Genomic DNA, 139,610 nt, shown 5'->3' on the forward strand with positions numbered 1-139,610 from the left:
GACGGCACCGAGCGCCCGACCACCGTTCCCGCTCTATAAGGGAAAGAAGATCGACTGTTCGGACCTTCTCCAAGCGCTTGATCGCGCCGATTCCAAGCTACTTGAAGCCTCCCAACTAGTAGATGGAATCCTGCGTCAGCCTGATCAAGCCGCCCCCACAGATTTTTTCAAATCCCGCCGGCCAACTCGTGTCGTTACACACGAACGGCTGGGAACGTCTCTGACGATAACCTCAACTCCCTCAGGACGATCCGTCAAGCTCAAGGATAGCCCGGAGGAAGATTATCCTTACGGCCTGAACAACTCGGCCTCTCTCTACTCACGGCACATCCAATCCGTTTTCAGCAAGGCGGGTTGGCCGCCAAAAAGGAACGGTCGACCTGCTCGCCACTACGTCAACATGGTGACGATCCGAGAACTACGTGACGGCCAGGCTTCCAGCACCAACTCGAGCACCGGTTCCGTCCCCACCGAAGTTATAAACTCCGAAGACGAGGACTACGACCTGGATTTGCCTTCACATCCTCCAGGTTTCTCTCGTTTCCCGGTATTCCCCCCCCCGGCGAGGAGACATTGTTTTCAACGTCAGCGCCGACGAGCCAGTCGTTAATGGAGAAAGGGACGAGCAGAGGCAGCTCCGCGAGCAGCGTAACGCCGATCGCGCCCGACGACGCGCACCAGGAACGACAAATTCCACCGCATAATCTCAGCGACGCCTTTGACATGGTCGGGGACCAGCCAGTCTACAAGACGCCAAGCGCCAACGTGGCTGTCGCCATGGCTAATCTAGATCGACTCCCTGATACTCCTGAGTGCTAGGGAGTCTGAACCAGCGTCCGAGCGCACCTGATCGCCGCAATGGGACAGACAGCCACTCTGCTTAAAAGAGTTCAGGTCGTCTCTTACACGGAAGCCACCTCCGACCAGACTAATCGTAGCCGGACCTCACCGCCTCCCAGCAGGCATCACCGCAGCCGCTCTCCCGACAACCATCGAAAAGATTCGCGGCGTGACGATGGTGGTCGGGATGCTGACGGTCACCGAGAGCAGAATCGCAGGCGCGGTCAAGAAGTAAACCAGTACAGGGATCTCTGATATAACATCCCTCCCAAAGATGCCCGGGACCGCATCAACAGGCGCGCCACGGAGAGAGCAGTACACGAAAACCTGCGCCGTATTGAGTACGATGCAACGCACGGCCCCCCGGGCCTAAGACAGTTCTCCTCACACCTCCGCCAGGTCGTGTGGCCTCGCAATTTCAAGCTCGAGAAACTTAAAAAATACGACGGCAAGGAAAATCCAGAGAACTGGATCACTCTCTATGAAATCGCCGTCCGATCAGCAGCGGGAGATGAGCACGTCATGGCCAACTACTTCCCAGTAGTCCTCGACCAGGCTGGTCATCAGTGGCTTCTTGGCTTGCCCGAGGACTCCTTCGACTCTTGGGAAGAGCTACGCCAGGCTTTTATCGACAACTTCATCGCCACATGCGAGCAGCCTGGAAACAAGTATGACCTCGAAAGGATAAGGGACAGGAAGAACGAGCCTTTGCGCGATTACATCCGACGATTCTCGGATATGCGCCTTAAGATCCCGAAGATTTCCCACGACGAGGCCATCTCTGCCTTCATCAAGGGCCTGCGTTTCCATGAAGCACTGAGGAACAAACTGTTGCGCAAAAGGCCAACAACGATGGCGGAGCTCCTCGCCACGGCTAAAAATTACGCCGATGCCGACGACGCAACAGTGTTTTTCTCTCACAATAAATCAGTTAACGGTCATGGCTTATCAGCCAAACAAACAAGACGGCAATCGAGTAAGGCCCTGTTTAGTCCTATTTAAAAACTTTTCACCTCATCATTCGAATGTTTGGACACATACATAGAGCATTAAATATAGATTAAAAATATAATTAATTTTACAGCTTGTATTTTATTTACGAGATGAAATTTTTAAATCTAATTAGTTTATAATTGAATACTAATTATTATAGTTATAAATATACTACAGTAAAAAACTTTTTTTGACGGACTAAACAAGGCCTAATAATAGAAATCCAGCTGTTTTAGCTACTGCTGCTTGTGTGCAAGTCAGTGCTAACATGGAGCATACTATAGGCACAACGATCCACGTTTTTTTAGCAACAAAGAGCTTTCTATTAATCAACTGGAGTACACTCGGCAGCAGCTAGCCCCAACAACCAAACACAGACATAGGCCTTGTTTAGATGCAAAAAGTTTTGGAATTTTGACACTGTAGCATTTTCATTTTTATTTGACAAACATTATCTAATTATGGAGTAACTAGGCTTAAAAGATTCGTCTCGTGATTTACAAGTAAACTGTGTAATTAGTTATTCTTTTTATCTATATTTAATACTTCATGCATGTGCCGCAAGATTCGATGTGACGGGGAATCTTGTAAAGTTTTGGGTTTTTGGGTGTATCTAAGGCCTTGTTTAGTTCCAAAAAATTTTACAAAATTTTTCAGATTCCCCGTCACATCAAATCTTTAGACGCATGCATGAAGTATTAAATATATACGAAAATAAAAACTAATTGCACAGTTTGGTCGAAATTGACGAGACGAATCTTTTGAGCCTAGTTAGTTCATGATTGGACAATATTTGTCAAATACAAACGAAAGTGCTACTATTTCTATTTTGCAAAATTTTTTGGAACTAAACAAGGCCTAAACAAGGCCATAGTCGAGCTAAAACCAAACACTGAGTTGACTTCCCTGCACATCCATAACTCTAACTCTAGCCTGGTTCAGTTCGCAAATTTTTTTGGATTTCGACACTATAGCACTTTCGTTTTTATTTGACAAAAATTGCCCAATCATGGAGTAACTAGGCTTAAAAGATTCGTCTTGCGATTTATGGATAAACTATGTAATTAGTTTTTGTTTTCATATATATTTAATGCACCATACATGTGCCACAAGATTTGATGTGATGAGGAATCTTGAAAAAATTTTAGAACTAAACTAGGCCTAAAATCAAACAACACGACCCACGTTGCACCAGACCCGACCTGAGCTGGTCGAATAGAAAATTTAACGGCCTTCCCCGACTGCCCGCTGCCTGCATCCTTGCCTCGCCTATTTGCTCTAAAACCGTCAGCCAGAGTTTATGGCTAGGAAGGTGATCATATATATCACATGCATGGTATACATAGGCCTTGTTTAGTTCCCAAATTTTTTTCAAAATTTTTCAGATTCTCCGTCACATCGAATCTTTAGACGTATGCATGGAGTATTAAATATAGATGAAAATAAAAACTAATTACATAGTTTGATAGGAATTGACGAGACGAATCTTTTGAGTCTAGTTAGTTTATAATCGAACAATATTTATCAAATACAAACGAAAGTGCTACTATTTCTATTTTGCAAAAAATTTTGGAAGTAAACAAGACCATATCAATATCATGCTTGGACTTCGGCGAAGCCAGGACGGATAGTCGTGCAATGGGCCGGCCGGCGCCAGTGGTACGGTCTCGCATCTGGCTCTGGGCTCCTCGCAACTCGAAATAGTCACGCATGCACCACCCTAATAATAAGCTTGAGCTCGGTGACGCCTCGAATGAGAACGATCCAGGTCGTTCTGGTGAGCACTCGCCTGCGATCATGATTGGCGCCTGCATATGAAGGAGACCGCGACGCGCCCTGCGCCATGAGGGCGTGGTAGGTGTGGGCGGCGAGCTTGATGTTCTGACAGTAGATCTCCTCCAGCAGGAGATAGGAGCGAGCCGGCCGAGAGAGGAAGGTGTGGGGCAGATGCTTGGAGGTGATGGTGTGCCGCGAAACATGGCGTTGAGACCGCGGAGCTTCTCTCAAGACCTGCTGGGACGTCTCGCCGATGGGCTGGCGGAGATCACGAAGAGCGTCGGCGAGCTGCTTCAGTTTGGCGCAGTAGCCGTTGATGAAGAGCTACCCCTGGTAGAGGCTGCGGCCTGCGGTACTCAGCGTCGAGGTACACGGCTTGACGAAAATGGTGGCCGCTGAAGATGTGGCCGCCCAGACCGAGTGCGCGGTGGCGCCTGTCGCGCGGACGATCTGGAGAACGTCGCGGGACACAGCGGCATTGTAGAGCCAGTTGACCATACACTGACCAAACCATGAGACACGTGAGGTCGAGACGCTGGGCCGTGGGCATTGGGCGGCGGTAGGAGTAGCAGCTACGTGGGAGTGAAGCCCGAACTTGCCGATGACGGAGTCGAAGAGCAGCGCCGCGCCATTCGGGGTACTTCGGGTTGACAAGGTCGAGGACCCTCGCGGACATGGGACTTGATGTTCACCATCTGCAGAGAAGATGCAGGTGGAGCTTGGGGCTGATGGCGAGGGGGACTACTCTGGTAAGTGCCGTGCCGAGGGCGCCATCGTTGTCGCCGATCGACGACCAACGCAAGAAGACGACGTGTCGTGGACGGAGGGCTCGAAAGTTAGAAAATATCGTATATTTAAAGTTCATAATACATAATTAACAATCTTAATCACACAATTTTAATTACTTAGAGCATTAATTACTTTATAAGGGTTAGTGACATATCTTCCGTCCTCTCTCATAAACTCGCAGACGTAGAATCCACAGTGGACCAAGAAAAAGTACATATTTGTTAGTTGCAACATCGTCCTATGCGTATTCTATGTATATAACGAGAATAACTTGGTAAACTTTTATACGTACCGGCTACTTATAAAAGAATTTCAAAGGCTGCCCCAGTATTCCTGACTCGCACCTTCCCCCATTAATCTTATTAATACCTATATGTCCTATGATATCGAAAACATTCTGCAAGTTATTGTCAAACTCTTATAAAGTTCTGTATGCATATTTTACTTGGCTTATTGTTCTAAGATAGTAATAAATAGTGCATAAGTTGACGGGTCGTAGTTTGCGGAGTCTAAGACATGCACATGTCCAAGTCTGGGATTAATCATTAAGCAGATTCAGTGGTCCTGAGAGAATCAACTTTGTGATGAAAGTGCGCATGACACTTACCGAAAGTTGTATGCTGCGAATATTAATCTTGAAAATGTAGCATTGTCATGGCTAGGTAGAGGTTGTAACGAGCTAGATGGTTCTTTTCCATTTTTTGTATTTTGTCCTCACGCTCTTTTGGATCTAAATTTTTTAAGGTGTCGTGATTGTTTCGGATCCTGAATCTGTACTCGTCCTCACATATTCTCATTGGGCTCATGTACGCGACCCTTTTACTGGCATTAGTACTCGAATCCAGACCGTACCGCATCTGTTGGAGTTCACATTGCATTCTGCAACGCGCACTTGTATGTTAGTATTAAAATTTAATGGAACTCACAAATAATAACACATGAAAGCATTGTATGAGTGCCACTTACAATGCAAACATAGTATGAGCTGCACGTCGAGTCTTTGGAGGTTCATCATTAACCACATGTCTTCGAAGGTCACAATTGCTGTTGTACGGTCATTATTAAATGCCTCTGCTGGTATACCAGCCATGAAACCTTTTTATACCAGCTGGAACCTTTCTAAGTTTATCCCAAGTGAGTAGAGGCCTGCCCAGCTCGTATTTCTTACATAAATATTTATAATCATCTTTAGTGGGTGGCCTGATATTTACAAGAGCTGGTTCGGACCTCTTTGCTTCCTTCTCATGCTCAGCCAAGTCAACTAGTTTTGTCGTGCGGCTCATTGCAATTCGTGACAAAAATAGGGTCGTATTAGCAGACTTCCTCTTCTTTGGCTCGTACGGGAAAATCAATTTGGGCACCGAAAATTTTAACTTTTTTGGTGGCGGTGGTGTCGTCTCGTCATCTTTGGTTGGTTGTGGTGGTGTCTCGACATTTTTGGGTAGTGGTGGTGTGGAAGATTCTGGTGGTGCTGGCGAAGATTGTGGTTTAGGTGATGGTGGTGAGGATGGTGGGTGAGGCATTATAGGTGAGGATGGTGGAGGGAAGATCGAAGAGGGTGGTGGACTCAGAAGAGATATGGTACCACCGACAACTGCAAGGGATGACTCCTGAGTTAGCGGTACTTCTCAGGGTGACGGTTGTGGTAGCTCCGACAACAGGACGTCCCGTCGAGGCCAAAGAATGAAATTCTTGATAGCTTGTCCCACCTTCTCAATACCCTTAGGACCGGGAATGTCTAGTATATCATCCTTGTATCCTTGGACAACTGTCAGGACCTCCACCCTATAGTAGTCCTCTGGAATCTCGCTACCATGAAACTGGCGCCCATGGATCGCAAGTCCTGTGGCTATTTCCCTTGTACGATTATTGTTAAGACCGTACCTTATGACTAGGGAGCAAAGAACAGGACTTTCGATCTTGTCAACTGGATAGCGGTCCTTGTTTCTGGTAGACGCAACACTGCTTGGGACGACCGGAGCCTATTGTGATGTTGTTGGGGCGACGACTAGCTGCGTCTGACGAGGCTGACCACTCAATTGGCTAGACATCGCAGATGTCAATCACTGCATCAACTCAGGAGGAGGATCAGAGAGCATTTTATTCATCACCTGTTCGACTTCTTTCTTAGCCTCCTCCTTAAAAAATTAGACAATTCTTCCTTGTAGCGATCGCGTTTCCTATACATTCCTTCCCACTCTGGTCTGAATCCTTCTTTCCATCCTTCCTTGGATGAGATGCCTCATACACGACCAGGATGCTCTAGGTTACCTAGAGCAACAGTAAGAACATCCTTCTCCCTTTGTGGCTTAAATTCGCCTGCTTGCTGCTTAGCTACCACCTTAAAAATATTTTTTGTAGCCTCTTCGACCATTGGGTCAGCAAATGACAAGCCGGCCTTGGCTTTCTTTGCCGATACCCGAGCACAAACCCACCGCGAGCCCCTACGACCAAGTTGGTCAGGGAGCGCTGGTAAACCCTTAGCCCTCTGCGCTTCATCCTCTTGCTCCCATTGGGCAAGCTTGCATTGCTAACCACCTATGCCTAGGTGGTGGTGGTACTTGTTCCTTTTTGTGAGTTTGGATTTGGCTTCGCTCAAAGCTTTGAAGTCATCAGAACTCCTCTACTCTAGAAACAATGCCCACTGACCAGCCGAGACTCTATACCTCTGTGTCGGGTCCAACCCTTTCTTTGCCCACTTCAAATTCAACTCAGACTTGTAATTCCTGAAAATGATCGGCCATTGCTTCAATGTGTGCTCTTTTACGAGGTTTTTTGAACCCTGAGGTAAAACAAACCGCGTAAGCAGCATGTTCCACATTCTTGTAATCTCATCTTTGTCCACATTTTTCCACTCCCTAACTGTGATGTCAAGATGGTCCCTAACAAAGAAACCGAGTGCGTTACGCCACTTAGGTAAGGTCTCATCTAGAGCTAGGGGCTATCCTGTCACGCTCACATCTATAACTCTATAGGTTACTTTTGAAAACTGATTCAATCCTCTTTCACCTTGTTTCCTTTTGTTCCTGGTCTCAGTGGTCATCTCTGTCGTCGGCTCAAGTGCACCTTCATGTGCAACTTCTTCTTGGTATAGGATATCCTCCATTTCTTTCAAAAGATAGCACCTTCTATTCATGTAAATACATGTATTATTCTTCTATATATACTGAGGGGCATAAAAGTATAGAAACATATAATTATGGATGAGTAATTCACCTCTTCTCCCTCTAGGTTGTAATCGGGGTCACGTGCGTACTCACGACGGGCGTTCCACTCTATGCGAGGATTAGGAATGTCGCTTACTGAGGTCTCGTACAAAGGAGTTAACTCACGTGACCCTTCTGCATGCTCCGTGTTGTGGGACCCTTGTTCCTTCTCCGTGCGCTCGGGCCCTTTTTCTTGCTCCGTGCGGTCGGACCCTTTTTCTTGCACCGTGGGGCTGGATCCTGGTGCCTTCTCGGTGCGATCGGACCCTTTTTCTTGCACCATGGGGCCAGACCTGGTGCCTGCTTCGTGTTTTCACTTGGAGCAGTCATCATTGCGAGATTCTAAAGCATATATGTTATCAGAAATGCTATATTATATTATGAACAATGAAGATAAAACTCTAGTAACCCTAAAGCATAAATCTCGCATAAACCCTAAAGCAAATAAGTCAACTGTTGACTTATAAATAGTTGCATTATAAAAAAGAAATAATAATTTCTTAGCATATGCATCATGTATATACATAGACACTTAAAGTAAAAATAAATATTAATTATTTTATTATTTTTATACATATATATAACTACATTATAAATAATTACATTATAAAAAATATTAATTACTTAGCATAAGCATTATGTATATACATAGACACTTAAATTAAAAGTAAGTATTAATTAGTAAAAGTAAATATACATATTAAAAGTAAATATACACACACACTTAAACTAAAACGTAGAAGTTATGGATTTTCTAAGATTTCCTATAGAAGAATAATTGATTAACTAGTACCACAAAATTAAAAAGTTGCAAACTAAAGAAACAGTGATACTAACAAGTAGATCTCGCCAAGATGAATCTAACGTAGTTCGAACGGATCGATTCGGAGCTAAATCGAGCATTTTATGACCAAAATAGTGTAGTGGCAAACTTGCAAATGATTCAAAGTATTTTCATAATAAAATAAATCAGAAAACACGTTTTTAAACCAAGACAAGGACTGCAGGCGTAATTAACAAAGATCCGAGGGGCTCTTTAGCAAACTCGCTTGCGAAGGGGTATGGCCGACTCTGGGCCGTTGGATCTAGGATGGATGGGTCAGATTAGAAGGGGGAAGAGCTGGCCGGGGCCGCCGGAGAAGAAGGCCGGCACGGCTAGGGTTGAAAGTGGTATGGATAATCCTCCGCTCCGATCCGCTCCGAATCCGAATTTTAAAGATATGGATAAATATTTTTAATATCCATGCGGATATGGATAATCCGAATCCGATTATAGGCGGATGCGGTGTAGGATATGGGATTGGTGAAATATGATGGATATGGATTATCCGATAATTGAACATGGATTATCCGACGCTTATAATAGGTTATCCGAATATTTTAAAGAGCACAAGTAAAAAGAATATAAGTGAGCCTAGCCCATGACACAAGCATTATTATATTATAGCCCACAACAAAGCTTGTCTAATGAAATAATTCTACCAAAGTAAAGGACTAGTACAAGGCAAAGAGTGAAGATAAAGTTTTGCCTAATTAAGAATATTTACTCATTTCACATATTTTTTCTACTCTTAAATTCGAACTGCTAACTTGTATTATATTTCGAGATCTTAAATCGAAGTGGTTGATTGATGGTGATTATTTTGTGTTGCACAACCGTTTTATGATTTTCGTTAATGAATTGTTTCTTATCATAAAAAGCAACACATAAGCACATATTATACGATTTTAAAAAGTCCACTTCCGCTCCGATATCGGTCCGAATCCATACCATTTCCGACATCCTAAAAAATCCATATTCGTATCCGAATCCATGTGATATCCGATCCGCTTCGAATCTGATCAAGAAAAAAGGATTAGGATATGAAAAAGCTATTATCCGCTCCGATCCGATCTGATTTCATCCCTAGGCACGGTGGCGCAGCCATGCCCGACGGTGTGAAGGTTGCCATAGCTCTCGAATCGGGCGCTAAAGGCCACGGTTTTCGAAGCTGAGCGCGAGGGAAGAAAGCGGGGACGGAGGCGAACACGCCTAGCCCTAAAGCGCGACAAGGGAAGGCCTCCGTGGCACTTGCCACGGCTGGTGGCGGCACGGCTCGCCGGAGCTTCGTGGGGGAAGGCCCTAGAGGCTACGATTCAAGGGGCTAAGGGCACGGGGAGGAAGAGGGCGTCACCGTGAACTCACCCAAACAAAGAAACAAAGGCAGAGACGGAGGGAGACGACGCTGCGCGGTGAGCTTCAAGCTCGCCAATGGTGGCTACTGGCTAGGGTTTATGGCGGCACGCGGATGGGAAGAGAGGGCGCTGCATACCTGGTGGGCTCGAGGTCGGGCGCGGAGGTAGAATGGCGGCGGAGACAAGGTGGCGGAGCGGTGGCGAGACCGGTGGCGGCACTGGCGGAAATTCGGCAGCCTAACGGCGTAGGTTTGAAAAGAACTGGTGCCTTCGGACTTGGAATTTTTCAGGGGGGCGCGGCCTTTATATGGGCGACATCTCTACAGACCGTTGGCATTGAAAACCGTCTGTAGAAATGGTTTCTACAGACGGTTCTCAATGCCAACCGCTTGTAGAGATGCTTTTGTACAGGCGGTTGGCATTAACCACCGCCTGTATAAATAGAACTATACAGGTGGTGGTCAATACCAACCATCTATACAAAAGATTTTCTATATTTTCTATATTTTTGTTGGCACCTTTCTATTTTATTTTTAATGTTATATATTATTTGTATATTAATATTACAATATAATTATATTGTTTCTACACTATTTGTAACATAATTTTCTATATTCTTTATTTGTAACATAATTATATTGTTTATATATTATTTGTGTATTGATATTATAATATAATTATATTGTTTCTATATTTTTTGTAACATAATTATTTCTATATTCTTTATTTGTAACATAATTATATTGTTTATATATTATTTGTATATTGACCACTCAAATTTTCATCTAAGAGAGTTTGGACCACTCAAATTTTGAAATTTTAAATTTTCACAGCTACACAGGTTTTCAATAGCCTAGACGGCCCCAACTCGAAAAGTCATGAATAGAAAGTTTGTTCCACTCATCGAAATCTATATTTGATATACAGGACATTCTTTTTGCATTTGACAAAGCGTTAGGAAAGTATAGTTCTAAATCCATAGGTCTCACATATAGTTTCATAAAGTTTGTGTGAGATTCAAGACTTTGTGACCAGAGTTTATCAACCCTTTCTCAAACACAAAAATGTCCTATGTATGGAATGTGTATCTTGTTGAGCTCTAACACCCTTACAACGGTATCTGGACGCTTGCGGATCTTTTCTGTTCAAACGTTAATAAATACCAATAGGAGGAAACTTTTTCCATTATGTACTTGGGCTCTAGAAAAAGTTTTGATAGTGGAAAAGAGTCTTAAGTTTTGCCTCCACCCAAATGCCCGTTTTTAGTGTCACTTGGCACTTTTCCATGTGTGTGCAGTTCCTCCCAAATCAAGTTAACCCATGGTATGTCCATCCTATTGAAGATTATGCAGGTTTGTTAGGAGCAGAGCAAAATTTTGATATTTTAGGTTTATGACATCCAGCCCACCTTGATCTGTTGTCTTGCACACCATTTTGCAAGCAGCTTTGGGTGGCTTTCTTCCATTTACCTCAAATCCTCTCCAAAGACAATGTTTTTTATCTATTTGTTTGATTACCATCTTTGGCAACTTAAAAGTGCACATGTAGAAACTTGGGAGGGAGGAGAAGATAGGATTATTCAGACCTAATCTTCCTACTTGGGATAGGAAAGCCAACACACTAGCCAATATTCTATCGGGGAGGAGGAAATATTCAATCTTTGGTTTCATGATCCCTGGAGGAAGGCTCAGATAAGTGAAGTGAAGGAAACCTTTGGAACATTCAAAAGTCCTAGCAAGGTGTTCTAGTATTTCTTCTGAGATATTGATGGGAACCATCATTGATTTATTGTAATTCACTTTGAGACTCAGATTCTTGGTATTGTTGATTAAGGAATGAATGAAATCTGTTGTCAGAACAAAAGAAAGGGACGAGAAGGTCTACCTTGCCTTACCCTTCTTTTGCAGTGAAAGATTTTCTAGAGACACTATTTAATAGTACTACCGAGGTGCTAGAAGATATGGTTGCTTTCATCCGTCTGATCCATTTTGTTTCAAACCATCTGGCTTCCATTACTTTTATTATAACACGATGCTCGATCTTGTCAAAAGTGTTCTCAGAGTGCAGCTTTAAGATGACAATTTCTTTTCTTAAGTGATGACATATATGCAAATGACCATGCCAAGCAGGCTAATCAGTTATAAACAAATCTTGTCCTTATGAAACAATACTGATTGTGATGAATTAGCTTCATCTCTACTATAATTGAAATCTTCTCCAGGCAAATCCCACCTACTGACCTGTAAGATCAACGACTCACAGCACATATCCTACAGATTTAACGGCCTAGATTAGAACTATGATCATGACCTTACACACCCTCAGCCTCGCGCCAATCACACATCACACAAATTCACCACGCGTGCGGCTCCGTCGCTCGCCGCGAGCGCGGCCGCAGCTCACCCGGCCGCCGCTGCCCACTCCGGTGCTGCGCCGCCAGCCGCGCCCGCCGGAGCTGCGCCAGTCCGCTCGCCCGCCCGTCCTCACAGCGCGCTGCCCGACCATCGCCCGCCACCCGCCGCCCGGCGCGCCTCCCGTCGCGAGCGCGACGCCCGCCGTGAGCGCGGCCACAGCTCACCCGACCGCCGCTGCTTGGCCACCGCCCGCCGCACGGCGCGTCGCCGGTCACGAGCGCGACGCCCGACGCCGGTGCCAGAGCCGCGAGACCGTCGCCGTGCTCCGTCCGTCCATCGCCGTAGACGGAGAGAAAGGCATCCATGCAAATAGAAACTTTTTACCGTGTTCACTTTGTAAAACTGCTAGAGAGAAGAATTTTCTAATTTGGGTTTGATTAATTACGAGAATATTTTGTGTTCACTTTGCAAATAGCCCCAAGAAAAAAACACGCTTATGGTGATTTTATCAAGTTAGAATACTAAATTGTTGGAGAGAGATCTTTTTTTGATTTGCCAAATAAAATAGCGACTTGCTAAAATTAATGACTGCCAAATAAATCTTCATATCATAGCAGTAAAGGGGGTGGCTGCTGCTTTCTTGACCATGGTGGCATAGCAAGCGGATCCCATACCAACTTGAGAAGATTCCTGATTTTTTTATATGCTGCATTTGATTGTTCCATCTATTTTATCTTCCATAGTTCCTGCTTCAGATTAGTAAAGAAATAATATCCTGTCAATGGCTTTAGTATTTGCATAAGTTTGTTCATGCAGAATGTTATTTCACTTGAATAACAGAACCAGTTTGATGTGAGAATAGATGGGGCTCATTAGCTTTTTCAGTCAAATTCACCAGATTGTCATATCAATTTGTTAAGACTTGAAATGGTCTCAGTTTGAGTATTTGCGTAATACAATTATACAAATTGCTTATAGTAAAATATTATATCTGGTGATTGCTAAGTTTTGACATGGTAAATGTGTTTCTGAATTACAAAATTGGTGCTAATTTAGTCTTCAATATTCAGACCTTAATTAGTGGTTTTGCTCCTGGTTCAGTATTCAAGACTGAAAATTTCTTAGAACTTTGATGAACTTGGCAGATAGTCCTACCAGCGTGAGCACCAGCAAAAAATGGAGAAAATATAATGTTACACACTAGAATGACAACTTTATATGCACCCTTAATTCGTGATGGGAGAATAAATAAATTCTATCTGTATGTTCTCTTATCTGGAGCAGTTTTGTACAATGATCTAGACCATCTGAAACTTCTGAATAGGAATATTTTAATTCTCCTTTAGCCTTGTGTATGATTTAGTGTTTGCTTGTCTTCTTGGCATTGTGTGATAGACTAAAGATAGATGCCTGATTTTATCAGGCATTTTTTGTTTTAGGCCCTGTTTAGTTTGCCACCCAAAATTTTTTCATCCATCTCATCGAATCTTTGGACACATGCATGGAACATTAAATGTACATAAAAAAATAAAGTAATTATACAGTTTGGTTGAAAATCGCGAGACGAATCTTTTAAGCCTAGTTACTTCATGATTAGCCTTAAGTGCTACAGTAACCCACATATGCTAATGACAGATTAATTATACTTAATAGATTTGTCTTGCAGTTTCCTGACGAGCTATGTAATTTGTTTTTTTATTAGTTTCTAAAAATCTCTCCCGACATCCTTCCGACATATCCGATGTGATATCCAAAAAATTTTCATCTCCAATCTAAACAGGGCCTTATTATTCCTTTAATCGATCTCTACAATTTTGTTTTTCTTGCTTGTTTGTCCAGTAAGACAGGTATACGCCTACACTAACTACAATCAAGTATCTCATTTTTTATGGACTTGTTATCAAGGTTACAAGACAAATGATGGGTATTTGTAGATCAGCTGTGTTTCTCAACTTTTCTACATAGCATTTGTTAAAACCAAATATATGTTCCCAAATGAAGTACTGTAATTTTCATATAGACTTTTTTGTTAGTGGGGTAGGTTTGTTTTTTAGTTTTATGATTTATTTTAGTTTTTTTATTTTTTTTAAATGTCACCGTAGCGTTAGTACGGGCAATATACTAGTAATAGTTAGTTGTAATCTATTGGCTAAGAGCTTAGTGTGTAGTTTGATATAGGTGTTCAACAAAGAAATGGCCCTGAAATGTGACACCAGCTTTGCACTATCCACTTCTGCAATTAAAGTGATGTAGGGAATATTGATACCTTGGAGACAAATGCTGTTTTACCAAAAGCTATAGCAAAGGTTGTAGAAGTCTTGTTTAATGCATGGCCAACATTTCTTAATGAATCCGTTGCTACAGTTATCTAGTCCTGGTGATTTGTCATTAGGAAGACAGTCGACCACATTACTGTTTCTTCAATTGTGAAATCCTCCTCTAAAAAAATCACATGGTTTGATATCTGAATGAAATCATGTTGATTAACAGAAAATTGATAAACTTTAGAAACCCCCAGCCTTTCTTTGAAATAGGCCCAAAGAAGGTTTTCCTTTCCTTGGTGAGATGTGTAAGTTTGTCCATTGCTGTACTCAAGGCACTAATTGGGTTATTTCTATACTTGATGGTAGCATTTGCGTGAAAAACTTTGTGTCAACATCTCCAAGTTTTACCCATTTAATAGATCCTCTTCCAATAGCCTTTTAGGCCTTGTTTACTTCCACCCAAAAACCCAAAATTTTTCAAGATTTCTCGTCACATCGAATTTTTAGACGTATGCATAGAGTATTAAATATAGACGAAAATAAAAACTAATTGCACAGTTTGGTCGGAATTTACGAGACGAATCTTTTGAGTCTAGTTAGTTCATGGTTGGACAATAATTACTACAAACAAACGAAAGTGCTACAGTGTCGCGAAATTTTTTTCCTCTGAAACTAAACACGGCCTTACTCATATACTCCCTCCATTCAGGCAAGAGTTGAAGAACAGGCGCTGACATTTACTCTGTTCGCAACAGTTGCGATGGCCGAGAAGGACGCTGCATGACGCCTAAGAAAAGAGAATAGAAGAAATATTTGCTAATATATAGATTTATTTTTATTTGTATATATGTCATAGGCAGCAGCAAAAAACTATACACACAATTAACATACCATGAGAGACTGTTGTGTAGTTGATCTTCGCGTTTACCATGGGGTTCCTTCCTCCATCCCCAAATGTATCAATTCCTAGAACTTGTGCAAGTTAGACTATTGTTTGACTAACTTTATAAAAAAAGATAATAATTATTTTCTAGTTTTTTTAAAACGCATTTTATGATAAATATATTCTATGGTATATCTATCTAATATATATAATAATAATATTAATTTGAAGTCATAAATCTTGACATGTTTTTTGTTAGAAATTTGATAAAAGATTAAAAAGTTTATTTTAAGACAACTCTAGGAATCTCATATTCCGAGACACCGGGAGTAATTAAGAATCACGGTAATCATTTATTGTCCTGTCTGCTTTCAGTTTAACGGAAGGTGGTACTAACGGAACTTTGCTTAATCCATTGCCCACCCTGGCGTGCACGTGCAAGTTTCACGTTTGGTAATCGTTACCAATCGTTGTGGATTGGCGGAGGCTGAGCAACTCAAGAGAATAGATAAAACTGTTTTCTAAATTTCTTGAAGCTCTCCTTGCACAGCCACAGCCTGTCTGTGCCATGCCTACTCTACATGCATGCAGCATGTTCAGTACCAAGGACTGGAAATAGGCAAGAGAGGGATGACCGGCCGGCCGCTGTCCTCGCTTCGTGGCGTGGTGTCAAATCTGAGCGAACGAACAGCAGCCACGGCGCAAGCGTTTCTTTGGGCAGAGGACCAGCACTGACGGAAGCAAAGGAGTGCGGCGGCATACACGGCGGAGGTCCAGCGACAGCCACCTGTTGCTCATGGACTGCAGTGGCGGCGACGAGCCTTTGAGACGGGCAGCAACGTGCGGTCAAGGAACAGGCCGGGTGGCGGCGTGGCGCAGAGGCAGGGGTGGGTGATGTTTACCGAGCGAGGCATGGACCATTTCATCGGATGGATCAGCTCATCAGCCCGGGACATTTCATCGGATGGAGAACCCGGCAGAATCAGAGTTCTGGAAGCTGTTAAAAGAACAGAAAATAGCCAGCCAACTATTGGACTAAGCAGTAAAAACCCTAATCAGCAGAGTCCAAGCAAACGCACATTCATCATAGTAATTAAGATACTAACATCTACCGTAGAGAACAGAATTCAGCATAAAAGCACAATGTACTTGGAGCAACACCACATAAATCTAGTACTGAAAGGAAGTAAATTAGCACCACTTCATAGATATAACTGCCTTCTTAGAATGCGGAACAATGAACGTGGATACTAACACAAACCAAAGTCTAAATATTAATACATGAAGATAAACAAGTGAATTTGTGCAATCATCCTCGGCTCCGTTCGGTTATCTGAGATTGATTCCCAGCAAAACCTTTCCTTCAGGAATTTGTACTACGGAGGAACAGTGTCAGGCCCATAATAGCCTGTTCCGGGACAACCGAACGAGGCCTCAAGAGATCCTCTTTTCACTGACAAGATCGACCAAGTAACTTTGACTAGCATCCTGTGGCCACCACAAGTAATCTCAACCTTGTCTGCGCCTTTAATTTGTGGAGTAAATTCAAAGATTCTAGGGTTCAAATCACCACTGCGGGGATATATATGGAATATCAACATCTGATCGACAGAGACTGAAACAACATGCCGCAGCAACTTCAGAACTCTGTCATTACCAATGGTATTTGCCCCATGAACATCACTGTCATACAACAGAATATGACTTGGAATATCAGTGGTGCAAACAGTTACTCTTCCATAAAAAGAACTGGACCCTGACAATATTCTTATCTCAATGGTGCCCTCCAATGCTTTCTTCACATATGAAAACATCAGATCCACCTCGCTGAGCCAGCTAGAAGTAGTTTCCGTTTTAACCGTGTCGTTAATTCTTGCACTATCCACGTCAATCAACGTTTTGCAAAATTGTCTGTCCTCGCTCTCTCTATCCTGCTTGATCTTCAGATTTATCTCAAAATAAGCATCAGTGCTAAGAACAATACCTCTGGTTGGGCCAGTCAGAATCAAAGATTCACCCTACAAGCAAGTTCACAGGAAATGTCAAAAGAAATATCTCTTTATACTATCTTAGTAGGAAGCAGATTGTTCCTTATTGATTTTGCATAGGTTAAATGTGTTGGAGACTCAAAATAGCACATCATCACAAAAGTTGGCATAATGATAAACTAGAATGAGAAAACTGAAACTGCTCAAAGTCAGCCAAGGCCTTGTTTAGTTCCGAAAAAATTTCGGATTTCGGCACTGTAGCATTTTCGTTTTTATTTGACAAATATTATCCAATCGTAGACTAACTAGGCTTAAAAGATTCATCTCGTGATTTACAGGCAAACTGTGCAATTAGTTTTTATTTTCATCTATATTTAATGCTTCATGCATGTGCTCCAAAATTTGATGCGATGGGGAATCTTAAAAAGTTTTTGGTTTTCGGGGTGAACTAAACAAGGCCCAAGATACTTCATGGAATGTGGTATTATGATGATAGATTTAATGGCACCTATTTTAATGACAGATTGGAAGTGTCCACATGATAGTCAATGGGCCACCTCCGTGGAGAGCGTACCATGCCACTTTAATGAAAGCAACAAGATCATGCTATTAAACTTTCGCGACAGTTTTATTTGTCAACATTTCACATAATACACATTACTGTTTATTGACCATTATCACAGAAAATCCAGATTAAAACCAAGATCTTCCCTCTGGAATTAATAAAAAGTTGCTACTACAGTGAGAATGTGTGGGATAAGTATTGCTGAAATTCGAGTAAATAATAAACAGCAGATTCACAAGTGTTAACACCCATGCCAAAATAATCTTCTAAAAAATATATGCCAAAAGGATAAACTGATACAAATATAGGAACTAGTGCAACAGCACACTTTTTTGCACCAGAATGATAGAATGTTGCAGTCTTTTAGTAGTAGAATTCTAGTATTGAAGACTGATAAAACAGTTATTTGCATATAAACCAAAAAAGAAGAGGAAAATACTTCACGCCTACATTCTTTAAAGTTCTCTAAAATACCTCTGACTCAACAAGTTGGCAATTGTTCCTGTTGCGCTTGAAGATGTAGTTGCATTTCATATCCAAACGGTCTCTGACTATCACAGTCCCATACACATTGATAGGGTAACCAACATCCGAAGACCTTATCTTCAGACAAAGAACATTTAAAGAGTCGGTCAACATGTGGTCACCTCCGATAAGTGAATCTGTAAAGCGCATCGGTCCATATTGTGCTGAGGAAAAGGAAACAAGGTTATTTTACAGTTAGAGAAGAACAATATGGTACAAAAAATAAATACTGATAATCTATAAGGTCAAGTTTTATGTTTTCATGGCCTCATGTCAGGATTCTGTTTGAATGACAAGATTACTTACATTGCATAGAGCTAATCAGTGAAATGATGAAAAGTAAATTAACATCAACCTAATACTAATAGGAATAACAGTCAAGATGCTGCACATGTCCGGATAAAGCATACATTTCACAACACAGGTAGGCTAAAATGGGCGAGACATGAGAAACGGAAGGCACCCCACACCTAGGGCATGTTCGGCACACCTCCAAAGCCGATTCTGGGAAGAGGGGGAGAGCTATGCAAAACAACATTTTGCAGAGAAGTGGTTCATAGGCTGATAATATGAAGTGATTTGTTTTAATCAAAATGAGATGATTATCTGAAGTGAACAAAAGAGCTGGGAGCTGAAAAAGTAGCTTCTTATTTGCTTCCCACACGGAATCACTTCTTCTATACAGTTTATCCTAAAGAATCTTTTTTTTAGTCAGTCACAGAATAACTTCACACAAAGAATCAGGTGGAGTTGTACCAAACAGGCCCTAAGCATCAACAGAAAATGTCCTGCACATAGTCACCTCCATGGTCAAGTAGAGGCCTCATATTTTCAGTAGAGGAATGGGAGGTGAAAATATTTCAGTTTTGTCTGCTATACCAGCTTGTGCAAATCTGTATTCCCTAATGCAATCGAATCTGGGCTTCTAGTTATGCTACATTCCTGCCTGAGCACTGTGCAAATCTGCATAAGAGGTTCTGCGGGCAACCAAACACAGGTAGACTGCACTGCACAATCAATTAATGCAGGTAACCAAACAGACGCAGAACAACTAATGAAATGACACGCAGCTCTCCTGCGTTGTTTTAAAAAAAATAGTGCAAAAGAATTTTCTCTCAATCCATAAATTTACGCATAGATGGAATCATTAACATTGCATAATTGTCTTTCTTGACGTGAGCTTTCACAAAGTCCTTAACTATTACCAACAAACAGAATCATTTACAAATTTTCAATGAACAGACTCATTACTGGGCCCTCCTAGGTAACCATATAAATCTGCCTCTGAAGGAACTCACTATTCTATAAAAACATACATTGGTGACAACATGTATGTCTCTCATGCATATGATTACATCACAACATTCACAAGCTCTACAAGACATTATACCACATGTTTTTGGGATTTACTATTGTGTACAGCAAAGTTCTATGTATGATTAGAAAAAATTGAGCACAGATAGAAAAGAAAAGGTAGGCTTTGGTATGCATGTCTTTGTAAGTGACATCCTGCATTTAGAGGTATACTCATACAAGAAATATAATCATGTCCTTTTTTTGCAGTGAAACAGCACTCCATACAACAGGAGAAATTTGCTATTATAGGATCCTAAACGTGTGGGTTTCGCTATAATAGGATTCTAAACATCTACTTCGCTATAACGACTCTCAAAACATTAACACTTCGCTACTATAACATTATGGCCTTCAAATAGACAAATTGAACTCAAATCTTTTCAAATTCAAATATTTTCATTTAATCACAGAACTGCCCTTAGGGCGGCTGCTGCTGCTGCATGGCTGCTGGCCGGCTGTAGCCTGGCTGGCTGGCCGGCGCTGCTGCCTGCAACCCCCTCACCTCTGTGCCGGGGTTCAGCGACGCCATCCGCCGCTGGAAACCTGCCAGCAACGACGACGCGACGCGTCATCCTCGGCGACGACGCACACTCACCTCACGGCGCCGTACCGCTCCGCCGTCAGGACGTCCTCGTTCATAGTCGCGTCGTGTAGGAACCGCCGTGACAGCCTCACCATCGCCAGGGTCAGGTCCCCTGCGTTGCGCCCACCAGAGGAAGCAGCACGATGGTGACCAGACCATCTGCAGGATGTGTCATGTGTGTGCGCACGTGGCTCAAGAACTAGTTGCAGCAGCCGCCGCCCTAAGAGTAGATTAAATGAAAATATTTGAATTTGAAGAGATTTGAGTTCAATTTATCTATTTGAAGGCCATGATGTTATAATAGCAAAGTGTTAATGTTTTGAGAGTCGTTATAGCGAAGCAGATGTTTGGAATCCTATTATAGCGAAACCCACACGTTTGGGATCCTATAATAACAAATTTCTCCTTCTAATGAATATTACCCGTATGTTTGTTTCACACGAATCTAAACAATTTCTTTATTTTTTCTCTCAAAAAAGCATTTGATCCTGTCAAGGACCTGGTGATCTAGGGTAGCTGGCCCTCGACTACGTAGCTCGTAGTCTCGTGCCGTGTCTTCCAGAACAGAGGTTATGCTCCTCACGAGCTCTGGGCTTGAGAACGTTGGAGAGAGGATTAGAGAATAATAGATTGATCTTGCTTAACCTTTTAACAATCCAGGTACAAGGCTATATAGGCCCTTCGGCTAACTGAATTGGGAAACAAACTAACAACTCCTAATTCTAAGGCCTAATCTCAGCCACTAGTGTCGGCCCCGTCTGTTGCCCCCGCGGTGATCGCGGTCGCCGCGTCGCGCACGCGGGCTGCGGCCCGACGGACATCGCGCGCCCTTCGGCTCCTGGAGTAGACGGTGCCCCACATGACAGATCCCCACTAAAGGAAAACCAGATTACACATGGTAGTCCACATCCACATTAATAAAGATCTTTTTAAGCTGTATAAACATGCTTAGCATTGTGATTGTCACAATCACTACGCTGTCACTGCCTCTAGGAGTACAGATTGAATGGAAGTGACTTGGTGTGAGACGGACTACACAGGTTGAACACCTGCAAGATCTGACCCACCATTTTGCCTGTGGCTGTTTCCCACCATTTTGTCCATCCCATTCTCTATTTTTTTTCACCAAGATTACCCGATTTGCCCACAAAATACCCAAATAGTCAGTACTAGTCTGTGCAATTCAAAACTACTTGAGATTGTATCTTAAAAAAACGAATGGCCATTATATATATAATACAAAAAAAAAAAGGGGGGGGGGGGGGGGGGGGGGGTGAAGGTGAGGGATTACTTTCATCATCAAGGTTGAAGGTGATGAGGTTGACGAACCAAACTTGGGTGTACGAGCGGGATCCCGTCTTAGGGTCAAACTCGAAAAGCTTGTTCATCATGGTCCGTCTGAGCTCCCATCTCGCATTTTCCTCCGGCGTATCGATCTCCCACGAATACTTAAACGGCGGTTTCTGGCTCTGCTGCCGACGCTTCTGCTTCTCCGCTGCTGCCTCCTCTTCATCCTCCTCGATGTACATGGGAAGCCCATCGCAATCTTCGGCTGCCATCAGCCCTGGAACAGGAGAGGATCAAAGCGCGAAGGTCGTCACGGCCTACAAACCCTAGACCATGAGGACGATTGGGAGGGAAGATGAATATTGATGAAACACGAATCACCAGCCAGACAGGAGTGATGATTGAGAACGAAGCACTATCCTCACCTGTGCTGACGCTATCCTCCTCGTCTATCTGTATCCGCCGCCGCCCGTATGCTTGGGGGTGTCGACGGCGAGGGTGGATATATGGGGGATTGGTGAGCGGCGCTACCACTGCGTCCCTGCCGGACCGGACCAGCCTATAATGGAATGGACCACTAACGGCCCAGATTTAGACCTCAAATCGATGGCCCAGAACTTTGGCCCACTGTAGCCTATAGAACTCAGCTATCGAGGTGACCTGAATTTGATGGCCCAATTTGAGAGCTTGCCTTGTTTAGTTACTCCGCAAAAGTTTACACCATATCTTATTAAATATTTAGATATATACATAAAATGTTAAATATAAACTAAAAAATAACTAATTATATATATATTACGACTACTTTATAAGATAAGTTTTTTAACCTAATTAGTCTATGATTTAATAATAAAATGCTACAGTAACACATGTGCTAATGATAGATTAATTAAATTAATAGATCCGTCTCGCAGTTTCCTAATGGATTCTGTTATTTGGTTTTTTATTAGTATCCAAATACTTCATGCAACACCCCCTATATGACACCCACCCCATACTTTACAACATGAAACTAAACAAGGCAGTCTATCGAATGTTTGAACACATGCATAGAGTATTAAATGTAGATTAAACAAATAACTAATTACGTAAATTATGATTACTTTGCGAGACGAATTTTCTAAGCTTAATTGGTACATGATTTAATAATAAAAGTGATACAGTAACACATGTGCTATGATATATTAATTAGGCTTAAAAATTTATCTCGCAGACGGATTCTATAATTTGTATTTCTATTAGTATCCAAATATTCTATACGACACTCGATGTGACAACTCAAAACTTTGCACCTCTGGAACTAAACAGTGCCAAAATTTGTTTAATTTTGTGGTGAAGCTTGGATCTTTTTGAGAAATCTTGTGGGATTACCTTTACTGAGTTATCCAAGTTTTAGACCAAGTTTCATTTTTTTTTTGGGATGACTTGAAGGAGTTTTGGACTTCTTTTGAGAAAGTTTCCTAAAATATGTAATGGTAGGGCCATTCGTTTTTTCTTAGGGGACCCTATTTTGCGACATGCGGAAGATATCTTCTAGAGACTGGTTCATCTTATTGTTAATTTGTTATGAAATTCTGGTTCAAGTTTAGGCCTTGTTTAGTTTCCAAAAAAATTCTAGATTTCTCATCACATTAAATCTTGCGGCACATGCATGGAGTACTAAATATAGATTAAAAAAATAACTAATTGTATAGTTTGTTTGTAATTTGCGATACGATTTTTTTGAGCCTAGTTAGTCCATGATTAGATATTTATCAAATTCAAACGAAAATGCTATAGTACCTAAAACCAAAAGTTTTCACCAACCCAACAAGGCCTTAGTTTCAGTCTCGAGTATCTTCTCCTACTCTTTTTTTCCTGATTCTAAGTTGAGGCTTTGTTCGCTTGTCTTATAAGTCGTATTTTTCTACCAGTCAGCAATGTTTTTCTATTTTCAGTCATGGTTTTTCAAATCAGCGAACAAGCTCTTAATCTCTTGCTACTTGGGTCTCAGTGATACAAATGTCACACACCCAGTCTAACCCAGTCACATTAGACCTTATTTAGTTCTCGAACAAAAACTTTTTGTCCTATAATATCAAATATTTAGACACATATATGAAATATTAAATATAATTTTAAAAAATAACTAATTACATAATATATATATATATATATTGCACAGTTTCCAGTCTTGGTTGCTTGCGGGGATAGGTAGTGCTGACAGACACGTACCCCCCTGGACTTTGGTTTGGACGAGCAAAGGGCCGCGCTCACCGGTGGCGGCGGTGGCGGACATGACGCAACGCGTGCCCAAATTATTGGTCGTAGTTCTCCCCTTTGCACTCACCATGCATGATGAATAATCCGGATGGAAAACAAACATATCTTCATGTCCACGGCGGTCGACGTCCCATCTCCTGCAAGCCTGAAATTCCGTGAACCGAACGCATGGCGCGCCGGCGAGAGCCGCGAACCGAGACGGGACGGCGAGGCGATTGGCCGCCGTGAACAAACACGCGCGTGTGTCATACACGCACATGCAGCAGCGTGTGTCGTTCCTCGTTTTCACGCACGGTCGCACACCTCGACGCGGAACCACAGTTTTGTGCGGTAGCGCGCGGCCACCTGCTGCAAGCTCACGCTGGAACTGGAACGCCGCACATGGCTTTGCCCATAGTCCCCGGCTCCCCGCAGCGCTGTGCTCAGAATTCTTTGTGGAGGCTCGAGGCTGGAGGGACGCAACGTACGGCGGTGGCGACGCAGGGCCGACCCGGCCGGCGCCGTTTGCCGCGGCTCGGCGGGCGCACCATCGAAGACACCCTGCCGTTCCTGCGGAAATCCTCAGGTTTCTGCAGACACGGTGCACCCCTGGTGGTGCTGGTGAGCTTGGAGGGTAGCGCGCGTGGCTAAGGCCTTTCTTAGCACTTTCGTTTTTATTTGATAAACATTGTCCAATCATATAGTAACTAGATTTAAAAGATTCATCTCGTGATTTACAGGTAAACTGTGCAATTAGTTTTTATTTTCATCTATATTTAGTGCTCTATACATGTGTCGTAAGATTTGATGTGACAGAGAATCTTCAAAAGTTTTTGGTTTTTGTTGTAAACTAAACAAAGCCTAAGTACCGTGGACAATAACCTAGCTAGTGGGTAGTATGTAGGGAGAATATAGAAATCTATCAGATAACGAGCCTGCCATCATCGTCATCTCAGGCTGCAGTATAGCGCACGATCGCAACCAAATCATTGTCTGTATGACTGTACCAGTAAGATCACGCATTCGTAGGACAAAGTTACAAAAGTACATGACCGTCGCTCTCGTGTGTGGACCTCACAACCGGAGAATGAAAGTTTGCCGTGAGAGGCACAGGCACGAGCAGTACTGTAAACGCACATTTCCATGGAACTACAATACTACTCCCTCCGTCCCAAAAAGAGTGTCGTTTTAGGTTTTTGTGCCACAAGTTTGACTCGATTTATAGAAAATATGTGCAATATTTATATCTCTAAATAAATTTGTTAAAAAACTAGACTTAAAGATCTTTCTAATGATATTAATTATGTATTATAAATATTAATATTTTTTACTATATATTTAGTTAAAGTTATTTCTCGGGAAGCGAAAACGACACTTATTTTAGGACGAAGGGAGTACTTCATATCCAAAAATCCAAAACACCATTCGTGCCTGTGCCGGCGGCCCGGTTTGTCCTGCACCCTGACGTGCTCACAAAACCGCCGTGTTGCAAGTGAAGGCACGGCATTCTGTCTGTGACACCGAAGTGGAAGCAAAGCATCGATCACACACTGCACAGTGCTCAGTGCAAGTGCACATTTTCAAAGGCTAGCCTTTTGCTATCAGCTTACAGTTCCCGCGTCGCCATTATAAACCTGCTGCTGCTAGTCCTCTCTTGGCCTATGCCCATATGCTCGCCGCTCGGGCGCCGTGCTTGCACCGGTCTCAGTCAAACTCTCAAGTTGCAGTTGCCAGTTGCTTCGCAGCTCCAGCAGCCAGTCATTTCATTCGTTGGCAGCCAGGGAAGAAAATTTTCGTGGATAAGAGCTGCAGAGCTGAAATATCAAGAACGTAGGGTGAAGATTGAAACAAGGCCCATTTTCGATTAGCAAAAGCGCCAAGCCAAAGGTCCGTTTCTGAAAACGTTTACATCAGGTTTTATATGTGATCAGCAATAGTTTATAGTACATGATGACTGATAACAAAACTTTGGACAATATTCACTGATCCCTTGTCTTCTCACATTTTGAGGATTCTGTTTCTGAAATCTGTTCCTGATGAAAATGATTAAATGGTTCCATTCCATCCGTCCATGGTTTCAGAATTCGCCACGGTCAGAGTCGTTTTGGTCGTCACCTGTGGAAGTCTTCAGGGCCTACTGAACCACAGCTGCTGCTGGAACCATGGAGATGGAGGCCGTGGAATCAAATGGCTCACACGGCGCCGCCGATCGCCGGACACCCAAGAGGGACCACCGCATCTTCTGGGCCTCCGTCTTCATCCTCGGTAATATACACCTGAATTTTTTTTCTCCCTGATGAGCATCTGTTCATAACTTCATGTATGGCCTCGTCCGTCTCAAACTTTTTGGCTGTGGCCTGTGGCCTCTGCATGCACTCGTACATGGTGATGGCTGGACTCGGACATCAGCGAATAACTGCTTCCAGTGCATCGCCTACTTCGGCGTGTCGACGAACCTAGTGAACTACCTCAAGGACCAGCTGCACGAGGGCAGCAAGGCCGCCGCGAACGGCGTCACCAACTGGCTGGGCACGAGCTCCATCACGCCGCTCGTCGCCGCCTTCCTCGCCGACGCCTTCCTCGGCAGATACTGGACCATCGCGCTCTTCATGGTCATCTCCGTCGTGGTACGTACGTCGTCGTCGTCCACCATCATGGTCATGGACGTGCACGAGCACGACGACGCAGAGTTGCAAAGCAAACTCACCCACCCGGTCTCGCCGCCGTTCTAATGTCCGCACGTACGTGCGCAGGCCTACGTGGTGCTGACGGTGAGCGCAGCGGTGGCGCTGGAGAGCGCGGCCTTCTACGCGGGGCTGTACCTGCTGGCGCTGGGCGGCGCGCTGCAGCCGGTGCTGTCGTCGTTCGGCGCGAACCAGTTCGACGAGTCCGACGAGGGGGAGCGCGGGCGGCAGAGCTCCTTCTTCAACTGGTTCTACCTCTCCATCAACGTCGGCTCGCTGGTCGGCGGCACCGTGCTGGTGTGGGTGCAGTCCAGCGTCAGCTGGGGGCTCGGCTACGGAATCCCGGCGCTCTTCAGCGTGCTGGCCGCCGCGGTGTTCCTGGCCGGCACAACCGCGTACCGGCGCCACCAGCCGCCGGCCGGCAGCCCGCTCACCAGGGTCGCGCAGGTTGTCGTCGCCGCATTCAGGAAGTGCGGCGTCGAGGTGCCCGAAGACGCGTCGACGCTGCACGAGTGCGAGGACGTCGACGGCATGTCCGCGATACAGGGGAGTCGCCGGCTCGCGCACACCGATCAGTTCAGGTCAGTAGCAACAAGTCGTAGGTTTGCACTAGGGAATATTATCAATCGTAAACTATATGTGATCGTTAATAATTTTCCGTTTATAAGATCTAGCCTCATGCGAAATCTTGAACTATTCGTAGATATTTCGATATCCAGCTAAAGACGTTTTAGAAGTTTGCAGCATCCAACCACTCTGCCTCTGGGATATATATATATATATATATGTGGTTTTCATATTTACCCATACTGACAAAATGAATATCAAGCCCAAATTTTTATTACTGAAAAATCCAAAAACTAGACTACAACTCCGATGTGAAGTAATGGTAATTCTTTAACTGATCTGGACTATGGTATAGATAAAAATCTATGTGTTGTGAGTTCGCTATGGACACCTATCCATCCAGGGTTCCGTTATAATTTTTTTTAGAAGTTTGCAGCGTCCACCAAAAAAATCAAGACTGTTTTTTTATATTACTGTAAACACCAAAAAATTGACTACGAATCCGATGTAAAGTAATGGTAATTCTTAAACTAATATGGACTAAGATATATAAATACAAATGACAAATCCAACTGTTGCTAGTTCATTTTTATGGACCCTATGCATCTACCTTCAAATCCTAATTAAACTCCACATAGGTGCACAAAAATTTGTTTCAGATTTATTTTAGAAAGAAATGACACTATAGATGCCGTAGTAGGTGATGTGTCAATCGACAATGAGACACCTATAATATTTTTTTTCATTTTAATATCTTTCAGTCCATTCTCCAAATATACACATTCGAGTTAGGGGTAAGTTATGCTTACGTGAGGGTCCACTATGTTTCCCATCTAAATATCTATGGTTCTAAGAAAAATTAGGTGTGGGACTTGGTGGGTTTTATGTATATTGGTACAAGGGCACTCACAATGCAAGACTCTATCACAGAGTACAAGACAATTAATTATATATTATTTATAATATTTTGCTGATGTGACAACATATTTATTGAAGAAAGAGGTAGAAAAAATAAGACTCCAAGTCTTATTTAGCGAGTCTTATTTAGCTCTAAGTCCATATTGTTCGAGGTAATAAATAACTTTAAATTCTATGATAGAGTCTGCATGGTGAGTGCCCTAAATTCATAATCCTTAGAAGTTGAGTGATGTTATTGAATTGCTCTCTAGGCGTTACTCCAAAATAAGTTGATGAGAGTCATGTCATATTGTCATTGCTTACTAGGTGTTACTCGTTTACCTTAGTCAAAAGCTTGATAGCCTATACGACCTAGCATGACATGGGCCACAGTTGGTGCTAGCAGTGTGCGAGATTTCTTTCGGTTTGCAACATTATTGTACGTCGGAGTAACGAAATCATAAGCATTTTGACTAAGATACCGATGTCATGCATCTCGGAGCCCTGCATTGTCACTGTGCTGCTGGATTCTTCATTCCCAACATTATTGTCACCGCGGCAAGTTTGTCGTGTGCATGCCTAACTTTTTTTTTTTTTTGACGAAAGTGGAGGGGCCGGGGCCCCTACAGGGATTTATCAGTGCAAGAAGAAAGAAAGATTATTTTTCAGATCGTTTTCATTTCGTTTTCTCGCCCATACCATACCTTTCCTTTCCTTTTCGCGGCAAGCAGTAGTGGTAGTGGTCATTATCAGAGCGAGAGGCCACTAGATGAAGCAGCTAGCAGCCGCCAGCCGGCCGATAATATTAACATATTCGCAGCACGTCGGCAGTTGTCTGTTACAGAAATTTGAGCTATTCCATTTGCAGATTCCATGCAAATCTGTCTTGGACGTACGCTGCTTGCATCTGTTGTGAAACCACGGGCCCATGACCCAGCAACTGACGACGATACTGCGTGCAGGTTCCTGGACAAGGCAGCGGTGGAGACGGCGGCCGACAAGGCGGCGCGTCCGTCGAGCTCGTGGCGTCTGTGCACGGTGACGCAGGTGGAGGAGCTCAAGTGCGTGCTCCGCCTGCTTCCCGTGTGGGCGAGCGGCATCATCTTCGCGGCGGCGTACACGCAGATGACCACCACCTTCATCCTGCAGGGGGACACGCTGGACCCGTACGTGGGCGGCTTCCGCGTCCCCGCCGCCGTGCTCTCCGTCTTCGACACCCTCAGCGTCATGCTGTGGGTGCCGCTCTACGACCGCGTCGTGGTCCCGCTGGCGCGCCGCGCCACGGGCCACGACCGCGGGTTCACGCAGCTGGCGCGCATGGGCGTGGGCCTCGTCGTGCTCACGCTCGCCATGCTCGCCGCGGGGGCGCTCGAGGTGGCGCGGCGCGGCGTCATCGCGCGCCACGGCATGTACGACACCAACACCGGCGGAGGAGGGGACGACGGGCGGTACCTGCCGCTGTCCATCTTCTGGCAGGTGCCGCAGTACGTGGTGGTGGGCGCGTCGGAGGTGTTCACGTTCATCGGGCAGATGGAGTTCTTCTACGACCAGGCGCCCGACGCGATGCGGAGCCTCTGCTCGGGCCTCTCCATGACGTCCTTCGCGCTCGGCAACTACGTCAGCTCCGCGCTCGTCACCGTCGTGGCGCGCGCCACCGCGCGGGGCGGACGGGACGGGTGGATCCCCGACGACATCAACCGGGCGCACCTCGACTACTTCTTCTGGCTGCTCGCCATGCTCTGCGTCGGCAACTTCGGCGTCTACCTGCTCATCGCGCGCTGGTACACGTACAAGAAGAGTGTTGGGTGATGCGAATCGACGGGCCCGGGGGAAACAGAAAAGCGCTGTTGAACAATAACTGGGCTTGGCCCGGTCCAATAAAGCTTACTAGTTTAGTAGGGTTTGGCCCGGTCCATGGATAGACGAACTATCACAGTGATGATGATGATGATGATGCTGCGATACGAGTGAGGCTGAGGCGTGCAGCTGCAGCCTGCTGCATGTGCCTGCAGCTGTTTCAAACATCTCTGACAAGGCAAAGGGATCAAGATTCATAAGGGATCATCATCCAGGTTTCGCAACGCTGAGATTCCACTCAACATCGAGTTCGAATTAATGCAAGATTCATAACGGATCATCCGTGGTTTGTTTCTACTTCTACATATATATAAACCCTTCTCGTGCTTTGCGTTAAGTTGTGCAGTGTCGTCAGACGACGTGCAAAGACCTCATCAAGCACCTTCGACCTCATCGGTGGTAACGACAGGTTAGGGGTTGCTGATCGATGGATGACGGAATACGGACCAATGGCTCCGTGGTTTCGCCACGGGCGACACCGTAGCTTTGCGTCACTAGTGACGACCTGTTACCTGGTCCTACCTCTCACTTGTAGTATATAGCATATCAGTCGCCGTCGACACAATGCAAATGCATGCGATGGGCCATGCACGGAATTTCAGATTACTCTGCCCCGGCCGAGAGCGACTGTGTTAAGCTTGTGACGACGACGTGCGTGTTTATTTTTTGCTTCCTCAAACGCGCTACACGAAACAAGAACACGGGATTTTCTTTTCTGACCGACATATGTAGGCACGCACAAGGCCATTCATTACTACATACAGGTCTCTTTCGTTTTTTTTTTTTGAGAAATCTGTATAGGTCTCTTTCGTTTTCGTAGGCTGTTAATTTAATTAATCAGAACGTAAATCCAATTTGACACTCGTGATTTCTTGAGCCAACGCACAACGGAACGTATATGAGTAGTTTAGATGTACATTTACGGGATAAGTAAAAAATTATCTTTCATGGTGAGTTGGTCCTGCTCACTTGAGTATTAACCATGAAACAATGTTTTTCTTTCGATGTTTAATACTCAAGTGTCTCTTTTTTACAAGCGTCTCTTTTCTTTGTTATCTTTTCAGTGCGATCTTTAAGTTTCGATAGACAGATCAAAGGAAGAAGAGGACCAATCTAATCTTTGATGGCACTCTTATTTTTTTAAAAGCTGACTTGTTCTCTTTCTTTTGTACTAGTCTTTGTTTCCCTTGAGATATATGAGGTGTCATTCACATTTTTGAGTGTCTTTCTTAAAAAAAAATAATCTTAATCCGTAAGAATACCTCTGGTTTGATTAGTACTAGTAGACATAGAGCCGAATGATCATGAGATCCTAGGCATCACATTCAAACATAGTACACGATTTCATTTCTTACAAAAACCTCCAAGGATATAGTAACAAAGCGGTGGCCAAAGTAGGACTTTGGCATATTCTATTCACATTGGTCGAACAGAAAAACAGGAAATGACAACGGCGACGAATGACCGATTCTCGTACTCTTGGGATTCGTTATGAGCTGTAACAATACGGCTAACCTACTAGCTAACGGCAAATTTTATTAATATAAATAACACACATATACGTACCTACAGATCTGTGGGACCAAATCCTAATGCCTGATGACGAGGACAGATAGATTTACAGTAATTTCATTCTCTAGTCTATATAAAATAATGAACGTGGTTTTGTTAGGTCATGGGTAACTGAATGTCTGAATCTGCTAACCACTCACATTGACTAAGTAGGAGGTTTTCAACTACTGTGCTCCGTACTAGGGAGGGATTTATTACTGTTTAGGGACAACTTTTTCTTTTATACTGTTTGGAAAGGTACAAAATTATACTCTATGTCCTGAAATATAGTACAATGTGACTTCTAAAATTTTTACTGAAATATAATGCATTCTACGTAATGTCAATGTCTAGATTTGACAAAGTTTATTAAAAAGGAAATCATAACTTGAGAAACACCTTAATTGGTTTAATATATGGGTACACGCGTCATTTTAGGACCCTCTTAAGTTATCTTAAAAATTTTAGAGTACAATATACTACAGGATGGATGGAGTAACTTGAGTTTGTTAAGTGTAACAAAAATTGGTACCTATATATAGTGTTGGTTCTTAGCGTTCAAATCCCTTTGTCTTAGGCAAAATGCAATCCATGAGGATCATCTGATTTAGGTTTTGGGTTTGTGCTATTAACTTTCCAAGCTTATTATCTAGGCAACGTATAGGCGGGATGAGGTTCATATGCATTTTTTTTCTTCCATTGGAAGCCAAAGAAGACGTATTACTTGCTAAACACCCAGTCCTGATCAGTGCTTGGACCAGATTAAACAGATGATACCTAACATGGAGGAGATAGAACTAGAGAATCATGAATAGGAGGTCAGAGCAATCCCTTCTTGGAGCCCCGCCTATACAAATTACAAGATACTGAGTATCAGTTTGACAATGTAACTACTACTACAGAACTATAAGGCGGAAGAATGCTCACTTGGAGGAGCGTTTTAGTTTGATGGGTGACTCCATCAAGGCAGGTTGCGGCGGCTCCTGATCATCTTCTAAGGGGTCGTTGCCTTAGGCGTTGCAGAATGCGATGTACAGTCGCCCTACTCAGTCTCGATGGTTGCTTTCCTCTTCCTCTTCCTCCTCAGATGAGGAGGATATTGTTTGTCTCCTCCTCATCTTTCACCTTATCTCTCAATCCTCTAGTGGAGGGCTACTATTTCTAGGGAGACAGTGGTGGTGGTGCGTTGATGGAGATTTTGGCTCCTGCTCCTTGAATGGTCATCAAGAAGACTACTCAACATATTCAATAATCGAATGAAGCAAACTAAAAAAAACTTACCCTAATCAGGGGGGTAAGAGATAAGGGCTTTGGGTGACCAAAGTTCTTTAGGATCATTCCTAGGTCACTAATATGGTCACTACATGTGGGGTGACTTAGCACGGACTAGCCTATTATTAGTTCACTTGATGTGGCTGTCTTTTGGGTAAATACCATTTGGCTTATTTCTTTTTTCATGTACTTCATGAGTCCTTCATGATCTTTCTACACAACAATGAAGTGCTTTCACAGGGGTAGGAAGTTGCAGGATTTGGTCAACTCTGGTTAGGATACCATAAAAATGTTGTAACTTGATCATGAAGCACTATGGGCCACACAAAAAATGACTCCCTGGACATATAGGGGTTCATTGGGTTGATTAGTACTTAAGAGTCCGGCGTCTACTTGATGACCTTCATGGACTTGGAATACAACTATACAAGGTATAGATATGTTGCATATGCTAGGCTTTAATTGTATCAACTACTACTAGGGGACCAATTTGTAAACCAATGAGTCTAGAGATATATCTATAATCATATCTTCGGACCCCAACTCCAATTTCATGATCGATCACCGGTAACGAATCCAGCGAACCATCAGCTACTCCCGCAACTTTCCTTATTTGGAAATGATAATTTCCGCAACTTTCCATTTTTAGAAGGTAACTAAGTTATACATATATATGTTATAGAACATAACTTATTTCTATAAATTATACTAGCAACTTGGCATAACACTTTGCAAAACTTATTACCATATGACTTATACCATATAACTTACAACTTATGCTAAAATTTGAAACACAAAAGTTATAAAACATTTTTTAATTTTTCTTTTGTCATTTTTTTCTCTTTTTATTTTTTATATAAGTCTATCATTTTTTTCTTTTTATATATGCTGTCAACCCTTATTTTATTTGGGCGATCGTTCACTTAGATTTGATGTAACAAAGGTTCAAACTATCTCCCCTTCTAGTGTGCTTTTTCCATAACCACCACTGATGTCATAAAAAAGTAAATCATTTATTTTAAAATGCTAGATGTAAATTTTAACCATATAATTTGTAATTATTAACTTTCTGCACGTAACTTTTATGTCTAACTTTCTGTACATAACTTTTATATCTAACTTTCTACGTGTAACTAGTAGATATTAACTTATAATTATTATCTTTTATGTCTAACTTTTTGCAAAGCTATTTGATTTATTATATTTTATGCTTAACTTGCAGTTATTAACTTATATGTTAAAACTAGTTTAATTAAAATATGCTTAAGTTTTAATTGTAACTTTTTTGAACATTCGCTAAATTGTCTCGTCATAAATTATGTTGATAAACTTGTTCCATAAAATATTATAGATAAAAGTTATGCGTATAACTTTATCAATATAAGTTATATGTGTAACTTTGTCACAATGAAGGTATATGTTAAAGTCACGTATATGAGTTATACGTAAAAGTTTGTTCTATAAGTTATACGTAAAAATTGTGAGTACAATTTTTCAAAAAAGAAAAGCAGCGAATTTTTTTGCCTAAAATAGAAAACTTTCCAAAAATAGAAAATTGCGGGATTTTTTTTGCCAAAAATCGTGGAGGCTGTCTAATCGTTCGCTAGATTCAAATCTACTGAACGTTCGCTATTTAGTGAAGTCCTCCTCGGACAATATAAGGTGCTGTAAAGAATCCCCTGATTGGTAAATCCCAACATTTAATACTCTTTTTTTTGCGATTACATAGTATAACGCAGGCACTCACAACGCATGTACACTCGTCTCTATGAACATCTTCGAAGATTGGGCTAGTAAAATTCTCGATATTGACGAAGTCACCATAGACGTCTCATTGTCGACGACGGAAACGTCGCCTACCATGAAACAATACCGTTAAATCATGGAAAACTGTGAAAAAAATTCCCTATGAGGAATCAAACTCAGACCTGAGATACTACTTGAGGCTGTTGTAACCACTATGCTACACATGTCCTTTCGCCTAACATCTAATACTCTCGAATCATGTTGCACATAATAAGTAATACAATCTTAAAAAACATGAGGTACGACGCCCCATAATAACTGTCCGGTGGCGAAACACTGACATAGTTGCTAATGCGATTTTCTAAAAATAATTTGGTCACATTTATATAGGATGAATTGTGATTTAGGCCATAGATTTGTCTTTGAAAATACTTGAAAATCTTGTAGTTTGAAGCATATTAATAATACATTTTAGAAGAAACTTTTATAATATACTCAAAGATAAGACCATGTAAAATCAAGTACAACAAACATTTTGACGGAAGAGAGTACATCTCATTATCTGGTTGGGGGATAAAGAACAGAAGCTCCATACATACACATCTTGTATCCATCTACTTTGCGTTGGTGCCTATCGTGTGAGACGAGAGAGAGTGAGCTGCCGAGCTGGCGAGGGTGTGAGAAAACCAACGCGTGTTTCACAGCAACTATCACAGTCTCCTCTCGCCCCCGCACGCACGCATTGTGCCCAGCTGCGTGCCCGACACATCGAACTAGTCGAACCCATACAGCAGTACACACTGCGTGCGGCCGTACGTACATCTCAGCCATAGCTGACGGAAAAGCATGCGCCACCACCAGCAGCCAGCTGCTCCGGCGTGCATCGTCGATGGAGAGGAAAATCTAACTAATCATACGTCTTCCAGCTCCCCAGCATCCTCGGTGTCGTCGGGTCTTGGACCTCGGTCGGTCGGAGGCGTCCGCGATCGCGGCCGCGCCGGTGACGACGAGCCAAGATGGCGTCGTCGCTGACGTTTTTGTTGAAAGGCCCCAATATCCTGCAGTATTTTTCTGCGAGATCACCAAGCCACGAGACGATGCACAACCCAACCCACGGCTTAGCTGTTTTGGGCACTGCATGCCATTGCCTTGGTGTGGAACAATTAACCTTGCGTGTCTGATTACGTGCAGCAGCTGCAGCTGGACATCAACCTTTATTCTCTATTTTTTTTAAAAAAAAACAAATCCCTTTATTCTCTTCTTTGCAGGAGATCAGGTCACGGCCGGCGCGAGATCGCGAGCTTCCCAAGTAGTATCTGTGATCGTTTGTTATTGTTTAATAATTCATGCCAATGCAGGATCAATTGAAAGCTTTGCAGCACTGGACACAAGCATCCAGCAGTATCTGTGATCGTCAAATATCCGGTGGGCTCACCAGATTCTTGTGGATTTTTGGGCTGTTATTTTGCACTTGGTCGGCATTTTTTTTACTGCTACCCAGTTTGATAGATAATTTAGCACCAGAGAGCAGAGAGACTGATCGATGAATCAACTTCACCTGTTCCGTTCTCTTTCGAACCAGGAAAGAAAACAATGGTCGAATCGTCATCACTGTGAATGGACACAAAAATTATCTGAGCGGCAAACACTTCGATCCTAACGAAGAGACTAATTCATCTGTTAGTATTGCACTCAGCCAGTGCTGCTACTCTAATAAGATCCCATCGCGCCATCTGTTTTACAGCTTTCTCTGCAGCCAACCGGAAGCGGACTGAAACGACCTCGCCTTGGCAAACCTGCCGTGCCATGGACGCGATCCTCCATACATACCTATCGCCGCAGCAATCTGGACAGTGAAAACTACATTTTATTTTTACACTTGAATCTGTGTGCACGATTTTGTTATTCCATCCAAACTTAAACGCCGCCGATGGAATTTAACTGTGCTGAATGAATACATAGATACTCTGAATAGTTTTCTCCTGAAGCTAGATGATTAAATATGCATTTTCGCGCCGTACTATAAAATAAAACTTCTTTGTAATATACCTGTATATGGTCAGAGAGTACCAAGTCACTTAACAAAAAGGAGACAGGCAAACCTGAGCTGTGTTACATATATATATATACAAGTAGCTGTTTTTAGCTGGTTATTAGCAGAAAAGAAAGGAAAACACAGAGAGAGGGAGAACCAAGTCGTCTCCTGGACTACCTCTATAAATATGCTAGTTGGTTCAACCACGTAACGAAGTTAACTAGGCCATTTGCCTTCGCAACAAGGCCTAACTGACGCCAAAAGAGTAAAGGAGAAGAAGAAGCACACATGGGCACATCTGAGCAGCCATGCACGAGCAACTTGTTCACCGCCTCCTCCTATGGCACCTCCCAGCAGATTCATCATCTGCTGCCACAGCACGACTCCGTGATCTGCACCGAACCAGGGATGGGCTTCCCCTACTACTACGGCACTGATCAGCAGGACGCGGCGTTCGACGGCGACGAGGTAGAGCTCGGTTTCCAGGCTTCCAAGGCCACCAGGGTCGACTACTACAGCTCGCCTTACCAGCCGTCGTGGCCGCTGGCTCGCGCCGCGGCCACCGAATCGTCGCGCGTCAGGAAGCAGAGGTTCCGGGACGTTCTTGAGAGCTGCAAGCAGAAGGTCGAGGCCATGGAGGCGATGGAGTCCCCTGTGGCGTTCCAGGAAGGTGAGGACGGGCTTGCCGTCGGGGATGGTGGCGGTGCCGGCGCCGCCGCTGGCGGTGGCGCCGGCGCCGGCGGAGGGAACGGAGGCGGCGCGGATGGGATGCGGCTCGTGCAGCTGCTGGTGGCGTGCGCCGAGGCCGTGGCGTGCCGCGACCGCGCTCAGGCCGCGGCGCTGCTGCGGGAGCTCCAGGCCGGCGCGCCCGTGCACGGGACGGCGTTCCAGCGCGTCGCGTCGTGCTTCGTGCAGGGCCTCGCGGACCGCCTGGCGCTGGCTCACCCGCCAGCGCTGGGCCCGGCCAGCATGGCGTTCTGCATCCCGCCGTCGTGCACGGGCCGCGACGGCGCGCGCGGCGAGGCGCTCGCGCTGGCGTACGAGCTGTGCCCGTACCTGCGGTTCGCGCACTTCGTGGCCAACGCCTCCATCCTGGAAGCCTTCGAGGGAGAGAGTAACGTCCACGTGCTGGACCTGGGCATGACGCTGGGCCTGGACCGCGCCCACCAGTGGCGCGGCCTCCTCGACGGCCTCGCCGCCCGCGCGGGCGCCAAGCCGGCGCGCGTGCGCGTCACCGCCGTCGGCGCCCCCGCGGAGACCATGAGAGCCGTCGGCCGCGAGCTCGAGGCGTACGCGGAGGGGCTCGGGCTGTGCCTCGAGTTCAGGGCCATCGACCGCAGCCTCGAGAGCCTGCACATGGACGACCTCGGGATCGCCGCCGACGAGGCCGTGGCCATCAGCAGCATCCTGGAGCTGCACTGCGTGGTGAAGGAGAGCCGCGGGGCGCTCAACTCGGTGCTCCAGACCATCCGCAAGCTGTCGCCCAAGGCGTTCGTCCTCGTGGAGCAGGACGCCGGGCACAACGGGCCTTTCTTCCTGGGCCGGTTCATGGAGGCGCTCCACTACTACGCCGCCGTGTTCGACGCGCTGGACGCGGCGCTCCCGCGCTACGACGCGCGGCGCGCGCGCGTGGAGCAGTTCCACTTCGGCGCGGAGATCCGCAACGTGGTCGGCTGCGAGGGCGCGGCGCGCGTGGAGCGGCACGAGCGCGCTGACCAGTGGCGGCGCCGCATGAGCCGCGCCGGGTTCCAGTCCGTGCCGATCAGGATGGCGGCCAGGGCGCGGGAGTGGCTGGAGGAGAACGCCGGCGGCGGCGGGTACACGGTGGCCGAGGAGAAGGGATGCCTCGTCCTCGGCTGGAAGGGCAAGCCCGTCATTGCCGCCTCATGCTGGAAGTCCTAGTCCGCCGCTCGTCGCGTCACGCTGCGCCGGCAGCCGGAGAGGTATACGTATACCACCCACACCCAGCATGCTTGTCTGGCATGCACGCATATATACATACGGTACTACTACTGTATGCTGGCTGGCCTTTTTCTTTTCTTTTCTTTTCTTTTCTTTTCTTCTTTTCGATTATGCTGGCTGGCCATAGATGCATACACACGGTGGATGGATCTGTGGTGAGGGGTAGATGAATAAAGAGCTCAAGCTTAGAGATGAGCTCGCGCATGCTTCTGGTTGTTCAAGCTGCTAGTGTTTGAACACACTTGTATAATAAGGCCATCACAGTCACAGAGTGCTTGGTTGAGTTGCTTGACAGATTGTGTAGGCCTGTTAACCAACCTAACAGCATGAGGAGGTTTCGATTTCTTGCTGTATCTTCATCGTTTTTTTTTTCCCTCATGATCCTTTTTGTCATGGGAAACTGATGTAATGCGTTCTATAGAGGAATGGAAACTGATGTTCTTTATCCATGGAACTGAAATGATCCTCCATTGATAAGCAGAGATGCAAGGCAGATTGAACGCCTTGCGCAGAAAGATGACAGGCTTTAATTAGAGTTGCTTCTTCTCTTTAGTAGAGAAGAAGCAACGGGTTATAAAATGTTAATTTGTGAATCAAATAGGCAAAACTCACGTTCATCGGTCTGATCGTCAAACAAGATGTTTGCGTCGAGTTTTTGTGGAAACGTTGGACAGGTTTGACCAAGTAAAGATCAATGTTCAATGTGACAAATTAAAAGAACGGATGGAGTATTGTGTTTGTCCCCACACGATATTTGGAGTATTTTGAGCATGAATGTGTACATGTTTTTTTTTTCCTTTTTTTAGGGGAGCTCTGACTTTATTCAATCAGCAGGATAAGGATTACAAACTCCATCAGGAGGCTCCAAAAACCAAGCATGTCTACCTATCAATAAATTTATAGAGCTTCTAGCGACTAGATGAGCGTCAACATTCGATCTTCACACTTCAAAGACGAAATCTGCTCTTGTGAAGCTCCGTCTCCTTGCATTGATCTCCTGGAGGATGGTTCCGTAGGTTTGCACGTTTGATAATGGGCCGAGATTTTTGGCCTGCAAATCTGAAGTGCTACATCCAATAAGACTGGTCTGATTTTCGACTATGTAAATATACTAAAATCCAAATAATACATTTTGATAAAGGAATGAGCAACATCGTTGAGTCAAATAAACACGCACCCAATGTAAATGAATGTGAACAGATGCCTCTCAAAAAAAAAGTGAACAGATGTACTGTGAATATAAGAATCGAAGGCTTGAGATTTATGGCTACTTCCATTTCATCATAGAATTGTTCGTATACCATATTCTTTGATGGTCCCTATCCCTACTTCACCAAAAAAGTCTCCTGAGAAAACTTCTCTTTTGATTTCTTGATTTTGAAGCTGCATCAACATGACATAAGTTCAAATTAGTCCATCACTCCATCTCTCTATCAGAATGCACCTTACAAACAAATCATGCAGATTAAAACACATTTACCATTTTGTCTTCCAGCCTTTAACAATACTTCCTCAGCGATTGGTCTCCAATGCTGAGCGCACGAGAATGTAAGGCCCATGCCTACAGTCAACCCTCGCAAAAGCTGAATTGTTCGAAGCACTGAAAATAACTCTTCCGGGAAGCTCTTCACATAGGAAACGAATAGAATATGTCATTTAAGGAAGCAGTTTAGGAAGTCAAACTACACAATAATACATAGATAGATCGCCTATGTGCGTAGATAATGCAAATAAATGGATGTACACGAATATAGGACTGACTAAGAAAAACATATAGGTTATTTGTTTTCCTGTTTGAATCTTGAAGATGTGATCATACCTCCACTCCAATTTTATTAAGCGAAGAATCATCGGCAAAAGGTGACATAACAGTTACACCTGGTGGTAATCTTGTATCAAACATTCGCAGGGATAATTGAAACAATTCTTCTAGCTTGTTATCAGTTATGGCCCATGTTCGGATACCGAGCTCCCTGAAATATTTTATATTCCATGAGCAAAATAGGTAATATACTAATATATCAGCAAGACGCTTCAATAAGAATCAGCACCCATATTTTCATTTTGAACAGGAACCAATATGCCATATCTTCATTAGTTTGCTAGCTCAGACTGCTTTGTTACAGAAACGACATAAAATATTTCCGTTTACTGATTTGCAAAAACTCCAAGTGTGTACAAAGTAGAACATACACATAGCACGGCGTTAGTGTTTTGCTAAACGCAAGACAGTCGGCCACCTACCTTTTAGCCATAATTCAGGCAAAACTGCCATTTAAATGGGATAAATGGGTGATTAAATGGAAACGGTGTGCCACAGTGTAGTGTCTAAATGCCCTCAACGGCCGTTTAGACAAATAATGCATGGTGTGCAATTCAGGATACCTGAAACTTTCCTCAGCCCTCAAGAAATCATCATCAGCCATTGCAACTACAAGATTTGCATAAGCAAGCCGCAAATCTTCTGGCATTTCTTTCACTTGTCCATAATCAAGTAAAGCCACCTAAGAAAAATCACAAAGAACATTTAACTGGAAGCTGCCATTGCCCTGTAAAGGGAGATTGAAGGGTTTAAAAGATCTCTTACCTCTGTGTCCTTACAGATAAGGATGTTTCCTGGGTGTGGATCTGCATGGAAAAAGCCATCCTTCAAGATCATTTGACCATATGCAAGAGTAAGATCTGACAAAATCTTCCTACAACAGAAAAGGGGTACTTTTGAGATAACCTAATCATTAGAATTTAAAGCAATTGAAAAAATGACTACAAAAGAAAAACTGAATTTACAAAAAAAAAAGAAGGAATGTTTCTAATTATTCAGACCCTTTGTTAGGGGCATTGGTTTGATATCTTACAGCTTTTTCGTGAGGTATCAGGTCTGAAAACAAACTTTCACAAGAGCAATGTGCTACCTATCCATTGCACCGAGGACATCACACAGATACAGGACCTGATGCCATGTCAGTTAAGTGCTAGACTTTCCTGTATATATCTTGGAGTTTCACTCTCTAGAGAAACTGACCTAAGCTCAAATCCAACCCATTATTGATAAGAGAGCAGATTGGCTTCCAGGATGGAAGGCGGACCTGTTAACACATGCTGGTCAACGTATCTTGGTCCGATTTGTCCTCAACTCAATGCAAGTCTACTCGGCAATGGCCATTGAGCTTCCAGCATGAGCCCTAAAAGCCATTGGTCAGATCAGGCGGGGCTTTCTTTGGAGAGGACGTAAAGACCAAAGACACAGAAGCGGGCATTGTCTGGTCTCTGGTGACTTGGACTAAAGTACGTCACCCCCCTGAGCTGGGCGTCATGGGCATCTCCAACCAACAAAACCTTGGATGAGCACTCAGGATTAGGTGGTTATGTTTGCAAGAAACAGACCCCCATCGTCCTTGGTTAGCCTTACTTGTTCGAATTCATGGCTCCGCCCAGGCTTTCTTCTCCATGGCAATGGTCTCAGAAGTTGGTGTAATGGTGCTGCCTCCACACTGTTTTCAACTCACAGGTGCATCCACGGACAATGTATTGCTGACCTTGCACCTCAATTATTTTTTTTTTGAAGGAACAGGAGGGGTTTGAGGCCCCTACTGACCTTGCACCTCAATTGTTCTCTTTAGTGCCAAAAAATCTGATATTGCTGGAGCTCTAACTGTTGAAGTCATTACAGAATTTATTCGTCTCTGGGGCATGCTTTGTGAGGTGGTGTTTCAGCCCAAAGGTGAAAAACACCCACATTTGGTGTTTCTCGAATTCAGGCAACTACTCTGCCAAACTGCATAACAATGGAATGTTTCATGGTGCTGTCCTCTTTAGACCCTGGGAGAGGATTTGGAAATCCTAGGCTCCAGGAAAATGCAAGTTTTCTATGTGGCTGGTGGCTCATAACAGGTGCTGGCAGCTGATAGTCTCTCGCATGGGGCCTCCCACATCCTGCCCGTAGTCCACTTTGTGATCAAACTGATGAAACAATCAATCACCTGCTTGTTCTGGCATTTTTGCACGAGACTGGTTTCTCCTGCTGCAAAGACTCGGTTTACAAGGTCTCTCCCCCTCAAAAAGAAGATGTATGCTTTGATGAATGGTGGCAATGGCTGAATCCAGGGTGGATTGTCCCGTCCTGTCAGAAAAGGTCTCAATTCTATCATCGTCCTCGGAGCTTGGATAATTTGGAAACACCACAATCGGTGTGTGTTTGATGGGGCTTCCCTAAACATGGCTGCAGCATTTTTGCTCGCTAAGGAGGAGCTGTTCAATTGGAGTCTGGCCAGGGCTAGGGGTATTTCCCACCTCCTTGCTCTTGTGCAGGATGGAGAATAGTGCAGGTTTCTAGGCTTTAGTCAGGGTCGGTCTTATCTTTGTCAACTACGAGTTATAACATTATTTGTGTGTGTGTGTGTGTGGGTGGGTGGATGGGTGGGTGGGGGTGGGGGTCGTCTAAGGGCTCTTGCCCCCCTTCTGTTTTTCTTCTTAGATTTAATATAAAGGTACACAGCTCTCCTGCGTTTTTGATAAAAAAAACTAATTGCTTTTCGAGGTCTGCCAATCATGACTAAACTGAGTGGCATGAAATTTTATCATATTCATTGAATAGCATTGACCCATCAGTCCAACCACAGAATCTTAGAACTAGTATAAGGTTCTGTAAACTAAGCAAATGAGAATCATACTCTTTTGAGATGAAGGGGCTTACTGCTTTGCCATTGCTGCAATCTTACCACCAGGATCGATGCCCCTTTTAGCCATTTCATTGCCAAGATTCATTATTGGGGTCCCTTTGATGAATTCCATTACCAAAACCTCTCTAACAAAACATATAAACAAAAAAAGAACATTTAATAGATAAAAACTTCACATGTTGCTTATGCAAAGAAACACAGGAGATAGCAGGCTCAGTAAAAATTAAGCCATTACATCAAATCAAAGTTAAGTGCTTGTTCTATCTAACAGCATACAGTATAAAAATAAAGTTTCCTACATTTGGAATAAGAAAGAACAAAGAAAGGTATGATTTAAAAACAGCAGCAGACTTCTTGATATCGTGAAATGGCAGTGATAAATATTTCTTTGTTTATTAGTTCTAAAAATCCAAACAAGCCAGTACAACATAGTGTTAATCCCTAGATATCCAGATAAACAACCTAGAGGGTCAGGAAACGTAAAGTCACTGCGTGATGGGGGAAAACACACTAGAAAAACTTTGCATACAGAAGCATCATGCAAAGGGAAAATCTAGTGTGGATAAAAAATATTTCTTGTTCCAGTATCAGTAAGTCTGTAAGTGGATGATTTATAATTGCTCTGTTGAAACCATCAAACTAGAGACAACCATTCCATCCAACTGAACGTATGGTAGAGAACTAGGATTCAATTAAATAACCTGAAGAACACTTTAGCTCAGTGAGAAGCTATGGAATTATACCTGCTAACCATCCCAGGAATCACACGAGGCACCATAACTGGAGGTTTCTTATTGGTGACACGTAGGAATTCTCGTATTCTTTCCATTGCTCTTGCTTCACGCACAAAGTCAAATTCATAGCATATCTTCAGAAGCAAACATCAAGAAGAAAACATATTAATACTTTAATACTCCCTCCGTTCTAAATTATAAGTCGCTTTGAATTTTTTGGTACATCCGTTTTGCTATGCATCTAGTCTAGCTATAATAATATGTCCAGATACATAGCAAAATGGATGAACCAAAAAAGTCAAAGCAGCTTATAATTTGGAACCAAGGGAGTACCACACAAGGTTTGCACTCGTGTGAAATAGAGGTACTAACAAAGAAAGGAAACCCAACAGATATTCTCACATAGGAGGTGCATGTTTATGAAGACCAATCTATTTGAACAGCTAACCTCCTTTGGCTAATGTAAATATGTAACTGGTCAACAATGGTCCAGATACAAATAGGAGCCATTTCTTGTTTCTAATGGTCAAAATGTGAAATCTTGTCTTCTTTGTTCTTCCAGCTAATATATCGAAAGAATGACTGAGTTTATTCTTTTGTGCACATGCATATATCTAATATTTGAAGCTTCTATTAACCTTGCATTGCATTACTGCTTCACCAAAGATACATATTAGTTACCATTCACTATACTACGAAAACAATGTTAAGAGGAAGATTTCACATTTGCTCTAAGATAAGAGCTTAAAATTTCCATAGTGATGGTTAAAGAAAAAAAGGATAAGAAAAAGGTTGAACCTTATTTTAGTGGTCCTAAATTTGAAAGTTGCTGATTAATCAGATATAAGATAGTAGATATCAGAATTCCATGATGTGTACAACTCTATAAAATGATCCGCATATAGTACCAACCTGTGCAGTTCAATAGGGTTCAATAATAATTTGAAACACAGCAGACTGATTATCTCCACTTAACTATGCAGAAAGAGGCTCAACATGTTTCTTGGTGTTTTAGGAAAGGGTAGAAAAGTATATTGGATTACTGGGACAAGCGACAAAACAGAAAGCTATGGGGGTGCGGGATAAACCTGCTTTTCCATCTCTTTGGTGGCAGAGAATAGATCAAAGTTGATGTCATACTTCTGCAGAAACAAGGCCATTGCTTGCATATTCCGAATATCAACCATCATCAAATGCTCGGCTCCTGGATGTTGAACCTGGTCCATTCCTAATTCATTATGACATCGGAAAAATCTGAGGTTTGAAATGGCTGCTTACAAAGCACATAAGCATATTACTAACCTTGACAGCAACGTCTGCCTTTGATAATTTAAGCCTTGCTCGATGCACCTAACAAACATGGACCAAAATATAACTTGGAAAATTTAGTGAGAAAGTAAGTGATATTCCCAGTAAGTACATGATGTTATTATGTTACAAAGAAGTGAACAACATTTGCACAAGCCTAACATTGGCAGGAATGGTAGAAAATACAGATGTTACCCCACTCCCCAGATTACACAGATGAAGAGAAATACCTAAGCACGAACCTGTGCAATAGAAGCAGACCCAACAGGCTCGACATCGAAGAATTCGAATATGTCATCGAAGTTCTTTCCAAACTGTTTCTCCACAACATCTCTAACCACAACAAATGGCGTGGCTGGGGCCTGATCACACAGCGTGACAAGTCTCTTCACCCAAGCCATCGGTGCCAGGTCAGGTTTTCCCAGAATTTGAGCAGCCTGTTCAAAATCCACCGATCCAGTGTCACAAAGCATACTAATCATAACATGATGATACAAAGCACCACACCACAAGCACGATCACAGTTACCACCACAATCGGATTGCAGCTTCTGTCACACCACCATTTTTTTTGGGTGGGTGGAGTGAGGGCATTTGAAAATCAGAGAGGAGGAAAGAAAAATTAGAATAGGGCGGGCGAACCCAAGCGCACCAACCTTGAGGAAAAGACCGCCGAGCTCGGAGCAGAGGGAGTACATCTTCTGGGCGCCGAGCTCGTGCTGCTGCTCCCACATGGCCTCCCGCTCGTCCTCATCCTTCACAAACCCCGCCCGCAGCTGGCACACCTGGACCGACCAAAGCGATTCGCAATTAAAACCCCCCGCGCCTCAGAGGCATATCAACGAGCAGATAGAAGGCACACCAATGGAACAGAGGCTAGCTAGCCGACCTTATAGCTGGTGTAGATGTCCGCGGCGCGGACCCAGAACTGCGCGGAGCGGCTCCATGGGCGGAGGTGGTCGGAGATGCGGTCCCGCAGGTCCTGCAGCTGCGCGAGCGCCAGCGGCATTGCTGGCGGACGGAACGAGGCCGAGGACGGGTTGCGTGGGACTGTGCGAGGGGAGATCGATATACCGTGTACGTGTCCGCCGGTCGCTGGTGCGGGAGCTTACAGCCGCCGCCGCCGCCGCGGCTGCGCCGTTCCGTTCCTTTTGGCGCCCGGTGGCCGGCCGGTGGTGCCGTGGTGAAGTGGGGCGTCCGCGTGTTGTGTGGGTGTGGCTGGACTGGCTATCGGCCTACGACGAGGCTGGCCCACTAGGAATCTAGTGAGGGCTGAGGGGTTTCCTCTTTTTCGTGTCGGGATCAGGGTATATGGTGCGCGAGCGCCATTCGTGCGCCAGCACGGCAGCACAGCACGCCCCGCCACATGCCGCCGCGCCGTGGCGAGAAGAGATGGCGCGCGCTGACGGCGACGGTTCGCCCACTCGGCACTACCGCACTAAGGGGATGTTTGTTGTTAATCATAGTTTACCACAACTTAACTTTAGATAAGTGTGGCAAACTAAAAAAAGTGTGGCTAGCAAATTGATTGCCACATTTTGTTATGTCTAAAGGAATCTTGCCACACTTTTTAACTCTATGACATGTGTAGTCCAAAAGAATCATGCCTAAACTTAGTTGTCAATCAAACACTTGCCAATTTGATTAAACTTGCCTAAGATAAAGCGTGGCAAACTGTAGCTAGCAACCAAACATCTCCTGAATCTAGCATTACGGTGTCTAGGTGAGGCTACTAGGGCCTTGTTTAGTTCCAAAAAATTTTAGAAAATTGACACTGTAGCACTTTCGTTTGTATTTGATAAATATTGTCCAATCATGGACTAACTAGGTTTAAAAAGTTTGTCTCGTCAATTCCGACCAAACTGTGCAATTAGTTTTTATTTTCGTTTATATTTAATACTCTATGCATGCGTTTAAAGATTCGATGTGATGGAGAATCTGAAAAAATTTGCAAAATTTATTGGAAACTAAACAAGGCCTAGGAATGGATGGTACAGATTTGAGATTGTGTGGGCGTGCCCCCATGAAAACAGAATCTGCTGATCGGAAATACTTGCTACGCTACGCAATTTTTCTTCGCTGCGCGCCTTCCTTTCTGCCTTGAACAAACTTTGAGCTCAGCCTCACAGATCAGTCAGATCTTAATGAGGACTCTCTTTACTTTACTCATTGAAAAGCGGGTTGCCTTGATTCAGTAGTCTGATACGATAATCCTACCCGTTGTGGGAGTACTATTTACTTGGTATAATTCTATTTTTAATAGTCTTATTATCTGGTTGCTTGCCTTGCACTAGAAAGTGGCGGAGTTAGAAACTTTTACGACTGAGGCCAATATTACGAACTACCAACACCAGATCACATACTAAATGGACAAAATTAATGCTAGTAGATAGATTAGCCAGAAACATATGTCCAATATATTCATACAAACACCTTTAAAATACTAAATTGTCATATTTTAAAATTGATAAATTATTCGCTGCTAATTTTAGAAAAAATTTGTGAACACCATCATAAATCAATAAAATTAACCCAATGCAACCAATTACACGGTTCGATAGTTCATGTAGTGCACTACCATCATGTAAATCTTGGAGTGCAACGTTATATTTGTGCAAGAAGATAAAGAACACAAAACTAACACTTGGATAGTTGTGGATTATACTATTTATGTTTTATCTGCAACCCACTATTATGCAATTGTTGATTTCATCCTTTTACCCTATTGCGCCCGTTTTTGTTGCATCTCAAAAATAACATCAAGAAGACGTGCATGGGAACTCATAAATAAGAATGAAAGTGGCATGGATAATTCTTCGATTTGATCCAAATCCATATTTGAGGATGTGAAAAAAGAACTTTTAATATCCATATAAATATGAATAATTCAAGTTCAATTATGTGTGGATGCATTGTAGGATATGGTTTATCCGTATTTTATGCAGATTTAAATAGGATATTCAATAATTTGTCTCCCAAGAATAAAAACTAGCTGAACTTGGGATTTTAAAAAAAGCTTGTTAGTTTGAGAAATTTTATTTTTGTGGTCTGTTTGTTTCATATTCTGAATTGATAACTTGCAAACTATTATTACTTATTGACTTATACCTTATTATTTGTGGGTGTCGATACCCTGTTAAATGTTAATTGTGTCGGTATAATATCCACAAAATAGAATCCAGTGCAAGACTTTACTAAGTTAACTCTCGACAAATATTACACGACTATTTTAATTCATCTTTGATCCAATTCCGCTTCGTATTCATATCATCTCAAAAATATGCATCCACGTCCGTATCCACGAATCCGATAAAGAAAATTGAATTAGAATATGAGATAGACATTACCCGCTCGACCGCTCCAATCCGATCAGTTTTCTTTCGATCATTCGTCTATGCCCCCGGGATATAATCAATTGGGGGAAAATGAGGGGGGGAATGAAAACTCTCGTTGAGTCGTTCCCCTATGTATCTCCCTCGCTATTTCCCATTCCTGCGAACCAAACAGCGGAAGAGATTTCCATCCCTTCCGATTTCCCATTCCCTCCCTCCATATCCCGCATCCGTCTATGGCGGCTGCACTGGGCGCCGTGGTCCGGCGGCTGCACACGGCGGCGGCGCAGCCCCCGCGCCTGACGAAGTTCGCGCTGCACCCGCCCAAATCCGTGAGTCTCCGCTTCCCAGACGACCAGCGCCTCCTCCTCCTCCGCCTCCTCCGTAGATCCTGCCTACCTCAGGTCTTAACTGATTCCTGCGGCTCTCTAGTCTCTACTGCTCGCGTGGTGGATACTGGATGGTGTTAAATTTAGTGTGATCTACTCTAGAGTACCGTCCTAGGCTGAATGGCCAAATTCACGACATTGCGCGGGGGCACAGTGTTTTGCGGTCTGACTTCACCTGATTGTTGTTGTCACCTCAAGGAGTAGCTTTGCAGCTACTCAGATATTGCGTGCATTCTTTGGTTGTCATGCGTGCAAGCAAAAACAAAATGCTCCCTTAGTGCTATGTTGGGCATGCAAACCATGTGAATAGAAATCGTTCTTGTGCAAATTTATGTGAGACCATGTGTGGTCAAGACATAGCTCCCAGTCAATGTCATGGGAACAGTTCTCTGGCGTCGTTTTTGAAGTAGAATGGTCTTGCTGTCTTGTTTCCAAATATGACCTATCACATCCATATTTTAGGACCATATGCGTCTTATCAAGAAATGGGCATGTACATATTAGCTGGCAGCCTGGCACTTACCTGCCCAGTTGATGGACATATCACCACCGTAGCATTGCATGAAATTCTTTTGCTGGTGAACGAGATAAGTTGGCATGTATATCCTGATTGGAATATGTAATTTTCGAACATGATAACCTTCGAACATCGCATTGTTGATTTGCATATTTGTCTTCAAATTACAAGTGCCTCTTTTCCAATTGGCCAAACTTGCTGTGGAATTTACTCTGGCACTGGTTTGCCTGGTTCATTTGGGCTACGAGCTGTGTATCTGTTTTGAATTTAACCAATTTCTAGTTCATCCCAGGTTGAAATCGAATTCGCTGATGGTAGTTCATTTCATCTGTCAGCAGAATTTCTCAGAGTATACAGCCCAGCAGCTGATAGCAAAATCCGTTCAGTGGGTGGTGAAAAGGTAATTTCTAGTATACTTTACACACTTCATGTCACATTAGATTTTTTTGAGCCTTTTTTTTATTAGCCTAAACGACAGGTTTTCTGTTTCCGAATTACGAATAATACACTGCCATTGCTGTAAGGAGGAAATTTTGCTCATAGAGCCTTTTGAAGGGTATTTTTTCTGTGAATGAATCTGCAAATTCGCAGAGATATTAGGCCTTGTTTAGTTCCCAAGAATTTTCAAGATTCTCTATCACATCAAATCTTCGGACGCATGCATGGAACATTAAGGCCTTGTTTAGATGCGAAAAGTTTTTGGATTTCGCTACTGTAGCACTTTTGTTTGTTTGTGACAAATATTATTCAATTATGAACTAACTAGGATCAAAAGATTCGTCTCGTGATTTACAGGCAAACTGTGTAATTAGTTTTTGTTTTTATCTATATTTAATGCTTCATGCATATGCCGCAAGATTCGATGTGACGGGGAATCTTGAAAACTTTTTGGTTTTTGGGGTGAACTAAACAAGGCCTAAATATAGATAAAAAAATAACTAATTGCACAGTTACCTGTAATTTGTGAGACAAATCTTTTGTGCCTAGTTAGTCTATGGTTGGACAATAATTGCCAAATACAAACGAAAGTGCTACAGTAGCTGAACCCAAAATTTTTCGCAAACTGAACAAGGCCGTAGTCTTTAGTTTATGACTGCAGATCATTCATATAAAATATTTGATGACATCTTTGAAGATTAATATCTTGTACTGGATCTGCGGTTTCTATAAAATTCTGAGTTTTACAGCAGAAATTATGTCTGATCAGGTTATCTTTGGGCGACAACATGTTGGGATAATGTCAGCTGAATCAGTAGGAAACTACGGAGTCCGGTGAGGGTTGTCCTGTTTCATAGCATGTTTCTGTGCCATTTCTATCTATCAAATAAAAACAAAAAAAAAGTTTTGTCATGCCTGGTTCATGACCTGCTGTTGTTTGCGTGTAGGATACTCTTTGATGACTTGCACAAGACAGGGATCTTCACATGGGATTACTTGCACCACCTGGGTTCTAACAAATTTGGTCTGATGAGAAATTACATCAGAACTCTGAGAAAGCACGGTCTTAGTCGCGATCCCCAGAGAAGGAAATGACATAGCAACAGTCTCTAGACGACCTTGCCTCTTGACGCATGAGCTGCTCCATCAGGCCTGCCTGCCATGTAACGAAGCTGTTCAGTTGAGCATTTGAGATGTTAAGACACAACGCAAGGATACCATTAACTAGTGACCAACAGTAACCATGATACAAAGGAGTGATGAAAGTACAAAAACGTTCATATACTGGAGTTGATTGACTAGTTGGAAACTGGAACTGGACAAGTATCCTGTCAGGCGCCTTCAATCCTCATGATGTATGATGTTTTTCTTTCCTCTTTGTGAAGGAACAATGGGTGCTTACTATGTTTTGGTCGGGTGTACAATAAATATGCATCGTTTACTTGTTTATTAGTAGAGGCTTACCAAATCTTCACTCTCAGTCTCAGCCCCTGTGCTCTCCCATTTAAACGTAACAATTGATGCAAATTTGATGAGGGCAGCTCAACAGCCTACTATTGTTCATCGCGGAGAGAGGAAGGATAATCAATGATGAGGATGTGTCATTCCTGAAACTGATACTCCTTCCATCCTAAATTATAGAACGTTTGATTTTTTTTACCCCAAATTTAATCACTCAACTTATTATCATTTATGACTATTTTTTAGCACTATCAAACTTTATTTCTTTCAGCACCATATCCTAGTCGTCACTAAACAGCATGGTTCACCTAAACGATCATATACCCTGTTTAACCAGTGCCTATATGCTACAAAGTGGTACATCATTTCTGTCTAACTGGCCATTTAGCCCGTTAAATCAATTGTTAATAACTAGGTAAATGAATGATTGTTTAGAATATTGCTAAATAGCTAAATTTGAAATATAACGTTGTCCGGAGCAAAGAAAAAAATAGCTAACAGCGCTATAGCTGCTAGACAGGCTTACCACTAAACTATTTGTAATTTTTCCGCTATTACAACTTTCACCGCTATTACACTCTATAACACCGCTAAGTTGCATTTGTTACAATAAATTTCACCACTATCACGTGCTATAGCACCGCTATAATAAATTTTCTCAGTCTTACTCTCAACTCCATCTCATACTAGATTATCATTTATCATTTGCAACTAAATTGGTATTTTGGACAATAAAGATTTCATGAACCATACTGTCATATTGGTATTTTAATGACAATAAAGCTTTCATGAACCATAAAAATATACTTTCATAAACCTAGACTTATGAAAATATATTTTTATTCATCAAACTTTATATTTCCCATGTCTTTTTCATCAATTACTCGTGTTTTTCGTGCATTTTTTTTTTACAAAAACGCTACCTGTCATAGCGTTGCTATAGCACTGCTATAGCAGCATAGTTTCTGAAAAGAAGTTATCGCTATTTTTAATAGCCCACTATTTTAAACTTTGGTCCGGAGTAATAAAAGGTAAATCGAAAATAGGGGGAGAGGCACATCAAAAAATTAGAAATAAGAACACAAGGTAAGTTAGCAAGTCAGAAGTATCCCTGACCCTGATAATAAATGCCTGTTACATGACATTACAAGGTCGATCTTCAACACAAAATAGTTCAACCGCTAATTACACATTGGGTCAGATGAAAGCGCATAACATAGAAGGCAGTCAAGGTCACCATGGACGTCACGGCATGAGGTTACAGTTACAGCACCTATTTTGATGCCATTGCCAGACAAGCGAGGGGCTTGAGGCATCAAGCGGCCACAACATCAAGTAATTGTAGGGTTCAGCTTTCGTGGAATAGTTCTCCTGGCAGAATAAACGACAGGAAAGCAGCTTCTTAAATGACAGATTTGGGATTATATGCCTAGTTTTGGTTCAGAACATACCTTAAGAATGTGCATTCTGTGTAAACTGATCATCTCTGTTTTGAAGGCACTGTACGTGTCACAGTGGACACACCATCAACAAATTTTGTTCGGAATATCACATTGGCATTGTTGAACATACCCTCTTTTAAAGAGACAACTATGAACTGTAAAAAACAAACCAATAGTTCAAACTTTCATAACTTAGTGTTGCAACTGTCTAAACACAAAGACCAGAGCATCTGAATTGATACACAAGGAATCAACTGTCACAAATCAGTAATCGTAAGCGACAGATTACGTATATAGTTAATTGCCTTCCAAAACACAGTTTACCGACTCCATATTAAAATGCACTTCCCTACTAAACAGGATTACATATATTACCTGAGAGTGCGGGAAATGAGCCTTGATCATTCTACCAATGTTTTGGGTGTGGCTCAGATCAAGAGCAGCATCAACCTGCAGTGCAAGAACATCAGTCAGTTGAAAATGGTCAGTCTCAGACTCTCAGCACCAATCTGCAAACTATAAACGTTTGAGGCATCAGACATACAAGACTATAAGAAGTGTCATAATAAAATCGCCTTGCCCAATCCCTGACTAGATAGAAGTTTTCTAAAAAAATCTATCCATATGAACAAAAACACCAAGTACTGCTCAGCATCATTTTCCAGTTCTTTCAGTTTAAGTCATACCTTCTAGAGCAAATTCAAATTACCTAACAACTGAGACCTAGCATGAAACTAACTTGCAGTGGTACAATAATAAAACATTTCATTCTAATACATACTCCGTCCCTTTTTAATCGTCGCTTGCGCTTCCCGAAAAACAACTGTCGGCAATTATATATTAAAAAATATTAATTAATATTTATAATACATAATTAGTATCATTAGAAAGATCTTTGAATCTAGTTTTTTAACAAATTTATTTGGAGATACAAATGTTGCATGTATTTTCTGCAAATCGAGTCAAACTTGTGGCACGCACACCAACAGCGACAATTAAAAAGGGACAGAGGGAGTACTCAGTCTTCACCATACTGTTCATAAAATAGAACAAGGTTAAGATTTGCCTAGAGGGAACATATCTAGTGCAAACCACAACCTCCGTGAAAACCCATGCAAACCATGTCAAAAAAGTCATATAAATTCATCAAAAAAATCACACATGTAGATGATATGATGATACACAACCTTGTAATATATCTTGTCCAAACTCGACTTTGTTTGTGAGATATAAAAATAACAAATTTCTAACAGATCATGTGGACAACTTTCTGGCTTGAAATTTGTTATTTTTATATCTCACAAACAAAATCAAGTTTGGACAAGATATTTTACAAGGTTGTGTATCATCATATCATCTACATGTGTGATTTTTTTGGTGAATTTATACGAGTTTTTTGCCGTGGTTTGCATGAGTTTTCATGGAGGTTATGGTTTGCACTAGATATGTTCCCTTGCCTAGATGAGATGAACTTGTGCTCTAAATAGTTGCTCTAGCCTAAATTATCACAACCGATGACTAATTTTGTCCAACGTTCAAATATTTTTTAGCATCTGATCTAAAGAAATAAAGTATTGAGCTTCAACATCTCAAAGCTGAATTTGCCTTAAGTTTCAATGAATCTGCTTCTGGAAAACTGCCTAACATATTTACTCGCAGCACCATCTCATTCTTCCAAATACAGCAAAGTTATACTAGTTCAAGAACTGTATATTGCAGTGGTAAGGAATTTGAATAGTAAATCATATTCAGACATACCTCATCCAATATGTAAAGTGGTGCAGGTTTAAAAAGAAGCAAAGCCAGGATAAGACTAAGAGCAAGAAGGGACCGTTGCCCTCCACTAAGTTCAGATAGAGACTGCTTCCAAACTGTCCCAAATGCCACACGAACTTCAAGACCATCCAAGAAAGTGCCACCTTCTGGAGGATCAAGTTTTGCCATTGTACCAGGTAAAAGAGTACTGAATATAGATCCGAAATCCCTATAGAAACAGAATGTAGGAGTTAGACTCCAATTTGCACATTTATGAGTAGATATCTTCAACTATATTTAAAGGGGCAGTGCATCTGCTGGGATATATAATAAGTCACTAAACGGTTCATATACTGACTTGTTTACTTTGAGCCATGTGACTTTCAAGGTTTCCTTCTTCTTCTCATCCAACTCCTCTATCACGTTCTTGATTTTTGCCTTGTCATTCTGCAGATGAGAAAAAGGTTTTTGTCCAGATATCAAAATTAATTTCAGACTATCAAGAAAACTGTAATGATACGACATACCTCGATGATGTTTTTCTTTGACATCAAATCATTGTACTCATCCTCTGCCTTCTCAAACATTGCCATAACTTTCTTATTGACCCTCTTCTCAAGACTGCAGGCAGGTAACAACGATTGGTGAATACATTGCAAACTACAAAACTATGGAGATGATATGGGTACAACTACAGTAGCACTAGCAACTTGCCCTAAACGTCATGTATTTTTTTTTAAAAAAAAAGGAGTAAATTGCATAGCCGGTCCTTAAAGTATTGTGCAGTTTTCATCTGGGTCCCCAAACTATGAGATCGCATGTTTGGCTCCCTAATGTATTTAAGTGATTTCATCTAGGTCCAAAACACAGGCAACAAGGGTTAGAAGCTGAAGTGGTTGTCCATATGGACTTGATCTAAGCACAAGGCCCCTAAGCTTTGAGTCCCACGGTGCCCAGCGTGGCAGCATCCACTTGTCACGGTTAGCGGCGGTGTCCGCGGTGGTGTGCAGCCGGAGGTGCTGCTGCTGGTGCATGGCCCCCACCGTGTGTGGGTGAGTGCAACATTGGATGACCGCAGACCAAGCCCCCCCCCCCCCCTGTCTACCTCACCCTGCTCGGCAGCGTAACCGGAGGCCATTGCCGCATACATGACCGGGTCGTATGCCGCGGGCGCCATGATGTTGATCAAGGGCGAGCCAGCGGCCGCACGCGTGGGCTTAAATCAGGGGTCATGTGCTTAAATCATATCCAAGTGGATGACCAGATCAGCTTCTAACCCTCCTTATGTGTATTTTGGACCTAGATGAGATCACTTAAATACATTAGGGAATAGGGAGTCAGACGTGCGATTTCGTAGTTTAGGGACCTAGATAAAAACCACGTAATACTTTAAGGACCGGCCGTGCAATTTACTCTAAAAAAATGTTGGGAGTATTATGGTGGTTTATAGTGAATTATGGAGCAAATAGAAATATCAGATGTACCTGGATTGTTGAGCTTGAAGATTTTCAAGTTCCTCGCGGGCTTTATGTGGTTCACAAGAATGAAAATCATAATCTGTACCGCTTTTCCCAAACAACTGTTTCTCAGTTACAATCCAGCTATACTTCTCCAGTAGCTTATCAACTATTGAAGAGCAATCCTTCTGCTCTATCTCCATCCTCTTAACCTAATATGTTATTATCAGGTATTAAAGCATGTTCAAGCAATAAATTATAAAGTAGAAAATGCAGCAGAGATTAGAACAAGGAACTACCTCATTTTCCATTTTCTTCCTTTCAACATTTGAGTCACTTAACTTTTGCTGAAGTTTCTGCTGTTCCTTGGCCATACGGTTTATCTGTGAGTCACATTCCTTCAGTTTAGAACGCCCAACATTGAGCTCACTTTCAGCTTGATCATAATCTTGCTTTATGGAAGTAACCTGTTTTTCATGAGCACAAAGCATATTTAACTAATTAAATGCAAAAACTCAGGAAAAACACAAAGTACAAAGTAACTATAAAAAAACATCTTGCACAACCTTGTCCTTTTGTTTTTCCAAGGTTTCAGACAGAGATGTAATTTGAGCTTTTGAAGTTGTTAACTGCTCTTCCAGTGTAGCAAGCTCATTAGCAACTGCATCTTTCTCCATGATAAGCCTCTCCCTGTCACTTTCATAAGCCTAAATATGGGATATATTAAAGATTGAATTGTCAGGATGACTGTTGAACTAAACATAAAAGAATCAAGTATGGCTACTATCAGAGTAGAAATTCAACAGAACTGACTTAATATGTTGCTTATGAAAGAAGTCCAGCCTCTTCATCAAAGCTAACTGCATAGTTAACTTTAAATGTATCTTACTAAAGAATTTGCAACTAACTCATGGTAATGGATGAAATTCATAATTTTCAGCTATATGCAGCTTTGAGAAAATACCCTACCTATCTTCACCTAACCAAAAATACTCCTGCTCCAAATTATGTCAATTTAGTTTTGTCCTAAGTCAAACATTTCTAGCTTTGACCAAGTTTACAGAAAAAACATATTAACATCTAAATTTAAAAATAATTGTGCTATCAAGACATTTTATTGGTTAATGAAACTAATTTGATGTTAAGTGTAATTTTCTATAAAATTGGGTCAATTTAAAGAAGTTTGACTTAGGACAAAGCTAAAGTGACTTATAATTTGGAACAGAGGGAGTATGTATCAAGAAATAATACTGTCTATCAAACTGTTGTAAAAATACAAGTCAAATATGAGTTAGACCAAACATAATGTGGGACCCTCGTGCAAGGTGGGCTCCATGGTTGTAGAAGCAGTAGTAGGGTTTGAGCCCACAAACCCCCACCCGATGGATCCACCCCCTGCTCTTCAGTTAGTTAATCTTTTTTACTTTGCATTAGCAAGTTCTCGCGGAAAAGATAGAGACCAATTAGATGGAGTTATTTACTGCCAGACTAGCTCTACATGGGCAGGAAATTGGCAGTATTTTGCAATTAAGCAATCAGATTGACCATCGCCGCAGTTTCTTTTATGCCTGCATCAATCATGACTCCTAAGTCACACCAACAAGGTCCAGGGTCAACATCCAGAATTCTCCAACAACTATTCCCATAGATCGAGTCCTCAAATGGTGGCAAGAATAAGAAAGTAAACAACCTTTAGTTGCTTTGACATGGATTGCATCTCTGATTTAATTGATTTGATCCTTTTCTCCAGCGCTTTGAGTCTGCCCTCTCGTTCAGTGCCATAAGTCTTGATAGTTGTTTCTAACTCAGAAACTGTAGACACACATCTTTCATGCTGCACTTCCTTTTCTGTCAACTCTTGTGTTGATTCTTGAAGCTCTTGTTCAATTTTCTTTACAAGTTCACCTAACTGAAGCCCAAATACAAAAACTGTTATTTTAGGTTGAAGCTTTTACTGTGGTAAGACAAGCATATCGATTGTGCAAGCAAAAACCTTGTGATGTTCATTTTGCTCAACTCTGCTCTGAAATAGCGAGAGATCATATGACTTGAGTTCAAACTGAGATTTCAACTCAGTGTACCTTTTTTGCAATGGTAAAAGGGCTCCAATCTGGGAGAGGAGGGGGTAATAAATTAGAAAAATATAGAAAATAAAATTTAGCATAAGTTAAATAACCAACATATAACATGAAGAGAGATAACTGATAGTGACCAGCACAATAGTTCACTCAATTGACAAGAGAAATTTCTATTTCTATCATAGTGTATACTACTACCTCTGTCCAAAAAAGAAAGACCTTACAGGTTTATCCAAAGTCAAACTATCATAAATTTGACTAAGTTTATATTAATAAGTATCAATATTTATGACATCAAATAGTTAGTACGGAGTACATGTTAACGGCAACAAAGAATGTGTCCCATTACAAGAATTACTTGCAAGCAAAAGGTTTTTCCATTCGATAGTTCAAATGTGCATTCATGTCTCATGGTATTCTTTATTAATTCTTATGAGGAAACATAAATACTAATTCTCATGGTTAGTAGGACATGTATATTTTTACCCTGCAAATAAATTCATACGAATTCAAACAGTAATAAGGATAATAAAATTCATGTGTCGACAATGTGCATTCGCAGAATACCTGTTGTTCAATGACAGAGAGCCTTTTCTCATGATCAGATAGATCAGCCTCAGCTTTAGCTAGTTCGTCGAGTTTCCTTAGCAAGTTCCCTCTACCCCTGCATCATTATGGTATGCGTTACCAGGGAAAATGATGAATATCTTTATCTGACCACAGGACAGACATTTTGACTGTCTGGCAAACCATGTAATTAGAACCAATAAGAAAAAATGACAAGCCAACCACAGGCATCTATAGTGCGAATTTCATCTATCACCCAGAAAACCAAGACGATCAGAGAATCTAATGTGTATTCCCCTCCTAAGGATACTTAGAAGAAGCTTGAAAAATACTGTTCTTCGTAGAAAAGCATTTGTGTTATTCAAACAACAAGAATGCAAAAGGAAAATTGAATACTAAGTTTAACAAAAAAAATGATCAAGTCAAAACACTAGCATTAAGTAAAATATTGTATTGGTAACTTACCCTTTACTACCTCCAGTCAAAAGACCACTAGGCTGATAAGTGTCACCCTCAAGAGTCACACTAGTACTGCTAACTTCCCTATTAAACGCAACCTATATCAAAAGAAGAATTAACAATAACAATATCAACCACATATTTTGAATTATACTTTGTATACAGATTGAACTAAATTATATTATGTTAACCAAATTCCTGAAGACGCAACACTACCTCTTTTGCCGCATCCATATTACGACACACAAATGTTGAGCCAAAGACATAAGCCACGGCATTCTGCAATAAGATATGAAGATATCTATGAAACAGATAGCCAGAAGCATGCAATCTTAAGATTTGGGTTACAACAAAATTTTGAACAACACATGAGATGCAGAATGATTGTCAATCTTAAGTTTGAACCTTTAAGGAAAACAACAAAACACTGCTAGACATGATGTACATAAATCTACAAGAGTAAATAATTAGTATTTCTCGAAAATTAACAAAATAGTTGGAGATACCGACCTTCACTTCCTCACCATATCCAACCAATTCTAGAGCTAATGTTACATTGTCAGGACCAACCTACAAAGCAATTGGTATATACTTCTGATTTAGACAAGTCATCAATAACCAAAAGGCTACATCCATCAGTATAACAAAAGAGTAAAGGGGGGGAAATGTTAACCAGTCTACGAGCTGCCTGCTGAACTCTGTCAGGTATCGTGTATGTTTGGATTTTGTTCAGAGGTATGATGGTTACTCTACTACGTAGATCCCCATTCTTTAATAGCTGCTTTCCAGTTTCTTCTGTGTCAACTACGACATTATATAACCTCCCACCTGCGGCAACCTGCAATATTTATAACTAATAATTGAACCAAGATGACTAGGACAACTCCATCAGTCAAAACACCAATTAACTTCAAGCAAGCAGAGAGGAGTTTGCTGATACGAACCTCCAGTGCTGTAGCTGTTGAGCTATCCTTAATCCTAATAAGACGTGCAACAACCCCTTTGACTTTAGATCTGTCAAAATTCCTTTCAGGGTCTCGATAACTGAAGTGGACATTTGCAAGCTCACCAGAAAGCTTACGAACACGGTCCTTTAATTTCTGACCAATTTCTAACTCCATAGAACGGTCCTGTGAATGGTCAGGACAAAAAAAAAAGAAAATAGTCAACAATCAGAAGTATAGTCTTCATATTGGAACCTTTTATGTCACATCAACACTTTTTAGCTTCACCAGTGTATACCTTTTGCAAAGCTTCCATCTGGCCCTCATCATAATTAATAGATCCCATGGATGCCTTGATACCATCCAAGTCCTTTGTCCTTGTTTTCAGCTCATTCTCAGCTGCAATAGCCTCATCACGCTTGGACACTAACAGAGCTTTCTTCTCCTTCAACTCCTTTTCAGAGTGTTTTATTTTTGTGGCTAGCTGCTTTAGTCCAGATTCTGCATCTCCAACTGCAGCTTTTGCATCTCTGAGTTGATCTTCAAGGCATTTCTTCTCGCTTGCACTGCTTTTTCCTGCTAGCACACCCTGGGCAAAAACAAATTTAATATCCCAAAGTACACAGAACCAAGAGGCTATATGTTAATATTGAATACATTACATTTAAAGATGTCACCCGTTACATACCTGGTATTCTTTCTCCTTCTCGTCCAACTCCTTTGTGAGCTCCTCTGCTCTTCTTTTCATATCAGATGCCTCAATCTCTACATTTTTAACAGCAGCATCTCTCTCAAGTATGGACTTTTTTATGTCCTCAATGTTTGTGAGAATCTACATGTGAAATGTATAATGCAAACCTTGTAATTTATTCAAAACAAAAGTTAGCATGTCTAGTAACTGATATCAGTGCAATGTTACCTTCTCAGCACCCTTTTCCTCAGATTTCAGGGTTTCCTCTTGATTATTCATCACAGAAGTTTCCTTGATAAGTACATGCGATAATTTATCAACTTTATCGGACAGAAGCTTCATCTCGCCGCCTTCTTTAGCTTCTTTTTCAGCAGCCAAGGTAGAAATGTTATTGTCCATTTCTTGTATATCTGCTTTTATCGTTTCTGTATTTTCATCCAGCTCATCAATCTTTGCCCTGATTTGTTTGACATCACTGAGCGCACCATCTCGCACTCTCTCAGCCTGAACAAACTCATAGGCAATACAAAATCTTTTGAGCCTATCCAGTTCAGCATTGCCATTGGCCCATTTCATGTATTGGCACCGCTCCTTTCTAAGCTTCTCTAGTGCAGGGAGGATTTCAACATCAAGGAGTTTATTAATCTCATCAACTTTATTCTGCTTCTTCTCAAGTGTCTTAAGAGCAGATTCTTTCTTCATTTCATACATTCTTGTGCCTGCTGCCTCTTCTAACATTGACAAAATTTCTGGAGGCTTCATGTTCAGGACTTTTGTAATGCGCCCTTGCATAATTAGAAAATGAGGATTGTTTACATTAAGCTGCACTGAGTGGAATAGGGTCTGGACACGGGAAGGTTGTGCAAGATGGCCATTGATAAGGTATTTGTTCCTTCCACCAACAACAATCTACAAATATAAGACAACAACAATTAACTGATGCCCAGTAAAATTGGGGAAAATTTGGTCCACCAGAAATAACACAAAACTTTTTGGAAAAAAAATGGTGGAATCCAAGTGCAAAAGAACATACGACTGAAGCCGATCTATTAGCCATTTTACATTTACAAATTAATAAAGCAAATGAGATGAACAGCCAACATATGTACTTCAGTCATGCTAGATACATATCTAAAATATTGACAAAAATGCAAGCATAATGTCCAAGTGTCCATACACTACCAATAGACAAGTGTTCAACTCAACAAATGGATCATCTAGGGCAACCTTGAAAGAAAATAGAAAAATATAGCTTCATATATTGCAATCAAAAACTAACCAGACCAACCAACAAAAGCATCACTCCACATCAACCTAAATAGCACCATTTCGGTCAAATTAAACTCCTGGACCTAAAATAATTTCAAAATTTTAACTGCAAATAATGTCATGAATCACTGGGCACAAAACATCCACACACACCATTAAGAACCAAAATTGTGTCAGCTAGATTGAGCATCGACAAAATCTGAACAAATCCAGTTATATTATAAGCAACTTCGCAGTCCCTGATTACTCTAAAGAAAAATTAATCAGTGGTTAGAACACCAATTAACAGAATTCCAGATTCATATACATCAACTAAGTGTTTGACTTAAAATGAGTCAGGTACACATGAATTAGCCAAAAAAAACGTACATTTGACTAAAAATGCGCTGGCCACATTACACATCACATTCATAGCAAATTTGAAATCCCTGATTAAAAGTAGGTTAGCAGTACAGACATTACAAAGATTCATACACATCAACTATGTGTTTAACTGAAAAAATAGAAAGCTAGACATATTTGACTGAAAAATCAGCAAGCCAGACACAGATTTATAAATTCAGCACGCATAGCAGATTAGCAATTCCAAGCTCCCATGAACAGAACTAACTTGATCAATCTGAATACACAAAACCTAATAAACACATCCAGTTGAGCACTTGGATGAACATATTGAACAGCCACTAAACCTCAATTAGCTACCGTTTTTAGCAAACAAACAAAAAGTACTTCAAATCGAAATAATCGCCACCTCCAACCCTTCAGTGTACAAAAAATAAAAATGATTCCAGTTCACAGGTATGAAGAAAAACAACTTAGGCCTTGTTTAGTTCGCAAAATTTTGGTTTTTGGGCTACCGTAGTACTTTCGTCTTTATTTTACAAACATTGTCCAATCGTGGAGTAACTAGGTTCAAAAGATTCATCTCACAAATTACAGATAAACTGTGCAATTATTTTTTATTTTCGTCTATATTTAATACTCTATGCATGCGACTAAATATTCGATGTGACGGAAAATCTTGAAAATTTTTGCGAACTAAACAAGGCCTTATAGACGTGAAGGATTAAATCGCACAATCTCCTCAAAATTCCAGCTCCAGATACCGCAAATCACCATCTCCTTTTATCCCAAACCCCCTCATTCAGCAGCTCCTCTTCAGAGGGCAGCATCTTAATCCAATTTGACACATCAGTGCCGAATTCGAGAATATGCAAATCAAAATTGTGCGGCAAGCCCCAAAATCACCTAAAAAAATCCCCCAAGGAACTCAAACGCGCACTAGCAAGGATAGGCTTCAAGGCCGCATGGGATAACGAAGATGGCGACGGGATGTGTAACCTGGCGCGTGACAGTGATCTCGGGCGAGTCCTCGTAGCCGAGCGGGGAGCGGGAGCGGTCGGAGTTGTCGAAGACAATGGAGACGGTAGCCTTGGTGACCCCGGCCTGGCCCTGCTTGTAGACGAGCTCCTGGAGCGAGGCGGCGCGCACCTGGCGGAGATCTGTGATGCCGAGCACGAAGCAGATGGAGTCGAGGATGTTGGACTTGCCGGAGCCGTTAAGCCCGGTGATGGCGTTGAACAGCGGGTCGAACCCCGACACCACCGTCCGCCCTGCGTACGACTTGAACCCCTCGAGGGTTACCTCCTTGATGTGCATCTCGCCGGCCGCCGGCGAGGCGTCGCCGGCCGGTGGTGGGGCTAGGGTTCGACGGGTTGGGGCGGGAAAATTTTGGAGGCGTTGGGGTTTTCGCCCTTTCGGGGGTTGAGGAATTCGAAATGTTTTGAAGTGTAAGGGACGGAGGGGAGCGTCACTCGTCACCCCGTGTGGAGAGCAGCCGAGCGGCAGATCGAGTGATGACGATTGACGAGTGGCGAAGCGGTGTGTATAGTATACAAGTGGGCTCACATGACGAGTTGGGCTTTTAATGGACTTGGATGAGACTATTTGAGGCCTGTTTATGCTAAATTTTAGCTAATTAAATTTTTAGTAGCTAAACTTTTAAATACACTGACTAAAAAAGATAAAATAATTTAATCTTATTAGTCACTTAAGAGTAGCTAAAATAGTTTTAGCTAACTAAAATTTAGTAAGAGGAACAAAAACAAGGCCTTGGTCCAACCATCCGTTCATAAAAGACGTGTACTGGTATCAATTTTTCTTGTTCTCTCTTTTAAAAAAGGCTGTTAATAGGTTTCTGAGATGTGCACTGGTTGTATTGTACTATTAAAAAACGCTTTAATGGCCTTGTACTCCATAATCCTGAACCGTGCGGCTCTTGCGAAAGTATTAGAATACATCGAGGTGTTGCTCAAATAAAAAAAACTCTACATGGAGGTGATTGAACTCCTAATTTTGCCTCTCTTTTTTTTAGTACAGCGCTGAACTTCTAGGTTCAGATAATCGGTTACAAGAATTTAAGGATTTTGAAGGAAACAAGATTCGGAAAAGACACATATCAAAATCAAAATTTTGCGGCAAGCTCCAAAATCACCTAAAAAAATCCCCCGGGGAACTCAAACGCGCACTAGCCTTCAAGGCCGCATGGGATAACGAAGATGGCGAAGGGATGTGTAACCTGGCGCCGTGGCGCGTGACAGTGATATCGGACGAGTCCTTGTAGCCAGGCGGGGAACGGGAGCGGTCGGAGTTGTCGAAGACGATGGAGACGGTAGCCTTGGTGAAACATAACACAAATATCCGGAACACATGAAAACCCCTTTGACCCTCTTTAGAACATGTTCCCGCCGAGAACTGATGTCTCATGATGTAAATGATTCTCTTCAGATATAGTAAAGTGCAAACTTATTTAAAAAAAAGCAAGAATTTCATAGGAATCAGTTCAATTCCACAAAAAGTCACATGATTCAGGAAAAAGATCTCGCATTGGGTGAAATTGTTATGCACCACAGCCATGGGGTTCCAACGGAAGAATATATCTTTTGTTACAACTATATATCATTGTATTTGTATGCTCAGAAGATCACATGTTCTACAAATTGGCAGTTCCCGGCAAGGGAGAACTAATTAAGGGAAAGAAATAATATATGAAACTTTACACTATATAATGAAAGAACCTAATCAAGTACAACAGCAGTGGCACCAAAACCTGCTAGCAGTTTACGGGAAGTTTTGACAAAAGAGAAGATGCTTTCACAAAGGTTCAAATCCTTTGGCTTCTTCTGAACTCAAAACATATGTTAGCCTATACAGTCCCAGGACCATAACCCTTTATGTATTATACGTCCACAAAGTAACAGTTTGTGGATATTTGTCTATTCTATAGTCAGAAATGGTGTCGGTAGAAAAAGGAATACTCAGACATGGGCCTTTAAACTTCTAGAGACCCTAGATCTCGAAACATTTCTCCTTTGTTCAGTGAAAAACATGGAAATTACCAATAAGAACACCACAATTGATAATGCCCATACACCAATTATCCACATCCTAGAAGACCTGGCCAGTCTCCTTGATCTATGTAGAGGTTGTACAGTAACTGCGGTCCTTTCAACAGTCTTCTCACTTCCCTCATCCATGGACTCGTTGTTTCCTCTACTTGTACTTCTTGACATTTGTGCAACTCTCTCAATTTTGTTAGAAGCAGAAACTTGATCAGCTTTCTTAGATGTGCTGCGAATGGGGTCTAGCCGGGGGCAATTTCTGCGCTTATGGTGCAGGTATAGGGCTTTATTCAAAGCTCTCCCGCATTCAATGCTGAGAAGATCCCTCTCCCGTGCATCCAGATCTTGTTTCATGATCGTAACAGGATCAGGTGGTTCAGGGAACTTGGCCCAGCATGTATTTACCACATCAGCATTTCTCCAATCAGCCTTGTCAAAGCTCCAATTACCAACTCCAAATCTCAAACCATAATGGAAAACCCTGTATTTTGCCCCAGGCAGTGGAACATAACCTGGATATATCATTATGTCCCTCCTAATGATGTGTCGCAGGTTGATCTGCAAGTTAAATATAAGTCATACAGCAAGATAGACAATGAGTAGGGATGGATGAAAAAAATATTAATTGAAATGACACAACTGCTAACTGCACCAGATGACCAGAGCACCATTTTTCTAGAAAATATGAGTGCAACTTTTCTTACTACCTTCTCTAGAAAATACTAACGAAGCATATGCCGCCAGTAATGTTACACTTACAATGAAGAAAAAAGAGTGATCCTTGAAACCTGAAAAATAAAAATGAAAAAAAGAAAGTGCATATACCTCAGCTGCTGCAAAAGAGTAGCCATACATCTCGCTAATCCAGCCAGAATTATATATGTCGCCGGTAATGTTTGTTGCATAGTGAGCTTTGTCTGCACGAACCTCCTCTGATTTGTGAAGCCACAGCAGAGCAAAACGCCGAAGATCATCTATATGCATGATAATGACACCGCCAACCTTATCACATGCAGAGGGATTGCGAGTGTGTATCTTTGCAAGTATGTTATCACAACCAATGAGGTACCTGATACACATCAAGGGTAACATTACTACATAACCATAGGAAAAATCTAGAACATGGCCAAACATACGCTACTCTCATAGCACAGTAAAGTCTTACTCGTAAGGAGTAGAAACAGGATGACCACGTTTTGCACCATATTCCCATGGGGTGATGGGGCCTCTCATGATCATATCAGCATCAAGGATAACAAGGAACTCAGCATCAGTCTGCACATGGTTGAGCCAATGGAGAACTGCTGCAGGTTTGTTAATTGCAGGGTACCTAGCAAAAGAATTATATGAGCAGGTTGTCTTGAACAATAGCTTTAGAAACTAAGTTAAACCAAGAGGTTATACCAGTCCCCTGTCAGTGGATGTCGGCTCATAGATGGAACATAATGTGTTGGAGCAAGATCATGGCCTTTATAGTTCTTCAAGTCCTCATCCGTACAGCTCAATAAGCGTGTAATGTTACCAGGCTGTCCACTTAAACGAAAACTGTGCATAAGCCCAACAGTTTGCCAGTCAAAATATGATGAACATTCCGTAGAGAAAAGGGTGTGTATTTTTGGGTATTCACTGTTTGCCTTGGACAATGCAACATGTTGCATGGTCACTATGCTGTCAACCTGTTGGCCCTTCCAGTACTTTGGTTTTGTAAGCTCTGAAAACCTCCTGCTTTTAAGGAAACTCAGGTATTTTGACCACTGTGGTTTTGGGCACCCAACAGATGCATGATGCAACAAGAGCCCTTCATTCAAGGTGTTAATGCACTCTATGCTTAGAAATAAGCCTCGTTTAATATTTGGGTCAGATTCCATCATCTCAATCTACAAAGTTTGCAGCATCAAAAAATCTTCATCATAAATAGCTATAAATGAGCACACCCAAACTATGGTTAGAAATACTGTTTACCTCTCTAGGAAAAGGAGGTGGAGGGAACAAGCGGTTGCAATCATAAATTATTCCATCTTCATGGTGTTCTAATTTACTGAATGACCAGTTTCCAACTTTAAATGGCAAACCATAGTGCAAGATAAGTGGCTCAATGCCAGGTCTAGGAGTATAACCTGGGTAGATCATTATATCATCATTTATCTTGTGCCGTAGACCTACCTGTTCATGAGGACCAGATAATGAAGCTACAGGAATAAGTTTACAATCCATAACGAGAATTTTTTACTTTAGCAAAGACACAAAGCGAGGAGAGTGAAAGTCAGCTTACTTCTGCAGCACCAAATGAATACCCATACATCTCACTGATCCAACCCATGCCATATATATCACCAGTAATATTGGTTGACCAATGGGACTTATCCTGCCTCACTTCTTCAGTTTTTGAGAGCCACAGAGGTGCTAGAGCCCTTAAGTCATCAATATGCATGGCTAGAATTCCTCCAACTTTGTCACAAAATTCTGGATGTGCAGTGTGAAGCTGTGCTAGGATGTTATCACAACCCTTCAAATATCTAGTTAAGAGTAAATATAGATCGAAACCAGTTAGATGCTTGGTGTAAATCAGGCATTATAATGACCTACTCAGATAGCACTGGCATCCAACAGGCAGTGTTTAAACATATAATGCACATGTAAATGTATTTCTCAGGATAGAAATATCAAGTGGCACAGGCTTCCTCGACATACGGGCCAATTTGGAATGAAGGATTCCCAGAACGTGGGAATAGGAAAAGCACAAGATTCAAGCTGTTGGCAATTGCAATCCTACAGGAATTTAGAAGGCAGCAAACTTTCCAGTGGAGCATTCGGAAAGCTCCATTTGGAGCGAGAGAGAGAGAGAGAGAGAGAGAGAGAGAGGAAAGTTTCCAAGAGGACCTCATGCTAGATTTACTACAGAATTTCTATGGATTGAGCCATTCCGTAGGAAATTTGTAGGATTCTAAGATGGGCCAGTACTTTGGCATAGGAGAAATTTCCATGGGATTCTAGTCCCAAATTACACACTGATTCTTTGTTCAGAGGGGAAGGGTGGGGGGTGCTACAACTTTATACGGCAAATTTTCTTGCTGTTCTAACAGGCAAATGGAACCCTGGCCAGAAAATCACTATTCCAAACATAGGTAAGTTCCAAGTAGATGGAATGATGGATAGATATTCAGTGTCACTCCAGACTATTGGAACCAAAGGATAATTCAGTGATTTGTCGAAGTACCATCCTTTCCAAATAATTAAGACTGCCTTGGTACAAAAAGGATAAACATAGAGTTAATAGCTAAGCAAGTAAAAGACCATACCCATAATAAGCAGCAAAAGGCTTGCCTTTCTCTGCTCCGAGTTCCCAAGGAATAATGGGCCCTCGAATAATCTGATCTGCATCCAAGATTACAACCCAATCAACATTGTCGGCCTCTGGACTATGCTTTAGCCAATGCACTATCCCTGCTGGCTTGTTGATGGCTGGGTACCTTCACATGAAAAATGGTGGGATGCCCAATGAGGCCACTTTCATTTGAAACAAGTATCCTAACTTGAAAAATAGCAAGCCCAACTTCTCAACTGGGCGTATCTTTAGGATCTCTCATCACAATCAAAGTGTAAAACCACAGTCAACTGAACAGCTGTTAATTCTATCCAAAACTCATGCCAAATAAAATACCTCAACCACAGCACCTAAACCTACGAAGTCTACTTGCTTACATTGCACTGGAGCTTGATCGTTCATTTGGCATGCTGGAGCTTGACAGAGCATTTGGCAATCGATAGACAATCCTATTCCTAACATATAATTTCTATTCACCAAACTGAATCAGGGGTTTGTTCACAGAAATACTTCCAAATTTCTCGACGAGACAACAATTCCACCCAAAATGCACATTCCATTCCGAAGCAAGACAACAATTTTCACGAGCAGGACGTCTCAACTCGTGAAATAGGCAATCGGAATAACCAATACTGCTTGGCTCTTACAATTTTGCCGAAAAAAAAGGAGAGAGAATAGCACGTGTGCAGCGACGAGAGGAGTGATAGTTTGTGTATGTGACGGCGAGGGTTACCAGTCGCCGGTGCGTGGGTGGCGGCTGAAGGAGGGGACCTGGAGGGTGTGGCCGATGCGGAGGCCGCGGTAGGAGGGGAGCTGGTCCTCCGCGCAGCTGACGAGGCGGGTGACGCCGCCGGGCTGCCGGGCCTTGCGGAGGCTGTGGAGGAGCCCCACCGCCTGCCAGTCGAAGTAGTCGCCGCACTCCACCGAGAACAGAGTGTGCAGCCGCCGCCCCTCCCCAACCGCCGCCGCTGCCGATGCCCGGGCCGGATATAGAAGCAGGAGCGCGGCCACCACCGCGCCGGCGATCGCCGCCGCCATTGCTGGTGGGGTGGCGGATCTCACGCCCGGACGGATCCCGCCTTGGGCTGACCTTCAGTTTCGCCTGGGTAATTTTTCGAGGTGCCAGAGACTCTGAGCCAAGAAGTCGCGGGTTTTCAAAGTACGCCAACAGGCATGTTTCACGTAAAATATCTATTCACGTCAATCCATGCGTCAAAATAATATTTAAACTAAATTTCACGGCAACCACTTCAGGCCTTGTTTAATTCAGGCCTTGTTTACTTCCTCCTAAAAATCCAAATTTTTTCAAGATTCTCTATCACATCGAATCTTTAGACGTATGCATGGAGTATTAAATATAGATAAAAATAAAAAATAATTACACAGTTTGGTCAAAATTGACGAGACGAATCTTTTGAGCCTAGTTAGTCCATGGTTGGACAATAATTACCACAAACAAACGAAAAAGCTACAGTGTAACGAAATGTTTTGGTTGAGGAAGTAAACACGGCCTCACACCAAAAACCAAAAAAAATTCAAAATCCTCCGTCATATAAAATCTTGCGGCACATACATAAAGCACTAAATATAGTCAAAAATAAAAAATAATTGCACAGTTTATCTGTAAATCACGAGATGAATCTTTTGAGTCTAGTTAGTCCATGATTGACAATAATTGTAAAAAAAACGAAAGTGCTAAGTACCCAAAACAAAAAATATAGAACTAAACAAGGCCTTAATGCATATAGACTTAGACGAATACATATGCATCCAAACAAGGTCTTAGTCGTAAGCCAAAAAACTGAGAAAACAAATTTAGGCCTGAACGCAAGGATCGTGCAGGTTCATTCACAGGAAAACATAGGAATATTTTTTTTTCCGTATTCATGACATGCCTTAGGTCAACCGGGTTGCCTTCTAGCGCCCATACCAATTTAGGTCAGCTACAACTTCGATCTCAAATTACACCTGCTGGTTGAAAAATGTGCTGTCAAATATGCAGGTTCTGTATATGGATTGAGTTTTGTTAGTCTGCGTCTCTGTGAGGCAAGAATCGAAGCGCTGAAGAGAATTCAACTGCAGCAATTGCAGTTTGTCATAGCTATCTTGTTTAAGCGATCTTCACTTCAGAGGCAGTGTTCTCCCTTGGCATCACAGACCATCAAAAGGAAAGAACATTCAGATCATGACCATAGACGCAGAACATCATCCTGTCAAGTTAGGCCGACCGATCTTTAGATTGAGCTAAACCTTCGATGCATCACTCCTATCAAGTATCAAACTAAGTAAACGATCTTCAGATTGAGTTAAACCTAAAACATTGTATCCATATAACACAGCATATATCGTTTCGTAGAAGATATACTTTTATTTTTTGCAGGAGACATTGGAAAGAACGAGGTTTTGTTTGATCGTCAGTTATTGGGCAACTGACAGAAAGAGTGCACAAAACAAGGACTTATGCAAACCTGTCAGCTTCAGGTAATTCAGGTATATCACATTTCCAATATGAAAGAGGCTAGATTTTCGGAACAATAACATTCCAATCAAGTGTAGTTCTGGCAATACTATCCTCATTACAACCGGCGTCAGTAAATCTGCCACTCATGGCCTTATGTAATTCAACATCCATGGGGAGCACTGATGCAGCAACCGAGTATCTGTGCGGCCCAGTTTAAGTTGAAGAACTAGTCTGTATGCAAACTAGTTCACATATATATATATAGAGAGAGTATACACTATCTCTGCATCGGAATTGCACTAGAACTCTGCATACGCTGTATCACTATCACCTTCACCTGTATATTTTTTTTCAGGTTAGATCAACAAATAGATTCACATTTTGCAGCCCCTGCAGGAGTCCTCTTCGCCTATATTAAAAGTTTCCATTGGAATTTATAAGTCTCACATATGTGCAATGCCGCATCAGAGTAAGAATTTACTGCAAAAGTTAGTTGTGCAAGGCAAAGATTTGACAGTCTACATATGTAGTTTTGATCATCGTGAAGAGTATATATTGCAGTCATTGTACCATGGCACAGTCTATAATACAGACAATTATCAAAAGTGGAGAGACTACAAATTAAATCCTTCCACCACAGGATCAAGTTAGATTAATATAGCCCTACAGGAGGCACTATACGGGAACATACCAAAGAACATCATCCTTGCTCACATAAGGGCACTTATGCAAACAGGCCTCCGTCTAGCAATTGGATCTCCATAGTTTCACTGCTCAACTCTATATCATCATACCAGTTATTCTGTAGTCCAGGTAGTGCCCCCATTGTATCATTGCATTGAAATAAATCGATGCTATTCAGTCCTATATTGCTGAAGGAGACACCTTGATAGCCGGACAGGTCATCATGTAGCCAAGTCAAATCAGTGCCGCATATTATACTTGCCTCTTCTGAAGTAAGCAAAGTGGCTTGGTTCCTTTCCTGATCAAAGTCACAATCTTTAATGCTGGACAACCCCTCCACACTGGAAAACTTCTGGTCACTGTTAGTTGAGGTCACAGCACTGTCACTAAGTTGAGCAGAAACTGACTCAACTGTACAAGTCAGTGCTGGTGATAAGGACTTCATACAGGCAATAAGATCTGGTTTTACATCTGAGAAGTTTCTGGCATCTCCCTCCACCATCGATATTACTGGTGCTGGGGCATACAGATGACCAGGGGCAATTGGGTGCTCTAAGTCCGGTTTGGGCAAGCAAGAATAGTCTCCTAGCAGGTCGCAGCGCTCATGGTTATGCTTTGGATACTGCATGAACTGCTTTGGTGGCACACTTCCACTCCAGGACTGACATTCCAAAATCATGGTCTCTGATAACTTCCTGTCCTGATTCACTGGCATTCTTTCAAAAGAGAATACCCCACTTAAAGGTGAAGCACTGGTGATATTCTGAGGATCAACAGCATCACTTACTGAAGTTCCATTTTTATCTGGCACCTTCAAGGGCACAGAAGTCTTCGTGTCGTCCAGATGAGGATCGGGAATGTTGGTCTGAGCTTGGATCTTCTGAGAACTATGCTGAAATCCATTGGAAAGGTTGCCTGGTTGCTCTTCGAAGGAACTTCGGAGGTTAAGATTATCTGATGGTCCCTTGTGACTGAAATCTTGCCTAGCAGCACCCATTATCCTTTCCTCGTTCTGCTTTTGCAACCTACTCAAGTAGAGGCGATATTTCTGCACATAAAAAAAAAATCTATTATTAGGACAATCAAGACCTAAGTACAAGCATCAGAGGAGAAAAAAGTAATATTAAAGAAAAACTTATAAATTCTAAGGCATACAAGGATGTTAAATAAGTATTGAATCACATGATCTTTTTCAAACTTTGTTGGTCCCTTCCATGAAATCTCGAATGTCTTGATATTTCAGTTTTAAAGTTAAGGATGAAGTGCATGCAAATCGCTTGGAACAAAAAGCTTCATTGATGTTGTTGTAAGTTTTTCTTTAAAAAAAATGTTGTTGTTAGTTAAGGATGCAAGTGACTGTTGCTCGGAACAAGTGTATGTAAGGGATGTTTCATTTTTTGTAAACGGGGGTGTCATACATACAACACTAATGCTTGGACAGGATTTTTCTATCTACTAATAGCATGGACACGCAGCTCTGATTTGCGTTCTGAGGAAAAAAATTGCAGTTGCAAATAAGTTTTCAAGGCATGTGGATCGTTACAATCTTAGGACCTGTTTGTCTCAGGTTGCAAATTGTAACAACCCGCAAGCTGCAATCCACAATCTGCAACCTAAAACAGACGAGGCCTATGCCATGTCAAAGCTCATCAGAAATCAGCATAAAATCCAGTTTTTAAGGAAAGAGAACATAAAAATATTACTGTTTGAACATGATATCTGCATACCTGAAGATGGCTAGCCACATTCTCTCTTGTCAGGCCAGGAACACTCATAAGGTCCAGTATTTTCTTCGGCCCAACTTCTGCAAGAGAAAAATAGTTGCATTTAAAATTGAGATCATGCAAAATTTTAAAATTTATGAGGGGAATTGAAAAATTATCCAAACTTTAAAGAGCACTCACTGTCAAATCCAATTTGGTTGACAGCATTTACAAACTTCTGGTGAAGGTCAACAGACCAGACAACTCTAGCCTTCTTAACAGTAGCTCCATCACTTGAGTCCTGATCTGCATGGTCCTTATCCATGTCTTTTCTCTTCCTCATGGTATCAGAGTCAGCTCTCATAAATAGGCCCCTCTCGTCAAATCCCTCCACACCATTTCTAAATATTTGGAGATCATCACAGCTGTCATTACCTTCAATCTCTTTCACCTCATGCATTTTCTTCCTATACACATGTTGCCAAATGTTTCGAAGTTCCTTCATCCGAACAGGCTTGAGGAGATAGTCACAAGCACCATGCTGGACACCTTTCATCACTCTACTCGTCTCTCCGTCTATGGACATCACTGTGAAAACAGATTGGAGCAATTTAGTATTTTGATAATAGATACTGAATACAAGTAACTTGCAGAAAGACATGTGTTGGTATTGAATACTGACTTATGACGGGTAGATCCATCTCAAGTCCAATGAGTTCGAGAAGCTTGAAACCATCCATGTCAGGCATGTTGACGTCACTGATTACAATGTCAAACTTGTTTCTCCTCTCTCGGAGAATTTGGAGAGCAACGCTTGCTAAACCGCATGTGGTGACTGTAGGTAAATAACTATTTTAGTAGAAGGCAGGATAATTATCTATCATAAATATAGATGCATGCTTACAATACAATTTCAGCTGATAGTACTGATTATTTGCAATAGAGTTTATAGGGAAAAAAAGACCATTCAGTAGTGATACAATCGCTAATATGTCAGCCAAATGGACTAACAATCCTGTCCAGATGATAATAAAAGATGTTCTCAAAGAAATAAAATATGCTAGTTGAGTATTTCACTGAAAACTTTTCTGCTCTCAAAGCCAGCTATGATGCAACAAAAATATAGCAAGTAAATAGATTTCACTCTGCAGCACCATAAAATCAGAAGACAAGGAAAGGAATATATGTCTAAACTATAGTTCTTACACATTTATGCACGAGTGGAACTGAGTGCTTAGCCGCCGCCGATCTAAAACGGAGAGGAAATAATGATAACTCACGGTGAAAGCAGACTTAGAATGCCTATGCCGTTCCATGTTTCACCATATGAATTTTTGTCTGAAAAAGCTAATAGACTAGACCTATAGCTTTCACCCGTAAAGTGATACCATAGTTTGAGAAACTATATGAAAGGCAGAAATGCCTCCTGTCTGAGCGATCACGATCCGATCACTCATAGCGTCTACAAGCAAAAAGAAGAAGATAAAAGAAGCCCAAAAGTGGGAAATTTGATGTCATGTATATGTGCAAGGGAACTTCCCGAATAAGCTAGGAAATCAATCACCTTTACGATAGCTAATGCTAAACACACACTTAAATCAACAAGGGATTGGCAAAAGGAGACTGCTTATCAGAACGTAGTCATAAGCGCGAGATGTCACAAATCATTCGCTGTGCAATTTGAACGAACACTAGCTAGGCGTGGGCGAGTGAGCCTTCCGACTGCCAATCACACGAGCTACCATCTTTTCCGTTCCCAGACCCAACCCAACTTATCCATGAAGCTGAAGAAGGCAAAGAGGAAAGCAGAGATTCCAACCTTCGTAGGAACACTTGCGGAGCATCTTCTCGAGGATCTTGAGCCAAGTTGGGTCGTCGTCGACGACGAGGACGCGCAGGCCGTAGGGGAACGCGGTGGCGTCGGTCAGGGCCATGGCGCCGCTAGCGCGCTAGCCCCTCCGCGCCCTCGCGCTCGCAGCCGGGGGGGCGACCGGGCGAAGGCGAAGTGGGGAGTGTGGGGGAGCAACAAGGCAGGGGAGGCCGGGGGGAGCTTTAAAAAGCGGTTAAAAAGGGGAAGTGGAGGCGGAGGAGGCCGCCGATAAATATTGGCGCCCGTTGGTTAACTAACTTTATTCGCTTCCACTGTGGCCGCCGGGACGGTACGCGTCCCTGTCTCTCCCTCGCGTCGCCAAGGCTTTGCTTTGGAATAACACAAACAACTTCGGTTCGGAACGAACGAAGTGTGTCGCGACCAGTCTTGATCAAGTGGAATATGAACTAGTAGCAGCGAGTGCCCGGCCCCGGCTTCCTTTTTCCTTTCTGGTTGGGAAATGGTATATGTACTAGCCTTTCCTTGTTTATCGGGGTGAAATTAAGTTTATTTCCACCCAATAAAGCGGAGAGAACAATGCATATATACTCCCCCCAATCACTAGTGCAGGACGTTAGAATGGTCAAATTATTGTAAATTTGCACTAATTTAAATATACTCCCCCGTCCCAGATTTGTAAATGGTATAGGTTTTTCTAGATACATAGATTTTACCATACATCTAGAAAAAACAATCGGCTACCAATTTTTTTATAAAAACGACCGACAATTTAGGATGAAGGGAGTACTAATTAGCATCTTGTATCAGTAAGCAGAGTATGAAGAGAGTTCAAATTTGTAACGGTTAGCAATTGAAGTTGACATAGCCACGTGTATGGTTAAGGAAGAAATATTAGTAATACTAATGTGATTGTGGTTCATACCATCATGGTATAATAAATTCTAGTTTTTTTTTTTTTTGCAAACCTTACATTTTTCTGTAGTCATGGTCTTTAGTGTACGTTCGAGTAGAATCACATATAAGATCGCTAGCAGCATGGCTAACGATAACTATGTATCACTATAATTAAGGTTCCATTATATACTTTATAGAGGTTGTTATATAATTCTGGAATTTGAATGTTGTATATATATAATGGTAAAACATGGATTAAGGGATGTTTAAGATTACGTTCATCAAAGTCAACATAAATGAGTGCACTCATATCTACAAATTTAATTTGTTGTATCATGATCAACAACATATACCTTATCTTTTACAAACATAGGTATAAATACTTGCATCTTTAGAAATTAGATAGAATCATGATTCGACGATCTATCTCCATCAAGAGAATAGCTGAGCTTTTTACCTGTATGCCATTATAAAAGATTGACCAAATCAGGAGGCCACTAAAAAGTTGTTTTGCATCGCTGTGCCCAACTTCATCTTCGACTATACTCGTGTGCCATTCCGTTCCCATTCCGTTCGTTTTGTAACGTTTAAGGGGTCTGACACGTGGATCCTGGGTAGAAAAATATCCTTCTTGCCCTTCCGGTCCATAGACCACACGTTGCCGTGCTCGTGCTACTCTCCCTGGCCGCTGACGTCGCGGGCCCACCAACGTGGATGCGCTCCCAGTGCTCTGTGGCGCGGCAAGCGAGGCCCATGGGGCGCTCGGAGGTGCACTAGCGCTGTTGACGGTCCTTAAGTATCAAATTTAATTATCAAATAAATAAAGAAAAGGATCCAAATGAAATCAAGATCTAGACTTAGGGTTTTATCTGACAGAATTCCACGAGTTTTGGTGTTTGTCTATTTCTGCAGGGGGTTATCAGGAAATATGGAAGAAAGGCCCACATGTCAGGATTACGTAAAGATATTAACGTGCTGCGCAATTATCTTACGTCTAGAAGACTCCAGAAGCCACGAGACCGAAGCGGAGGCGAAACGGGGCCAGACCCTGGGCGGCCGCCCAGTTGGTCAGGGCGCCCGCCCACCTCTGGAGTCCAATCAGGACTCTGCTTTGCAGGAGATCTCCACCGACCTAAAGGATGAATCTAAACCATACAATCTATGTCGGTTTGATCCAAGGGCCCATATTCACTTGAAGGGACTATAAAACCAGACCCCCTGGCCCCTGGAGGAGAGAGCCTCTCAACCCTAATTCATTGTTCCATCAAGGGAGAAGAAGCCTCTGATCAAGATTAGAGCCACCACATCAATTAGATATCTAGATTAGCATAGCTACATAGGATTAGAACTAGAAGGAGTCAATCTTCGATTGGTTTCCGGATCTGTCAGGAGGATTCTTGGTAATTCTCTAATTGTGCTTCTAATTGCTTTCTAATTATCTTTGTTCTTCAATATTATGAATATGACTTTGTTCTACTTCAATATATTGCTTATGACTTTGCTCTATTTGCTTATATTCAAGATTATATTGTTCTTAGTTTATCATAGTTATGTACTTGGCTTAGTTAGATACGATCTATATACATGCTTAGGATCGTATAGCGTTTATCCATCGGATCCATGGGTAAATGATAGATATTGTGTAGGCGTGGTGCTTATACCGTATTTATCTGCGATTGTACCCAATATGCCAGATCGTGGGGTAGTTCGTGATAGTGACAGCTTCATTGATTCTTATATAGTCCCCCTCTCGTGTATTGGGCTGGCAGAGCAACATTATTACAGGGGAGTGATTGCTATGTTTCTCATATTCCTTGCTAATATCACTATGCATGGGCGTAGTCTTGTCTCGCAATGATTGCTAAGTATGCTTGCACTAACTATGATATGCTAGACTATATAGTTGAGAATAACTTAGGGAATATTCTCGTAGTTCGTTCTAATACCATGCTAATGACTTTCTAGAGTATCTAATTGAGGTGCTTATCATATTTATTATGTGGCTAGATCAGATTAGTTATCCTTGTCACTATTATCATTTCATATATCTATTATGTGACACTTATCCCTGTATGAAGAGTTAGATATAATGTTCTCAATTATACATGCAATGATAGATGCTCAATCTCATATTCTATTCTGTAATCAATAGTGATGATTGACTAATCCCTTCCCAGAGGTAAAAATATAAATAACGATACCTGGAATACTTCCCGGTTAAAATGCTGCATCGGTATTAATCTGTGCGCTTGCAGATCCCATTCATTATTTATTTAGAAGAGCAATTGCATATTTCAATACCGCGTCTCTTATATCATGCTGGGGATGACAACTTGGCTTAAGTGGTGTGAGGGATAGGTTTGGCATTTTTGGCACCGTTGCTAGATTTAGAACTTAGTCTACTTTTAGTAATGATGTTCAGAATATCCAACAAGCATTTTTGGCGCCGTTGCCCGGGAAGGTTGATTACCAATCAGGAATGGAATAAAAGATTTTGAGTTATCATTCGCATCACTAATATGATTGAGCTTATCTATTCTCTCATACAGTTTTACCCCGATATTTTTCTATTTTATCTTATGCAGGGGAATGTATGAATAGAAGACATCTTCCAGGAAATTTTGTTGACAATCCCGAAGCATTATTCAAGAAGACGAGAGCCAAGCTAAAGAAATCATCAACACTTCAGCAAGAAGCTTCATCCAATCAAGAAGATCACCGGAACTTGTCTTCAGAGTTCGAAGCCATGGCGAACAAATCAATCCGCGAGTTCTCAGCTCCCACTACGGACAACATCCGCACTGGACCTGCTGCAGAGATCGATGGCAACTTTGAGCTCAAGCCTGGACTTATCAACATGGTGCAATCCAACCAGTTCTGTGGGAAGGCACACGAAGATGCTAGTGCTCATTTACAACACTTCCTGGAGATTTGCAACACATTCACCATAGCAGGAGTTTCCAAAGACGCTATACTACTTCGCCTCTTCCCATTCTCACTGTTAGGAAGAGCGAAGCAGTGGTTCTACGCTACAAAGGAGAAGAATACTACGTGGGCACTCTGCTCAACAAACTTCCTGGCTAAGTTCTTTTCCATGGGCAAGACTAATGCTCTCCGTGGGAAGATTACAAGTTTTCAGCAACAAAATGATGAATCTGTTCCAGAAGCATGGGAGCGCTTTCAAGACTACATCCTAGAATGTCCCCATCATGGAATGGAGAGTTGGCTATTGATGCAGACATTCTATCATGGGCTCAGCAACAGTGCCCGAGAGACTATGGATGCTGCAGCTGGAGGAGCATTCTTATCACTTACTATACCACAAGCCACAGCTCTTGTGGAGAAGATGGCGTCCAATCAAAGCTGGAATGAAGAGAGGACCCAGACACGCAAGAGAGGTGGAGGTATGCATCAGCTGAAGGAGGTAGACATGCTGTCTGCAAAGCTAGACCTGCTCATGAAGAAGCTCGACGATAGAGCTGGAGACAAGAAAGAAGTTATGCACATCTACGACTCTCACATGACTTGTGAGGAGTGTGGAGACACTGGACACTCAGGCAACCACTGCCCTGAGATACTTAAGGATGTGAACTACATCAACAACAACAACTACTACTACAACCGTCCTCAACAAAATCAAGGTTGGAATCAACAGAGGCCTAACTACTCAGAGTCTGCAAATCTTGTAGACGTGTTTGATGCAGGTAATTGGAGTAACCCCGTCACTGAATTTTCTACTGACCGTCTGCCGGTCAAGAGAGGCGATCCAGGACGCCCCGTCATCCCGATCTCTATCGGCATGGTGGATGTCCCAGAAGCACTCTGCGACTTTGGCTCCAGTGTCAACATTATACCCAGGGTACTCTATGAGAGATTCTTTACATATCCTTTATTAGAGACAACCATGTGTTTGCAGTTTGCAGATCAGACGATAACTTTTCCAAAAGGAATAGTGAGGAACCTTTGTGTCCGAGTTGGTACCTTGTATGCACCAGCAAACTTCGTAGTGGTAGAGACCGGAAATGATGAGAGAGCACCTATCATCCTAGGGAGGCCATTTTTGAACACCACGGGAGCTATCATCTACGCCAGTGCTGCTAAGATCAGTTTCTATGTCAAAGGGAAGGAGATATTTTTCTTCAAGAACAAGACTACACAAATTCCAAATCAATCCAGACGTGAATCAAGGAAGAGGACCAACAGGAGGAACAGGAACAAGCAAGTGTGGACCGAGTCAGCTAAGATGGTCACTGTAGTCCATGGAGGCCAAGATCACCAACTGAAGTCACCGTTTTTGACCAAGAAGGACGACCCAGGAATGCCAAGTATTTACTGCTCCATAAATGGATATAACTTCTACAAGACGATTTGCGACACCGGATCAGGCGTCAACATAATGGCCGCAGTCACCTATCGGCTCTTGTTCGGGACCATGCCACTAAGACCAACATACATTCAACTCCAGATGGCAGATCAGATATTTCGAGAAGTTAAAGGAATAGTATCTGATGTCCCAGTCAAAATAGACGATCACTTTGTCTACACAGACTTTCAAGTTGTTGACATGGGAGAAGATGAATATGATCCACCCATCATCCTTGGAAGGCCGTTCCTCAGCACCGTTAAAGCAATTATCTACATTGGAACCGGAGAAGTCCATATGCACTTCCCCTCAGAGAAGGTACGCCGTTATTTTACTGACCCTAACTATATCGTTGAAGAATCTAAGCAGGTCAGAAAGAGACGCAACCGCAACCAGAGGAGGCAGATCATCAAGGACGGATGGGCAGACTATGAAGGAGAAGTTGTAAGGTCAGAAGACGTAGAGTTTAAACAGAATTATCCAGAGGAGATTGAAGCACCGAGTCAGGTATGGAAAATGAAGATAACTATACAAGAAGAGGAGGCGCTGCCGGAAGTACCGACTACGCCACCCAACGAACCTCAGGACGATTGAGAAAATGGAAAGTCCCGTTCGGAGGACTTAAAAACACCGAACGCCTTGCCAAGAGGTAAACTTGGTAGTTACCCTTTCCCTTTCAATTATTTTAAATAGTTTACTTAGTTAAACATGCTCATACTGTCTTAAAAAGAAAATAAAAATGTGAAAAACAGTAAGCCCCATGTGAGTAGACGAGTGGCATAAAAACCATAAGTACATTCACTGTGGTGGCATAAAAATAAAATAAATATTTTTCTGCTTTATAAAATAAAAATATAAAAACAGGGAGTAATAATTATTAAGGAGTCTCAAGATGATAAAGGCTAGATATTTATGCTAACACTTAATCAGTTCCACAAGCTTTGTTGTCTATTTGAGCTCCACAGAATTTAAGAATTTAAGAAGACTAGCAGACGGAGGACATTCTAATCGCTGTCAGAATGCTGCTGACTTTCAACTACACCTCTGCCACCTGCTAGCTACATCGAGAGAAATTACGTCAAAATTCAGCTTGGGGGAGAGCACCCCCATTTATTCCGATAAGTATTTTTATCTATCTTTATACTTATATTATTTTAGAATATTAATACACATAAACTATGGGAAAACCAAATAAAGATTTTATGCTTATATATATATATTACTTAGTGTGTTTAATAAATAAATAAAGTGGCTATGCTAATCTGTATCTAATAAAACTTAAGCATGGATATGATGAATAGTTGCTCTGCCTAATTTGCACATTTTAAGTTCTCTCTCAAGTTTAGACATAACTGTTATAATTTAAAGCTTGCCCTAGACCTAAACTTGTGGGATGAAAACTTGATCTGAAGTCTAAGTTGTTAACGGATACGATATGGAAAGGCTGAGCTGCTGTTTATCTGTTCCTAGAGATGCTAGAATTCTGGAGAATTTTATCTTTGAAAATCTTTAAAATGTTGCATGATGAGTTCCTGTATGATGAGAGCTTAAAATTCCTACCACAGCCATATATACATGCTTGCTAGACTTTGAGCCACGCATTTACTATTTACTGCTTATTAGCATTGAGTGTGGTCAAGCTGTGTAGACCCTTAGGAGCTTGTCATGTGGTTAAATCAAGATTTCACTTGCACGTTCACTCATATATGCTACTTCTACTCTAGAAGTACCATCCACATACATCCACTCATTTCCATCTCCAGAACCACCTAAAAATATTCTACTCCTAATCCGGGAGAGAATAACCAAAAATATTTCTGTTTTCCCTTGTGAAATAAATGCTCAAGTTATCTTGTTACTACCACTTGCTATATTATCTCAAGAGATGAGTGCTCTAAAAAAAAGAGAGAAAATAATACGAGAAAATAAAAAGAAGCAAGTGCTCGGAACCTCGAAAGAAAAGAAAAAGTGAGACGAGAGGTAAAAATGGACAAGTGTCCGACAGTAGAATTAGGGGTGCAAGATACCCACCTGAGAGACAAGAAAAGGAAGAGCATCTCATTCTCCTCATAAAGTTTCAAAAGCAAGGAAGGTATGTATCCCCTCAAAAGAGCAAAGTAGAATTAGACTTCCACCACCATTGTTTTCACCATTGTTATCACCATCATCACCATATACCATTCATTCGCCACACATGCACATCTTGATTAAACTTATTGACTTGTTACTTTGGATCCATGGTTTGACTATGCAATACATGTCTTGTAAGTATGTATACTTTATCTCCCACCTATGAGCTCCAGATATTAAAGCCTTATTAGAGTAGGGTGAGAGAGAAGATAATGTCATTATGCTTTATACCACAAATACCACATATCTTGAGAGAAGGCATATACCATCAATGCCTTGGTAAGGATCCAAAAATACCACAAAAGAGAGACCTGAGAGAATCATACAAGGAATTCTGAGTTTTATTTGAAAATCTGCAAAAACCCCAGAGCTATAGCTGATCAAGAATAAGAGACATGGCACTTGGCTAGACTGTTCTATCTTTTAACCACTCAAGACAGAAGTGACAGTTACAAGTCCCATGGTGAAGGTAAAGTAAGTAAGTTTTAAGTCTTGACAGTTTACTCTTACTTAGAGATGAGATCTTATTTAAAAGCATGTGTACCGTCAAATTTTTAATATATTGCAACTACTTATGATCCATAGCTGAGTCTATCCTTGCTCAGGGACGAGCAAGAGGTAAGCTTGGGGGAGTTTGTTGACGGTCCTTAAGTATCAAATTTAATTATCAAATAAATAAAGAAAAGGATCCAAATGAAATCAAGATCTAGACTTAGGGTTTTATCTGACAGAATTCCACGAGTTTTGGTGTTTGTCTATTTCTGCAGGGGGTTATCAGGAAATATGGAAGAAAGGCCCACATGTCAGGATTACGTAAAGATATTAACGTGCTGCGCAATTATCTTACGTCTAGAAGACTCCAGAAGCCACGAGACCGAAGCGGAGGCGAAACGGGGCCAGACCCTGGGCGGCCGCCCAGTTGGTCAGGGCGCCCGCCCACCTCTGGAGTCCAATCAGGACTCTGCTTTGCGGGAGATCTCCACCGACCTAAAGGATGAATCTAAACCATACAATCTATGTCGGTTTGATCCAAGGGCCCATATTCACTTGAAGGGACTATAAAACCAGACCCCCTGGCCCCTGGAGGAGAGAGCCTCTCAACCCTAATTCATTGTTCCATCAAGAGAGAAGAAGCCTCTGATCAAGATTAGAGCCACCACATCAATTAGATATCTAGATTAGCATAGCTACATAGGATTAGAACTAGAAGGAGTCAATCTTCGATTGGTTTCCGGATCTGTCAGGAGGATTCTTGGTAATTCTCTAATTGTGCTTCTAATTGCTTTCTAATTATCTTTGTTCTTCAATATTATGAATATGACTTTGTTCTACTTCAATATATTGCTTATGACTTTGCTCTATTTGCTTATATTCAAGATTATATTGTTCTTAGTTTATCATAGTTATGTACTTGGCTTAGTTAGATACGATCTATATACATGCTTAGGATCGTATAGCGTTTATCCATCGGATCCATGGGTAAATGATAGATATTGTGTAGGCGTGGTGCTTATACCGTATTTATCTGCGATTGTACCCAATATGCCAGATCGTGGGGTAGTTCGTGATAGTGACAGCTTCATTGATTCTTATATAGTCCCCCTCTCGTGTATTGGGCTGGCAGAGCAACATTATTACAGGGGAGTGATTGCTATGTTTCTCATATTCCTTGCTAATATCACTATGCATGGGCGTAGTCTTGTCTCGCAATGATTGCTAAGTATGCTTGCACTAACTATGATATGCTAGACTATATAGTTGAGAATAACTTAGGGAATATTCTCGTAGTTCGTTCTAATACCATGCTAATGACTTTCTAGAGTATCTAATTGAGGTGCTTATCATATTTATTATGTGGCTAGATCAGATTAGTTATCCTTGTCACTATTATCATTTCATATATCTATTATGTGACACTTATCCCTGTATGAAGAGTTAGATATAATGTTCTCAATTATACATGCAATGATAGATGCTCAATCTCATATTCTATTCTGTAATCAATAGTGATGATTGACTAATCCCTTCCCAGAGGTAAAAATATAAATAACGATACCTGGAATACTTCCCGGTTAAAATGCTGCATCGGTATTAATCTGTGCGCTTGCAGATCCCATTCATTATTTATTTAGAAGAGCAATTGCATATTTCAATACCGCGTCTCTTATATCATGCTGGGGATGACAACTTGGCTTAAGTGGTGTGAGGGATAGGTTTGGCATTTTTGGCACCGTTGCTAGATTTAGAACTTAGTCTACTTTTAGTAATGATGTTCAGAATATCCAACAGGCGCTACAGACGCTGCGGCTCCTGCTCGCTGACTGCGCTCGGAAGGCGGCGTGCACTCGGTGCTCGGCTGTTCGCAACACGAAAAAAAACAAAGCTTTAGCAGACAGACAGAAGAAAGGTACGTATTGTAATCCTGTGATTCTGTCAGGACGGAACGTTTTGCATTTTAAGACCGGAAGTTGGCAAAAATTTTGCATTTTGGGAACTATAGCACTTTCGTTTGTTTGTGACAAATATTATCTAATTATAGACTAATTAGGGTCAAAAGATTCATCTCGCGGTTTACAGGCAAACTGTGTAATTAGTTTTTGTTTTCGTCTAAATTTAATACTCCATGTATGTGCCGCAAGATTCGATGTGACAAAAAATCTTGAAATTTTTTGGGAACTAAGGGAGTTCGTGGAGCAGCTCCACAAAAAACTGGAGTTCGTGGAATACCTCTTTAGGTGCTCTCACAACTTTATCCTTTTTTCTCGAACTGAGTGCGTAGAGTTAAAACAGTTTGGCTAAAAAACTTAGAGCGAAGCTGAAAAACGTAGAGCAAAACAGTCCCAAACACCATTAGACCTAAAAACCTTTCGAGCAGCAGGCGGCAGCTCAGTGCAGGCGCAGGAGGACGCACAACCCAGAATCTGCACGGATCACGGGGCCTCTATTCGAGTACCAACCCTTTTGTTTGTTTCAACATGAAAAAAAAACAAAAAATTGTCATATTGTGATTCATTTAGTTCAAAAAATTTACAAATTTTTTTAGATTTTTCATCAAATCGAATCTTTAGACGCATGTATGGAGCATTAATTATAGACAAAAATAAAAATTAATTACATAGTTCACTCATAATTTGTGAGATGAATCTTTTGAATCTAGTTAAGTCATGATTAGACAATATTTGTCAAATACAAACAAAATTGCTACCGTGTCCATTTTGTAAAAAAAATAAAACTAAACAAGGTCTAATATGGTATTTTTTTTTGTTTTGTCACACAAGGGAAAAAATCATTGAAATAATTAATTAATTTGACTAAGCACCAGAGGGAGGAAAAAACTGGCAGACAGTGGCACTGGGGAAAAGAAGATTTTGTTGTCGAGACCAATTGGCCTAGGGGCGTTCAAGTCAAATGCCAGACCACTTAACTGCTGTTAGACTTCAAAATGGACGGAATGACATACAGGTATAGCCGAAGATGAAGTTGAGCACAGCGGTGTGAAACAACTTTTTAATGGCCTCCTGGTTTGGTCAATCTTTCATAATGTCATACAGGTAAAAACCTCAGAATAGCTAGAGAATCTTTTATGTGATTATTGTTGTTGATGCTAAATAGAGGTACACCTCAATAGGTTTCTAAAGGATACACGTAGACATGTCCTCCCGGCCCTAACCATGAGGACTATATAAGGAGGGATATTTTTTGCGAGAATATAAGGAGAGATATTGGTTAGAATTAAGGAAAAATCTCAAGTCAAATACATCAATTCAATAAGACGTAGCGTCTGTTTTCAACCATTTGTAAAGATATATGTCATTATTTATAATATATACTCTCTCCATGCCAAAATAGTATAATGGATTTTAAGTAGTCGTAAGTCAAACCATATAGTGTAGCTAAAGTATATAAAAACATAATATTTACAAAGACAAATCTACTATATATCTTATTACATTATTATAAGTTTAAAAATTATCACATTAATAAAATAAAAAAGGAAAATTTGTATAGTCATATTTTATGATGATATAGTGGCTTCTATTAAACTAAAGAGTCCATGTCTAGCAAATAATATAAAAACAAAAAGTCCATGCCAAATCAATAGAAAATTCAGAATAATAAATTGAAAATAACAATATTTGATTGCCATACAAGTTTGGAAAGGCAAAAAAATACCTAAACGAAGATTCCATGTAAACATAGTTAGCAAAGAATTAAAACTTTGAAAAACTAATAATCCATATAAATTATATATTTATTTTTATATGTTGGGAAAGACACCTATATGAAAGTTAGTGTATATAGTACTATAGGTAAATTATGAAAAAATTCTTATCTTTTCTAACCACCAGATTAATCTATTGTTCCAGATTGTAGTTGCAAGACCAATTAGCCAAACTAAGTTAAGCTACCATCCTTGGTCTCCACTCAATTTAATCTAGTTAATTCGGCCGTCTGCAGTAGCACCACCATACTCGTCTGTGTTTCTAGCCTTCATCCAACGTATCATTTTATAGAGATCACATAAGATCACCTTTCACATTAAAACATACATCAAGTCTTACAAAATAATTAAGTTCAAACATGTCATTAGTTCACATCACACACACATCAAGTCTACAACATAAGTTCATTAACGTAGTTAATACACAACCCGCGAGTTAATCGGGATGTATGACTACGTCGGCCTAACACATTGAGTCATTGACCGTCTAATACTCCTAGTCTGCCGAGGAACTAGGGACAGAGAAGTAACTATAGATTTAGGTGTTCTCATCTTTTTTTAACATGAGATTTAGGTGTCCTCATCTGCAAAACAACTTAAGAAAACATCTTGAGAGTAAATAAAGTACTCGGTTGAACTTACCCAATTCAAACAACAAGGATCATGAACTAACAAGGATTAAAGGCTGATTTTAGTGTAAAGGCATTTGTGCAATAAATAACGATTTTCTATCATCTAACTTCTAAGTATTCCAAGGTTGGATAAGCATGAATCAATTAAACAAGGCCAGAACTTGATCTTCTAGAGTCCTTTCATAGCATCCACAACTCTAAAACTATAAGTCATGAAGATGCTTAGAATCAAGAGCACGAATTCGAATAACAGTCCAGTAGAGGATACATGTTTTACCCACTAAAAACAAGGTTACAACACATATGACACATCGTTACATAAGGAGCATCTCACACCTCAACCTTTTTTATGCCTGGCCAAATTACATGTAAACGGCTTGGGATGATCCGGGGTACCTGTACGGTCGTACCCTAAATCGCGTTGAATCCGTCAGGTCACCCGATTGTAACATAACACTACACTTATCATCCTCATTTATGATGAGTGGTTTGTAGAGACTTGCTACAACAAAAGAAACACTCCTTATTCGGTCCTAGCGAGGTGCATCATTCGAGGACCCTGGTCTCGCCATGATCCTAACCCCTTGACGCTCCTCTAGTCAAATTCGGATCAAGTTTTATATCAGTTCTCATAATGTTTATTTTTAAACAAACAATTTCTATGTCGTGTGAACCATGAGAAACCCTCACGAGTCTGTCTTATATATTTAGTTGTACTAGAAAAGTAAACAATCAATCATGGCAAGGTGGTGGTGATGAACAAGCAAGGTATAAGCTCAACTACGTTCAAAGTGGGTTCAAGTGACAATACACATATACACAGGGGCGAAGCTAGGCTTTGTTATTGGGGTCAACTGACCCCAATAAATTTGTGAAAACTCAGTAATAATTACTGTTATGTACTGTTCTTCAATGGCAAAGACCCCAATGTACATTAGTACTGACCCCGGCGCCACTTTTAGCTGGCTTCGCCCGTGCATATACATGCAATAGCTAGCACATAACAATTATTATAAGAATATTTTTATAATTGTTGGAGAGGCGATGAGAAAAAGAGAAGCGCTTAGGAGCCTGCTTTGGTGCTCAGGTTGGCTCGAGAACGAAATCCGCATCGATGTCCTGAGTCACTTCTACGGGTGTCTCAGCTCCTATATGAATGTGAGTACAAATAAGTAGACACGATGCTTATGTAGCTATGTTTCTTATGGCTACCAATCAAAATTATGTCATATCAAACAAAATAACAAGTTCCAGTCATTGGTCGTAAAGCAAAAGCTAGCAAATACCCAAATAAGTTATCATGTTAAGCAATAGTCAATGGCAAAGCACGTAATACGTGTACATGTACTTTGTCCGTTTTTACATAATGTTGTTGTAAGTTAAAGTTGTCTAACTTTGACTATGTTGTTAGGAAAATACATCAATATTTATAGGTCTAAATAGATACAACATAATACATAAAAATGTTATGACATTGACTAGTAGAGTTAAAGAAGTTTGGGTTGTGATAATGCTAAAGTTACATAGAAATTATTGTAACGGAGAGAATGACAATTGTAAGACATGCTACCTAGCTAGTTTGCATCAAACGCTTTATGCCATTAGCTAGCAGGCTGCACACGCTAGAATCTACACGTACACTGAGCAGTCGCTATTCACTTATACAGTAAGTGCTAGCATGAATCCAACTCCTATGTTTTGCTTAAATCAGATGGAGTTTGGAATGAAGTTTCCTTTCCTATAAAACATCCATTTTAAGTTCTTAATTTTTCCCCCCTGTGTGTAAATGGAGGGATGAGCAAATCTTTATTATTCACTAGAGTAGAGGAATAAACATGTTTTTATATTCCTATGTTCCAAACACCCATTTTAATAAAATGTCTATGTTTTAAACCTTTGTTCTCTAAGTACGCTTGTTTCTTAGTCTTTAGCTTTTTTAGAAAAAAACTCGGTTTTGAATTTATCCATCTTAAACAGGCCCTAAACAGCGGTGGAAAGATAGGCCTTCAGTGCCCAAACTTGAAATTTTTTTCAGGTAAAAGCGTGCACCTTTGAGCGCCGGACAGGTGCTATTCCGTCTGTATTTCATCTCCTTCCTTTCCCCTCGAATCCTCGATGCGTCCATGACCATCGTGCATCCCTCCCCTGGCGCTGGTGGTATCTGGCAGTCTTGTCAGGCGAGAGATGAGAATTTTACCCGACAAGAGAAGCCTGTCCGGTCGGATCGTGGGCACCAGCGTCCAGCGGCGCGAGCCCAGGCCACCGGCACCACCACGCGCGCTCTGCCTCGAATCACACCTCCATTTGGTAACCTGGAAAGGCCGCGCAGCTCACATCGGACGAGCTACTACTTAGGCCTTGTTTAATTTCAAAAAATTTGGCAAAATATAAATAGTACTATTTTTGTTTGTATTTGACAAATATTATCAAATCATGGACTAACTAGACTCAAAAGATTCGTCTTGTCAATTCCGACTAAACTGTGCAATTAGTTTTTATTGTTGTCTATATTTAATACTTTATGCATGCATCTAAAGATTTGATGTGGCGAGAAATCTGAAAAAGTTTGCAATTTTTTTTTTTTGAACTAAACAAGGCGTTAGTACTACTAGCGTTAGCGTCTACCCCGGCGCCGCTGCACACGTCGTACCTCGTACGTGTGGCCAGCGCGGTGCCTCCGGCGCGCGGCGCGGAAGGGGTGGCACGCATCGCCCCTGCGGTCGACGACGCGCGCCCCCGGCCGGCACCGCCGAGGAACCGCCTTTTGGTGGCGCGCGCGCGATCGAGATAGATTCCGCGCGCCCTACGTGGAGCCGTACCCGTCGGAGAGAGGAGCTGGTGGCTGTCGCGCCGAGGCACAGGAATCCGGAACCCTTCGTGGGTTCATCCACAGGGCGCGGGCGGACCATTCCCGTGTGGACACGACGCGACCGTCGACGTCGTCGGTCGCCGCTCAGTTCCGCCGCACAGACGTCCGGAGAACGCGAAGGGAGAGCACCGGTACGGCCGGCCGCAGGCCGCTGGTACGTATACGTTCTCTACCAATACCAGCGAACGAATCCCACAGCCTTTGCACCACGTACACAGGCGCTCGCGGCCATAGCTTGGCCAAGCCAAGCCTCTGGCTCTAGGCAGGGTCGCGCCTCGCGCGGCCGGCGTGCGCGCGCCGAGTGGTGGACCGCACGCCAGATGCCCGCGCGCCGCACAACAAAGGCGGCCGGGGGCCGTGTGCGGGCCAATGCACAAGAGACAGGGCGGCGATCCCTCTCCGCACACGTGCCGCGCCGGCCCCGGCGAGAGCGAGACCGAGAGGAGGCGCTCGGTTCGCCCTCGCTTGCCAGCCGCAGCAGGCGCGGGCGGGTGGGGAGGAATTAGAATGTGCTCGGGTGGTGGCGGGGGCCCCGGGCCGGGCGCCGGGCAGCACAAACGATCGAAGCACTGGAAAGCAAGCGCGGGGAGGGCGGTGCCGGCCGGTGCGCGCCCAACGTGGAAAGCCCGCACCGCGCACCGGGCTCGTAAAATATAGTGCGCGAGTGGCCAGTGGGGGCGACGCCGCCATGGGAATGTTCCTCCCTCCCTCCCTTCCTTCGTTCTCTGCGAGCCGACCACCACTCGCGTCGCCGAGCCATTCCGTCATTCCGTGGTAGCTCATAATTCCGCGGCAATAATGCGATCAGATGGTTGTACGTACTTGGGCGTGGTTATTGGGCATCGAAAAGCCAGGGAGGGCTTTAAGCCGCCCCTCTTTTTTTTTTTCTTCTCTTTTCTCGTCGTTCTCCTGTGTGGGTTTATTTACGCAGCGGCGCACGGGCTCTCAGCCGAAGTGGGGGAGGGCAGCCTATGGGCGCTGGGATTAGTGGAGCGGACGGAGAGGCCACGCAGCGCCGCGGCCCTACTACACGCCCATTTGCCTGGCTCCCTTTGCTTCCTGGCCAATGGGCTCGCCTCCCAGATTCCTCTCTATCTCGTATTCTCCTCATGGTTGCGCAGTGGGCAGTGGGCACCCGGTCCTTCTCCCATTCCCTGGCCTGTGTATGCATCTCATCTGTTGTAGTATGCCGTATGCATGATCCATCCGTCAGTCTCTCGTGCTATCTGCTATCCACCCACCTCATGTGAATTTTGCTGTGTTTGTTCTCTGTTAGAAAAGTATATCAACAAAAAAAATATTAGTGGATTCAGACGGTGTGTTGATTAGTCGTAGTCCTGCCGCCAGTCCTTTTCCGTGATTATAATAGAATTAAATATGATCCAACGGAGATGGATGTCCTTGAGAGGTACAAATGGTGCACTTGATGACTGCTTTTGCAGCAGATAGCTAGATGAGCCCTCCTGAAATCTATCTACCATCTTTTTTTTTCCAAAGCGGAGATCTATCTGATATCTAGTGGTTGGTTGACGAATGGCGATGCCGGTCTTTGTAAGCTTGAGCTGAGAGATTCATGATTCACCCTGTCCTTTCCTTTTTTTTTTTTACCTGCTCTTACAGTGAGGTCCAGTGTGCCTTGCACCTGCCTCCAATCATATGGTTCCTTCAGTGACAATTATCGTGTTATTATTCCTTTGCCAGTTGCCATTGCCAAAGTAGCAGATTCTGCGGTTACCGGCAGAGTTGACCCTGCCAGTGAAGTGTGTCTGTTTTTTTTTTTGAAAACAGTGAAGTGTGTCTGTAACTTCCGTCAAAAAAATGTGTGTTTGTAACTGAAAGACAGTGACTATAGTAGTAGATAAACAAGCAGCGAGTGTTTGGTTGGCCTCAGTAGCAGCTCAACAAACCGAATTTTCCAGGTTTTTTTATGCTGGTAGTGATTTACAGGAGTACTAGAGTAATGACTCAAAAGGCCCTGATTGGAACACTAGCACTTCAACTCCATGCTACGCTGAATTGTCTGTCTGTCAGCAGTAGATGCACAAAACGAGGCCACAAGGTGTGAGGCCAATGAGGAGCTTAATCATTGAAGGTTTCTGTTCAGATATGCCGAATGAGAGGAGTTCTCATGACATGGGAACAGTGTCTGGTATTCCTTTTTCTTAGGTTGTGTGGGGGGACTAGAAAAAGGTAGCAGAATACCACCCCAAATTACAATGCCCTTGAAAGCCTTACTAGCATTCTGTAAAGCAGTTCTAGGGCTAGGGGGGCAAAATTTTGTGTGTGTCTTATCTGAAAGGCATTTTTCTCACAACCAATAGCTCCATTTTAGTATGAAAAAAAGGAACAAGAATACTTGTTGGTGCCTTCACTTTCACATGGGCTGCATTCTCTCTCTGCCTTTTGAAGTGGCGCTGAAATGATTGTTTAAATTATGCAAACACTTTGAGCCCTTTTCTGGCTAGTCCTGGTAGGGTAGGCAACTGTGTGTGGTGTAACCCTGAAGGCCTGAAGGAAGAAGATGTAAAGAAATATATCCTGCTCCAGAATTTGCCAGATTGGTCTAAGGCCTTGTTTAGATACGAAATCTTTTTGGATTTCGCTACTGTAGCACTTTCGTTTGTTTGTGGCAAATATTGTCCAATCATAGACTAACTAGGGTCAAAAGATTCGTCTCACGATTTACAGACAAACTGTATAATTAGTTTTTATTTTCGTTTATATTTAGTGCTTCATGCATGTGCCGCAAGATTCGATGTGACGGGAAATTTTAAAAACTTTTTGAATTTCGGTGGGAACTAAACAAGGCCTAAACCATTTGACTCCTTAGTGCATGTAGGGCTTACTTTCTGCTGCGATCTAAGGTCAAGTAATGGGGCAAGCAGAGAGCCAGGACTGCCGATTGCATTGCATGCATGCCCAAAAATGAGCAGTCAATGGTGCTTGTCTTGCCACACTTATGTCGTTTCGAAAAAAAAGGGTGCTCCTCTCCTATCCTGAATTCCTGCCTTTGCAAACTGCAAGCACTGACTGGCAAGATAATGTTTCTGATAATTCCTTTCTCCAGCTTGCTTGCCTTTTGCAACAGATTGGTCTCTGATTTTTTTAGTGTACAATTCCACTAAATCCTCGCAGCGGCTAGCTAGTGACTGTCATCACTGTCCAAATTGCAGCAACAAGGTACTTAAATAACAGTCCAGCTGATGAGTAAGTAGTAGTAAAATACAAAGAATGCTTCTGTGCAGCGCAGCACTAGAAAAAGACACATATACTGGACTACTGGAGATCCTAAAACTTCAGAAATTATTGCTAATTAATAGTTAGGCACAAAGCGAGCCTTTGTCACTTTGGTGATTGGTGCAGGCATTTGCTCATGGAAAAAGCCTGGAAGCACTTGCTGATATTTGCTGCCAAATGTTGCGATGATGATTAAGTAAACAAGCACCATGCCGGTGGTGTTGGTGCAAAGCCCCTACCTACCTAACATGCATTTCTTACTTTGAGCAGGTGGAAGCTAGTAGTGAAAATTAAATATATATATATATAGGTAAATTAAAAAAATAAGGATAGGCTCCACTGCCATGCCATTGCTGTCTCCACAAACAAGAACGTCCGACAGGTCGTGCAAGACTCTACGTGGAAAAGACCCGCCGCGTTGTAGCGTTCGTGTCCGGATCAAAGCGCGCCTGATAATGCTCGAAGAAAGCAGCAGGCAAAGGCAGTGACAGCGAGTGCCGCTTGCCTTTATTACCACCCGCCGGCCGTGCGTGACATGGCCCCATCCCCTGGTTCTGGTTACTGCAGCAGCTCAAGCTTCGTTCGTCTTCTCCTGCTTGATATGGACAATGCCTGCATGCCTTGTTCCACAACTCGATCTCCCTCCACAACAGCAGCAGCAGGGCCGGGCCGGGGCAGGGCAGCAAAAAGCTTTCGAAAATGCAGTGGCCTACAGATTCTATTTCTGCGTCCCATCGCACACGTCGTGCGTGAGGTTCTCGAGTGCACTCTTTGACTGGCATTATTGCATTATTATCATTGCCGGTACTGGTTTAGCGGCATGTCAACAGATAAAGAATGGCTCGGCTCGATGCTTTGCTGTTTGAAGAGGGGGGTTTTCTTGTTCGTGCTACCTAACAGAGGCCATCATCACGCCGTGACCACTCTCGCAGTCGCAGCCGCTGCGAGCCTACTGGTGGCGACTGCCGAGGATATCCATCCGTCCGTCCCCGTCCGGAACCGGAAGCGCAGGCAGCTGGGCACAAAGTGGGCTAGGAGACAGCACAGTTGCGCGGGGGCGATCGACTCGTCAGATCACCATGTGGTCGCCACGAGCATCATCCATGGATCGCGATCGGTGCCGCCTAGTAGGGCAGCTAGCTACATCACCGAGGCATTACTAGATAAGCACTGCCCCGGCCAGCCATCAGCTCGAGGCGGCTGTGGGGATGCCCTATCTATCGTGGTACATGCTCATGAGCTAATCGCATCATCGAGTCCTCCTCTGTTCTCAACCATACAACAAAGATACTGACCACTTTTTTTTGTACTAAAAGTTGAGAATATACTTCGTGCTTAAGTTTCCAAAGGGATGATAGTTGTAGTGTATTTCACACACGCCCTAAGATCTGCAATCATGATGGCAGGGATGGATAGACTAGAGACTACAGAGGACAATGGGGGCAGCAGTACCAGTATGATATTTATTTCGCTTTAAATTGTTTTTTTTTACAGTGGTATAGGTATTGTAGGAGTACTAATTTGGGTTCAGAGTGTGAGGCCCTGCAGCTCGGGTGAATGGTGCTTTTCTTTTTCTTTCTTTTTTGTTAACCAAACAGGACAGGAGGAGGTGCTTTCTATTCCTTCTTTGGTCCATTGCTCATGCATTAGATGTTGCTCTATGGGGCCAAGCATTGACAAACCCATGTTCCTACATGGCTACATGGCCATTGCACCTTTATTCCTTTCTGGGGCAGGCAAACATTAGTATATTATATACCTGGGCTGAGACATGCTATACTAGTACTACCTTTTATTTATTCTCCTGGGGAACGAGCATTAGCTGAGTGGCATGTCTGGTCAACATGGAGGTTGGAGCCTTGGAGCTGTTCTTGTTCATCCAGCGGACAGGGCAGGAAATTTTGTCAAGCAAATTGACCAGGGTTTCCAGGAATATGTCATCGTCCGATTGTGCACTACAAGCTCGTCCGAGAACCAACATGCATGAAGCTACCTGCCTGTTTCTTGCCATCAGTGGCATGCAGCCTCTTCCCAAACTCTCTCTGCACTTCTGCAGGCATGCAGATTCCGACGGCCAGAGTTTCCTGCGGCCTCCACACGACGCGTCAGCCGGAAGAGTGAGGGAATCTGAATGTTTTTTTTTTTTTTGCAGTGTGTGTGCTGCTGTTAGATGCCCTTTATTTGTGCACAGTTGCGTAGAAATTCCCCTTGACAGATGCCAGTCGGGCGCTGCTCGTTACAGGCATCAAGACAGGCAGAAATCGAGCGCCGCAACGGCGCCAAGCCCGGCACGTAAGTATAAGTATATATCTTTAGGCCATGACGAACTGGAAAATGACAAAAAGCTAACCATACACACGCACAGGTGGTGTTTATGTAACCGTTTAAACAAGAAGCTTGCTGCAAAGATCGATCGTTACATTCGAATAATCGGTGACCACCAGGCATGAGAGAATTCTATATAGGCAAACAATGGTGGACAGCTGAAAACAAGCTAACGATTGTGCACGTGGAGTACTTGTTAGTTCCAAAGGCAGGTAGCTCAATGATACGCAGGATATCACGCAGAGATAATTAATTGGTGCAAACCAGATGTCTGTCACCAGGCTCGTATCCGTCCTTTTCTGAAAGAAGACGGGTTGCTGTTCAGACCTGGGCATCATTCTTGAGATCGCGGTGTTCTTCTTCCAGGATCCTCCTGCCAATATTTTAACCGACGGAGCACTAGCTAGATAGTCTCTTGTAGTAGTAGAATCAATCAATGCAAGCCTGGATAAACTTTTTACATGAATTTGAAGCGTGCAGGGCATCAGATGGGGCATCGAATCCACCACCTTTTCCTACACCACTCGAGGGAATGAAATCTGGCCGAAGATTGCTACCGTTCGGTTTTCTCTCGTGTCTCGTGGTGGTGCCAATGAATGAAAAAACTGGCTCCCTTTGGCGTGCTTTAGTGCTGCCTAGTGCCTGCGGTGGCCGACGACGAGGGAAGCTACTTGCCACCTCCGCTTTGGTGCGAGATAATCTTGATTATTTCAGAGATACCCTGGTAATAATCGTGATGTGATCTAGTGCTCAGATTCTGTGCACAACCCATGGTTGACACTGGGTGCCCGGGGGAAATGTAGCTGTGGGAGTTGTCTGATTTCTCGGCAGTCAGGCTGCTGGAAAATGTACGCGAACACGATTGCTGACAATGTCAGCGCAACGGGCTCGGTCGTGCACACGCCAGCCGCCACGGCCCACGGACTAGGACTAGCCCAGAAGTTAAAAGTATTGGGCCGTTTTTTGTTCTTGTAGCAGTGAGGAAGACCTGCGGTGTCTATTGTGGCCATAAGAGCAAGGCCGGGCCGGGAGAGCTAGGGCGGCCGCAGTCCCTCTACACAGGCGAAGAAGCCCAAGACCGTCCCAGCCCGTAACGTAGGTGTCAACTGTTTATTTATTTATTTATTTATTTATTTATTTATTTATTTATTTATTTATTTGTGTGCATATTCCTCAGTCTCTAAGAAAACTAAAGCTAGGAGCACTTTGTTTCAAAAGTCGTTTCAAGCATGAAGGTAGAGATTCAAATTATGAGGCCCATGCTCTTGCTAAAAGTGTTTGTAAATTGGCACCAAGGAGATATCTATGGCTTTTTCTAACCTCAAAGCCTTTTTGATTCCATAGCTAATCTAGGACATCTTTCTAACCTCAAAGCCTTTTTGATTCCATAGCTAATCTAGGACATCCAAACCTCATCTAGAGTACCGAACTCAATGACAACTTGAGGTAAAAGACTAAGAAGCAAGCCGTCCCTAGAAGAAAACCAATAAAAATGACATGATATTAGCCAACGAATTAAACAACTAAAATCTGTATCCTAATTAGACGAATAAAAAGAAATAACCATGACATTACACACTTATTTTCTTCCATTTAAAATATGCAAATTTTAATTTGATGCAAGCAAGTTGATATTTCCTTCAAGTTTCCATATTAGTCTTCAATCGATCAATTCAAGCACAACCTAATGAGAGAGGACAAAAAACAACCAAATTAGAACAACACTAGTTTAAGTATACAACAATTGATGATACGAGTGTAGAGATTTTGGCACCAATTTGCCGACGGAGAGCACCAACCGAAAACCTCAGCCCAACGCATGACCTTCACCAATCACCGTCGCATGACCTTCACTGATCGTGCCAAAAATGTGAACCCAATACCAAAGCAGCGAGGATCTGTGTCGGAAAAATTACCACATCAACAATGAGAATTTGCGTGAGAAAACTTATCGCAACAGTAACTATACTGCCGAGTGGAGCTGTGCACATTTGTGGCTCCACCGTCGGACAGGAATGAGCGGCTAGATGCACAGCGACGGTAGGGACAAGTCGCTTTGGTCAACTTCAAAGGATCTTGTTCTAGGAGCTGGAGCTCTCATGGCTGTAGTTGTTCTAGTGCTCCCCCACCTGTTTGATAGAATGTCTCAATGAGATAACGTTATCAGAACACAAATGAGGTGATTCTATACCAGGCAAACCAAGCAACCAAATGGACTGCGCAAGCCAGACCTTGGCTGCCCAGGATTAATGGGCTAGCCAGGCCATCTACAAAACCAAAACCATACACACCCTAAACATCTCCTTCGAACAATTCCGACAAAGATTGGGCAACATCGTCGGCCGTGTACCTGACAGGTTTTCCAAGGCTCAGGTGCTTCTGCAGAAACGCGCCGTAAACAGGAACAACCATATCCGACACAGCCTTCCGCAGGGCCGCTCGGAGCGCGGGATCAGGGACAACCTCGCTGACGCGCGTTTTCTCAAACGCGGCATTGAATTTTGCGAGCGCTTTCGCCGGCTTGCCGCTGCCCCGCACGGCCGTCTCCAGACAAGCGACGACCGGACCGGACCCCAGGAGGCCTGGAGGTAACTAGCCCTGTGGTGCTCGAGACGGCTCCGACGCCGTGCGACCCAGTCGTCCCCGAGCAGGGACACCACGCCGGCGTCCTCAGCGCGGTTCAGCACGAAGCCTGTGTTGTTGGCCAGGAAGAGGTGCTGCGACGGCGAGCCGTCCGCGAATGCGAGCGCGGATTTCTCCTCGAGGTTGCGTTCCATGCCCGTGGTCAGCTCCGAGACGAGGCTGCCAAACGAGGTCACACGCTCGGCGCTTCCTGTAGCTGCGCCGCGTTCGCCTTCGCCACCGCTCGCGAGGACCAAGTCCAGAGCGGCGCGGTGCGGCGCCACCAGCTCGACGCAGGTCATGGCGTACCGCGCCAGCGGATGGACGCCGACCCCGTGCGTCGCCATCGCGCCCGCTGCTTGCGAGCAATCTGCTTGGATCTTGGTGACGAGGCCGTGGGCAGCAGCCCTCAATGCGCGTGCCAGCTTCGCCAGAACGACGGGCAGCTGCCGGGAGATGAGCTCCGCGTGCTGCCCCGTAAAGAGGGGCAGGAGGCCGGGAGCAGAGTTGCTTAGAGCCTCGTACAGCTCGAGGATGTAGATGAGCTTTTCAGGTGATTGGGTGCTGGTGAAGCCGTCCGCAAATTTGAGCAAGACGACGATGCTCTGCTTCGCGATGGCCATGAAGTAGTCGTCTTTGAACCTATCGAACGCTCCACATTCCTTCGGTCGGAGCTGCCTTTGCATGACGACGAGGGCTTTCCCGACGAGATTAGTCGCCAAGATCCACCGCTTGATCATGTCCTCTGTTGTCCACCACTCGGCGTCCTCGAAGTTGACTCGGTTGGCGTCGAAGGAAGGTCGGTCCAATTGAAGGATCGATAAGAACCTGTTCCATGGACCATGGTCGTCACTGCACTGCACTTGTTCGTCAACTCTTGAGAGAGCCGCATTGAATCGGCAAATTGTAGCTCAGGTGATTAACGGCATCTATGTAAGAAGAAGATTTGCACGCACCTGTCCAAAACATGGCAGGAGGCCTTGGTGAATGTCTGGAGCAGCTCTTCGGTGTACCCGGCACGGATGACCCGAAGCGCGATCTCACGGAGGACAGACAAGCTTGCCGGGCAAATCAGGTCGAGCTCATCCGAGAACGCGCCATCCACGATGACGGTCACAACGTCAGGCCAGGTCGAGAGGCTCCTGTCGGACGCGTAGAGTTCGTCGCTGGCACTGACGCTAAACGCCCCGGAGCTGGCGCTGCCCTCGGTGGGGAAGGCGGGCCACTCGCCGCCGCCGCCGGAAGCCTGCAGGGAGACCGAGAGCTTCTCGACGGCGAAGAGAAGGCCGTCCGTGCCCTGCAGCTGGGAAGCGTCCCAGACCCTGAGAAGGAGGAACTCGTCCATGAGGCGCGACATGGCGACGCCGAGGGCGCTGTCCATGCGGCGGCGAGCCGGGGAGGCCATGGGGAACGCATGGATCTCCTTGAGGTGGAGTATCTCGTCGACCGCCGAGAGGAGGCTTCTGTTGGTGCAGGCCGCATCCGCGTCCCATACGCCGCGTCGGGGGAGCAGTCCCAGTGGAGTAGGGCTTGCGTGGCCACGGCAAGCCGGGCCTCCGCTGGCGTTCCGGTCGCGCCGGCGGTGTCTTCAAGTGCCTGTGCCTTGGCCACGGCGGCCCCCATGCTGCCGTCTGCGGTCTGCCTCCTTTCCCGAGTGTGAACAGGATGCTTTGCTGCCTACGAGAAGAAACGAACGGTCCGATGATGATCAGTTTGTCCCATCGCCGGAGCAGGAAATGGATTTAGCCTGGACAAAATTGGCGCGTAGGCTTAGGCCTTGTTCAGTTGGCAAAAACCGGTGAAAAACGGCACTGTAGCACTTTTGTTTTTATTTGACAAACATTGTCCAATTATAGAGTAACTAGGCTCAAAAGATTTATCTCGCGGTTTACAGATGAACTGTGCAAATAGTTTTTGTTTTCATGTATATTTAATGCTCCATGCATGTGCCGTAAGATTCGATGTGACGGAGAATCTTGAAAAATTTTGCTAACTAAACAAGGCCTTAGCCGCGTACTGGTCCTTTTCAGGAAGGCTCCACACGGAGAAGAAGGAAATTTCTGAATAATCGAAGTTTAAAGTCCTTATTTTGACTTCCCTTTGACGTCTTCCGCTTCATTCGTGAACATTTGGGCCTTCTTTACTTCCACCTAAAAATCAAAACAAAATTAAGATTTTCCGTCACATCGAATCTTTAAACGCATATATAGACTATTAAATATAGACGAAAATAAAAATTAATTACACAGTTTAGTCGAAACTAACGAGACAAACCTTTTGAATCTAGTTAGTTCATGATTGAATAATAATTATCATAAATAAACAAAAGTGTTACAATATTACGAATTTTTTTCAAATTTTTCTAAACAAGGCCAATGCGTTTGCTGCGGCTCCGGTCATGACGAGCAGAGCACATGACCGGAGTCGACGGAGCCTGCTGTGTGTGGGGTGTGTCCTCTTTTTCTATTTGAAACTGGGATGGCTCTGCTAGATTTTAGTTAGCAATTTGATTAGTTAGACTATCGGCTGAACTATATCCTAATAATAAATGAAATGCGACGAAACTCATGTGGGCGTAAATGAATACAAAGCTAGGGCAAAATTATGTTTTAAATTTCATAAATTTAAGTGATACATCCCTACAAGTTTAAGAAGCGTCGATGCATTTAACTTATTTCAAGCTACGTTGCATTAGTTAGAATTATGCTAGTCTCAATACATAGTTTCATACCACAGTTACCAAGACTATAAACTAGGTAACTTCTTCATTTAATGACCCTGTCAAGTCAGCATTTTTGCTTATGTGACACCTTATTTAATGTGCATGACACTCTTATGAAACATGCATTGAGGCTAGCCTTAAGCTAAGGCCCTGTTTAGATTGGAGATGAAAAATTTTTGGGTGTCACATCGGATGTGTCGGAAGGATGTCGGGAGAGGTTTTTAGAAACTAATAAAAAAACAAATTACATAGCTCGTCAGGAAACTGCAAAACAAATCTATTAAGCATAATTAATCTATCATTAGCACATGTGGGTTACTGTAGCACTTAAGGCTAATCATGGAGTAACTAGGCTTAAAAGATTCGTCTCGTGATTTTTAACCAAACTGTATAATTAGTTTATTTTTTTATGTACATTTAATGTTCTATGCATGTGTCCAAAGATTCGATGGGATGGATGAAAATTTTTTGAGTGGGGAACTAAACAGGGCCTAAATACGAACGAATGGGAGCGAAGGGAAATCGTCAGTTGCATGTCCACTCGACACATGGCCTTCCAAAATATTTTGCAAAATCGACACTGTAGCTCTTTCGTTTGTATTTGACAGATATTGTCCAATCATGGACTAACTAAGCTCAAAAGATTCGTCTCGTTAATTTCGACCAAACTGTGCAATTAGTTTTTTATTTTTGTCTATATTTAATACTTCATGCATGTGTCTAAAGATTCGATGTGACAGGAAATCTGAAAAATTTTGCAAAATTTTCTGGGAATTAAACAAGGCCAAAGTCGTGGATTTTGCTGCACAAAGTTGTGCAAACGGTCCAACCTACTAGATCAAACCGTGAGCTGAGTTGGTCGAGCCTTGATTGTCAAGGAAGCAGGATTGCCTTGCCGGCGTGCGGCTGCCGGCCGAATGTGTCATGTGTCTGGTTCGGGCAAACTCCACTCCAACTCCAATCAGCCGGAACACGGCGGGAAGGCGGCAGAAACAAATGCAGAGTTGACACCGGAGAGCCGAGGACGGGGAGTCAAGTTAGATTTATTAGACTACTTGACCATCTCCGCGTGCACTGCCCGACCTGAAAACTCTCAGAAATGCTAGTGAAGCCCCCTAGTAATCTCCTTTTCGGATAGGGCATCGTTTCCGCGCTTGAACAACACACGGCAACGCGCGCCGGAAGGCCGGACCGGACCCAGCGCCACCACTCGGGCCCCTCGCACTCGCAGCATGGGGGCCGCCGTTGGGAAGCCAGCGTTCGGTGTCGCCGTCGCGCCGAAGTCGCAGGCGGAGGAGCGGCTCGCCCTCGCGGAGCACGCCCTGCTCCAGTGGACTCGCTCCCCCGGCGCCGACGCCGGCATCTGGGACGCCGACGCGAGCTACACCAACAGAGGCCTCCTGGCGGCGGTGGACGAGGTGCTCCTCCTGGCGGCGGAAGACCCTTTCCCGTTCCCCGCGGCCGCGGCCGCCTCCGCGCGCCTCCGCCTGGACAGCGCCGTCGGCGCCGCCGCGTCGCGCATGGTGGAGGAGTTCCTGCGCGTCAGGGTCTGGAACGCCTCCCGGCTCCGCGGCGCCGTTCACAGGCTCTCGCTCGCCTCCACTGGCCTCTCACTGCTGGTCTTCCCCAGCGCCGGTGAGAGGGCCAGCTCGGCGGGCACCGGCGGGGAGGGGGAGGTCGACGCGTCCGACGGGAGCCGGTCGCGGGCGAGCTCGGGCGTGCCTTACGATGTCGCGGACCTCTTGGACGCCGAGGTCTGGGACGGCCTGGACCTCATCTGCCCCGCAGGCGTGTCAGTCCTTCACGAGATCGCGCTTCGGATCGTTCGTGCCGGATGCACCGAGGAACTCGTCCGGGCTTTCGCCAACGCTCCCTGCAATGTGCTAGACAGGTAACTTCTTCGACGCTTCTGGTTTCTCTGGCTTTTCTGCTGGGGAATGGATTTGCATGCTTGGCTGTGACTGTCTGACTGACGACCACGGTGCAGCTTCTTGTCAATTCTTCGGGTCGAGTGCTCGCAGCAGACGGCGGAGGCCGTGATCAAGCGGTGGACGACGGTGACGAAGATCATAGGGAAGGCCATAGTCGCCATGCGGAGGCAGCTGTACGCGCAGAACCCAGGCGCCTTCGACGGTTTCAGGGACGAATACTTGCTTGCCATCGCGGAGAACCGCATCCTGATCCTGCTCGACTTCGCCAACGGATTCACCAGCATCACGTCGCACGAGAAGCTCGTGTACATGCTTGGCATGTACGAGGCTCTCGCCGACGCCGCTCCCAGCCTCCTGCTCCTGTTCAGCGGCGCGCGCAAGCAGCTCATCGCGGAGCGGACACAAGGTATCCTCATGAAACTGGCCGGCGCGATAAGGGTCATGGTCAGCGGCGTCATGGCCAAGATCCAAGGCGAGTGTATGTCCCCGCGCACGCCGAGCGCGGCGGCAGGCGGCGTCCACCCGCTGGCACGCGACGCCATGACCTGCGTCGAGCTGCTGGCGAGGCACCGCACCACGCTCGACCTTATCCTCGCGGACGCAGGCGGCGGCGACGAGCGCGGCTCCCTCGCCGGGGTCGTCTCGGACCTGATCGCGGGCCTGGAACACAACCTCCAGGGGAGACTCGCTGTCGCCTGCGCGGACGCGGGGGGATCGCGGCACCTCTTCCTGGCGAACAACATCAGCTTCGTACTGAGCCGCGTCGCGGACGCCGACGGCGTGGCGGCCATGCTCGGGGCCGCGTTTGCCGCGCGGCGACGGAGCAGGCTCGAGCAGCACCTAGCGAGCTACGCCGCGTCGTCATGGGGCCCCGTCGTCGCTCTCCTGGACACGCCCGTGTGTGGCAGAGGCAAGCCGGCGAAAATTCTGGCGGAGTTCAACGCCGCGTTTACCAGAACGCGCGACAGCGAGGTGTGCCGGGAGGTCCCGGACCCCGTGCTCCGAGCGGTGCTGCGGCACGCCTTGTCGGACATGGTGGTTCCTGCTTACTGCGCGTTTCTGCAGAAGCAACCCAAGCTTTGGAAATCTGTCAGGTACACGGCTGATGATCTGGCCGAGTCGCTGTCGGAGTTGTTCGAAGGGGAAGTTACGGATGCCAGAAAAATCTAGTGCTTTTGTGAACGTAGAACATTTTCAGGTTGTACCAAACTGACGACCGCTTGACCATCTGTAAAACTACACTGCAAAGTTCCATTTCTTCATGGATGCTATATATAGCAACCAGTAGTAGCAGTCAGAGTTCTTTATTAGCATGCACTTGATAATCTGAACATTCCATTGTAATAAAAGAAAAAGTGAACAGTCTGGAGTCTGGACTTGTAAAATGTGACAGAAAGCAGCAACATTTCCATGTTGACAGAAGTCTACATAGTTTCTTCTTTGGAGATTAATAAACAGATGGGACACAGATAGCATGAACAGCGAAAGCAGCAACATTTCCATGTTGACAGAAGTCTACATAGTTTCTTCTTTGGAGATTAATAAACAGATGGGACACAGATAACATGAACAAGCTTAAGATACGATAGAAAACATCAACATTCTGGCTAGCAATGGCTACTGCGTATTGGGCACGCGCACTTGGAGTTGGAATGAGAGTTCAGAGTTACCGCTGAGTTCAAACTCGCAGGTGTCACCTTGCTGGAGTCGGTTCTCCCTGCAGATGTCAACCCACCCAGTGATGAAGCCATTGAACCTAGGAGTGCATTGGTAGAGCACAGGCCAGAGTCTCATGCATGGGTCCTTGAGTATTACAACCTTCCTCCCATGTTTCTTCGTTCTTGGAAGAACCGGCAGTCGACCGGGAAGCTCCTGTAAAAGATCTTTCAGAACTATGGTGCAGAACGGTGAGCTCAGAGCAGTCAAGGAAATAGAATAGTCAGGATTACTCACAAGCCATGTTTGCCCTGGTGCAGGCACATCGATGCAAAACTCGATGCTGTTTGTTGTGAGTGCAAGAACGCCGCCAGATTCAGAGGCTCCACTGTGGATGGATTCAGAGCCATTTCCTGCAGGTTGTACTGAAACGCATGAACTAAATGTTGTGTGGTACATATGTGAAATTAGCATCCGTCCAGTTCATGGTTCAAAATTCGGGGAGAGCATGGGGAGTCATAAATCACTATTAACACTGTAATACCTGTTTGCAGATGATTCTGCCTGAGATCAGCAAGTTCATGAGGCTTTGCACTTCTCGACATGATTTCAGTAGCATGCTGTCTTATACTATCTTGCATGTTACATTGGCCACCTTGTGCTTTATCCTGCTCCGTGGTCATGGAAGAATCTGCTGCAACAAGTACTGAATCTTTGTGATGACTAAAAAAACATGCAAACACAAAGGGATTTTTTTGGGCACGTGTAAATTCAGAAAGGTCGGAAAATAGTACTAACATTCTTTATGTGCAGTTTGCTTGTTCATGAGAGGGAGCAAACTATTGCCTTTATCCTTATTACAGCTGCTTAATCCACATTCATTAGAATGCATTTCAGCATCAGCTTGAGGAGAAGGGTTATCCTCTCCAAATGATGGTGGCTCATTAGCAGGCAACGCGTTGATGTCTATATCATGCACTGAGGAGTCAACAAAATATGATGTTCCTGTTCCAAGTACATCAGTCATCTCTTTATTTTCGATACATAGTACTGCTTCTGGGATCAAAGAACGATGACCATCTCCCATAGAAGAAAGGTGATTCTGCGGGGTATCCTCAAGGCAACTGAATCCTGAGGTTTGGCCAGTAGTAATTGGCTCTACCATATTCAGATCAACAGAAAATGATTCTGGGTTACACATATCGCTTTCAAATTCATATATATCAGCCGACAGAAATATATCGTCGATACTCACTTCATTAAGATCCATCATAGCAAGAGGTACACTAGCATCAAAATCTGTCGGCAGATTCAAGCCCTCGCCAGGCTCTATTTCATTAGCAGTAGAGACTTGCATAATACTTGCAGAAATAGCATTGTGATTGCTTTGATCTTCTCCAAGTATTGTGCTGTCATCTGCTATTTTTGCCTCTCCATCTAACACCCCCTGAACTTCACACTCATGTCCCGCAGGGGCCTCAGAAATTTCTTGTGGTTCTGCGGCTCCAGCCTCCGGTACTCTCTCTGATGTGTCTGAACATTTCGGTTCAGATGCAGAATCTGGAACGTCAGACTCGTCGATGCAGACCTCAGCTGCCATCTTGCTCTTACGGCATCTTGGGCGTATACCATTTTGTTGATCATCAGTACGTAGCCTCTTCTTACTGTTTTTCACACTGTTCTTGGTTACCTTGACAGTCTGGATACTGGGAGAGCATGTTTTCTGCCTGGGCTTCCTCTTCCGGCTCTGCCTTTTGTTCTTCTCGCAGTGATAGAGCCTCTCAACAGCCGATGGGGCAAACATCTGCACGGTGAAGACTGACCTGGCAATCTGCCTGAACACCAGGAACTCGCCACAGCTGACGGCGTGGTCCAACACAAAGTTCTTCCATCCATGCCCAAATGACAGTACGCCGTCGCGCAAGCAGAGCCGCACGCGCCACCGGAGCCCAAATGCGTCCTCGAGAAAGATGTTGGAGCCTGCCAGGTCCCAGATTGTCCTGGCAAATGGGGATGGTATATCCTGCATGTGTGAAATGTACATGGTTCAGATGAGTTCTGGTGTCACTGAAATGAGAGCCTTGGTATCTCCTGCCATACATACTAGCTGTATGCAAACATGCACAGAATATATCCATTTATAAACAATGCAGACATGCAGTGAGATAAATGCAAGTAATCCAAAGGAAACAAAAAACATACCATGCCCTCGGAGAAGTAGCCCATCATGACCTTGAAGAAGGACGGCACTGCAGGGACCGGCCGTGCATTGCTGGAAGACGGCAATGCGGACGGCGAAGCAGGCCGGCCATGGATCCGGGCACACCTCTTGGTGCAATCCACGCATGCACGCTTCTTGTGCGGATCGCAGGCCGTCTTCTTCTTCCTCCTCCTCTTGACCACCACCTTCTCCGGTTCCCCCTCCTCGTCACCGTCTGCTTCGGCCACGATCTCCTCTGGCTCTTGCTTCACAGCTACCCCTACCACCTCCGCGTCCATTGCAGGTTGCATGCTAATACATGCGCGCGCGCATTTCACAGGGGCAGGGGCAAAGGCAAGTAGCGCAAATGTTCCTTGCGGAACGGCAGGGTGGGGAAGAGGAAGACACCAATAATGCCTGCGGCTTGCTGCATGTGCTCTTCCTCTGTTCTCGTTTCAGTATTATAGAAAGAAGAACATTAGAAATGATTTAGTATCCACATAGGCTACACTTTCCACTGTGTAGGAGGAGAGCACATCGATGTTCCAGTGCTGTGCTCCCTTGATTCAGGTGGCAGTAACCGACGGACGGCGGGCCCGTGGTGGGGGATGCGCGAGGCACGAAACTGACTGGTCGCTTCTCCGGTGATCGATGATCGGCGGAGCGGCCCGCGCGCCGGACGTTGTGTTGTGCGGATGGGATTCCCAGGTGGCAGCCTGTGATCGAGCTCCTCCTCTCCTCACTTCTCTGGCTGCCTCGTAGTCAGTGCCTGACTGACCGCCACTTCCCGGCTCTCGCTTGTTGCCTTGTGTATCTGTCCTATTTCCTGTTTACTCGTCTCGGTAACTCTGAGGTTGCTCCCCGTGTATAGATCACAGTGTTTTTGAGACACCCGATGTGAACCCAAAATATATAATTTTTTGAGATCACAGTGTTTTGGTGATAAGAAAAAAATATCCATCTACCTATACAATCTAGTAATCCATCATAACTATACTACTCAAAATATTATCGGTCTAATATAAACTTATCATTTTACCCTTAATTATATAAAAAAAATAAAAAAATAAGAATATAATTTTTTGGTGCTGGTCCCACCAATTTAGGGCCTGTTTGGTACAACTCACAACAACTTCACGAGCTGCTGTGAGCTGTTTTTTTTTTGTCAAACACTTATTTCTAGAATAGTTTTATGGGTGAAGTTGTTTTCCTTCTCCTCTCATAAAGACATGAGTTGAGATGAAGCGGAAAAAATAGCTTATTGCAACTCTCTCTTCCATTTCTCTCTCTCATCTATGCATAAAATAGCTGGTAAAGCTATTTTACCAAATATTTTTTTTCAAAATAGCTTAGCTTCATCTAAAATTGTTCATAAAGCTATTTTCTAAAAAAAATAACTTCACTAATGAAGTTTAGCTGTGCAAACCCTTAGTATGCACCTGGTGCCTCACCTCCCGGTGCTTTTCCCCCTTAGTACCTTTGTTTTTCTAGTCATCCAATCGTCCTTCACCAATGATCCAAATTCCTTTAACCATAGTAGAATTTCTCCTTATCAATGGTTACTAAAAATTCAAATACGAATTTAGGAAGATAAATTTGAGCAATATGTTCGATTGGCATAAATGGAACCCCTTTTATGCATTAGTATGGAACTATTTAAGTTCTAAATGATTATGTGCATTTTTTGGAATGATGACTTAAGTGCGTTGATGAATATATCCTTGAGATAAATGTAACAAATCGGCATTGTCACAAAAAAAAACAAATCAGCATTGAAGCAAAATTAGGAGCACCAAATAGCAACATGTAATACAAAAATATATGCTATTATCTTTATGACAAAAAGCAAGCCACTATTGTTTCTATAAAGTCCTTGTTAGGCGAGGGGATGCTGATATATCTTTTTGCGCATGAGGCCTGCTCAGTGCTCACAAGGCCACACATGATCTTGTCACTGGTGCAATGCAACCGACGGTCACGGCCTCAAATGCGATCCGCGAGGTGATAGCAAAGCTCGAAGCCCATCTATCTATGACGCTACGTGTTGGGCCAAAATGGCTTCGACTGGGGCCGGCCTTTTAATACGTTGTCTTTGTTTGCTGGCCGAAGGGGAAGGAGTGAGACGAAGGCGACGCTAGCAGATTCAGTGTTGCTCTTCTTCTCCTTTATGATTTTCTTCTAATGTAGTATTGATCTTTATGAAACGTACGAGTACTTTAGGACCAAAGGGAAACGAAATCCACGAACGAAGCCGACCAGAGCAGAACTCCGACGGCGCGGGCGGTGGCCGGCCGTAGGGACGAGTCCAAAGGATAGTGGTGGAGTTGGTAAGGTTGCCGCCAGAGATACAGTGCCAAACGCTGGTACATGCATTTTGTCCGTCTGTCGCGTGCTCTCTTGCCGTCTAGTAGCTAACATCTTTTGGACCCAAACGAGCAACGCAACGCAACACAACGTAGTAGTTGGACCGCGCGCGCCTGTTTAATACACTAATCCCCACGCCCTTTTTTTTTTTCTTTTCCCAGTGCTAGACAACGTCAGATTTGGACTCGTGCTCAGCTCACTCGCTCCACAGCTTTGCAGGGCAGCGTACTCCGTGCCCTGGTCCAGACGCCACGACCACCCCACCCCCACCGCGCGGTTCTGCTGCGGCGGCACAGGGACCCCCGCCCGGCGCCGGCCAGTCCATCCGGGCCTCGGCTCGGCGTGCCGACGCGCGCTGCCATCATGCGCGCTGCCGGTGGTAGTGGCCGCGCGCCTTTCGCCCGGCGCGTCCGGTCAGCCGCGCAACCAACCAACCAACACACAGCTTCGTAAAGCACCGCAATGGAGCGCCTTTGGCGTCTACCTTTTCACAGTTTGTCAAGCACGCTTTACCCCCCCCGTCCAGCACTAATGATCATCACCCAGAGACCCGTTTTTGTTGCTCGTTAATGGCTGTCTTGAGAAAATTATCTTAATCGTTCACAGTTGGACATCTACGGCCAACAAAACTCGCTGGAACCTGCAAAAATGTTAATCTCCCGACAACATCGCGTAGATCAACACACCTGCTGAATGGTGCGTCGACCAATTATTGAGGTCAGGTACAGTACACCACACAAAGATACTCATATAGTACGCACGGCACTGCAGACGGACATTTCACCTAACCCAACAGTCCATTCACTTGAATCACTTCACGGTTCACGCCCCGAAGTCACAGCCTCAAAAGCACGGTCCCATTTTTTTTTTAAAAAAAAAACTCTAGTATTATTATTCGGTCGCAGGTGTCGCAGGCTAATCAGCGAATTGCGACGGAGGCGGCGCAAAGAAAAGACGCGACGACGACGACGACGAGCCGTCCGAGCGTGCATCATGTCCTCGGCGATTCTTTCCTCGCGGCGAATTCGTCAACAAAAAATCTGGGGGATTCCCTTCCCGGTTACGCGATGCGCTCTGTCTCCTCTCCTCCCCTTGGCTCTCGTGTTACCAACGGTGGTGTGCTGCGTCGCGCAGGGCGGGAATGGGATGGGATGGGATGGGGATGCATTAGGTGAGTGCCGAAAGGCTTTCGGTTGGCACGTCCGTTTCGGCCATTGACTTGCCCTCCTCGCGAGCGCTTGCCTTGTGGCGTTGGCGTCCCATTCCCATCCCTCCCAAAGGAGACCAAGTGCCAGGCTCTGCTGCCTTGTGGATAACTGAACCGCGGATCGATTGATTAGTCAGGCAGGTAGGATCCGGCGACGGATTAAGAAAACGTAGACGGCCGTCGCCGCTCAACTACGACTGCTGCGAACCGCAAGCGATGATGACGCGGGGGTTCCTGAATCCTGGATGCGTGTGTCTTCCTATCCAAGAAGCCGCCATCATCAGACTTTGACGCATCATTTTGGGTTCATTTTCTTTTGCAGCAATTATATGCTACCTGTGCGCCTGCATCGATCGAACGAATGGACATGGAATCGCCACGGGTAGGGTTCATCAGCGTGCACTTCATCTAGTTGGGCGGGAGTTGAGCTAAAAAAAAAAGAGAACAAGCGAAGGTGAAGGCGCTTCCTTCCTGACGCTTCCATTTCAAAGCATGGGCGCTTCCACAGTTCCATTCCAAGAGGCAAGAGGCGGAGCACGTGTCACGTTTCGATGCCAGACATCGGCCTCGCCTAGCTTAGCACTCCACTAACACTCGTCGTCATGGTGGCCATCGGCGTCCAACCGAAACCCTGCGACAGCGACTATCACCATGCGGACACCCGGACGGGGACTGAAGGAAGGCTCGGCACCGTCCGTCCACCACCGGCTAATCGTGGTCGTGGTCGTGGTCACATTAAGGCCTTGTTTGGATGTAGTTAGATTCACGTCAATCTACATATGTTGAGGTGGATTGGAGTACAACTTGAATTAAATTTCACTCCAATTCACACGAATACACATAGATTTAAATGAATCCGATAACATCCAAACAAGACCTAGAGAACCCCGAGCAAGCAACAATCTTGTTCAGTCAGTACCCGATCAGCACTCGCCGTGCTAATCTAGAAGCAAAGCACTAGGGAGACCCGTGACTGAGTGTGTGTGGTTAATCTTAATCGAGAGGCGTGTTGACCGATTAGCGGGCGGAGCACGGGTTGCTGGAGTCATCATGTGACCGTACTCCAGCTCTGACTGCGGCTCAATCCTTGTTCGTGTCAGAGAAGCAAATCGGCGCGGCGGCCGCCTGTGGCCCGTGGCCGTGACGCGACCTTCCCCAATTGGGACGTGTCGTGGCGATCCGATTGGACACACATGATGATCCAATGATCCGTCGGCCAATGATTGCCCCAGCCGGAGCTTCCAGAACTGCCTACAGGCGGCGTTGGCTAGCTTCATTCATTCACGACGAGCGAGAACGGTTCGATTCATAATAATAATAATAATAATAATAATAATACAAAATTGTCATTATTATTATTATTATTATTATTATTATGTCGGCAAAACGAAACTCGCATGCCATGTGTGTGTGTTTTCGATATATATACAGTATGTATATGTTTCTGTTTATGGAAGCCCTTGTTTAGTTTCTTTATGAAAAATTTTCGAAACGTTATAACACTTTCGTTTGTATGTGGTAATTATTATCTAACTATGAACTAACTAAATTTAAAAGATTTATCTCGTAAATTATAAATAAACTATACAATTAGTTTACTATATTATTTTTATTTATACTATACATGTGCCGTTAGATTCGATGAGATGAAAAATCTTAAAAAAATTTAGATTTTAGAGAGAACTAAACAAGGCCTAACTGCTCGCAGAACGTATCGGACAACACAAATCAAGGAGCGCATAAAAATAGTTTTTGTGTGTGTCACGTTTACGAATGCAAGCCGCGTGAATCTTCGCCGGAACGGACAATATACGCGACGGGGATCTCTATGAACTCGACAGCTAATTAATCTCAATATATTTTGTATTATACTATAGGTATATAATAGTAGATAAATTAACCTCTAGTACTAGTATGTGGAGGCCTAAAAAACAGCTGTTCTCAACGCTGCGAAAAAAGTAAAGCGCCAGAATACTCGTCCCAAACAGCTCGTAGCCGTAGCATGCATGCCCCTCCTGCATCCTGAAAGCCTAGGAACCACCGTCGACAGAATGGAATGTGATGGTTGCATCCGGGGCCAAAAACACGGAGATCCTCCGGGAAAACAGCGACGAGGAGGAGGCGGTGTGTGGTTCTCACGTCATGCGTGTCCTCATGAACTTGTCGCCCAAGAGAACTCCAGCTCTCGTCTCGTTCGCCTATACTATACGAGAAGTCGAGAAGGAGACCCAACTGGGCAGGGCAGCTCTGTGGATTCCAGCTCCAACCACCACCCCTCGCCCATCACGGGCATCGGGAAATCCGTCGCGTTTTAATCGCGTCAGCAAGAGGATCAGCAGGGAGCGGTTGAGATGGGCACCGTACCAGCAGTCTCTACACGTTCACAGGGCTTGTTTAGTTCGCAAAAAATTTCAAGATTTCCCGTCACATCGAATTTTGCGGCACATACATGGAGTATTAAATTTAGACGAAAACAAAAACTAATTACACAGTTTGCCTGTAAATCGCGAGATAAATCTTTTGACCTCAGTTAGTCTATGATTGGACAATATTTACCACAAACAAACGAAAGTGCTACAGTACCCAAAATCTAAAATTTTTGCCAACTAAACAAGGCCACAATTAAACACATTCAAAATGGCCTCGGAATTTCAACTTTTTTTTTTCAACTAAACATGTTGCCGCCCGGTCCGGTCCGGCTACGGCTGAAGACTGATGCAATTCGGTCCTTGTTCTTTGATCTCCCCGTGATAGTGTGATCACACGGTCAAACCCCCACTAGCACTAGCCTTTCCTGACTTGTTCCAACGGCCATGCAGCCATTTCCAGCAGACGGGTGCTGACATCCGTTGGTCGGACATGACTAAGGCCTTGTTTAGTTATATCTGAAATTTAATATTTTTGTAAGATTTTTCATCACATGAATTTTATGACACACACATAATAAAGTATTAAATATAGATAAAAAGGTAATTAATTGCACAATTTATCTGTAACTTGCGTTATAAATCTTTTTAAGTTCAGTTAGTCTATGATTGGATAATAATTATCTAATACAAACGAAAAGCTACTTTTCACCGAGGAACAACAAGGCTAAAACCGTGGCAAAACCTATGTTTGCCAAAAACGACAGTGCTCCTCATTTCTCTGATATAAAAAAGGAAGAAGTAATGGAGTGGAAGCCACACACACAGACACACTGCTCAGGATATTTGTAGCATGTAGCGGTAGCAATCTGGGAAGGACAAGGGCCGGAAATCTAGCGTAAAGCTCACAGGAGAGCCAGCAAATGATAGACGCTGATCAGAAATGGTGAGGGCGTGAGGCAATGCCCTTATCCTCAGGATGAGCTGAGCAGCCCCTGTTTTCCTGTAACCTGCCTAGCAGTAGCAGTGCCCACTAGATATTTGATGCTGGTCCCTGGACAGATCAGAGATACAGTAGATTCTCGCTTTTTCTTGTAGTGGGAATCCGGAGGGCACGGCCCCCCCAATGCCCAATGGTGCTGCTGCTGCCATGGCCAGATAGCCAAACAGAAACAGATTGCTTACACTGTTTGCATCGCACTTGTACGCGAAAACCATGATTGCAGGCATGTTTGGATTAAGAAAACCATGTATTAAAAACTGTGGGTTTCGTTTGAGCTTATCATGGCTTATAAATACAGTTACTAGAACTCCAAAAACTGCGGTGTCAAATAAACTAGGTTTTAGAAACTATTTACTCTATCCGAAAAGTAATGCAAATATAGAACATTACCCTTAGATTAAGGTCTTGTTTAGATCCGAAAATATTTTGAATTTTGACACTATAGCACTTTCGTTTTTATTTGACAAACATTATCTAATCATGGAGTAACTAGGCTCAAAAGATTCTTCTCTCGATTTACAGACAAACAATGTAATTAGTTTTTGTTTTTATCTATATTTAATACTCCATGCATGTGCCGCAAGATTCGATGTGATGAAAAATCTTAAAAACTTTTTGTTTTTTGGGTTGAATAAACAAGGCCTAACTTAAATTTCATCTTTGTAAAAAAAATATATCATTGCTTATGATATAAAATAAGCATCATTGCATTCATATGAAATGTATTTGATAATATATCTATTCGTAGTAATAAATATTGATATTCTTTTTTTTTTATAAATCTAGCGAAAACTTTATATGGTTTGACTATGAATAACATTTTTTCCCGATGGAGGTAGCACAAAGTTTGTTGCATCTAAACATCAAGCAACTTTTTAGATCTAAACAGTGCAAAACGTATCTACGTCCCTTACTGTCGAAAAATTATCTTAACATTCGTTAGTAAATAGAGTAAAAAAATGTTAACATTCCTAGGTGAATGGGATATAAAATATCACCAACGGCGATTAACCAAAGTTTTAATAAAGTAGAGAGTAGCCTGGATTGAAAAAGCAGTAAATGTAGTAAAGGAGGCTAAACGATCTATGAGAAATGACACGCTCCAAAAGCGCCGTATGATTTTCTGTAAATTTGAGCTGTGTAGTTTACCCTTACAAAAAGTGTTCCTGTGCAACCTCCATCCACAAAGCAAAATTGTACGTAACCATCACGAGACGATAATTTCCACGTCACATAATGGATATCTCTTCCCATGGCCACAATGAATCACAAGGAAAATGATATTGGGTCCCACATAAACCGGCGCCGGGTCCCACAGTGCTGGTAGTGGATAGGGCCAGAGGCAGACAGCCACCTCCCCACCGAGGCCCCTCTTTTCCGTGTGTCATCATCTGAGCCCAGCCGTCCAGCGGCTCGTTATCACCACCGTCCGTCATCAATCTATCCACTCTATTTTTTATTCCCACTTCTCTCTCTTTTTTTTCCACATTTTTTCTCAATCTCCCTGAATTTTTTGTCTACTAATTTTTTCTCTCTTTCTATCTGAAATTTCCGCCAGAACCTTTCTCATCTGTACATTTGGGTTCAAGATTTTAATTGATAATTCAAACTATATAATTAAGCTACTGGATAATTATTCATCTATACTTTTTTTCTTATAAAATATTTTTGGTCAATGATTCTGTCTTAAAATAATTCAAGAATTACTAGGCAAGAGTAGAAATTTGGAGACAGCAGAACAGCACCATAACTGCTCCTAATCTAAGCACCATGAATGCTCTATTTGTGTAGGCTTTTCCTCAGCCTTTGTCTCCTTCCCTCCCCAAACTTTATTCCAAAGCTTTTGCATTTGTTGTCAAGCAAACCAAGGAAAAGAATTTGCTTGCCAAGACATCTCCTGCTCTCTTCGCTTATATAAAACCCATGGGCGGGCGCAAGACGGACAAAAGGCCCCCCTTCACAGCTTCCCTCCCCAAAGCTACTTTCCCACAAACCCAAACCAAAACAGCTTGCGTCTTCCATTTCTTTTCTTGTTGGCGGCCTTCTTCTTGCCTTGCTCGTTGCTTCTTGAGGTCGAACCCCCTCTGCGCCTTGCCCAAGTCTCTGTGTGTTTTATAGGCTTGGGAGCTTGGAATAGGTGGGGTGGAGGAAGCGGAAGAGGAGGTTGGATTGTCTTCGGGAGGAGTCATGTTCCATGGCGGCAGGCCTTTGTCCCTCCGGGGGTCTCTCAAGGCCCTTGAAGCTGATATCCACCATGCCAACGCCCTGTATGTAATCCTCTCCTCCCTTTTAATTTACCCTGTATTTGATACTCTCTTGATTCTTGGCGTTCTCCTCTGCTGCTTGATTTTCCAGGAAAAGATGTAGAGTAGAGAAAAAGTTTGCCCTTTCGTTTTCCCTCTTCTCCTGATTGTATTCGGTTCGTGCTCTATGCGTTTACTGATGAATATAGGTAAAAATCCTTCTCTTTTCTTCAGGGCGCACGCTATACACAGGGCGTATGGGGGTGCCTGCGTGCAGATGAGGCTCTCCTACAGCTCCATGGCTCCAATCATTCTCAACCTTATCCAATGGATGGATTGCAGCTGCTCCTTGTCATACACGCTCCCTAGTTACCTTGGACTGCTTGAGGTTCTTGTCTACAAGGTACTGATGAATTGCACTTGCCTTGAGAGTTGCTGAACTCACGAATTGGTCTCGCTAGAGGCTCTGAATGTTGACACGGTCTTGGTTGAACACACAGGTTTATGTTGATGAAGATGCCTCTATATCCACCATAGAAAGGAGAGCAAGCCTGAAGGAGTTCTATGGTATGCTTATTATCCACCATAGAAAGTAGTAATTAAGAAGCTTTTCAGTTTAAGATTTTTTTGGCTGCAGTTGTTTAATATAATTTTGGGACCCCATGGAATGCAGCTATCATATACCCTTTCTTGCAACAACTTGAGGGCAACTTGATGGATAAGGACTGCAAGGACAAAGGATGGTGTAAGGAGTCTGCAGCCGGCGGCGGTCGGAAGCTTGTTGCCGATGATGACAGGGAGGATGAGTGTGGCATTTGCTTGGAGACCTGCACCAAGATGGTCCTTCCAAATTGCAACCATGCCATGTGCATCAACTGTTACCGAGACTGGTATTGCTCCTTGCTGCTCTTGCTTATCCGTTTGGGGTGTATTATATTAGTACCAACATATCTGAGCCTGGATCATTATCATTTATCAATTAGGGCCCAATATCATACGCTACCATAAAAAAATCGCTAGCGGTTTGAATAGCCTGAATGTGATATCGATTTTAAAGATAAGGTTCGAGGAAACGCGTAAGCATTGACACAGTCTTAACTCTTGATAACGCAAGGGTGGTTCAATAATAATTTTCTTAAACTTGTCCTCTGTGGGCTACTTCTACTTATTCATTGTTGGTGCCTTGGTGGGGAGTGGGGAGGGGGTGGTTCAACAACCCAGCATAGTCCTAATGCACTTTTTCTTTTGCATGTTCAATATTTACAGCCTCCATTTAGTCAAATTCAGATGCTACATTCTCCTGAATGTTTTGGGGAAAAAATTGCATTTCAATTTTCGCTGTGGTTGTGCAGTGCAGCTTATTCTCATCACCCCTCATGTGCTGAGTTGGTTTTTATTTGTTTTGTACCACCATGGTGGCATGGGAATCCACGTGTTTCTTATTCTAAATTTTTCAGCCTTCTGTTTGTCAACTAGGAGGGATTTGATGTGTTCTAATGATCATGTGCCATGTTAGGAGATTCATTCTCTTCATTCCTCCAGTTTAATGCCGCATTGGCCAGAGCTTAGTGGACAAAATTATGGTACTTTGCACCATTGTTAGAAGCCCCCACGTTTCGTCAAAATTAGCAATGGTACATCAATGGAATTGAAAGCAGACAACCAGGAGAATTGTAGCCTTAATAAAGTTGTTAAATCACTATTCATTAGTGCCAACCAACTGCTAAGTTACAAACAAAAAAAATAAAGGGAAAAAAGGGGCAGCGCACATTGACGTGGCATTCTAAATCCTAAATGATATTCTCTTAGCTGGCAGATCATGCTTGTGTACCAAGCATCTGCAAGTCATTGTGTTTGAGTATATGTCAGGTTGTTGCTTTTAATGATACTCATTAATCGGCTTCATCACTACAAATTTTTGGCAAAGTCAATGGCTTCCCCAATTTTCATAAAAAAAATAGCTTCCCCAATGACGTTGCTTCAGTATTCCACACCGGTAAAACCGAATTTCATTACAGCCGCAGTGAAATTACAAAGAGGTTTCAGTTCATATATCCAGCATAACATCACAAACCACAGTACTGAAAATCCTAGCAATCAGAGGGACCAGGGAGGATTAAGGAAACCATCATCTCAGTAGATTTTTTTAAAATTTATTTGTCTCACCATCCCAGTAGACTTTAGTCCTGAGCTCCATCTCAGTTCTCTTCCTCTGCGCTTAACCCTATTCTGTTTCAAGCAACATAATGCTGAACTCTGAATGTATCGTGACTGCAGGTATACAAGATCCCAGTCCTGTCCGTTCTGCCGCGGGAGCCTGAAAAGGGTCCGATCCAGAGACCTCTGGGTGCTTACCGGCGACGACGATGTGATCGACACGGTGACCCTGGAGAAGGAAAACGTGAAGCACTTCCTCAGCTTCATCGACAGCCTGCCTCTGATCGTCCCTGACAACATGTTGCTGGTCTACTACGACTACCTAGTCTAGCAAAGCTCCCCCCTCCCATCTGAAGCTCAGGCAGAGGAGAAGGGATCTGGGAAGAAGATGAAGCGGTGTACTACAAGCGATGAAGCAAGCAAAGGGTTCCGGCAGCCGACCATCCTCTATGGATCGAGTTGGCAAAGCGAAGCCGTTGCTGACAAACAAAACTCTTGTGGTCTGCCATGCCATTGCACGGGCGCCTTTGCATGATGACGTTGCTCGCTGTAATAAGTGTAAAGAAGAAAAATGTCTCGGGTTTTACTAGCTTGACATTTCTTGTCTGGCAAATTGCCGGATTATTCAGAAAAAAAATGAAGGAAACAGGGGCCTTGGCGCTTTCCATTTCCTGAGCCAGTACTTTTTTTTAACGCAGGCTGAGCCAATGCCTTTTCCGCTACAAATACTGCAAAAGTACAAATGTTGTGGTGGACAACGCTAGATAGCTCTAGGTTGGAAATGGAATCGACCAAAGAACTGTAATGCTCGATCTGAACAAACGGGAGGAGGAATGGGCATTTTCCATCGCTGTTGGATGCTGATGAGAGAGCAAACGGAAGGAAGATAGAAGGCGTTTCAACTATCAACTACCAAACCGGTGCTGGAGTTCGGTCCGAATCGATATGGCCATCGGTTTATTTCTGATTGGACACTGAAACTGAAACTCTGGTCGGTTGAAATGTACCTGACAGCGACCACTCATTCTGTAATGTACACTAGTAGCAGCCAGGGCGTGGTACCTGACAGTGACTTTTGCAAGCCTCCCATTCAGTTGCTGAAATGAAATGGAATCCCTCCAGCCACACGCTCCCAAATACTAATTCCAGGACGAAAATTACCTGCACAGTGTGGGACAAACAGCTCGGGACCGTTCCTTGACGCTGCCTCTGGTGAAAATGAAACGTACGCAGGGACGTTGATGCACAAACCATGAGCCCCTCCCGTCCGAAATTGATTTCACTGCAGCCTGGAAAGCTGGCACCTTGCACCGGGTGATGCTGTCTGTGAGGCCACGATCAATTGAAGTCTCTGCCTCCACCACTCCACCGAATTTGAGAAGGACCAGAGCCCTAACTGCAGGAGAAGAACGGGCCGGAGAACGACGCTGGAGCATTTAGGGTTTTGTTTTCTGTCAGCTTGACTCAAATCTAAGAGCAACTCCAAGTTGATAAAAATAAATAGCTAAATTCATGATTTAGCTAACCTCTAAAATAGAAACTCCAGCAAAGAAACAGAAAACTCCAATAGTCTTTCTAGTAGCGTGAGACGGATGGCTAGCGAGTAGTGATACATATAACCTATATCTGGTATGCGAGAACTCGATTTACTATTTTAGAAAGCCAGATAAAATAGTTGTTGGACTCTTTTTTTTTCCCAAAATACTTAAATGCAGATTACGCGACATGGATAACTCTTCTGTTGGAGTTGCTCTAAGGTTAGGTTTGATCATATTATTTATATATTATCCAAAAGAGAATCCAAGGCTGAGACCTTTCTTTTTTTAGAAGGCTGAGACCCAAATGTAGGACCTGATCAGAAGACTTCACAGTAACGGCCCATAATGTTACTTGTGGCCCAGCCCACACCGGCCCATCTTAGATGTGCGCTGTGGCTCCCGCTGCGAGCCCTTTTATCCCTTATCCAACCTGATCCCTCCCATTCCGAGCACACGAGTCTTCCTGCGCTTGCTCCTTCTTGCCCCATGGCGCTGCTCGCCATCCAGGGCATGGCTATGTCCACCGCCGCCGCGGCCCTCCCATCCCACAACCACGGCGCCGTATCCTCCTGTGTATCCACGTCCTCCTACGCGCTCACAGCCTCTGCCGCCTTCCCCCGGGTCCGAGCTGCGTTCGCCGTCGGCGCAGTCACGTCGGCCGCCGTCACTCCAGTTCTTGACGGTAAATTAAGCAGCTACCTCTTTGCTTCCTTTTTTTTTGTTTGAGGTTGTTTCTTTCTGGCACATGTCAAGAGCAATGGCTATTGTTTTCCGCGCAATAAGGGAGAAAAGGCAGTGGCGACTAGTATTACAACGGCACTTGGGAAATTCGTTCGAGTTCAATTGGGGATGTTGTATAAAATGGTCAAGTAAGGAATTTGTCGCTGAAATGGACAGCATTGATCTTTTTTCAGACCAAAAAAATGTCAAATTATCCTTTGTCAACATCAGAACAAGATTAAAGTATTAAAGAACCATCCTACTGAGTAACATCACACAGTATCAAAAGTTCAAAATTGTAATAAGGAAGATGGCTCATCACACAGAATAAGAAGATGCAGAAAGGGAACTAAAAGGTTCTACCCAAAATGGTTCAAAATTCGTGCTCTAATCTGAATTTTCTCTCTAGGCAAAGGTTTTTCTCTGAAACTTATCTCGAAACAAAGGTCTGAAGATCCATTTTTTTGCCCCAGAAACTGAATAGTGTCCATTCACTTCCTTCCATAACTATGTCAGGATGCTGTTTTATCTGATGAAACTGAAAATTCTGAACATTGTCCATTTCAGTACCTGCTGTTTATCCTGCTCTTAGTCGATCTGGGTCAATTGCTGATTAAGTTGTTCCACATGAAAAATTAAGGTATTGAGGAGCAGGGGCACATATATGAACTGAAAACTGCTAGTAGATCATTAAACATTTACCTATTACCTGGTTCACTCGACATGGTGCCAGGAATGAATGACAAACAAGCCAGTTATCTTAATCTCTTGTTTATCGCTGCTACCTAAAGTTTTGGTCGCCTCTGATGCCACTGGCCTCAGAGCTGTTGTAAGCACTTGTTGCTGCTTTATTATTATCAACACAAAGAGTCAAAGATTTGTCACACGTGTTCTTCAAAGAAGAAACTTGTAATTAATCATACGCCCAATTCAAATTCTGAAGTTCTATTATCCAAAGCCTGCTTCAGAATTTTATCCTCTCTGATGATTGCAAGAACCCAACTGGGGTGCAATCCATTTTGGCAACTGTTTATATCAATACTAATGACCATATGAACTGAGAGTTTTAAACTTTATTTGTTTTTGCTCAGTCTACTGTGGGAGAGGGGACAAGAAGACGAAAAGGGGCAAAAGGTTCAACCATTCATATGGCAATGTGAGTGCTCCAGCACAATTTTCAGCGCATTTTTTTTTTCTTATTCTGTCTTATTTAGCTGTCTGATCATGTTAGGCGAGGCCGCGCAACAAGAAGAAGGGAACTGGGCCTCCGCGGCTCTTTGCTCCTCCAGCTCCTCCAAGGAAGGACCAGTTCGATGATGGGGAGATCATTTCAATCGAGATTGATGAGGACATCCTGGAATAGGTTGTCCTGAGTTTTGCTTTGCTTTATATTTGCCCTGAGCTTAACTGGCCTAGCTTGTACCAAATCGAATACTACATATTTCAAAGTAATTATTATTTCCTCGCCTATAAATGTCAATGTGCAGGATATCACACTTTCCTTTGGCTAGTATTAGTAATGTTCTTTACTCCAACTGCTGGGTTATTCCCGGTAATGTTGCAACTGCTGAGTTATTTGTTTACTCTAATCTTTACTCCAACCTAAAAAGAATGTCATCTGTGTTTGGACTATGTAGAACTCTAAGTTTGACTAGGTTTATAAAAATATTATCAATATTTATGTCACTAAATATATTCTTAAAATATATTCTATGATTATCTAATGATAAAGTATTATGATTCGAAAAGAGATGACATTATTTTTTGGACAAAGAGAACACACGCTAACAGTAAAACAAAATCCTACCACTCATTTGTTCATACGCGCATGCTAAAATATAATTACGGTTGTGAATCAGGATCGTTTGGTGTTTTTAGTTTGTGTCGTAAGTTTTGTTTCAAACTTCAGCTAACCAGTGGAAATAACTTCCAATACTCTATTATTATGTCTAAAATCTCTCATGAGTTCGTCTCAACAAAATATGATCCACATAGGTTGCTGTCTCCAACTCAGCATATAGAATGGTTTTTGCCGATACATAACCAGCATTACAGCATTAGTAGATAGAACAAAAAAAAGAGGCTGCTCGATGCTCCATCGGCAGGACCATATTACACGAAATTTAACACCAAAGAGACTAGTTAATATACGAATATAAAGATAACCATCATCCACATAGGAAGCATGTTTTTTTTTGTTGTCCGAATATAAGCTCAAACGAGCAAACCACACTCAGCAACCTACTCGTAGGCAGGAGTTCCAAAACGGGCACGCAAAGAGAAGCAACTCAGTACTTGTAGTCCTTGACGTGGAGGCTCTCGGTGTCAGCAGCAGCATCACCCTTGTAGGTGCCGAGGGTAGCCTCAGAGTTGGCCTTGCACCTGGCGAGGAAGGCCGCCCTAGCCTTCTCGATGTTCTCCACCTTGCCAGCCCAGGCCTTGAGTGTGCTCGCCTGGAGGGCACGGCCGAAGGAGAAGGACAGGGACCACGGTTTCTTGGTGTTGAGCTTGTTCATGGCATTGAGGTTGAGGGTGGCCTCCTCCTCGCTCTGTCCACCGGAGAGGAAGACAACAGCAGGCACAGCAGCAGGGACGGTCCTCTGGAGGGTGCGGACGGTGTACTCAGCAATCAACTCAGGGGTCACCTTCTTAGAGTCAGAGCCTGGGGTCACCATGTTGGGCTTCAGGAGGGTACCCTCCAGGAGGACATGGTGCTCGTTGAGAGCCTTGTAGCAGGCAGCAAGGACGACCTCAGTGACATAAGCGCAGCGATCAATGTCATGAGGGCCATCAACAAGGATCTCAGGCTCAACAATCGGCACCAGACCGTTCTCCTGGCAGATGATGGCATAGCGAGCCAGGCCCTGAGCATTCAGGTCAATGGCAAGCTGTGATGGCTCATTGGGGCCGATCTTGAGAACAGCACGCCACTTAGCAAAGCGGGCACCGGCCTCGTAGTACTTGGCGCAGCGCTTGCCAAGGTCATCATGGCCCTGGGTGGTGGTCTCCTTGTCCGTGCCAGCAACCTCAATGGTGCCCTTGTCGACCTTGATGCCAGGGAGGACGCCTCCCTCCTTGAGGACATCGACAAAAGGCTTGCCATCCTTGGTCTTCTGGTAGAGGGTCTCCTCGAAGAGGATCACACCGCTGATGTACTGGAGGGCACCAGGGCAGCAGAAAAGGAGCTCACGGAGGGCACGGCGGTTCTCCTCCACGTTCTCGACATTGATGCTGGAAAGACGCTTGCCAATGGTGCCAGTGGACTCATCAGCAGCAAGGATACCCTTGCCAGGGGTGCCAATGTAGGCAGCATTCTTGATGAGCTCATCTGCAAAATAGCAGACACAAAAATTTAGCGCAAGAATAGTGGGACTTGACAATCAATAAGCATAAGCATGGTTATCTAACAAGTACAAAGGCCGTCCTGAATAATACAAAATCACTTTAATTATTAATTCAGGAAGTTACTACTGGTTAACCAAAAACTGCTTTATTATACAAAAATATATTACCGTAATCATGCTTTACATATAACTGTATTACCAAAAACATAATCATGACTAAAAGGAAGCACAGATCAAGATTAGACTAGCACAGTAAGCTTAAAACCATTTATAGATCTGATTAGCCTATATACATGCATATAGCATCGACTATCCTAGACACATGCATATAACATCTATTTTAGCAGCCATGGCATGACAGGAAAATATTTAGATTGAACAAGCAGGTTATTTGAAACAAGCACACAAAAACTACAACATGAGCCACCAGTGCATGTGCATACCAGCAGGAGAATTTATCTTTCTATCATGAACCGACATACCAAACCGACATAAGCTAAAGAATAATCTGACCCACAGTGTGCCTCAATCGGAAACAGCACAAACAGATGTAACCACTATATGTATAAATAAAATCAAGACAAAATAAGCGAATCCCATATCAAATTAACCGATCATACAGGTATCACCTGCTCTATCACCTAAACCCTTTTGGCAACCACCAAACCCCTAAAAAGCCAAACACAAGTAGTAGGCACTAAAAGCCAAACGACCGCACAAGCCTGTACGGATCTACAAAATTTCCACAAATCCTACACCCAAACGGGTCTCCCAGAGCTATACGGATCGTTAGCATACTCGTCAACACAGCTAGATCTGAGGGCACAAACAACGAACAACTAACAGATCTACAAGACCGAACGACATCACGAGCAGATCAGCAACGAGCGAGGATACCAACATGACCGGGGAAGGAGGGGAGAAGAGGATGGAACGTACCCTTGTACTTTCCGCAGTAGGCCGACATGATCGATGCTCGACGGAGGCTACGAGGATTGCAGGAGGCGGCGGGTGTTGTTGGGAGGAATGGTTTGGCAGACGGAGACGGGGGATGCGGAGGATGGGCCGAGGGCGTATTTAAAGACGAGGGTTCCGGGTTCGGGCTTGGCGAAGGGGAAAGAAACCAGGAAAAAAAAAAGGGGGGGGCATCTGATCTGGGTGCGCCAGCAGACCTTGCGGATCGGAACCTTGTGCGGCGCGCGCGGTTCGGTGCTGCCCCCGGTTTTCATCTGTATTTTCGTCCACGCCCCTTGGGTTTTCTTGTTGGGCCGGTTCTCTTTCTCGACGAGGCAAAAAAAAAAAAAAACTATTTTACCATAATTTGACTGTTGTACATAGTGTAGGGTCTTGTTTAGTTCTAAAAACTTTTGCAAAGTTTTCATATTTTCCATCATATTGAATCTTACGGCACATACATGGAGCATTAAATATAGATAAAAAAATAACTAATTACATATTTTACTTATAATTTGTGAGACAAATCTTTTGAGCCTAATTAATTCAGGATTGGATAATATATGTCATATACAAACGAAAATATTATAGTATCTATTTTGCCAAATTTTTTGAAACTAAACAAGACCTAAATTGCATCGGTGCCATCGAGTCTTTTTGTTGTCACAAAAACTCTTTATTCTAGCTTATAATTAATTAAAATAAATAAGAGATGACGATATGAATATGACGCCTATCTTATTGGTACCAGATGTAAATACTCCACAGACATATTTTTCTGGTGGTTTTCATACGTCCGCATATTTCGGGGTGCAGTTGAATATGTGGTAATCTCTGCCTAAGTATAATTATCTTTGTTAAATATTTGTTTTAGTAGTTGTTTATTATATATGTAGATTCGATTATCATAGGTCTGTCATGCCACGGACGCTCAACAAAAGGGCATGGGAACCACGAAGCACGAGCGCAAACCCGACCGCTCCAACGGTCCGGTCCGGGCGCGCTTCTTGCAACTGTGCTACCAACCCCCCGGTCCACGAGTGGTCCGTAGGCCGTAGCCCAAGCCGCCCCAGGCGTGACGCAGCGTCGCAATCCACACCAAACGCCGCCTCCTGATGCGGGTCCCTCCCCGCGCGTGACACCTGACGCGCCGTAGACCCCGCCGGTCCACCCGTGTACGGCGTACCGCACCGCCTCCGGATGGAGCGGTTTTCTCGCCGGCCGCACGGAGCGAGCGGAGGGGAGGGAGAGGGCGGCGCGCGTCGTCGCGCCTTCGGGCGTCCGCAGGCAGCGGCGCACCGAAAACCGTCGGTCGCAAGCGGTTTCCGGCCCACCACCACCTAAACCTGGCGCGGCCTCCCCCCCTCCCGTTTTCGGCCTGCGGGCTGCGGCTGCGCCCCGGTTTTGCACGTCGGCTCCCGTGATCCGCACCGCACACATGGACGCGCGCCCACGGTTCCCTCCGCTCCACCAAAAAAACTCTTTTGCCTTCCGTGCCCCGTCCCGTCCGTCTGCTCCCTCCCGTGCTCACAACAGCCTCGAGTCGAGCTTTTCCTCTCCCATCCCACCGCGCTCACGTGCTCATTCCCTCGCGAGCCCGGCTCGTCGTCGTCCTTGTCGGGCGACGGCTACGCGGGCGGCACGGCGCCCTTCCTCCCGTGCAGCATGACGTCGGCTCGCCCAAACCTTCCTGTTGAGGGCGGCCGAGGGAGACCGCAGCAGGCTGCAGGCAGGTCTCTGGCGGCGTGCAGTGCGTCCAAGTGGTGGCGTGGCGGCATCGCTGTGCCTGTGCCGGACGGGACCGGACCGCTGGACCATGACCGTCGTCGTCTCGCAAGTGCGACCCGGCATCCGGTGCTCCGTCCATGGCCTTTTCACGTGGCGTGACAGATACAGGAAATGCGGTTCACCGGTCGCCGTCGCGGCTTTTTCCCTTTTTCAACGGAGACGAAAGCCATGCATGGCAGCTTCCACTTCCAGAGCCGTGGTTCGTATTCAAATGCAAGTGTGCGATGCGTGCGCCGGAAAGGCGAGGAAGCAGCGGCGTTTTACGTGGCAGCCGCCGTAGGGGACTGGCTCTGGCTGGCTTGGCTATTGTGGAATATACTTTTTGGTCTTCCATCCACGGGGTCACCATCGGTGCGCACCTGCACGCAGCCTTGAAAAAACGGATGCCCGGCAACTGGTCTGTGGTCGGTCTCACCAGAGACGGCTTTGACAGGTCAGTTTGACAGAGACTTCTTCGAGTTGAGAAATGCCTCGCTGATGGGGCAACAGTTGTTTCTAATGAGGAGCGACCTGGACACCATGATACAATCGTTCCTTGGCGTTTCTCGCTCATCATTTTTTTTTAATATACAAGCAGCAAAAGTAGAATCTTGCTACATCAAGGCATGCAATTATATGGTACAAAAATAGTGAGTAGATGTTAACTCAAACAGTTGTTCAGTGACTAGTATCAGATTAAATACTCCTAGGCGTCGAAGAGAGGAATCGAATTATATGTGCTGGGCTACAAGAAGAGTTTGAAGCTCTCGATGTCATAAGAAGTCCGATCAAATTGAGTATTGAACAGTAATGCTTGTAAGGGGATGTCAGGCTTCACGCGTTTGACCTTGCAAAAGAAATGTCAAGGTGCAATGATACGCATTGTAATAATGAGTTAATGATAGAACCACGTCTACCCAGACTACCTCTGTCCGCTTACCAAGGGCATCCCCAGCGGGGTTTCTAAATCGCTAGGCGAGCTGAAGATCTGAAACAATGCAATGGAGATGGCAGATATGCAAACAATAGAGCATGTGATGAAGGAGACTAGCGAGGATGGAAGCACTAGCTCGTTTCTCTGTCCTCTACAACCAATAGAATTCGACAGGAGCCGGTGATTTCGCCACCGTTGGGGATGCCCAGTAAGGCAGAACAAGGAATCAAGTCCATGAATGAATCAGCAAATGAACCGAAGAGACCATCTCACCAATATGGAACATTTCACTTCTTCAGCGAGACCATTACATATCTATACTGTTACAAGAACTATGAGGTGCAACCCTTTGCAGTGGCGCCGATTGGACACCACAAAATTTAATATGAATGAACCTAATAACCAATAAACAATCAGAGAAGGGGGGAGGCAGGCAGGCAAGATAAAAACAAAAGAGGGTGTACAACAAGAAGCCCCGCCAAATCGAGGGCTGAATCCCTGGTTGGCCTTCCTATACGTCATATTTCTTTGGCTGATGCCATTGCACTAGAGTTCTTGACAGGTAACCAAGCAATGATTTATTAGAAGGGTATGTCCTCTTGCCATATAGATGCTTCCCTCCAAGATCAGTGTACTTTGAACTGTTCTCTCTTTCGATCTGCAAAACCATTAAAAATGAGATGTTTAGGGAAACATAAACATTAAGAGGATTTTGTATGGTGAATTTTCTTTTAATATTTTGAAGCAAAATGACTTATTCTCGAAGAGGAAAAATGCCCAAGAACATGTTGCATGTACCTTGCTTATTTTCCCATCTCTCAAGTAGTATCGGATACCAGACCAATTGATTGATTGGGAGAAATGTGATCTGAATGCAGATACTGGATAGAGGAAATTGTCTACCAACACAGCAATGAACACCTGAAATAGAAGCCCATCCATAATAAGGTTACTAAATATAGGTTATCAAAGGGGAGAAAATCTCAGGGTCCTCAAATTATTTGGTGTGGTGAAAAGGGACACTCACAAGCCCCCAATTGTATGAATCAAGAGATACTTTCGGTCCTTCAGGAGACAGCATATTGCACAGTTGAATTTCCACCTTGGTCAAATTCCACATTGAAACAAGCTCGGTGAGAGTGCATATGAACAAGAGGCTCACTAGGAACAATCCTGAAATAGCATGTCACAAGATAAAAAAAAAAGTATGGTGAGACATTTTGACAACAAAAAGGTTTGGGATTGGAAGGCAAGAAACTGACCCCAAGATGAATCGGACGCTTCCTTTACAACTTCGCTGTACGGTGCTCGAAGAGCAGCTAAAACATGGACCAAAGCCATAATATATGGCCAGACAAACCCCCATGACAGATAACAATGACTTGTAAATAATGCACGGTTCATCATCCAGTTGACATTCGATACATATGACTCAAGAACAAAAGTTTGTTTCCTGAGGTAATTCCAGTATCTGCATGAAAAATAAACATGCATATGAAGAAAACAATATTAGTTAAGATGCATACATTAGCATAAGCATGTGCACAGAAAAGAAACCCAAAGTATTGTGGCACTAGTAGAAATCCATAGTATATTAGTTTTTTTTCTCTCAAATAGTATATTAGTGTGTGAAAACATATAACTCCCAGTAGGGTAATTTGGCCAAGCACCCTAGACACTGTACCAAACCAGAGTAAATCAAGGGCCCCCTTTGCAACTATCTCCAGCAATTGCAATCATTGTTGCACACAAGAAACCAGAATTGTGCCACCACTGTATACCAGGTATTATGTACCACTCACCACTACACGTCTACACGTATGGTGAACGAAGATCTTAAGCCATGTATTTTTCAATGGACAGAGCATCTTGTATCGCTTATTTTCATTGACCCACGTACATATCCATCATGTTTTTTCACAGAAAATATGTTGAGCGGGACATCCCAACAGTTTAGCATAAAAAAAGATATATTGGGTGCTCTTTTCGGCCCCCACCTTGACCAAACTTGTTTCACAAATAGAAACTTCGTCATTGTGACAGAATGAATGGGACTTATGTGATTTATTCTTTCTTTTACTGCCCGCAAATAAGCTGCATAGATTTCCAATGCAAATTTTTCTGTACCTGGAGAAGCTAAGATCACTGGCAAGAGGGTGTGGAAACACAGCAACAGGAGGTGAAGATATGAGCCTTTTGTGCTGTCCTGTGAAAGATACAGTTTAATTATCATAAGTAAATGCTGTGTGGTAAAAAGGCATGGACCAAGAACACAAAAGATTGATATGAACAAAGTTAGAAGTCCCACATAGAAAATCATAGCAGCCCTTGGCCTTTAAGCATATAGAAGTAATTATCAGATTGTATTTCATTCCTAATACTAAATTTTGGCCTTTTGTAACAAAGGAGGCATAACTCCTGGCAAAGAAGAACTACCTGCTATTGCAGCGAGTGTCATATCATCTGAGTAACCACCATCTCTTAATCCACTGACAACACCATATCGGTCTTGCCTAAAATCATCAGCATGCATCTAAAGTGAAGGCTTGTTAGAAACACTATGGATGATTAAAGTTTATAAAGAGCAAATATAGAGAAAATGTTCCCATCAAGAAATAGACTATATATACCATCATACAGCCACCCCACAAGAAGAAAGTCTTCCCACCAGTTGCAAATCCCATCGAGCAAGGCTGCAGCATGGTTATTGTCACTGAATTGCAAGGATGATCAATAGTAAAAATGAACAATGGATATACACACAAAGAACTACATTACTAACTAGCAAAAACTCAAAGATGGAATGATACGGTAAGATATGCTAATGAGGAAACATTATGCAGCTAAAAGAAATAGCCCATTGGACGTTAGCCAAAGAGATGCCAACACTATGGAAGGGACAGATACAATTACATTGCAGAACAATGATGAAATTTCTCAGTGATTGACATTTTCCCAACATTAATGTTGCTTAGAGTTCTGTTTTGGTGGAATAATAGGTACTGCGCTTAACAGATAACAGGCGTGTTTGGATGCTGCTCCTGCCTGGGAGCGTCCGCCAGGCAGCCGCATCCGACCCCAAATCGAACGCTTGGCGTTGATGCCTGGCCTGGGTGCGTTTCCCAGGGTGGGAACCAAACACGCCCAACATGACTAGATCAGTAACATGAGGGAACTTTTTAATGGTGTAGATGAAAAGAGGAAAGAGGAAAAGATCAAGAATGCGTAGAAGCAATAAAAAATATTTATGTGTGAGGCAGTGTTTTAGCATATCGGAATAAACAAGTTAATCCATGGAATAACTGCACACAATGTAGATTCTAGATTAACTTTCTTGTATTTAATGAAAGGACAGGTACACACCCATAATGTATGGTCCTAATTAAATAACTTCATACCATGTGGTATTCATATATGCAATAGCTGCCCAAACTGCCAGAAGGTAAGTCAAGGGGATATCCAGTTTGTATAAATATCTGCCAGACACAAAAACATACAATGTTAATGCAGCAAGGGCAATAGAAGAAGGGAGGCGGGGTTCACGAGAAAGCAGACCTCAGGATTCTTCTCCATTTCTTTTGTGAGAGCTCTGATAGTCCCAGGATGCAGCCTCACATCATCGTCAAGAAACAAGACATACTTGGTATCCTTGTGCATCTTTTTAACACCAATCTGTTTCAGTTTGATAAACATGAGTAACAAGTCAACTTATTGGGCTTTTTTGGTAAAAAGAATAAGGCAAAGAAATGACCATATAGTAACTGCAGTAACAGTCGAAATTTGTGGCATTTGTTCATATTCAGTATTTCAGTGTGACTATACTCATGCTTGCAAGGTATACAAATGTAGCACTTACAGCTTACCACCTTTCAAGATGCTTTAGTTACTATAAAAGGTGAAGACGAATGACATGTAAAAGGCAAAAAAGCATATTAGAAACAAGGAGGAACACAATAGAATGGAATGTTCGAATGCATGCACATTCAACAGCTCCATTCCACGCACTAGGAACATCTAGAAGCATAAGCTAAAATGAGCATTCAGTGTCATGAACAGACCATGAAATAGACATCGAGGATGAGAACAAAGTCATTTACGTACCAATTGATTGTGAATTTTCTGGCTACAGGTTGTTGACAACCCAGCCACAACCACCTTCGCCTCTAGATGGTCCTGAAAATTATATCTAATAAGGTTACAATGGATGAAGAGTTTGAGAATATCATGAATGTAAACCTCACGAGGCAATCCACTTACCTTGTACTCTGCGATCAAACGGGAAACAGCATGATAAGCTGGATCGTCTTTGCTCTCTACGATAAACAGGAATTCTAGTGGCCCCCCATAAAGTGATGTAATCTGTACTTTTATGGATTATAAGGGCACATAACAATCTAAGACATAAACATCAATCATTATATATGTATAGTGCAATTTGATCATACCTGAGTTCGCCAATTTTGCAAATTATGTTCGCCAAAGCCCTTCAAAGGCATAATTACAGAGACTCTAGGTAAATTCTCCTGAACAGAGTGCTCAAGCTCATCTATGTTGTCACAAAGAAAAGCAAAACTATTTCCATCTACAATGTTCCGCCTCATGTTCTTTATAACCCTTTTTCTGGTAAGAGAGCATGATTGCATAAGAATCAGCTGATATGTTGTTTCCATCCTTGTCAAGTAAAACCTAAAATCACAAAATTCTTTTCTTTACCTGACGATTGAAGCAGCCGCCCACCCAAGAGCAAGAACTAAACAGATACAGCACCCCTACATAAATGGGATAACCAGCATAAAAACAAGAAGATATAGTAAGAAAAAATGCCAGTAAACTGAAAGCACCAAAAAGATATATGAGGCCAAGCATTCTAGAGGATTTTTTTTAAAGAAAAAAAGAAGTTCAAACTTTAAAGTGAACTAAAAAAATGAACACATGCCATATTCCCGTGGATATTCAAAATGTATACCAGAAAGGTCAGTACAATTGAAGCACCTAGCAGTAACAGGTAACTAATGGAGTGAGACAAGCTGAGATCGACAACGCTTATCCGAACGAAACCGACAACTCTTCAAAAGCATATGCACCAATAGCTGATACGGGTCTTGTGTGTACTCGCTTTTCAAACGTAGTAATCAAACTTATGCATCATCCCATCTCATTCAAAAAGCACAGTTAACTGGTTTATCCACTGTAAAACTTTCCAACATGCATAAAACAGTTGCGCCGTCACAAAACTCTCTGTAACTTCCTACTTGTGGGAGAACTCAGAACAGAATCGTACCCAAAAAAAAAAAAACCCTGACGGCCAAAACTATTCCTCAAAAACATCGCGCTTCCCGCAGCTCCCAGACAATTCCGCCACGGCGTCCACAATGCGAAGGGCAGGGGACGGGGTCTCACCTGGATCTGAATGGCGATGGCGAAGGTGCTCGTGAAGGCGCGGCTTGCGGCGGCGAGCATAGCGTCGGCGGCGGCTTCCATCGCCGCCATTGCCCGCGGCGTCCCCTCCCCTCCTTCGAGCCGCGGCGAGGCACCTTCCGAAGCTTCTAGGCGCTTCTGGAGAGGGGTGGGGGAGCAAGAGGCCGCGTCTCTCGCCGGATCTCTCTACCGCCGGGCCTGGCCTGACCTGACCTGGGCGGTGAGTAGAGTCTGGCCGATGTGGGGGAGGAGGGAGGAGGGAGAAGGGAGTGGGGGAGGAAGGGGGTTGATTTGGGCTGGCTGGGTGGCCTTTGTGATTAGGGCCACGGCCCTGATTCCCAAAATGCTTCTGGCCACCCTGCTCCACAATTTTTTGAATTGGGGTTGCTACGCGTACCAACTGTAAACATTTATAACGAACTGATATGTAGTCAATATGTAATCGACAAATACTCTGTTTGCTCTAATTATATGTTATTTTACTTTTATCATAAGGTACATCTTTTAAAATTTTAAAATCTTTTTTAAAAAAGTACACTAACATCGATGATATCAAATTTCCATTTGAACGTTTTGGATTATTTTTTTTTATAAATACACTAGCATCAGTGATATCAAATTTCCATTGAATTTCCCATGGCATATGTGTCGATAGGTGCATTAATTTAATTTTATGAAAAGATAGTATTTTTTTTTAAAAAAAACTTTACTTAGGATAAAACTAAGTGACCTAAAACGAGTGAGTAGCCCATTGTAATATTTTTCGCAAGATCATTTTTTTTATGTTTTACTAGTTCAAGAATTATCAATAGTTCATGGGAATTTTTATGTCTAGTTGACATTTAATTTGCAATACTCTCTACGTTCTTTACAATGACATGGACTACTTTAAAGTTCAATATCATGTATAAAAGACGTAGAAAGTTGCCAAGTGGTAATCTAACAAACATCTACAATGTCAAATATACTATCAAAATATATAATATGGTAATCTAACAAAAAAGTTTGATGTTGCAAATAAACTTAGGTCCTGTTTGGATTCATTATCTGCTAATAGTTAGCTGGCTAATAGCTTATATCTAATATTAGCTAGCTAATACTAATAGTAATACTAATAGTTAGCTGGCTAATAGCTTAAATCTATATTAGCTAGCTATTAGCTACCTATTACAAGGCATTAGCTAGAACGTGTTTGAATGCACAACTAATGAAAATGCTACTAATCGCAAAAAAAATCCTACAAAGATAACAATTAGTTGTTATTATCTGATTTGATTCAACTAGTGAGATATCTAGAGGTCTAGCTAATAATTAGTTATTTTATTAATTGTACCTGTTTGATCTTAAATAGATAACTATTTGCATATTAGGAATCAAAATAGACCGAACCATTTATAATGAGCTTCACATGGAGGATGGTGCTAGGTCTTGAGTGCGCGTAGCAGGAGCAGCTGTTTGAGCCAGGCAAACAATCTACTCTGGGCTGGGACAGGGAGATGCCAGTGCAAGGATGCGCATCTGTTCCACATTTCGCGTTGGCCAGCCAATCCCATCCCTTTCCGTTCCTCCCAAAACGGCCAAAACCCGTCGGGAAATTGTTTAAAGCTGGGTTTCATTGTCACTACAGCCTGTTCTGACGCTGCATTTGCCTGTTACTGCTGATCCCTCCCGGCCCCAGCTAAATCCTCCCGGAAAGAAACGCTCGCGAGCTCATCATATCGCTCGCCTGGAATGACAACTAAATAAATCCTAGAAGTGCATATTTTCCTAATACAAAATTACAACGTTCATCCGATAAGATTTTGCATTCAGTGTCTTCCCTATCTATCAACAAATTTAGCATAATCTTGTGACTATTTGGAGGAAATAAAATGACTAGGGTAGGTTTGGAACGTGACAAAATCTTATGTTCCTGTATTTTTTTTAAAAAAGAAAAATTGAACTATAGGTTACTATACGTTTTTTTTTTTTGCAAAATTCCAGCGTTCCAAACTGCCCTAAATGAGCACCATGATTTGTGAGAACGGATACATGCAGCACTGGCTGTGGGATCTGGGCATCGAGATTTCGGGATATTCCTCGTGATAGCACCGCCTGTTCATCTGCTCTGGGCTTCATGATTATGAGATGCAGGTTGTCCGCTGTCGTACTAAGAACTAATCTATAATACTGTAACAGCATATCTACAGCGCTGAACATAGGACGTTGCCCATATAGAGTGTATCAGGCGGTTTTTTATTTGTCGATACTGCACAGGATTCATCAACTTTTGTTTTTTTTCCCTAGCTAACGAATCGAAGGGCTGAAGTTTCAGAATAGAGTATTGACAAAATTCTGAATACACGCCAGCACAGGAAACTGATGAAAACGAGTTCTTCTCTGAAAAAAACTTCTGGAATGTCAAAAGCCAATGCAAACATGAGCTGTAATCTTTTAGGGAGAAAGGACAAGCGAGTCCAACTCCTTTTTCAGTGTATCAAAGATTGCACCCAAAGCCAAGCAAGTCATTAAATTAATCTCAGATCGGAGGGGCAAGCAGCAGAGAGAGATTTGACTAACCAAAATGATTAACAGAGGAGAAACGGACGGGCACGGGCGGGCACACATCACGTGCGACGTGTCCATTGAAAAATTGGCGGCGGCAACCAGCAGGAAAGGTATCGTAGGACGGGCACGGCCGAGTCTGCATGCCAGAAAACAACATGTCAGGAGGGTCTCCAGGGGGGCAACCTGTACCTGCATGTCAATATGTCATACAACACCGCATTTACACTCTGACGATCTGCCATGATTGGCCAGTGGAGCAAAGAAAAATTTGTGATCAGATCGGCAGCTTGATCCGAATTCTTTCTCGACATCCTAGTTTTTTGTCTAATGCTGACTAAAGGCTTGTTTGATACCATAAACTAATTGATAGCCGCTAAAAATAAGCTCTAGATGATCTAAACATGAGGTCTAACGTGTAAATACGTGGTTTGCATGGTGAGACAAGCCTGCTCGCTTATTTAAAAAGCTATAACTGAAAGTACTATTCACTGATTTGTTGTGAGAGAAAAACACTACTGAATGACCGACAGATTCAACAAATAAGCTCAAGCGAACAGGACAAACATACTCTCTACATTCTAGTTTATAGGATGTCTTGGTGTTTCGAAATACTATGTCTATGCAGTAAAAACAATGTATCTAGAAGAAGAATACTATACAACACAAGTGTTGGGACACTCGATTTTTCCCTCTTCTCTTCCTCTCCAAGTAAGGCAGACTTAGAAGGGGCTCGGGGGAGGTAGGCCGGCCAGGTGGTGGGGACGGAGGGAGGGCAGTGGCTAGAGTTTCAGTAGCATAGGAGACGTTCGGGCCAAGTCGAGCGCGAGGGCACCCATGGCCATGGTGACAGTGGGAAGGGGGGAGGAGGAGGTTGTTGCAGGTGTGGTAGGGCTCTGGCATGAATATATAAGGCATGCATGTATTTGAAACCAAATATTGTTATTTTTTACTAACAGTTAGTCTAATCATTTGAAAATTTTGTACTAGAAAATAGATACATTTCATTTGTAAATACTCTATAATGATCAAACTTTTATTACAGTTAAAATTATACTCCTATACTACAAGAAAAAATAACGGTCAATGTAATCTTAAAGATCACACTAAGTCAAATTCCGCCTTAGAACAGATGAAGTAATAAAGAATAGATAACGTGATTAGTGAGATAAGGATTGGGTGGATATTTATCTTTTTTTCCCTTGTATCTTGTAGAGTATATTTTAGAACTGATGAAGTAATAAAGAATAGATAACGTGACATAAGGATTGGTGCATATCTATCTTTTTTTTTCTTTTAGAGTTTCTAGAAATTATCACTGCAGTGATCCTAACATCTACATGCTTTGCTTTTAATAATGCTATACAAGTCGAAACAAGCTGACCTAAACCAGCACCGAGCGGCGACCGGCGAGCGCTGTCCGATCTCGTGGTAGCTCCTGCTTGCGGTCAGATCCGTATCGCTGTCACGTTGTGCGTTTGGAATAGAGAGACCGCATGGACCCATGCACAGAGGAGCAGTAAACCAATACACACATGCACAGAGGAGCAGTAAGGCCTTGTTCAGTTTGCAAAAACCTTTGAAAAACGGCACTGTAGCACTTTCGTTTTTATTTGACAAACATTGTCCAATTATAGAGTAACTAGGCTCAAAAGATTCATCTCGCGGTTTACAGATGAACTGTGCAAATAGTTTTTGTTTTCATGTATATTTAATGTTTTATGCATTCACCGCAAGATTCGATGTGATGGAGAATCTTGAAAATTTTTGGGAACTAAACAAGGCCTAAACCAATACACACAGTCTGGTGTCTGCCTGCCCTGCCCCGGTTGGTGAACCCGAGCAACTCGGCTCTACTATTTTGCCCCCTCACACATGCGCATGTGAGGCCTGCGTTGGCACCGCGCAAGTGGCAGCAGCAGCAGCAGTCTTGCCGTTGCAGAAAACAAACCGCGCAAACAACACGACCGCGGTCACCAACCCCATGTCAGTTTTGCTGAGGAAAAAGAAGAAGCGTTTTCACACGCTCAAACGGCAGCTACCACAGAACCGGATTGAGCACTGCTGCACCTGCATGCCTCCTGCATCCATGTCAGGCTGCAGAGCTGCAAGATCCTATTCCTTCCCATGAGGCCATGACTGAAGTTTCATCATCTTCCAAGCTCCATCGCCTGCAAGTGCAAGGTGAAGCAAAGGGTTCTGATTGCATCGGAGGTAGCATATGACCTTTCGATTGCTTGGTAGGTGGAGATCCTAATGAGAAGATCTGGACGCATGCAGTACAGGTCATAGTGCCACCACTTTCGCTGGAATGGATGGGCAAGGGGAAACGGGAATAGGATCGATACGTTGATCTGCAGATACATGAATGATGCCTGAAAATGTGTCGTGTAGTATTATTTTGAATCCAGCTTGAAGGTTTTCGTGTCAGGCCTTGTTTAATTGGGAAAAAAAATAGCTTTGTGTAATGTATCACTTTCGTTTGAATAGTTTTCGTGAAGCAGGAAAACGTCTTCAATGATTGATTGTGTAGCGAATATGCCGTTCTTGGATGCCAACCATGTCAGTCGCAGGTACGGTAATTAATACTGTACCATGGTGCCTTGCAGAAATCTCTGTTGTGTGTAACATTTTTTTTATAACCTTTTTTTAAGCATACTCGTATAATAGCTAGCTCATCGCTATTAATACATGATTCACTTATCTTTCTCATAAACTTTCTTAATTTTTGTATTTGAGCCGGCTATAAGCTTACAACCCGCTTTTTACTCTCCTCTTCTCTCTCTTCTATCTCAACATTTAGCCAACTTACAACCTACACGATACTCTTACTTAACGGACGGCCAACGACGACATCCTTCATCTCATCAAAAAGAAAGAAAAAAAACGATTATCTAATCACATGAGTATAGAATCTTGAGGTTTCATGCACAAAACCAGAAAAAAAATCTTATCTCATAGCTTAAACTATCTCAAAATCTCCATGCTACAACTGAGCTACTCGCTCTCCGCAGGATGGGATATTCTGTCAAAATGGTTGTTATACACTGACGGTTAACAGCAGTAACGGTGTACACAGTGTGGAAAGAATTTCCTATATCTATGTGCACTGCATGACGGGCGCCAACTATGAACACAACGGCGAGCAACATTTTACGCGTTGAAGAGCTTGCGGAACGGCCCGTCCTTCCGATCTTTGGCCGCCTCCGTCAATGCAAGGAACCTCTTGAAACCTGTGGTGGCTGCTCCGCGCCCAAGCGCGGCAGCTCGGGCCAGAACGTCCTCTTGGTTCGCCAATGCTCCCTTCAAGGAGGCCATGCTTGGCGTCATTGAAACGGCTGGAGTTGCCACCGAGGGTACTATCTGGACAGATGCTGTGGCAACTGGTGGCGCGACCGTCGGAGCAACGACAGGGTGTTTGATGGCGGGGGCTGGGGCAGGGGCGTGTTTGTTGAAGTCCTCCAGGATAGTTTGTTGGTCTGCTTTCTTCAAGCCCTGTGTCAGTCAATAACAATAGAAGCAAACAATATTAGCCTGGGAGGTTGACGTTGGGATACAAAAAAGCCAAATTTTAATGTTAAAACCTTGAGGTCAAGTATCCGCTGAAACTCAAGAGGCGTGCCTTCGGGGAGGAGGGCACGGTATGTGTTAGCAACAGAATCAACTGGTGACAAAATGACCTGCATGAAGTTATGTCATCAGCTTGATACTACCTGGTGCTAATCATTCAGCAAAATGCCTTTTCAGCAATTATTAGAGCATTCTCCCCAATTTACCTTAAGTAGTGCTTCGGCTTTACTCATTTCCCGGCTGACAAACTTTGAGTAGCTAGCTGCACCTGTGCTCTGTTGCAAGGAAGCCACATTTAAGATTGAGATACCATAACTTAAAAATATATCTTCAAGTTAGGACTGCAATCCAGCATAAA

At 43.5% G+C, this 139,610-nt stretch overlaps 15 protein-coding genes and 1 pseudogene across 25 annotated transcripts in view; 6 read left to right on the forward strand and 10 right to left on the reverse strand.

Moving 5' to 3' along the window:
* On the reverse strand, positions 16,370–22,137 carry LOC110433976. Its single transcript, XM_021457276.1, has 4 exons — positions 22,010–22,137; positions 21,589–21,861; positions 18,308–18,522; positions 16,370–17,298 (listed from the first exon to the last, which is right to left on the reverse strand). Exons 2-4 carry the CDS (start codon positions 21,854–21,856, stop codon positions 16,657–16,659), a joined length of 1,125 nt encoding a protein of 374 aa, XP_021312951.1. The 5' UTR covers positions 21,857–21,861; positions 22,010–22,137; the 3' UTR covers positions 16,370–16,656.
* LOC110433327 (protein NRT1/ PTR FAMILY 8.1-like) lies at positions 25,444–30,436 on the forward strand. Its single transcript, XM_021455195.1, has 5 exons — positions 25,444–25,712; positions 25,907–26,090; positions 26,235–26,452; positions 26,579–27,090; positions 28,936–30,436. Exons 2-5 carry the CDS (start codon positions 25,988–25,990, stop codon positions 29,780–29,782), a joined length of 1,680 nt encoding a protein of 559 aa, XP_021310870.1. The 5' UTR covers positions 25,444–25,712; positions 25,907–25,987; the 3' UTR covers positions 29,783–30,436.
* On the forward strand, positions 36,659–38,856 carry LOC8056128 (DELLA protein RGL1). Its single transcript, XM_002456755.2, has one exon. The coding sequence runs from the start codon at positions 36,723–36,725 to the stop codon at positions 38,334–38,336; it is 1,614 nt and encodes a 537-aa protein (XP_002456800.1). The 5' UTR covers positions 36,659–36,722; the 3' UTR covers positions 38,337–38,856.
* LOC8078693 (uncharacterized protein slr0889) lies at positions 39,072–46,880 on the reverse strand. 5 transcript variants are annotated; one of them, XR_002451410.1, is made up of 13 exons: positions 46,006–46,879; positions 45,773–45,901; positions 45,360–45,554; positions 45,112–45,159; positions 44,898–45,026; positions 43,819–43,943; positions 43,090–43,200; positions 40,984–41,092; positions 40,782–40,900; positions 40,216–40,369; positions 39,877–40,021; positions 39,574–39,779; positions 39,072–39,447 (listed from the first exon to the last, which is right to left on the reverse strand). XR_002451410.1 is itself a non-coding variant. In XM_021457180.1 (13 exons), exons 1-12 carry the CDS (start codon positions 46,123–46,125, stop codon positions 39,727–39,729), a joined length of 1,437 nt encoding a protein of 478 aa, XP_021312855.1. In that variant the 5' UTR covers positions 46,126–46,880; the 3' UTR covers positions 39,072–39,447; positions 39,698–39,726. The 5 variants fall into 5 exon arrangements, 3 of the variants coding, with proteins under 3 accessions (XP_021312855.1, XP_021312854.1, XP_021312853.1); XR_002451409.1 differs by having other exon boundaries at positions 39,072–39,455; XM_021457180.1 differs by having other exon boundaries at positions 39,698–39,779; positions 46,006–46,880.
* LOC8056129 lies at positions 47,027–51,355 on the forward strand. Of its 4 annotated transcripts, none has more exons than XM_021456876.1 (4): positions 47,027–48,852; positions 49,647–49,754; positions 50,562–50,626; positions 50,740–51,355. In XM_021456876.1, the coding sequence occupies exons 1-4, from the start codon at positions 48,685–48,687 to the stop codon at positions 50,885–50,887; spliced, it is 489 nt and encodes a 162-aa protein (XP_021312551.1). In that variant the 5' UTR covers positions 47,027–48,684; the 3' UTR covers positions 50,888–51,355. The 4 variants fall into 4 exon arrangements, with proteins under 4 accessions (XP_021312551.1, XP_002456801.1, XP_021312552.1 ...); XM_002456756.2 differs by having other exon boundaries at positions 47,027–48,780; XM_021456877.1 differs by having other exon boundaries at positions 47,027–48,780; positions 49,690–49,754.
* On the reverse strand, positions 52,304–63,749 carry LOC8078694 (structural maintenance of chromosomes protein 2-1). The gene is made up of 21 exons (XM_002458894.2): positions 63,257–63,749; positions 60,875–61,555; positions 60,644–60,787; positions 60,254–60,544; positions 59,956–60,141; positions 59,685–59,849; positions 59,522–59,581; positions 59,228–59,290; positions 59,018–59,109; positions 58,553–58,649; positions 57,901–58,017; positions 57,598–57,816; positions 56,474–56,614; positions 56,207–56,374; positions 55,935–56,119; positions 54,978–55,071; positions 54,809–54,897; positions 54,454–54,679; positions 53,071–53,145; positions 52,705–52,850; positions 52,304–52,624 (listed from the first exon to the last, which is right to left on the reverse strand). The coding sequence occupies exons 1-20, from the start codon at positions 63,572–63,574 to the stop codon at positions 52,734–52,736; spliced, it is 3,528 nt and encodes a 1,175-aa protein (XP_002458939.1). The 5' UTR covers positions 63,575–63,749; the 3' UTR covers positions 52,304–52,624; positions 52,705–52,733.
* LOC8056130 (peptidyl serine alpha-galactosyltransferase) lies at positions 64,856–69,780 on the reverse strand. Its single transcript, XM_002458895.2, has 8 exons — positions 69,375–69,780; positions 68,616–68,786; positions 67,589–67,832; positions 67,279–67,479; positions 66,721–67,193; positions 66,482–66,646; positions 66,142–66,385; positions 64,856–65,874 (listed from the first exon to the last, which is right to left on the reverse strand). The coding sequence occupies exons 1-8, from the start codon at positions 69,677–69,679 to the stop codon at positions 65,233–65,235; spliced, it is 2,445 nt and encodes an 814-aa protein (XP_002458940.1). The 5' UTR covers positions 69,680–69,780; the 3' UTR covers positions 64,856–65,232.
* Positions 71,626–75,537, reverse strand: LOC8056131 (two-component response regulator ORR26). Its single transcript, XM_002458896.2, has 5 exons — positions 75,309–75,537; positions 74,172–74,324; positions 73,691–74,077; positions 73,514–73,590; positions 71,626–72,834 (listed from the first exon to the last, which is right to left on the reverse strand). Exons 1-5 carry the CDS (start codon positions 75,421–75,423, stop codon positions 71,827–71,829), a joined length of 1,740 nt encoding a protein of 579 aa, XP_002458941.1. The 5' UTR covers positions 75,424–75,537; the 3' UTR covers positions 71,626–71,826.
* LOC8056132 lies at positions 97,694–100,303 on the reverse strand (annotated as a pseudogene).
* On the forward strand, positions 102,214–104,684 carry LOC8056133 (exocyst complex component EXO70A1). The gene is made up of 2 exons (XM_002456757.2): positions 102,214–103,227; positions 103,324–104,684. Exons 1-2 carry the CDS (start codon positions 102,569–102,571, stop codon positions 104,435–104,437), a joined length of 1,773 nt encoding a protein of 590 aa, XP_002456802.1. The 5' UTR covers positions 102,214–102,568; the 3' UTR covers positions 104,438–104,684.
* LOC8078695 (B3 domain-containing protein Os01g0905400) lies at positions 104,772–107,567 on the reverse strand. 3 transcript variants are annotated; one of them, XM_021455101.1, is made up of 5 exons: positions 107,126–107,567; positions 105,722–106,946; positions 105,468–105,617; positions 105,221–105,336; positions 104,772–105,139 (listed from the first exon to the last, which is right to left on the reverse strand). In XM_021455101.1, exons 1-5 carry the CDS (start codon positions 107,432–107,434, stop codon positions 104,885–104,887), a joined length of 2,055 nt encoding a protein of 684 aa, XP_021310776.1. In that variant the 5' UTR covers positions 107,435–107,567; the 3' UTR covers positions 104,772–104,884. The 3 variants fall into 3 exon arrangements, with proteins under 3 accessions (XP_021310776.1, XP_021310775.1, XP_002458943.2); XM_021455100.1 differs by having other exon boundaries at positions 104,772–105,336; positions 105,468–105,614; XM_002458898.2 differs by having other exon boundaries at positions 104,772–105,336.
* LOC110433320 (RING finger protein 141-like) lies at positions 115,879–119,154 on the forward strand. 2 transcript variants are annotated; one of them, XM_021455165.1, is made up of 5 exons: positions 115,879–116,330; positions 116,541–116,709; positions 116,807–116,873; positions 116,980–117,196; positions 118,584–119,154. In XM_021455165.1, exons 1-5 carry the CDS (start codon positions 116,251–116,253, stop codon positions 118,792–118,794), a joined length of 744 nt encoding a protein of 247 aa, XP_021310840.1. In that variant the 5' UTR covers positions 115,879–116,250; the 3' UTR covers positions 118,795–119,154. The 2 variants fall into 2 exon arrangements, with proteins under 2 accessions (XP_021310840.1, XP_021310841.1); XM_021455166.1 differs by having other exon boundaries at positions 115,966–116,330; positions 116,419–116,709.
* Positions 120,428–122,250, forward strand: LOC8056134 (30S ribosomal protein S31, chloroplastic). The gene is made up of 3 exons (XM_002456758.2): positions 120,428–120,683; positions 121,813–121,877; positions 121,953–122,250. Exons 1-3 carry the CDS (start codon positions 120,488–120,490, stop codon positions 122,082–122,084), a joined length of 393 nt encoding a protein of 130 aa, XP_002456803.1. The 5' UTR covers positions 120,428–120,487; the 3' UTR covers positions 122,085–122,250.
* On the reverse strand, positions 122,688–125,223 carry LOC8078696 (fructose-bisphosphate aldolase, cytoplasmic isozyme). Its single transcript, XM_002458899.2, has 2 exons — positions 125,005–125,223; positions 122,688–124,049 (listed from the first exon to the last, which is right to left on the reverse strand). The coding sequence occupies exons 1-2, from the start codon at positions 125,030–125,032 to the stop codon at positions 123,010–123,012; spliced, it is 1,068 nt and encodes a 355-aa protein (XP_002458944.1). The 5' UTR covers positions 125,033–125,223; the 3' UTR covers positions 122,688–123,009.
* Positions 127,960–133,456, reverse strand: LOC8056135. Its single transcript, XM_002458900.2, has 14 exons — positions 133,121–133,456; positions 132,434–132,489; positions 132,166–132,340; positions 131,978–132,079; positions 131,822–131,893; positions 131,276–131,392; positions 131,119–131,196; positions 130,351–130,413; positions 130,157–130,253; positions 129,848–129,926; positions 128,983–129,191; positions 128,748–128,893; positions 128,519–128,641; positions 127,960–128,378 (listed from the first exon to the last, which is right to left on the reverse strand). The coding sequence occupies exons 1-14, from the start codon at positions 133,208–133,210 to the stop codon at positions 128,232–128,234; spliced, it is 1,554 nt and encodes a 517-aa protein (XP_002458945.1). The 5' UTR covers positions 133,211–133,456; the 3' UTR covers positions 127,960–128,231.
* Positions 138,563–139,610, reverse strand: part of LOC8056136 (vacuolar protein sorting-associated protein 53 A) — an 8,666-nt gene continuing 7,618 nt past the window's right edge. Inside the window, exons 22-24 of the mRNA XM_021457095.1 lie at positions 139,459–139,527; positions 139,267–139,362; positions 138,563–139,177 (exon numbers count right to left, since the gene is read on the reverse strand). Coding sequence (XP_021312770.1) covers positions 138,836–139,177; positions 139,267–139,362; positions 139,459–139,527 — 507 coding nt within the window. The 3' untranslated portion in view covers positions 138,563–138,835. The remainder of the gene's footprint in view (positions 139,178–139,266; positions 139,363–139,458; positions 139,528–139,610) is intronic.

This window comes from Sorghum bicolor, chromosome 3 (genome assembly GCF_000003195.3).
Source record: "Sorghum bicolor cultivar BTx623 chromosome 3, Sorghum_bicolor_NCBIv3, whole genome shotgun sequence".
In the NCBI taxonomy this organism is placed as follows: Eukaryota; Viridiplantae; Streptophyta; class Magnoliopsida; order Poales; family Poaceae; genus Sorghum; species Sorghum bicolor.

Excerpts from the sequence above, each read along its gene's own strand:
- LOC110433976 (XM_021457276.1), bottom strand. The coding sequence starts at position 21,856 with ATGGCAGCCGAAGATTGCGATGGGCTTCCCATGTACATCGAGGAGGAT. Across the intron at positions 18,523-21,588 it reads CTTCAACCTTGATGATGAAA|CACAATATGGACCGATGCGC; the intron begins GTAATCCCTCAC and ends CCTTTTCCTCAG. Across the intron at positions 17,299-18,307 it reads GCCAACTTGTTGAGTCAGAG|GGTGAATCTTTGATTCTGAC; the intron begins GTATTTTAGAGA and ends ACTTGCTTGTAG.
- LOC110433327 (XM_021455195.1), top strand. The coding sequence starts at position 25,988 with ATGGAGATGGAGGCCGTGGAATCAAATGGCTCACACGGCGCCGCCGAT. Across the intron at positions 26,453-26,578 it reads TCATGGTCATCTCCGTCGTG|GCCTACGTGGTGCTGACGGT; the intron begins GTACGTACGTCG and ends GTACGTGCGCAG. Across the intron at positions 27,091-28,935 it reads GCGCACACCGATCAGTTCAG|GTTCCTGGACAAGGCAGCGG; the intron begins GTCAGTAGCAAC and ends TACTGCGTGCAG.
- LOC8056128 (XM_002456755.2), top strand. The coding sequence starts at position 36,723 with ATGGGCACATCTGAGCAGCCATGCACGAGCAACTTGTTCACCGCCTCC.
- LOC8078693 (XM_021457180.1), bottom strand. The coding sequence starts at position 46,125 with ATGCCGCTGGCGCTCGCGCAGCTGCAGGACCTGCGGGACCGCATCTCC. Across the intron at positions 45,160-45,359 it reads GGTCTGCTTCTATTGCACAG|GTGCATCGAGCAAGGCTTAA; the intron begins GTTCGTGCTTAG and ends CATGTTTGTTAG. Across the intron at positions 43,944-44,897 it reads CCAAAGAGATGGAAAAGCAG|ATATGCTATGAATTTGACTT; the intron begins GTTTATCCCGCA and ends TTGCTTCTGAAG.
- LOC8056129 (XM_021456876.1), top strand. The coding sequence starts at position 48,685 with ATGGCGGCTGCACTGGGCGCCGTGGTCCGGCGGCTGCACACGGCGGCG. Across the intron at positions 49,755-50,561 it reads GTTCAGTGGGTGGTGAAAAG|GTTATCTTTGGGCGACAACA; the intron begins GTAATTTCTAGT and ends ATGTCTGATCAG. Across the intron at positions 50,627-50,739 it reads GTAGGAAACTACGGAGTCCG|GATACTCTTTGATGACTTGC; the intron begins GTGAGGGTTGTC and ends GTTTGCGTGTAG.
- LOC8078694 (XM_002458894.2), bottom strand. The coding sequence starts at position 63,574 with ATGCACATCAAGGAGGTAACCCTCGAGGGGTTCAAGTCGTACGCAGGG. Across the intron at positions 59,582-59,684 it reads AGCAGGCAGCTCGTAGACTG|GTTGGTCCTGACAATGTAAC; the intron begins GTTAACATTTCC and ends ATTGCTTTGTAG. Across the intron at positions 56,615-57,597 it reads CCATGTCAAAGCAACTAAAG|GCTTATGAAAGTGACAGGGA; the intron begins GTTGTTTACTTT and ends TCCCATATTTAG.
- LOC8056130 (XM_002458895.2), bottom strand. The coding sequence starts at position 69,679 with ATGGCGGCGGCGATCGCCGGCGCGGTGGTGGCCGCGCTCCTGCTTCTA. Across the intron at positions 68,787-69,374 it reads CACCCACGCACCGGCGACTG|GTACCCAGCCATCAACAAGC; the intron begins GTAACCCTCGCC and ends TTTCATGTGAAG. Across the intron at positions 65,875-66,141 it reads ACTCTTTTGCAGCAGCTGAG|ATCAACCTGCGACACATCAT; the intron begins GTATATGCACTT and ends TTTAACTTGCAG.
- LOC8056131 (XM_002458896.2), bottom strand. The coding sequence starts at position 75,423 with ATGGCCCTGACCGACGCCACCGCGTTCCCCTACGGCCTGCGCGTCCTC. Across the intron at positions 74,325-75,308 it reads CCGCAAGTGTTCCTACGAAG|TCACCACATGCGGTTTAGCA; the intron begins GTTGGAATCTCT and ends ATTTACCTACAG. Across the intron at positions 74,078-74,171 it reads GATGGATCTACCCGTCATAA|TGATGTCCATAGACGGAGAG; the intron begins GTCAGTATTCAA and ends CTGTTTTCACAG.
- LOC8056133 (XM_002456757.2), top strand. The coding sequence starts at position 102,569 with ATGGGGGCCGCCGTTGGGAAGCCAGCGTTCGGTGTCGCCGTCGCGCCG. Across the intron at positions 103,228-103,323 it reads CCCTGCAATGTGCTAGACAG|CTTCTTGTCAATTCTTCGGG; the intron begins GTAACTTCTTCG and ends ACCACGGTGCAG.
- LOC8078695 (XM_002458898.2), bottom strand. The coding sequence starts at position 107,434 with ATGCAACCTGCAATGGACGCGGAGGTGGTAGGGGTAGCTGTGAAGCAA. Across the intron at positions 105,618-105,721 it reads GCAAACTGCACATAAAGAAT|CAGATTCTTCCATGACCACG; the intron begins GTTAGTACTATT and ends TACTTGTTGCAG. Across the intron at positions 105,337-105,467 it reads GCAGAATCATCTGCAAACAG|GAAATGGCTCTGAATCCATC; the intron begins GTATTACAGTGT and ends TACAACCTGCAG.
- LOC110433320 (XM_021455165.1), top strand. The coding sequence starts at position 116,251 with ATGTTCCATGGCGGCAGGCCTTTGTCCCTCCGGGGGTCTCTCAAGGCC. Across the intron at positions 116,874-116,979 it reads AAGCCTGAAGGAGTTCTATG|CTATCATATACCCTTTCTTG; the intron begins GTATGCTTATTA and ends CATGGAATGCAG. Across the intron at positions 117,197-118,583 it reads ATCAACTGTTACCGAGACTG|GTATACAAGATCCCAGTCCT; the intron begins GTATTGCTCCTT and ends TCGTGACTGCAG.
- LOC8056134 (XM_002456758.2), top strand. The coding sequence starts at position 120,488 with ATGGCGCTGCTCGCCATCCAGGGCATGGCTATGTCCACCGCCGCCGCG. Across the intron at positions 120,684-121,812 it reads CGTCACTCCAGTTCTTGACG|TCTACTGTGGGAGAGGGGAC; the intron begins GTAAATTAAGCA and ends GTTTTTGCTCAG. Across the intron at positions 121,878-121,952 it reads TCAACCATTCATATGGCAAT|GCGAGGCCGCGCAACAAGAA; the intron begins GTGAGTGCTCCA and ends TGATCATGTTAG.
- LOC8078696 (XM_002458899.2), bottom strand. The coding sequence starts at position 125,032 with ATGTCGGCCTACTGCGGAAAGTACAAGG. Across the intron at positions 124,050-125,004 it reads CTACTGCGGAAAGTACAAGG|ATGAGCTCATCAAGAATGCT; the intron begins GTACGTTCCATC and ends GCTATTTTGCAG.
- LOC8056135 (XM_002458900.2), bottom strand. The coding sequence starts at position 133,210 with ATGGCGGCGATGGAAGCCGCCGCCGACGCTATGCTCGCCGCCGCAAGC. Across the intron at positions 129,927-130,156 it reads GACACTCGCTGCAATAGCAG|GACAGCACAAAAGGCTCATA; the intron begins GTAGTTCTTCTT and ends TATCTTTCACAG. Across the intron at positions 128,379-128,518 it reads GAGATGGGAAAATAAGCAAG|ATCGAAAGAGAGAACAGTTC; the intron begins GTACATGCAACA and ends ATGGTTTTGCAG.